The sequence below is a fragment of the Spermophilus citellus genome (genome assembly GCF_964194105.1).
Source record: "Spermophilus citellus genome assembly, chromosome: 1".
NCBI classification, from domain to species: domain Eukaryota; kingdom Metazoa; phylum Chordata; class Mammalia; order Rodentia; family Sciuridae; genus Spermophilus; species Spermophilus citellus.
In genome coordinates this window covers 180,796,991-180,922,698 of record NC_138182.1, presented here as the reverse complement: position 1 = coordinate 180,922,698, position 125,708 = coordinate 180,796,991, and the positions used below count along the sequence as shown (strand labels likewise).

General features: G+C 48.9%; 3 protein-coding genes across 8 annotated transcripts; 1 reads left to right on the top strand and 2 right to left on the bottom strand.

Annotated features, from left to right (window-relative positions):
- Nucleotides 1-642: 642 nt before the first annotated feature.
- CD74 (CD74 molecule) lies at nucleotides 643-10,396 on the bottom strand. Of its 2 annotated transcripts, XM_081292079.1 has the most exons (9): nucleotides 10,139-10,396; nucleotides 4,801-4,973; nucleotides 4,590-4,669; nucleotides 4,059-4,121; nucleotides 3,283-3,378; nucleotides 2,895-2,982; nucleotides 1,948-2,139; nucleotides 1,471-1,533; nucleotides 643-1,196 (listed from the first exon to the last, which is right to left on the bottom strand). In XM_081292079.1, the coding sequence occupies exons 1-9, from the start codon at nucleotides 10,213-10,215 to the stop codon at nucleotides 1,186-1,188; spliced, it is 843 nt and encodes a 280-aa protein (XP_081148205.1). In that variant the 5' UTR covers nucleotides 10,216-10,396; the 3' UTR covers nucleotides 643-1,185. The 2 variants fall into 2 exon arrangements, with proteins under 2 accessions (XP_081148205.1, XP_081148206.1); XM_081292080.1 differs by lacking the exon at nucleotides 1,948-2,139 and having other exon boundaries at nucleotides 645-1,196; nucleotides 10,139-10,390.
- A 22,194-nt stretch (nucleotides 10,397-32,590) lies between these two features.
- On the bottom strand, nucleotides 32,591-37,617 carry RPS14 (ribosomal protein S14). Of its 2 annotated transcripts, none has more exons than XM_081303615.1 (5): nucleotides 37,488-37,617; nucleotides 34,951-35,101; nucleotides 34,293-34,454; nucleotides 33,211-33,287; nucleotides 32,591-32,705 (listed from the first exon to the last, which is right to left on the bottom strand). In XM_081303615.1, exons 2-5 carry the CDS (start codon nucleotides 35,097-35,099, stop codon nucleotides 32,638-32,640), a joined length of 456 nt encoding a protein of 151 aa, XP_081159741.1. In that variant the 5' UTR covers nucleotides 35,100-35,101; nucleotides 37,488-37,617; the 3' UTR covers nucleotides 32,591-32,637. The 2 variants fall into 2 exon arrangements, with proteins under 2 accessions (XP_081159741.1, XP_081159742.1); XM_081303616.1 differs by lacking the exon at nucleotides 37,488-37,617 and adding an exon at nucleotides 37,306-37,456.
- A 1-nt stretch (nucleotide 37,618) lies between these two features.
- Nucleotides 37,619-115,883, top strand: NDST1 (N-deacetylase and N-sulfotransferase 1). 4 transcript variants are annotated; one of them, XM_081303574.1, is made up of 17 exons: nucleotides 37,629-37,756; nucleotides 59,707-60,052; nucleotides 85,477-85,679; nucleotides 89,690-90,586; nucleotides 95,437-95,931; nucleotides 99,276-99,363; nucleotides 100,610-100,764; nucleotides 101,391-101,576; nucleotides 103,142-103,270; nucleotides 104,055-104,237; nucleotides 105,463-105,559; nucleotides 106,644-106,767; nucleotides 108,666-108,840; nucleotides 110,553-110,723; nucleotides 111,609-111,718; nucleotides 113,724-113,826; nucleotides 114,689-115,883. In XM_081303574.1, exons 4-17 carry the CDS (start codon nucleotides 90,074-90,076, stop codon nucleotides 114,806-114,808), a joined length of 2,649 nt encoding a protein of 882 aa, XP_081159700.1. In that variant the 5' UTR covers nucleotides 37,629-37,756; nucleotides 59,707-60,052; nucleotides 85,477-85,679; nucleotides 89,690-90,073; the 3' UTR covers nucleotides 114,809-115,883. The 4 variants fall into 4 exon arrangements, with proteins under 4 accessions (XP_081159703.1, XP_081159700.1, XP_081159701.1 ...); XM_081303575.1 differs by having other exon boundaries at nucleotides 37,674-37,756; nucleotides 59,801-60,052; XM_081303577.1 differs by lacking the exon at nucleotides 59,707-60,052 and having other exon boundaries at nucleotides 37,619-37,756.
- Nucleotides 115,884-125,708: the final 9,825 nt, after the last annotated feature.

Here is a 125,708-nt window from a genome sequence, read left to right as displayed (position 1 = left end):
CCACAACTCCAGCCCTCCATGGAAATCTTTAAACTTAAGGGTATGGAGTGATTTTACTAATTTACTTGATGTCTGATTCTTCTTCAACTTAAATGTCAACAAACCTAGCCACAGGGGTCCTGGGCCTTCTCTTGGTAATAAGTAGCTGGAACTGAGTAGTGTTCGGCCCAGTTAGTTCAGCCTGGGCACCCCATTCTTCACAGCCCCCGCTTCCTGTCCATTCCTGACACTGAGGCCCTGTGTTGGTTGCCATCTGTCATCATACTTGTGCTGTTCTTAGTATAGAAATGAAATTGGGGACATGGGGAAATGGAAGCTGAACCAAGAGGAGTTTGTGCTTTAAAAACTGTATGCAAAAATCTATTTGGGCCGGGGATGTAGCTTAGCAGTAGAGCGCTCGCCTGGCATGCACAAAGTCCTGGGCTCAGTTTCCAGCACTGCACAAAAAGAATGAACTTGTTTTGGAAGTGAAGAGTCTTCACATGTCCATGTGTGTCTCTGTTCAAAGATGTAATCCCTAGATCACCAGCCTCAGTGCTTTGGTACCTTAGGCTGCGTTCTCACACCTAGATGACTGTATTTAGGTCTTCGCTGACCTCCTTATGGTAAATTAATTGGATTCCAACAAAAAAGCCGGGAGCCAGAATGTTCTACTTACTACCTTTTATTCTTACGTGAGCCATGGCCCTGAGGCTGATGACAAGCTTGGCTGAGCAGCAGAGTTGGGTTGGCATAAGTGAGGAGGGCTAATTGGTGGGTGATGCTGGGTTCTTTGGGGAGTGATTAAAAAAAAGGGGGCAGAAGGGGAGAGGACAACGAATATGTTCATCCTAGGGCTTGGGGGTGAGGTGTTCCATTCCCCGTCCATGGGCCTAGATCTCTGAGCCCCATGTTGATGACTACTATGATGTTGGAAATGGGGTTTCTCATAGTTGGGGTCCACCTCCCAGTTTTGCTTCCCTACTGATGGCTAGGAGTTGGGCAGCAGGGCCCTCTTGTGTCATCTGTGCTATTTTGATCTGTCATGCTCCAGGATGATGGAGAGCCAGTCGCCAGAATCTCATGGGACGAGGTGTAGGGTATGAGAGAATGGAGTCTGGGGGGACTGGAAAAGGCTAGAGGCAGGAGGAGCAGGAAAGCTGTGACCACACAGAGCTGGCTGGTGCTGGAGACGGCTTCTTGTTTTCACATGATGACTATGGAAAGGAGCATCAGAGTGAGGCTGGTCCCCTCTTTGTTGTCCCTGTCCTTCCCCTGCATCCTGAGGCTTCAGAGTAGTCAAGGACTCTCCACCCTCTGCTGCCCCCTGCTGAGCTACAAGTCCTGCCCAGCAGAGACTCCTGTCCCCTGCCCCCAGCAGCCCCCAGCCCTGTTCCTCAGTTAGGAAACGGTCATCCCAGGCTGTCAGAATAGCTCAGAATCCTCTGAGAATGAGCTATGGGACCAGGTCCCCTTGCACAGGGCTCTCACCTTGGCCCAGGTCCTGCTTGGTCACACCCAGTCCAGAAGACACATCCTCCAGTTCCAGTGGCTCTGTTGGGAGCATCAGATGGTTTGTTCTCTGTAATGCCAGCCACCCCACCTCTGGGCAAAGTGCCTGAAGACCTTCCCTGGAGGTGGAGCAGGCTCCACAATGGGGGGGGGGGGGATGCTGAGTGAAAGCCCAGGAAGGGGTGGCGCGACACAGTGGGAGTCCATAGGACTCCTGGATGCTGGAGGACAGCGCATGGTCAGATGTGTGGATGTCAGAGGAGACAAGTGACAAAGGGACAGACAGAAGAGGAGTGCCCAGATGGGTGGATGGATCAAGGGCTGGATGTGTGGCTGACAGTGGCTGTCCCCAAGAGCTGCCATCCCATGTCCTGGTCCCATGTGCCCTGACATGCCCCTCGGCTTTCCTAGTCCTTGCTAGTCCTTCACACTGCTGGCATGGTGGCCCCTGCTTACCACTGCAGTCATGGTGCCCGCGGCTCCTGGTGTGAGGGACCTCAGTGCCGTTGGGGAAGACACACCAGCAGTAGCCGATGCTCCCATGGCACTGGAGCGGCATATAGTTACCGTTCTCATCACACTTGGGACGGAATGCGCCCGGGTGGACAGCAGGGATGTGGCTGACCTCTTCCTGGCACTTGGTCAATACTGAAGCGACAGGTGTGATGAAGACAGTGAGTGAGCAGGCTCTGGGCGGGGGTCTCAGCAGAGCCGGACTTGCACACCCTGCCGTGGGCCTAATGCCTTGCACCCTCATGTCCCTGCCTCCTCCACTCACTGCATAGGAGCGAAAACTGAGGCCCGAGGAGGCCTAGACCAACAAGTCCAAGATCAAAGAGGAAGTGGGTGGCTGTGTGTCGTTCACCCCAGAACTGGATGACCCCTTCTGACAGCCAAAGCCTTAAAGTGTGGAATTGACCCATGATTGTGATTTCAAGAGGAAAGCAGAAATCAGCCTTCGGTTACTGGGAGTACCCAAATACAAGTGAGGTTACCCTTTGTTGGGGGGCTTAACGACATGGAAGCCCAGAAGGAAGAGACAGCACGACGATGAGATTGTAACACTCATAAAGGCTTCAGGCAAAAAAAAAAAAAAAACATGGTGTCATACTGGGGTTCCTGCCTGGTATGTTTGATGTTGGGTTTGCCCCAGGCCCTCTTGTGACGGAGGTGATGTCATGACAGGAGGCCTTCGGACCCCAAGAGCAGTTAACAGTGTGAAAGCACAGACCAGACGAGGGTCCAGGGCAGCCAAGCCCAGAGAGAAACAGGCAGGAGAGGTGGTGAGAGGCGGGAGAGTGACACATGATCATGGAATTGGCAAGTGCTACAGGCCCTCTCTTTCCAGAGAGCCCTGAGGGAGCCCCAGATCCCTGGCACCCCAAAGTTCCTACTCCCTGTACCTCTTGTTGGGGCCTCAGTGGGCTTCTCCTCCAGGGAGTTCTTGCTCATTTCAAACAGGAGCCACTGGTGCAGCCAGTTCTCGAAGACCTAATGTGGGTAGAGGTTAGAGGTCAGAGGTCACATTCAGTAGACATCACCAAGCTGCTACCCTGCCTGGGAACAGAAACATGGAGGATCATACAGGGCCCCGATACCAGGGTCCAGTTAAAGACCAGTGGATTCCTCAACTCTACGCATTCTCCAGTGTTCTGGGCTTTGTGAGTGCTGATGGACCCAGAGCAGCTTCCAGAGAATGGCTCCCCCAGCCCAGCCCTCCCCGTCCCACCTCTTTCCAGCTCTACCAGAGACACCAAAAAAAATGGGCTCCAGTGTAGGGAAACTACTGACCTTCCAGTCCAGGTTGTCCATGGTGCTCTTGAGGTGTTTCAGGTTCTCTGGGAAGCTCCCCTTCAGCTGCGGGTACACCTTCAGGGGATTGGATTTCTGCAGAGTGGCAAGGCAAGAAGGAAGGTTAAAAAGAGCTCCCTGTCAGGCAAGGTGAAAATATGCAGCCCATGTTCCCTTTGTCTTCCATTCTGAGATATGGACCTGAGCTGCACTAAGCCTGGACCCTGGACCCCAGCCGTATGGAAGGGGAGGAAGTAAGGGCTGTTCACCTTGTCACTACAAGGGCCCAGGGCTGGGAGTCAGGCTTCAGGTTCCAGACCAGCTCTACCAATACTCACCCCTAGTCTTGTCCCTATAGACACCTACTTGTGTTTGAGGTCTTACCTTCTCCAGGAAGACTGAAAATCCCCAGCTTAGTTGGGTCCTCTGCCTGTTACTTGAAAGCCACCTATACTTGCCTTGTAACCTGGTCACTTGCCTGGGATCACCCACTTGCCTATGATCCCTTTGGCCTTGGGAGCTTCGGAGCTCCTACTGTGGCCTCTGAGTCTTGCACAGAAGGTAGGAATTTAAAAAAAAAAAAATTGAAAGGAAAAAATAGCTGGAGCAAGTCACTTCAGAGCTTTTGGCCCTTTTCTGTATCTCACAGATGAGGGCAGGATGAACTACACGTCATTTAAGGGCCCACTTGGGTTCCTTCAGTGAGCATGGGAGTTTACAGTGAGGTGTGGGCGCGAGCTCCTTTGGGCATGGGCTGCCAGGCCCCTCGCACTCACCAGGAGCAGGTGCATCACGTGGTCCTGCGTCATGTTGCCGTACTTGGTGGCATTCTGCTTGGGCTGTGGAGGGAGGAAACAGAGGGTCACTCACCCGCTGTGGCCCTGAAAGTGGGGACCTGCAGCAGGAGCCAGCAGCCAGGGTCAGGGGAAGAGTCAAATTCCAGGCACTCAGCAGGCCTGTCCCTGCCACAGGAAAGCTGTTGTATCACTTGAGTCTCCAGCCTCAGGGTCTTCATTGGTCACAGCTGGCGTAAGCTTCCCTGCGCAAGGCCTTACCAAGAGCAGTTTTGTGAACAGAAACCTTCAATCCATACATAATATCAAGAGAAGGGGAGGGGCGGGTCTCCTCCCGGCATGGCCCCAAGACTCTTGCCCCACCTCCATGGGGAGCCCCTTCCTGAGGTGGCCTCCTGCTCTCACAGTCAGGACACTCCCCACTGGGCCTTTTCTGGTCCCTTCTCCCTGCCCCTCTCCTTGGCACCTGTCCCTAGATCACATTTCCCTCCCACCACCGTGGGCTGTCCTTACCCCCTGGCGCAGGCCTTCCATGGGCAGTGCCTGCATGAGCAGGGGGGTGGCCATCCGCAGCTGGCTCACAGGCTTGGGAGCTGTGGGGAAAGCAGGCAGCATGAGTGTGGGCCCAGTGCCCAGAGAGGACAGCACTCAGGGAAGGACAGTGGGTCCAGCGGGGTGCAGGAATGGGGGAGGTAGGAGGGCAGGGTGGAGGAGGGGCACGCACGCTTGGGAAGCTTCATGCGCAGGTTCTCCAGCTGTAGGTTCTGTGAGGTGACCGTCAGCTTGTCCAGCCGGCCCTGCTGCTGGTACAGGAAGTAGGCAGTAGTGGCCTGGCCGGCTAGGAGCAAAGCCACCAGGACGGAGAAGCCTGTGTACAGGGTTCCACGGCTGCATTTGCTGTGGGGAGGGACAAGGGGATGGGTTAGAGGAGACTCCAGAGAGCTGCCCCAGTGGCGGGGTGGGAGGGGACCGACAACACCCATCAGCCCCTAAGCCACCCACCCATCCACGTTATACACTGGCCACGGAGATGCAGCTTGGAGACATCCACAGCCTCCTTCCAACCATGGTTCCCCTAGGGGCCTCCCAAGCAGGAGCTGACCCCGGCCTTGGTCAAGTGGAAAAGAGCCAAGAGACAAGTTTCTTGTCCTTTCTGGGTCATGGTGTCCCACGTGTGCAATGACAGGTTGGAGCAGAGGGTCTCCTCATGTTCCCTCTGCCATGGGACAAACAAAACAGGGCTGCCCTCAAGAGGAAAGGGTTTTGTTTTATTATTTTGTAACTGACCAAAAACAAAAACAAACAAACAAAAAAAGATATGTGCATTTACCGTGTAAGGGGAAGAGGGTATGCTTCCCCAGTGAAGTCATATTTAAGGAGAAAATGGAAGGAAATGGGACTGGGACAGCAGAGAATGTGACCCACGTGGAAAGCAGAAGTGTGGCCTTGACATTTAGGGTACGGGGAGCACTGATCAGTGTCACACTAGAGCATGGCCAGGTATCACCCACTCCAGGGACACATCCTGTGCCCCCTTTGGCACATCCCCACCAGTCTCTGGGTCTCAAAGCCCTCATCTGTCACATGGGTACTCCTCACCTCAGCAACTCCAGGATTTGGTTTTCTTCTTTGAAACAAAATCTGTCTGTGACCACTAAGTATCTCATGGTAATACCCAGCTGGGGAGAGGGGTGACAGAGTGGGTGCCTGAGCCTGTGTGACCTGGGTGAATTTCTCACACTCTCTGGACTGGCCATTGCACAATGAGGTGTGGCCAGACCCTCATACCTCAGGGAGCCCTTGCAGTTGTGGGTCTTGGATGCAGTTTTGGGGTGTAAGTGCATGGGGGATATAAGGATCCTGTTTCTAAGACCCTGAGAGTTCCTGGCCTATTCTCAGAGCTGCACCCACCCCTGGGGTAGAGAGCGACTACCCGGACTCTGCTGTGGTTTGATGGGTGCCATCTGAATTCAGGTTTTCGAGTGTGCTGGTGTTGGCAGGTGAATGGGATTGGGACCCTTGTAAGAGGACTTTGACAGAGAGACTTGTGTTCTCTTGCCCTTCCGCCTACTGCTATGTGAAGATGCAACAAGGATGTCGTCACCAGATTGCAGCACCTTGATCTTGGACTTCCAGCCTCCAGAATTGTGGGAAATAAATCTGTTTTTTTTTTTAATGAATTATTCAATCCATGATATTCTGTTATAGCGGCAAAATAGACGAAGACAGCCCACTGGAAATGTCAGGATGAGTCTGCACCCAGCTCACTCCAACCCCTGGCAAGGATGGTTTAGGAAACGCCAGGAGACCCTTCTGCCTAGTAACTCATGACATCACAGGCATAGCTCATTCTCATTGGCTCTCTGTTTGCCAGCTCTCTGCTTTCTAAGCCAAGAGTCAGCCCAAGGGAAGAGTTATTCTAGAAGGAAAAAGCGAAAACTCTATGGCGGGAAAGGAAGAAACCAAATAGGAGGAGGAAACAAAATCCACTTAGTGACCTTCCCAAGGAAGGTCTGGACTGGGCTCCAAAGACAGTAAAAAGTTCCCCGTCCTCACTCTTGCCTGGGTCCAAGCTCCAGCTGCATTATTTATTCTTTTTTTTAACTTTATTTTTTATTTATTCATTTACTTATTTATTTAGCAGTACTTGGGATTGAATTCAGGGGCACTCTACCACTGAATCACTTCCCAAGCCCTTTTCATTTTTATTTTGGGATAGTGTTTCACTAAATTGCTGAGGCTGACCTTGAACTTGAAATCCTTCCGCCCATAGCTGTCCAAGCAGCTGGAAATACAGGCATGAGCCACCATGCCTGGCTCATTACCTTCTTCTTCTTCTTTTATTTTATTTTGTTTGTTTGTTTGTTTTTATTTTGTAGTTGTAGGTGGACAGCATGCTTTTATTTGCTTATTTTTATATACGGATCTATATATGCTAAGGATCAAACCCAGTGCCTCACCCATGCTAGACAAGAGCTCTGACACTCAGCCCCAGCCCCAGCCCCAGCCCCTCATTATCGTCTTATCATTACCCAGAGCACCCAAAACCCACCCCCCTTTTTTGTACTGGGGATTGAACCCAGGGGCACTTAACCACATCGCCACATCGCCACATCCCCAGCCCATTTTTTTTTTTTTTTTTGAGACAGGATCTCACTGAGTTGCTTAGGGCTTCGCTAATTTACTGAGGCTAGTTTTGAAATTGAGATCCTCCTGCCTCAGCCTCCTGAGCTGCTGGGAATTACAGGCATGTGCCACCTTGCCCAGCACCCCGAACCCCTTTTCAATCCCACACCCTATTCTAATCCCAACTCTACCTCCCACCATATGAGTTTGAGGAAGTCCTATCCCTCTCCTTTCTGGATCTCAGCTTCTCAGAAGACCTAAGAATTGAGATTCATATTGAATATAAGACCATGTAATTGAATTGGAATCCCAGCTCTGTCACTCACAGCTCTGGTCGTGGGCAGGTCACTTAACCCCTCTGCATGAGTAAAATTAAATAAGAGCATTGCCTCAAAGTGTTGTGTCAAGCCAGATGCATGTGTTAATCTCAGTGATTCAGTAGGCCGAAGCAGGGATCACAAGTTCAAAGCCAGCCTCAGCAACTTAGTGAGACCCTGTCTCAACATGAAAAAAAAAAAAAAAAAAGAAAGAAAGAAAGAAAAGGACTGAGGATGTAGCTCTGTGGTAAAGAGCCCTTGGGCTCAATCCCCAGTACCCCTGACAAAAATGTTATGTTAAATAAGGTGATGAGATTAGGGCTGGGGTGTGGCTCAGTGGTAGTGTTTGCCTGCCGTCTGTGAGACTCTGGGTTCAATTCCCAGCAACACACACATAATAGTGATGAGGGTAAAACTCTTGCTCTTTGCCTAGCACATTGTTAGCTCTCTATAAATAAATACACTAATCTCAAGGGAGTTAATAGTTAACTTTAGTATTTGACTTCCTTCCTCCTTATGCCTCTTGAAGGCCTGTCCCCTGGTTCTGGTATAGGGCCAACTCTTGTCACCCCCTCTTTTTACTTCCTCCTTTGCACTGCCTCCTTGAAGAATAAAAAAAAAAAAGTAATTAGCTGACATCAGGAGCCAACCAGAACTAGCAGGAATCGTGTTGTGGATGTTGCCAGGCAGAAGTGTTCACACAAGGGTAGGAATCAGGGTCCTGTCTGGAATAGCCAGCTTCAGAAGCAGTAACTAAACTAAAGTGAAAACCAGACAAGGATTCGATGAGCCTGAGTTCAGAGACCCACCTCTCTCTCCTCACAAATCCTGCTTGTAGAAGGGGCCAGAAAGAAGAATGGGCTCAAACTGAAATCAGGGGCTGGGGATGTAGCTCAGTGGGGTTGTAGCTTAGCCTAGCACATGTGAGGCACCGGATTCAATCCTCGGTCCAACACCAAAATAAATAAAACAAAGGCATTGTGTCCATCTACAACTAAAAAAATTTTTTAAAAAACTGAAATCAGACTAGTCCTAGTTTAAATTTTGTCTTTAACACTCAGCTGCTGTGAGAACTTGGCTACGTGACTTACCAATAAGAGACACAATTTTCTTTTGTGAAAATCAGGGGAAAGAAATATTCCAGAGGGCTAGGGATATAGCTCAGAGTGCTTGCCTCGCATGCACAAGGCCCTGGGTTCAATCCGCAGCACCACGAAAAGAAAAAAAAAAAGAAATATGCCCAACTCATAGGGAACTCCAACTGTGAGAAATAAGCCGTTAGTTTTGTATCTGGCAAACAGTCATAGTAACAAAGAACAGTGAGGAGGACCGGTGGAGGGGAACTGGTATCATGGCTATTGTATATTATTATTGAGACCCAGAGGGAAGCAGTGATTTACCTGAGGTCACACATAACAATAGCAGAACCCTGACCAAAATTCAGCCCTCAATGAAGGGGGGAACTCCTTGCCGTGGGATGCCCTGGGATTTTCACAGGCTGCTGCTCTAATGGTCTGTATCTGGTTGCCTTTTCCTCAGAACATAGTTCCTCATGACAACTCTAGTGTTTCTCCCAAGACCCTTTCTGCCAGCAACAGCTGACGTCAATGTAGCTGTAAGTAAGTCCCCATAGAGAGCAAATTACATTTTTGGTGATGGGAGAAGCAGGAGCATTAGGATGCTACATTCTAACCCCTTTTGTTTTTTGTGGGGAGAGGGTGAGGGAGGGTACATGGGGGAGGCCATTTCTGGTCCAGGAGAGGGACCTGGAATGGCTGTGCTGGCTCTTGCTATAAGGGAGAAGGCACAGACGGGGTATGACGCACATCAAACCTGGGGCCCCTCAGAAACCTATCTGGCACTCCTCCCTCCACTTGGAATCACTGCTGCAACAGCAGACATCTCTGGGTCCCCTACAAACACCTGCAAGTCTCATTCCCTTGATACAGACCCCTATGCTGTAACCAGGAAACTCCTCAAGCAGGAGCTGCTTCTACCATCCTCTTTTAGAAACTCTGTTTCTCTACTGGGATCCAGAACATTTTCAAAATCTGGTCCAAGTTTTCTAACCCAGGATTCATGGCCCAGCTTAAGGCAGGTCTGTGAAGCCCCCGATATGGAACTCTAGAGAAAGAACCTAGGTGGTCTTCTGATTTTGTGCATCACGCAAAGACAGTAACAAACCCTGCTCTAAAAGAACCCCTCAGCCAGGCATGATGACGCACACCTGTAATTCCAGTGGCTCAGGAGGCTGAGGCAGGAGGATCATGAGTTCAAAGCCAACCTCAGCAAAAGTGAGGCACTAAGCAACTCAGTGAGACCCTGTCTCTAAATAAAATACAAAATAGGGCTGGGGATGTGGCTCAGTGGTTGAGTGCTCTTGAGTTCAATCCCCAGTACCAAAAAAACTAACAAATAACAAACAAAACCCCTCACTTTACAGAAGGGGAAATCAAAGCCCAGAACTGGCCAAAGACTTGCTCAAAAGCACTCAGAAAGTGTTCAAGTCATTGCGTCCATGACGCCTCCCTGCAACTCTTGATGCGTGCTCCTTCTGGGTACCTGCACATATCTGTGTAGCCCAGGGTTTTCGTGGTCTCGTCTAATCTTCACACATACCTCTCCTGCTCTCTGGGACGCTGGCCCAGTATGGGCAGCTGCTCGTGGTTGGAGATGAGGTCGCGCTGGTCTTCCATGGCTCTGGCCTCTGGTCTTTTGCTCAGCTCTTGCTGCTGCTGCTGCTGCTGCTGCTGTCCGTGTATCTGGGACCCTGAGTCCCTGGCTCACCTCTTGAAGTTAGTGCTGGGAGGAATCTGATTCGTCCAGAGGAGTTCACTCCTCCCACCTGGTAGATGTGGAAGTGAAAGCCACCAAGCTGGAAATACCCCACTCAGGCCAAGCTGCCTTTTGAGGGCCAGGATGAGGAGGGGGAGTCCCCAGGCAGGTAGAAAGGCCAGCGCAATCCCATTGGCTGCCCAGGGCCCTCATCACTTGTTTCTGGGCAGACTTTTGGATTCATAAGGCTCTTAGGATGTTTCCAGAAACAGACAAATGTGTTCACTGCCTAGACAGGAAATCACTTTGAAACAGAAAATGGCTATATCTGACTCCCCTCTCCTTCATGCATAAGTGGGTGCAGGAAGGGGCTGTGTATCTTCAATGAGCTTAAACAAATTCTCTCTGGCCTCAGTTATGTCCTTTCAAAATGGGGAAGGAAGGTTGGACTTGGTGTCCCCTCTGCTCCATCTGAGAGTCGGTGTTGTTAAGGCCCTGGCAACAAATGCTTGCCACCACTTACGAAGCCTCTGTGTCAGGTGCTGTGCTAATCATTCCCCTGTTGGGACCCCGAGACTTTTCAGGTGAGGACCCCAAGACTTGCAGAGGCCAGGTGTTTGCCTGTGGTTTAAGTCTGGAAAGTGATGGAACCCACACTCTTGACCACTCTTCCCTTCTGCTTCCTGATGCTCAAATTGTGGGGTTCAAATGCAGGAGAATGGAGCCTCTGGAGGGAGAGGAAAAGGATGCGAGGGCTGGGAAGTGGCCTAGGGAGAGTCAACAGAGCCCGCAGGGCCTTACTGCCTCCTACCTGTGGCTTGTGCAGACTTGGTCTCTCTCCAGCTTCCTGACAGAAGAACACCTAAGAGCCTTGGACCCTCTAGAGTGGTAAGTCTTTTTGTTGGCCAATGAGATGTCTTGTGGCTAAAAGCTCCCATTCCCAGTAGTTCCAGGATGGGCAATGGCTGCCAGATGAACGAACCAGCGATGAGGGGGCTGGGGCTTCCAGATCTCCATGGAAAGGAGAGAGGCTAGAGATTGAGTCCAAACACCAATGACCAATGATTGAATCAATCATGTGTATCTCATGGAACTTCCATAAAAACTTTAACCAATAGGGCTTAGAAAGCTTCTTTGTCCGTGTACCAATAAGATGGTGTACCTCAACTCCACAGCAGAAGCTCCTGTGCCAGGGACGCTTTCATACCTGACCCCCATGTACCTCTTTGGCTGTTCCTTTTTAATAAATTGTGTATTTTTATAATAAACTGGTAAATAAAGTTTCCCTGAGTGTCCCTCCTCCCAGAGAACAGACTGGAAACTTACTCTCCAGACTCAGAAAGAGCATGACCCTGCACTGAAGCTGGCCAGTCTTCTCTCCTGGCCAGAATGCTAGAAGCCAGGCTTTCTCCCTCTGTGAAAAGAAGGAACCTTCTCTGGGGGGCCTGACCATGCCAGGAGGATGTACTTGAGATTCTGACATTGGGGATTCCCTGATGAAACAACGCAGCCAGGTAGCCCTATAGGAAGCCATTATCGAATAAGTCTGCTCATGGGCCACAGCTTCCACTTGATGTTTAGAAAATCATGGATTAAGGGCTGGGGTTGTGGCTCAGTGATAGAGAGCTTGCCTGGTGTGTGTGAGGCCCCGGGCTTGATCCCTAGTACTGGGGAAAAAAAAAAAAAAGCAAGGGCTGGGGATGTGGCTCAAGCGGTAGTGAGCTCGCCTGGCATGTGTGTGGCCTGGGTTCAATCCTCAGCACCACATACCAACAAAGATGTTGTGTCCACTGAAAACTAAAATAAATAAATAAATAAATAAATAAATAAATAAATATTTTAAAAAAATAAAAGCAAGAGGATCACTTAACCCTAGCATTTCAAGACCAGCTTGGGCAATATAGCGAGATCCATCTAAAACAAAGAACAGGATGTGATAAGGCGTAAGTACTACAGAAGAACAAGAAAAAGAGCTCTTCAAGACGAAAGATACAGGCTGGGGCTGGGGTTGTGGCTCAGTGGTAGAGTGCTCACCTAGCACAGGTAAAGCACTGGGTTCGATCCTCAGAACCACATGAAAATAAATAAATTAAAGGAAAGAAAGGAAAATACAGCTGGGTGTGGTGGCACACACCCGTAATCCCAGTAGTTCAAGAGGCTGAGATAGGATTGAAAGTTCAAAGTTAGCCTCAGCAAAAATGAGGTGTTAGGGCTGGGGTTGCAGCTCAATGGTAGAGCACTTGCCTAGCATGTGCAAGGTGCTGGGTTCGATCCTCAGCACCGCATAACATAAATAAATAAAACAAAAGTATTGTGTTCAACTACAACTAATATATATATATATATATATATTTTTTTTTTTTTAAAGCGAGGCGCTAAGCAACTCAGTGAGATCCTATCTCTCAATAAAATACAAAATAGGCCTGGGGATGTGGCTCAGTGTTCGAATTTCCCTGTGTTTAATTCCCAGTACCAAAAAAAAAAAAAAAAAAAGATTAAAAATACAGGTGGAGCACCATGGCTCAGGCACCTATAATCCCAGCTACTTGGGAGGCTGAGGCAAGAGCTTTGCAAGCTAAGGCCAGCCAGCTTTGGCAACTCAGTGAGAACCTGTCTCAAAAATTAAAAAAAAAAAAATTTTTAAAAAGAAGAAGAAGAAGAAAGAAAGAAAGTGACCAGAGGACCAGGGATGTAGCTCAGTAGTAAATCACTCCTGGTTTTGATACACAATACCACACCAAAAAAAGGCAGATACTAAACAGTTGAAAATGAAAGATATTTTTTAATATTTCAGAAAAGTAAACCACAAAGATGAGAGAGAGAGAGAGAGAGAGAGAGAGAGAGAGAGAGAGAGAGAGAGAAGAGGAGAGGAGAGGAGAGGAGAGGAGAGGAGAGGAGAGGAGAGGAGAGGAGAGGAGAGGAGAGGAGAGGAGAGGAGAGGGGAATTAAAGAACAATCTAGGAAGGTCAATTGCAGAGTTCCAGAAATAGAGAACAGAGAAAATTGAGTGAAACAATGATTCTATAAAATTTCCAGAACTCCAGGATATACATTTTTAAACTGAAAAGGCCCAATGAGTACCAAGGACAAGATATGAAAATAATTTCACAGCAGAAACACATTACTGTGAAGTTTAAGAAAAATAAATACTAAGAGAAGATTCTGTAAATTTCCAGACAGAAGTAAAAAAAACAAGATAGATACAAAGAGTACAGAAGGAAAGTGACTTTAGACTTCTCCTCCTGCTCTTCATCTTCTTCTCCTTGTCCTTCCCCTTCTTCTTTATACGGGGGCGAACTCAGAGGTGCTTCTATTTTGAGACTAGGTGTCCTCGTGAAGTTGCTTAGGGCCACACTAAGTTGCTGAGGCTGGCTTTGAACTTTTTAAAATTTTTTTATTTGTTCTTTTTAGTTACACATGACAGTAGAATGTGTTTTGACATATCATACATATGTGGAGTATGACTTTCCATTCTTATGGTTGTACATGGAGGAGTTACACTGGTCGTGTATTCATATATGAACATAGGAAAGTTAGGTCCAATTCATTCTACTGTCTTTCCCATTCCCATCACCCCTCCCTTCCCTTCATTCCCCCTGTACAATCTGGTGAACCTCCACTCCTCCCTCCCCCAGCCTATTGTGAGTCAGCATCTGCATATCAGAGAGAACATTCCCTCTTTGGTTTTGGGAATTGGCTTATTTCACTTAGCATGATAGCATCTAGTCCAGTTCCATCCATTTTCTGGCAAATGCCATAATTTCATTTTTCTTTATGGCTTAGTAATATTCCATTGTGTATATGTATTGCTTGGCTTTGAACTTTTGAACCTCTTGCCTCAGCCTCCTGACTTGCTAGGATTACAGGTGTGCACCACCACACCCAGCCTAGACTTTTTAATGGTAATGCTGGAAACCAGATAATGAAGCAATGCCTTCAAAATCCTTTGGGAGTTGGGTACAGTAGCGGCTCACACCTTATAATCAGGAGGATCTCAAGTTCAAAGCCAGCCTCAGCAACAGCAAGGTGTTAAGCAACTCAGTGAGATCCTGTCTCTAAATAAAAAAAAAAAAAAAAAAAAAAAAATGCTGGGGATGTGGCTCAGTGGTTGAGTTTCCCTGAGTTCAATCCCCAGTACCAAAAATCCCTGGACACACACACACACACACAAAAAAAAAAAAAAAAAAAAAAAAAAAAAAAAAAAAAAAAAATTCTATGGGAAAATGATTTCCACCATAGAATTTTAGAATTTTCACTGAACCAAATTATTGAATACCTAGTATCATATTTTCAGCCATCCACTATCTTAAAAAATTCCTTCCATAACACCCTTCTTCAGGAGGACTCCACGAAAATGAGGAGTTCATCAAGAAAAAAGAAAGAGGGCTGGGGATGTGGCTCAAGCGGTAGCGTGCTCGCCTGGCATGCCTGCGGCCCGGGTTCGATCCTCAGCACCACATACCAACAAAGATGTTGTGTCCGCCGAGAACTAAAAAAAAATAAATAAATATTAAAAATTCTCTCTCTCTCCTCTCTCACTCTCTCTTTAAAAAAAAAGAAAAGAAAAGAAAAAAGAAAGAGACAGGATAATGGGAAACTAAAACTCAGCTAAAGAGAGGAAATGGGGATCCCAAGGGTTACTAACAAGGGGAAATCCAAGGAGTAAAGCAATAGGTCTCAGTTGGAGTTCTGAGACACAATTCTTCAATGAGAAAAATTGACACCTATCTGGTTGTCTGAATGTATTGACAGGCCATTTAGGTTATTTTTTGGAAAATATGAGGTTGAATTATAATAATTTTGTAGAAAATGAAGCAAATGAAAAACCAAGACCACCATTAACTCCTAGGGAAACAGAAGTCATATAGGGAACGAGGAGTAGAAGCTAGTGTACTATGTAGCGGACTTAAGAATAGTATTCATGGGCTGGGGATGTGGCTCAAGCGGTAGCGCGCTCACCTAGCGTGCATGCGGCCCGGGTTCGATCCTCAGCACCACATACCAACAAAGATGTTGTGTCCGCCGAGAACTAAGAAAAAATAAATAAATGTTAAAATTCTCTCTCTCTCTCTCTCTCTCTCTCTCTCTCTCTCTCTCTCTCCTCTCTCACTCTCTCTTAAAAAAAAAAAAAAAAAAGAATAGCATAGCATTCATATTGTCATGATATGGTAAGTGTTGAATGTTGATTTAACCAAACACATATTAGGGGCATATGGGAAGATGAGAAGACAGGAACAGGGACTTTGTGGGGTGAGGGTGGCAAGGGAGAAGAGAAAGCTAAATCTTCATCTTCCACAGTGGAAAACCAAACAGATAATGTCAAAACTGGAAAAATCAGGAAGTAACAATACTGGAGTCATTCAGAGACTGAGAAATAAATATCTAAATCAGCTGAAATTTTTGAAAGTGATATAAAAAGGGGATTGAAGGTCCGCTATTTTTCACAGCAAGCCTTGGATAAGTATTTGATTCTTCAAACTATGTGAATTCATAACTTTGATACAAAGTAAAACTAAATTTAAAATGAAGAAAAAAATACATCAAAGCTAGTAGACTCTAAGCTGATTGTAATAAATGGGAGTCCAAAGCCTTTTTCCCTGTGAAGCAACTTTAGGAGAGGGCTGAGAGTGACCTCAAGGTCATCCTGTGCTCCTCCCAGGAGGCTATAGACTGATTCCAGCCGGAAAGGTAGGTCCCTACACTGAGTGCCCCAGGGTGAGCTGGACTAGTTCGCCCTCCGATACTGTAGGTTATTGGTGCCAAGTTCTGCTTCCCCTCATGTTGAAGTTTGAACATCAGAGAAGCACGCCAAGGCAAGCATATAAAGCAGGGTTAATTTAAAAAGGGGTAACATAGACTTCTTCCTGGAGGGAGAAGGGGGCCATAGCTGGTATCTTGGTATCCCCAGAAGTGAGGCCTTCTGCTTTTTTTGTCTTAGGCTTCCTTTGCTCTCCTCCTCTCCTCCCCTTCCTGTGTATGCGACTAGGCCCAGGAAGCTCGGTGGGCTGGCCAAAATATGGAAAACTGGTGGGCTGAAGGGGGAAGGGCAAGATGGTGCAGCCTGGGACACTTCAATTAATAACCTTATAGCTCCCTGTAGGGAGGAGCAATTCATCCTTCAACAGGCAGGCCTGCCAGGCAGGCAGTCTCCTGGGACCTCTCTCCACCTTTCTTATCCATGGTCCCTAAATTCCTGATGAGCAAGGAACAGAATGCCAAGCGGCAGGCAGGCAGTGCCTGCCCAGCCTGTCTACCATCCAACAAGGCAGTAACTTCAGGTGTTGACTTCTTTATGGGGCCTCCTTGGACAGTTACTTTAGCAACAGGTTGGAACAGGGGCAGGTTCTTGATAAGGGCAGAGGAAGGGCTCTGAAGGAATTAACATTTCAATCCCTCAGGGGACAGTCTCCAACTTCTCAGACTCACTCAAATTGGCCTTCTTGATCCGACCTGACTCGGTTTACCTATCTATACTGACTGCCTGTCCAATTTTGTCTTCACCTCCATCCCTCCTAACTGGGTAAGTTCCAGCTTCCTAGTTATTACACAGGCCCACTGCGTAGCCGAGAAGCCTTGTGTCAGCCACCTCTGCCTATATGGGGAGGGAGACAGAGTGACAGGAAGCAGAGGGACTTGGATGCCACACCTCATGGGGAGATGAGAAAGGTGGAATCCACCTCCCACATTGTTCATGGAAGAAAGTCTGACTCAGGGAGGGGAAGGGAACTGACCCACCGTCATACAGCAAGGTCACAGAGTCGAAAATGGCCCCTTGCAGTACAGTGTGAGTGTTGAAAATGAAAGAATTCCCAAACAGCTCCAAAACAGCCAATTCCAAGGCTGAAGAAGGTGAATCTGAGTCATCTCCCCCTTCCCCCCCAACCAAACTCAAAGACTGCTGGGGTTTGTCAGAATGGCTCAGGAGCCGACTTGAAGGGTCAATTGCCAGTCAAATAGAGGTCAATGCCAGACTTAAATAGAATCATTTATCTGCTCCTTTAGAGGAAACTGTAGTTCCAGTTGATGAGGAAACACTCTTTCCAGAACAATGGAAGCTTCTTGCATTGTTACAAAGGAAAAGGTAGAGTTTTAAAATTACCTTTTTTGTAACTCTTAGTGTAATAAGTGATCAGGAAAGGGTCATCAATGAAGGCCAAGGCCATGAAATGGAAACTTGGGGAGAACAGACTAGTCACTTACCAAAGTAGCAACCCAAAGCTCCTTGCTGCTTAAAAACAGGGAAAGGTGTTTTACAGTAGTATAAATAGTGCCGTTTTGCTATTGTCACTTTAAGCAGGTGGTCAAACAGCCACATCAATGGCAGGACAACCTGACATGTGCCTCCAGATAGAATATGCTAATACCATTTAGCATCAGCTGGGTAATATTTTTGCCAAAGATTTAACCTGAATCTACCTTTAGGTCTGAGTTCCAATTTACAGTCAATACAGAGAGTAGAAGAACTTAAAATTTAAAAAATTGAATCATTGTAACATCAACACTGGTGGGGGGTGGGTTTCCTTACAGTATAGGCACATCATATGTTTAAACCGCATTGAAATTTCTCAGCATCTATCAAAACTTGCCAGGGGTGGTGGTGCATACCTGTGATCCCAGCAACTTGGGAGACTGAGGCAGAAGGAGAGCTATTTTAAGGTCCATCTGTGTAACTTACTAAGATCCTGTCTCAAAATAAAATAAAAAGGGCTGGGGATGTAGCTCGGTGGTAGAGTACCCCTGGGTTCAATTCTTAAGCTGAAAAACAAAACAATAAAATTGCCAAAAGTTTTCTTTTCTTTTTAATGCTATTAGCAATGAAACCCAGCAACTTGCATATGCTAGACAAATCCTGTACCATTAACAGTTGTCTTTCTTTTTGTGTGTGGTGCTGGGGCCTTGTGCATGTGAGGCAAGCACTCTACCAATTGAGCTATATCCCCAGCCCAGTTTTCTCTTTTGATAGGGAAAAAAATTCCAGCTCCACCACTTACCATATATGTGATTGGCAAGTTATTTAATTTATCTGTATCTCAGTTTCGTTATCTATAAAATTGGTATGCTAGTAAAACCTATCTCAGCAGGTTATTCCAAAGATTAAATGAATACACACATGCCTGACACAGAAAAAGTGTGCAATAAATAAATACAAGTTCAGTGATACAACTTTTTCTGCAAATTGTTAAATCTGAATCTAGGATCCTGCATACATGCAGAGGTTTGGAGCTGCCCAACAGAAACCAAGGGGACCTCATCCTCTCTGGACCTTTCTGGGAGTCTGGTCCCATGGTGTCCTCCCTACACTAGTCTAGGTGACTGCCTGAGCTCTAGGTCCCAGAAATATGGATTTCTTCCAGTTCATCCTGGGTGGGCCAGGCAGGCAGTCTCCTGGGACCTCTCTCCCCAGTTCTTCTCCATGGTCCCTAAATTCCTGATGAGCAATGCCAAGCGGCAGGCAGGCAGTGCCTGCCAGCCTGTCTACCATCCAACAAGGCAGTAACTTCAGGTGTTGACTTCTTTATGGGGCCTTCTTGGACTCCAGTACACTTTGGTCATGAACAGGGACTGAAAAAGCGGCTCTTTGTGGGGGTGGGGGAACAGGCCTGAGTTCCAGTCCTTTATTTGCTATACTTGTTCCAGGAAAATACACATCATTTCTCTTGGTCACTCATTCATTCATCCTTCAACAACTATTCATTGAGCATTTACTTGGTGTCAGGCACTATTCTAGGTGCTTGGGATACATAGCAACACATGGACATCCCTATCTATACGGAGTTACATCCTAGTGGCAGGAGACAAGCAAGTAATTTATATTGTGTTGGAGAATGTCAAGTGCTGTGGCAAAAAGGAAAGACACTGGTGGAGAAGGGGGCAGGTTCCTGTATTTTATAGGGTGTTGGGGTGGACCTCACTGACAAGGTGAGATCTGAGTGCAGGCTTGACACGTCCATGTCCGCAGGAAGAGTCCCCGACAGAAGGCAGGCCAGAGCTGTTCCTACGTGGGAACCTGCCTAGTTGTCTGAGGAGCAGTAAGGAGGCTGGGTGGCCGCCAAGTGGTCTCTGATTTTACTCTGAGTGGAAGAGGGAGCCAGGGGAAGGTTTTGAGCAGAGGAGAGCTGTTATCTGACTTGTGTGTTTAAAGGATGGCTGGACTTGCTGCAATGAGAATCTGTTCAACTGGGGAAGATAATCCCCGGGGACTGCTGTGAAGGTCAGAGGGGAGACTGGCTGGGGAAACACTTTTAAAAATGTATTTATTAGAGCCTTAGAGTTATACATAGTAGTCGGGTTCATCCTGACAAACATGGAATTCCATTTTAGCTCACCATTTCCCCTTTTCTCTCCCCTTTCCCCTCCATTCTCCCTCTCCTCCCCCCTCATTCTCCCCACCCCCTCTCCTTCCTCTATTCTGCTGGACATCCTTTCCTTGTCTATTTATATTTGATTGGTTCTTTTTACTTATACATAGAGGTGTGAAATTCCCTGTGGTGTATTTATATATGCACAGAACATGGTTTTTAAGAATTCATTGTGCACTGCCTCCCCTTTCCCGACCCTCTACCTCTGCACTACTGATCTTCGTTGTCTCTCTTTTTGATATTCTAGCCTTCCCTCTTTTTTTTTTTTTTTTTTTTAGTACCAGGGGTTGAACCCAGGGGCACTTAACTACTGAGCCACATACATCCCCAGCACTTCTTATGTTTTCTTTAGAGACAGGGTCTCACTGAGTTACTTAGGGCCCTGCTAAGTTGCTGAGGCTGGATTTGGACTTGCTCCATCCTCCTGCCTCAGCCTGCTGAGACACTGGGATTATAGGAGTGCGCCACACGCCAGGCTCCTCCTTTTTTATTTTATGCTGTCTTCTATATATGGAAGAAAATATTCCACCTTTGAGTTTCTAAGTCTGGCTTTTTTCACTTAGCATCATGATGTTTTCCATTTCCATCCATTTACTAGCAAATGCCATAAATTCATTCTTCTTTATGGCTGAGTACAACTCCATTGTGTATATATACCACAATTTCTTAATCCATTCATCTACTGACAAGCATCTTAGTTGGTTCCATAATTTAGCTATTATAAATTGTGCTGCTGTAATACGTATTGAAGTGTATTGCTAAAGTATGCTAATTTTTGTTCTTTTGAGAAAATACCAAGGAGAGGGATAGCTGGGTCATATAGTGGTTCTACCCCTCTTTTTCTTTTTCTTTCTTTCTTTCTTTTTTTTTCTTTGTGGTGCTGGGTATTGAACCCAGGGTCTTGTGATGCTAGGCAAGCACTCGACCAATTGAACTATATCCCCAGCCCTACCCCCTTGTTTTCTGAGGGATCTTTATACTGCTTGCCATAGTGGTTGGATCTACTAGTCTGAGGTCCCACCAACAATATACAAGTGTACCTTTCCCCACTACCTTGCCAGTATTTTTTTTTGCCAGTATTTATTATTACTTGTATTAATTGCCATTCTGACTAAAGAAAGATGAAATTTCAGTATAGTTTTGATTTGCATTTCCCTGTTTACTAGAGATATTGAACATTTTTTTCATATATTTCTTGACCATTTGTGTTTTTTCATTTGAGAAGTTTCTGTTTAGTTCTTTTGCCTGTTTATTGATTGGGTTATTTGGTTTTTGGTGTTAAGTTTTTGTAGTTATTTATATATTTTGGATATTAATTCCCCATTGTTGGAGTAGGTGACAAAGATTGTCTTCCATTTTGTAGGCTCTCTCTTCACATTCTTAATTGGTTCCTTTGCTGTGCATAAGCTTTTTAATTTGATGGCAATCCATTTATTGACTCTTGGTTTTATTTTTTGAGCTTTAGGGGTCTTGTCAAGGAAGTCTGTGCCTACACCTATGTGATGGAGTGTTAACCCTGTTTTTTTTTCTAGCAGTTGTAAGGTTTCTGGGTCTAATTCCTAAGTCTTTGATCCATTTCATTTTGACTTCTGTGCAGGGTGAGAGATCTTTTGCTACCCAGTTTTGGGGGAAGCACTTTGTAATAAAAGGCCCTATATGTAGTTACAATGTTCTGGGAAAAGAGGGGCTCTGCTCTTTCCCATCCTACTTAAGAAGCAATTGAGCCCCCATTGAGGAGTACGGCTTGCCTGGGTTGTATGTTCCACAACCAATCACATCTGGGACTCCCCCACTCTTCCTAGGGCACCATCTGGCAGGTAGATAAAGGCATGGCTTTGGACAACTGCTGAGTGGGACTGAGTCCTGCCCCTGTGACTCATTCATTCAGCAATATTTATTAAGTACAACTTAATAAATAAGGTGGAGGTGTCAGATGTTAGCTGGAGTGCAAGCTATCGATGGCTGGGGGAGGGGGTCAAGAGTCAAGCCGTGGGCAGGACAGGTTGCAACCTGAGGTGGCAGGCAGGGGGAGCAGCCTCGTGGCTGCAAGCTGGAAGGCCAGGCCTGATGGGGCTGCAGCCTTGAGTGTGGGGAAGAGGGGAGGAAGAGTGAAAAGTCCAGAGGAAGAGTGGACACAGCTCAGCCCAACTGTACATGGAAAGAGGGCGGGACCAAGATGCCACTGAGACTACACGTGTGGGTGATGGAGAAGTGATGATGTTGTTCATAAAAACAGGAAGTTCTTGGCATATTTGAGGAACAGAAACAAGTACAGTGCGTTTGAGTGCAGCGAGCAAACAAGAGAGGGGAAGCCAGGAGAGGGGTTTCGAATGTCACTGACGACACAGGCCTGGGTCAGACCATGCAGGCCTGGGCTTCTTGGGAATTATTCTAGACATGGTGGCCAGCCAGGGGAGGGCAGAGGCCAGGCAGATGCTGGCTCTGGCTCATTGAGGATTGATGTGTGGAAGGGTAGAGAATTAAGGGGGTCAGAGTGGGACTCTGGAAGCTAGTTAGGAGTCGAGGAGTTAAAGAGTGGTGACTTCAGGTGGTGATGAGGATGTAGAGAAGGGGAAAGATTTGAAAGCTGTTTTGAAGGTGGAAATGTTAGGACTTGGAATGGGAGAGGGGAGAGAGAAGTAAAGATGGTACCCATGGTGGTGGCCACTGAGATGGGGAAGACTGTGAGAACACATCCTGAAATAGGTAGAACCCAGAGTTCTGTTCTGGCTGGGCTCTGCGGACGCCCACGTGCAGACATCAAGTAGACAGCTGAGGACACCACTCTGAAATTTAAAAAAAGCGAACATACATTTGCGAATGCTCAACAGGCAGACAGTATTTAAAGCCAGAGGATGAGGGCCCATGCTCTGAGGAGCCTCTGTGTTTACAGATTGGCTGGAAGAGCCCTGAGCAGGGAGGATTCCATCTTCTACCTCAGTAAAGGCTTGGAGGAGGAAATGATCACCTGGGTCAAATACTGCTCAGAGGACAAGCCAAACAGGGAAATGCCCACTGCGCTTGGCCACATGGAGGTGATTGGCAACCCTGACCAGAGTAGGTTTGCAAATTGATGTGGGGTGGGTGAGTGGAGCCGTACGTGAGGGGAAGCAGGGGCAGGGCAGCAGCTGGGAGGGGACATAGCACGGGCATGTGTGTGAGTGTGCTTGTCTGCCAGGGGAACAACACAGCAGAATGGAGAGGCCGATGAGGCTGCTGAGGGAAGGCACTAGGAGGGGTCCCTACACAGCCAGCCCTGTGAGCCCCACCGTAAACATGGGACAGAGGGAACAGGAATGGCTTCTGGCTAGGTCCTCTATTGCCTCTCTAAGAAGCAAAACCAACTGACACCCTCTATTTTTCCTGCTCCCGAGGACTCAGACCATCCTCCTCGGCTTATTTCTTTCACTCTGCTACCACTTCCTCTATCCAGTGAGCTGGAGGGAGAGTGGAACTCCTGAATCACAGGCCTAGCTCCTGACTCTTGTGGGTCCTGGCAGAGCTCTAGTTACCTCCTCATTTATTCATTTATGTTTTTATTTGTTTGTTTGGTAGCAGGATTGAATCCAGGAGTGCTTAACCACTAAGCCACACCCCCAGTGCTTTTCTATTTTTTATTTTGAGGCAGGGTCTAATTTGCCCAGCCTGACCTCAAACTTGAGATCCTCCTGCCTCAGCCTCCCAAGTAACTGAGATTAGAAGTGCTCATGGTTTTTTGATGGAGTGGAAATTATTCCCATGTGGTTTCTCACTTTTTTGTTGCGACAGCAGCTAAGTGCTAGTAAGTAGTAACACTGGGATTTGAACCCAGGTCTGAGTGGCTGCAGAGCCCATTCTCTTAACTAAAATGCAGGCCACTTCCCACAGGTCCCTTACTTTGACCAGACTTCATGAAGGTCATAGCTTTGGCAGCCTCTTCTGAAGGGCCTGGATCAGAAAGGCACTTGGGATTCCTTCCTAATCGTTTTTCATATGGATAACATTTTTTTTTTTTTTTTGGTACCAGGGATTGAACCCAGGAGTGATTAATCACTGAGCCACATCCCCAGCTTTATTTTTTAATGTTTCATTTTGAGATAGGGCCTCCCTAAATTACTGAGGCTGTCCTTGAACTTTTCATTCTCCTGCCTCAGCCTACTGAGCTGCTGAGATTACAACTCACATGGATAACTTTGACCTCCATTACTCTCCAGACAGGCTTAATACAAATCCTACCCAGGAATGAAGGCTTTCGAGCATTTTCTCACATCTCTGATATTCTGCTTTCATGCCTCTAGAGTCAGTATGCTTACTATTTCCATGAAGAAACCAATGGAGTCAGTAGAACAGCAGAGCAGTTCAGTGCATGAATCTGATCCAAGTTGCTTTGGTTAAATTTTAACTCTGCTACCTACTAGCATCTTGTACCTCAGTTTCTTCATCTGCAAAATGGTAATAACAGCAGTATCTCCTTTTTTTTTTTTGTGGTGCTGGGGATTGAACCCATGACCTATATCCCCAGCCCCAGCAATATCTTTTCCTAGTATGATTATGAGAATTAAATAAGACGCTACATTTTAGTTGTTTGGTGTTATGGTTTAAATCTGAAATGTCTCCAAAAGCCCATGCTCTGGGAGTATGGTCCCTAATGCAGCAAGGTTTAGAGGTGGGGTTTTTAGGCAATGATTGAATCATGAGGGCTCTGACCTCATCAGTGGACTAATCCAATTGATGGATTAATACATGCATAGCTGGACTGACTACTAGGAACCTGTTTGGAGGAAGTAGGCCACTGGGAGCATGCTCTGGAAGGGTTTATCTTCTCTCTAGCCCCCTCCTCTCATTCTTTGCTTCCTGGCTGCCATGAGCTGAGCAGTTTCCTCTGCAATGCCTCTCTGCCATGTTTCTGCCTTGGAGCCAGCTGATAATGGATTGAATCTTCTGAAACTATGAGGTATTTTGGTCACAGAGACAAAAGGCTAACACAGTAAAGGTTTGAAAAATTTACATCTACTAACATCATCAAAATCAATGTTATATTCCTGAGTAGAGCTATAACTTGCCTCCCATAACCATCACACTTTAAGTCTAGCCCACCCTCTCATTCACTTATTTGCAGGTTATTCTATTGTTCTGCATTTCTCAATTTTTGTTTTTTCCTGAAGCCAGGATTTTTTTTTTTAAATCTTAATATTTATTTTTTTTTTAGTATTTGGCAGACACAACATCTTCGTTTGTATGTGGTGCTGAGGATCGAACCCGGGCTGCACGCATGCCAGGCAAGCGCACTACCGCTTGAGCCACATCCCCAGCCCTGAAGCCAGGATTTTTAATCCAAGGTCAATTACTCATTGCACAAACATGATTTTCCTAAGACCGTTGTTTCCTCCCTTACAGAGTCACTGATTGTTTCCCAAGCAGGCTCAACTTTGTCAAAAGCACAACTAGGGGTGGGAGCATGGTAGCTTCAAGGCCTGTGCTCCTGCCCTCACAGGCCTGTATATTGTATCCCCTAGATTTGGAATCTCTGTCAGTGGGTCCCTTTGTTTATATACCCTAAGCATCTACTATTAGAGTAGGATTATATTATGATGAAGAGCCCAGCTTCTGGAGCCAAACAGCTAAGGTCAACTCCAGTGGTGTGATCTGGGCTGACAGTCTCCCAAAGCCTCAGTTTTCTCATCTGAAAAATGGGCCTAACGTTAATCTAGCCTATTTCATAGGGTACTGTGTGGAGTAAGAGAATGTGTGTAAAACACTCAGCATAGTACCTACCTCAATAAATATTTAGTATGAATATCTAGGGCTATGCTATTTAACATGGCAGCCATAGCCACATGTGGTAGTTGAGCTCTAATATATAGCTAGTCCCAACCAGACAATTTTTTTTTTTTCCAGTACTGGGGATTGACCCAGGGCCTTGCACATTCTGAGTAAGTACTCTACATTGAGCTACAACACCAGTCAGCTAGTCCAAATCAAGATACATTGAAAGTATAAAATACACAATGGATTTCAAATTTAGTACAAAAAAAGTAAAATATACTTATAATAGTTTCTTTATATTGATTACATGTCATAAAAATATTTTGGACATATTGGGTTAAATAAAATATTACTAAAATTAATGTTGTTTTTATGCTTTATTAATATGGCTACTACAAAATTTGAAATTACATATGTGGCTCATTTTGTGGCTTGCATTACATTTTTTTAGGTGCTAATTCTAATGGGTTCTGCTGTTTTTCAGTAGGAGAGAAGAGAGATTTAAATTTTACTGATTGCAATTATCTGAGCTGCAAGAGCTCTTTGAATAGCATAGAGTCCAACCTCCTCTCTATAAAGTTAAGAAAAGGCCTAGAAGAAATGTGATATGCAAGCTGGATTTGGTGATACATGTCTATAATCCCAGTGAAATCAGAAGGTTGAAGCAGGAGGATAGCAAGTTGAGACAAGTTTTAGCAATGCAGTGAAGTCCTCAGCAACTTAGCAAGACCCTGTCTCAAAAATGAAGCCATCCCTTCATTTTTGAAAAATGAAGAGGGCTGGGGACATGGTTCAGTGGTTAAGCACCCCTGGGTTCAATCTCCAGTCCCAAAACAACCACAACAACAACCACAATAACAACAAAAGAAATATGCAGGACTGGAGATATAGCTCAGTGGTAGAGCACTAGTCTAGCATGTGTGAGGGTTAGGATTCAATACCCAGCCCCAAAATTAAAAAAAAAAAAAAAAGGAAACAGAATTAGAACCAATGCACCCACATGGCAGACAGTTCCTGCCACAACGATGCTGCCACCTCGTGGTCATCCATATATAATAGATGCAAACTCCTATAGCAAATGGGCTCCCTTCAGATGCAGGACTCTGCTACCATTTACTTCTCAACCTCTGCAGACATGAGGACAGGAAAGGTCTGCCTCCTGTGACCCTTGGCAGCCTGACTGCTCTAGACAGTAGGGTGATTAAGAGCACAATTTGTGACTATAGGTGTGCACTGTTTCAGGTGCTGGGATACGTAGTGACCTCATTAGACAAGTCCAATCATTGCCCAGGCTAGGGCTCTAATGTGAGGTTTGTGGACCAATGTCAGCACTACTTGGGAACTTATTAGAAATGCAAATCTTCAAGCCTTCAGTAGAAACCATGGGATCTGAATCTGATGAATGCTCGTGTTGGAGAAGCATTGGACTTGGTGATAAAGACATGTATCAGGTGGCATTAAGGGCTATAAATACAGCAGAGTAAATGAATAACTGGAGAATGATGGCCAGAGGTGAGGGATGCTAATGATGGCCAGATCAGGGAAGATCTGGCTAATAAAATAACAAGTTCCAGCAAAGATCTGAAAGCGAATACCTGGAAGAAAGGGAAGAGGCAGGACATGATTCACTGCAAGATACATCCTGTAAATTACACACGCATACAACTCTGCCTACATCTCCTCACCTTACAGCCCACAACTTAATCACACGAACCACACCTAGCTGTCCAGGGAAGCTGAGAATTTGTAATTTTCTCTCTTTCTTTTTTTTTTTTTAATTTTTTTCAGTACCAGGGATTGCACCCAGGGGCTCTTAACTACTGAGCCACATTCCAACCCTTTCTATTTTATTTTTTATTTTGAGATACGGTCTCACTAAATTGCTGAGGCTGGCTTTGAATTTTTCAATCCTCTTGTCTCAGTCTCTTGGGCCACTGGGATTTCAGGAGTGAGCCACCATGCCTGACTGAGAATTATAGTCTTTATTCTGATCAGTCATACATCCAGCTAAAAATTAAGATTCCTAATTACAATAGAAAATGAAGAGATTGTTTCTGCCACAATGAGTCTGGTGTAATCAGCTTAGGGGGGGTGTGGGTCTTGTTTTTCATGTATATGCTTCCAATCATGGAGAGATTCCTACTCATGAAGTGGTTTTATTCTATTAGCAGCTGTTATAAAACTCTTCATTTGAGGCTCAATTCTATTTTCCACAACTCCTACCCAATGGCTGACTTCTATTCCTCCCTCCCTTTCCTTTCCTTTCCTTTCCTTCCTCCCTTTTCTTTCCTTCCTCCCTTTCAGTACTGGGGACTAAACCCAGGGGCATTCTACCATTATTATATCCTCCTTTTTGTTTTGTTTTGTTTTTTTAAAGATAGGGTTTCATTAAGTAGCTCAGGCTGGCATCAAAATTGTGATCCTCCACCTCCATCTCCAAGTCACTGGGAGTAGAGGTGCATGCCACTGCACCCAGCAACTTCTACTACTTTAGAGCTATATCAACAAGTCTGCTGCCTCTTTCCCCAAGACACAACTTTGAGTCCCTCATATATCTTCTTTTGGGCCACTTAAGGCCAACAATATTCCCCTGAATTTATATTTTGGAAAAGGTTTTACTGATCCTGCATCAAGAGTCTGAATTGCGTTGATAGTACCTTCTCTGGGCAACAGGAGGCTACCACCCCGTGTACCTGGGTGAACGAAGGTTGATTGGAAGACAGAAACATCTAGTGAGGCTAATGTTCTCAGGAAGAATTCAGAGGAGGTCTTCCAGAAGTATATTTTGTTTCAGTCCTCTTGCAGTTGTCTCTCTGTTCTGTAATTTCTTTAGATTTATTTTGGAGATCAGTAATTCTTCCTTCAGCTGCCATTTAACCTATCCACTGAGCATTTAATTTCAATAATTACATGTATTTTTCCAAGAATTTTCTTTGATCTTTTTCACATGTACTTAATTATTATTTATAGCTTTTGCCTGGTCTTTGTTATTCCACTGTGTATTTTCTTAAACATTTCATACACAGTTGTTTCATATATTAATACCTTAAGTCTTCGGGAATATCTAAGTGTTTGATATTTCTGCTCTCTTGTTCTGGTAGCTTGTTTTCGTGTGTACTGACTTCTTTGTAGTGGGAAACCGGAGGGCCTCTGTTGTGAATGGCTTTCAAAGATTGGCTTTTGTTTCTGCCAAGAGTTTAGGAACACTACTCCTTGGGCCTACATTAGCCTAGAGATTCAGATTATTTTTGGCATCATGTGAATGTTGAGCTCCCTCACCTTGGTTTGGGGGTGTAGGGACAGAGCCTCAGCTCAACCCCCCGGCTAAGAAGCCCAATTTGCTCTCAGGACTGACTCAGCCTTCTTTGACTGAATCCTTCTGTTCCCTAATCCATTTCCATCTTGACATCCTGTATCTTTCTCATTTCTTTAAAGCCCTTGGAGATCTCCTTTGGAGCCCTGGAATACACATTTTGTTTTAATTTATCCAGGATCCAGAAAAGTCCTTCAAAGTACCACTTGGCTGAACCACATAAGAGGGAAATCTATTCATCCATCTTCCTACAATTCATCAAACAATGTAACAATCTTTATTGAGCCCCTACTTTGTGCAAAATTGGCCAGGTGCTGGGTAGCAGACAATGAGCAAGGCATATTCCTTGCCCTCTCTGAGCCTATGTTAGTGGGAAAAAATAGGCTATTACACTAGAGGGTGGCCAATGGTGTCATGTGGGAATAGAGGCACTATGGGAATTCAGTGGAGGGGTATCCTGAGGGGCAGTGAGGAAGGAAACTCAGTGGGTGAGAAGAGCTGGTTCTCAGATGATCAGAAGACAATAAGGCTACATGAAAGTGAGTAAATGCCAAAGGAGCCAGACTGAGGGTGGAGAGGCCAGGGAAGGACTGGGGAATTAGAAAAGGGAAAGGAACTGTTTGGCTTGGACAGTGTGAGGGAAGAGTGAAGGGTGTGATCAGCCTGGGCAGACAAAACACTGAGATTCCCTGAGGAGTCTGGATTCTATTCTGAATAGATCAGGGTGGGGCAGTGACTTAACAGAAGGGAAGAGCAGTTAGCATTTACTTCCACAGTGCCCAGAAGGGAAGCAGGGATCTCAGCTTGGCTCTACTGCAGAGCTTAGCCTCCAGCCCTGCAGTATGGCCCAAGGATAGGATGGGGCCAGAGAGAAGACAGGAAGACTTGTAAGTGGTGGTGAAGTGGGGCCTGTTGGGGTTGTAGTCATAGCTGTCACCTTCAGGTTATGTACTCAGGCTGGGCTTTCAGGGTCTGCAGGTTCAGTAGGCAACAGCCCCCCCCCCCCCTCAAGTTCTTTCCCACCTCAGCAGCTCATAGGCTGCCAAGTTCCAAACTGAGCTGCAACCACAACTTACGAATTCTTGCAAACAAAACCCTGGCCCTGCTTCCAAAGACCTGGATGACTGCATTCCTGGTTACCAGGATACAGCAGAACGAGTTGCAATGTCCCATCACAGGAAATATGAAGAATGCTCCAGCAATTGCCAGCATTTTCCCACCAGGATTCCAGCCAGCTGTCCTTTATGCTGCTTGGCATAAGAACTGAAGAGGCATTAAGAATAGCAGCAGCTTCTTCAGTGCCAGGCACTGTGCTAAACACTTCCATCCTGTGATCCCCAGGCAGCCGTCATTGCAGGCGTTTTCACTAAATGGCTGACTCTGCTAAGGTTGTAGGCTGAATCTGCGTACTAGGATTTTAATCCTGGCATAGACACCTCTTGAGGGTCTCTGCCTGGGAAACAGACTGACAGGATGGAAGCACCCCATTGTTTCTCCTAACAATTTGATTTTGAAGAAATTTTTATATATCAAAAATTTACAAATGTTTCCATGTACCACTCACCCAATTTTCTTACTGATAGCATCTTATCTGTATTTGTCAGAAGAAATAAATGTTGGTACTTTCTAAATTCCTTTGGTCTTTGTCCTTGATTTTCATGACTTGTGACAATTTAAGGAGTATCTTGTAGAATGTCTTCTAATCAGTTATGGGTCTTTAGGAAAAAATATCAGAGGTGAAATGCTCTTCCTACCATGTCAACCCAGAGGGCAAATATTGACATGATTTTTCACAAGTGATGCCAACTTTACTTTGGTTAAGTTAGTGTCAGTTTGCTCCCACAGTGGTTACTATTTTCCCTTTTTTGGAAAGTGAGTCACCCAGTTAGGCCCACTCTAAGGTAGAGTATCTACTTGCATATAATCCCAGTAACTCAAAGCTGAAGCAGGAGGATCCCAAGTTTGAACCCTGGTAACCTGAAACCCTTTCTAAAACAAACAAAAAAAGAATGGGGATGTAGCTCAGTAGTATAGTACCCCTGGGTTTAATTCCCAATGAAACACAAGAACAGATCAACCTGGAGTCACTATTTTGTTTTACGCTTTGGGATTAACCACATGCTTCATTTAAAAATGAAAAAAAAAAAAAAAAAAACAGATTTTTAGAATGATTTATTAAAACATCATGCCAAAGTTAACAAATTTAGAAGAGACCACATAATGTAGATTTCATTTATAGTGAGATCCTGTCTCAAAATAATAAAAAGGGCTGGGGATGTTGCTCAGTGGCTGAGTATCCTTGGGTTTAATCCCTGGTACCAAAAACAAACAAAAAAACCCAAACCACTGAATTGCATAAAGAGGTGATCTGTATGACTATTTAATAAGTGCAGCTTAAATCATTTTGGTGGTTCATACCTGTAATCCCACCAGTTCAGGAGACTGAGACAAGATGATTTCAACAGGCCAGCCTCAGCAAATTTGTCTCAAAATAAAAATGGCTGGATGTGGCCAAGCATGGTGGTACACACCTGTAATCCCAAAGGCTCAAGAGGCTGAAGAAGGAGAATCTAAGTTCAAAGGCAGCTTCAGCAAGACTATTTCTAAACAGAAAATATATGGGCCAGGGTTGTGGCTCACTGGTTAAAAATGCCCCCAGGTTCAGTTCCTAGTTGAAAAAAAAAATTGGGTGTACTTCCTGTACTTATCTGGCATGCCTTAGGCCCTGGGTACAGTAAAAACAAAAACAAAAAAGTGCAGCTCAGGAGTTTGACTTTTGCCAGGTTACTTTCTACACTGGTTTTCTTAGCTATTATCATGGTTTTCTATCACTTTAAGATCCAATGCTAAATTAAAATAGGGTCTGGCATGTAACTAATGTCCTTCCTCACAGTAATCCACTTGTGCCTCAGGTTAATCTGCTTATTCCCTTTGCCTGAATGCATTGCTCAAAACATGCCATCCAAGGTTCACCCCAACAGCAGCATCTCATCAAGGTTTCCCTTCTTGCTGATCTCCTCCTCCAGAACCACTTTGTGTTTTGGTATGCCAACCTCTCCAGTCCTGGACACAACATCCTCTCCTCTCCACTGGCCTGGCTAATCTCATTGCTCCATCAGTGGGCCCTGCCTCCCCACCACAGGGTCCCGTGGCAATCCCTTGCAGAACACTCAGCACCATCTGGTGCCACTGTGTCCTTGGAGCTGGAATCAAGCTTCCAGAAAAGCAAGAACTTTTCTTTTTATTGCTGATGAGAAAATAGGACTTGGTGTGTATTTGTGGGGTGGTTGAATCTTTATGTACTTTATGTACCGATGTGGAACAATCTCTAAGATCTGCCAAGTAAAGAAAAGCAAGGCACAGCAGAGTGAGCTGCCCATTTTGCACAGAAGGTGTGGGGGGAGATACACGCCCACTTGTGTTTATATATGGCTCAGGCCTGGAAGGCTCCTCTTCTGCTCAGGCTACACTTGGATCAACAGTTCCCACTCTGCTCTGGCTCTTTAAGAATTGGTTCATTTTTAGAACCAACATCTTCATTTTCAAAACAAGGTCTCCAAGGCCTTGATTTGCTTTGCTTGACTGAGGAAGCTTAACACCACAACAAGCAAGTATGGAAAAGACCCAAGTAAGCCCTAGTACCTCACCTCTTCTAGGAAGCCAGTTTGCAGAACCAAGGTTCACCTGTTCTACACCAAGGGCCCAAAGAGTTCCACTTATGTTCCTGCGTGATGTCTTTTACATCTTCTGAAGCAATATAATATTTTGTCACTGCCCCAAGAACCTCATGTCAGCTCATGCCCTCATCACACCTAGATAAGTGGAGGGAAATAAATACCCCCTGGGTGGCTCCTACACAAGAAAAGACTAGTGTTGAAATAGCTTACAAGGCATTTATTAACAGAAAATAATCTGAGGAGTCCTGTTCACAGACGGCGACCACGGCGACCCCCCTTCCTGCGGGTGCTGTCGGAGGGGATGGGGGTGACATCCTCTGTGGGGAGAAGAGAAAACATCAGTGCCTGGAGCTGGATGGGAAGAACCCCAGGCCTCCCTAGGCCAATGGTCTAACCATTCAGCAGTAGATCCTATTGTTCCCAAAATGTGTTCCTATTATCAACAGATGAGTGGGGAATTATCCCACCTTCCACATCCTCAAAATTCCCTGTCAATGTCTCAACCTCAAAATCAGGAAGACAGATTTAGAAATGACACTAGGCCATCCAAACGCAGATGGGAAGAACACCATGCAGCTCCTTTCAGCAAATGTAACTGCCAAGAGACACCAAACCAGGCTCTGTACAAAATAGGAGCGGTACTTGATTTCTGGGATCAATAAATACCCCCTGGGTGGCTCCTACACAATAAGGTTTCATTACATTTCTTGGAATTCTAAGACTTATATCCCCTGGTCCCCATTTATTAAAAAAATTTAAGATCAGTAGGTGCCAGGTTAGTTTCAAAACTAACCTGTGTGTGTTCGTGAGGGAGAGACTTACCAATCCGCCCAATCTTCATTCCCGAACGAGCAAGAGCTCTGAGAGCTGACTGGGCCCCAGGTCCAGGGGTCTTGGTCCTAGGAAGTAGAAGTTCAAGTTAGACAAGTCAATGGTAATCTCCATAGGATCTCATAAATTCTCTAGTTCACAATTCTCTAATGACAAACCTCATGTAAAGGGCCAGACAATAAATATTTTAGGCTTAGTGGGGTTACTATCACTTCTGTTGTATAGCCAACAAACAAAAATTCCTTTAACTATTATTATTAGAGTAATTTGTACAGTCAGTACAAAAAAAAGAACAGCAGGTCAACCTAGTCACAGGTCAGTTTGCCCTGCTCTGCCTGCAGCCAGGTAAAGCCCCTTCCCTTCATGCCACATGCTGTGACTCTTAAGTCTTCTTTGCTGCTCTGTCCAAGACACTACCACCTCTGCATGGGACCACTTGAACAGCGTTCTATCTGGTCTACACCCTACCTGGCAATCATGTATTCTAGCTTTCATGCCCAACAAGGCCCAAATTGTTGTCCTGTTCTATAAGACCAGCAAGGCTCTACCCCTGCATCTCTCCAATCACACCTCATGCTACTTTCCTCCTCCTAGTTGCCCAAGCTCATCCTTACCCCAAGAACTTTTTCTTGTAACTGTCTCTAGCTGGAATATCCTCCTTCTGTCTTGCCCTCTCTGAAAGACTTCTGGATATCATTTAGGCCTTAGTTGAAAATATGTTATCACTAACTCCATACATTCTCTTCCTAGCGTTTGCCACAAATAGAGGTCACACACCCACTGCTGCTCTATTTGCTTAAAGTCTGACTCCCCCACAAGCCTAAGTTCCATACAAGGAGGTCAAAGTCATTATCTGCTTTCTTCCTTTAATCTTTTTTTTCTAGTATTGGAAACATAGTGATTGGTATACAGTGGGCACTTGATAAGGGTGGGGTACATCCAGGAGCCAATTATATGTATATGCCTAAAATATCTTGTTTCAGATTACAACAGAAAACCAAATCTCTCAAATCTAAGTGCTCTGGCACCTAAGCCCAGCTGTCTTACCACCACCCATCTCCAGCCTTATATACCTGTTTCCTCCTGTGGCCCGGAGTTTGATATGTAGGGCAGTGATGCCTAGCTCCTTGCACCTCTGGGCTACGTCCTGGGCAGCCAACATGGCAGCATATGGAGAAGATTCATCTCTGTCAGCCTTCACCTTCATCCCACCTGTCACACGACAGATGGTTTCCCTGGGGACAAAAGCAGAGTCATTCTTTTTCATCTCCCAACAATGGTTCACTAAGTGATTATCATGTCTAACAAATAAAGACTGCCACAACTCAGGTATGGCAGAGCTTGAGTCAACTTGAGTATATATCCTGATCCTGGACAAGAGAGTCATGAGCTCTGACTTCATGGTGTTCAGTTTAGTGGGCTGAAAGACACAATACAGCTAAACTTTATATTTTACTTTTGCATTCAATCTTTAAAGATTAGTCTATGAGGTGTGTATTAATATCTTCATTTTATGTAGGAGAAAAATCAAAGTCAGAATCTGAATGACTTCACAAAGAATGTCTCCTTTTAACTCCTAGAAAATTATGCATTTTTGGACAAAACGAGCAAACACATTTCCTTACCTGGAGACAAAGCATTAATTCTTTAGACAGAACTTCCTAAACTGGGACATTTCTTCCCTCAGCCTCTTGCCAGGTGGGTTTTGTGCCTCTCCACCCAGGTACTCACTTGCCAGAAAGATCAGTGACGTGCACAAAGGTGTCATTGAAGGATGCAAAGATGTGGCAGACACCAAATACATTCTCTCCTTCAGCCACCTGAGGTCCAAGGCTGATGACCTGTTCTTCCTTCTTTTCCTTTCCCTTGCGAGGTGCCATTTCTGAATAAAAAGAACCTTAGTGTTAATGACAAGATTTCCATAGCTAGGTGTGATGGTGCATGCCTGAAATCTGAGCACAGCTCAGGGGGCTGAGGAAGAAGGATTATAAATTCAGGGCCAGCCTCAGAAACTCAGTGAGGCCCTGTCTCAAGATAAAAAAATGAAAAGGATCAGGGATATGGCTCAGCGATTAAGTGCCCTTGGGTTTAATCCCTGGCATGCAAGCGTGCGCGCGCGCACACACACACAAACCAAACCACCCAGAATCTGCTGTTTGTAACTTTTAAAGAAATCCCAAAATTTGCTTCTTTTTGTCCCTGATTCCCTATACCTAGGACTATGGTGTACTTCCTCATCTGTGTCTCACTAAAACCCATTTTTCCCTGTACTTGGTTGATGTCAACTAGTGGCTAAAAAGCAATGTGCCATTAGGTAACCCTTCTCCAGAAACTACCAAAGCATAGCTACACAGAACCTTCAGGATAAGCCTAAATTCTAGCAGCTGACCAAAAGTACCCCTAATTTCTACCCCAAATAAGGACAACACATGCTTAGGTCTCTGCAGACCCGAGTTCAACTGGCAATTTTATCTAACTGGGCGAATCAATTATGTTTTCAGTGGTACGAGGGATGGAACCCAAGGTCTTACACATGCTAGGCAAGTGCTCTACCACTGAGCTACATCCTCAGCTGGCAAATCAATTCTTTCTGACCCTTCTTGTTTCAAATATATTAAGATTAAAAAAAACTTTTTGTTGATTTATCCAGGGTAGCACAGCAATTCAGTTGCAGAAATCAGAACCCGTTTAGATTAATTCTTGATCCACACACAGTAATGCTAGAAGTACTTCTAGGTTTCCTGGCCCTGGATACTATATACAGGCTAGACCCAAAGAAGCCTGAAATACTATATACCAAAAGGCAATGCCAAGGCTAATACCTATCTATGTATCAGCAATGGTGCTCCAAAGATCCTTTATTCAAGTGGGGAAAAAAACTGGCCACATAACCAATTCCTTGGCTTAGCATTCAGGGATCTTTTACCAATATGGCCCTCAACCCTCATTTCCTCATTCTATGCTCTACCTGTTCTCTCCTACAGCCAATCTAAACCATCTTCGCCTACCAACTTATCTCCTTCTACTACTGCTTAGAACCAAGTCCTTAAACTTTATACTAACACCAAATATTAAAGGCACTAAAACATGCCCTCCAGAAAAAGACCCACTCCAGAAATCCAATTGGTTCATGAAACCAAATAACTCTAACCTGACATGGTCTATAACATTAAGTGAAATCACAGGAACATAGGACTAGCAAAAAAGGCACACTGACAGGAAGGTGAGGAGAATGGGCAAGGCTAGAAGGACTGCTTCCTGCCTAAAGACCCAGGCCTTCTAACCCCTCTGAGGCTCAAGCATCAGAACAATTTCTTAACATTATCAGAAGACACCAAAACTATGAAGGGCTCAAATGAAATCAGGCTATAGCCTGCAGAAGGAGTTAAGACAAGAGGTGCCACCTAAGATCACACCATTTCAGCCCTGTACTCTGGCCAGATCCTTCTACTTCACAATTACCCTAGATTTTAAAAGTCTGATTCCAGTGCTCCTGGATCTCTCTGGTGCCTTTCTTGTGTGCAAAACCACCTATTCCCACCTTCAAATTAGATAAACGAAATTGGTACTCAGTGGGTAAGTACTGTTAAGGAAGGTGCCACAGGAAATCTTACCTAAGCGAGTATTATATCCAGTGTCTACCTGAATTTCCCGGATCCTAAGGCCCTCAAGTGTTGAGGAAATGGTCACTCAGGGGTATTAACATACCTCAAACACTGATGTGCAGTCCCTACCATCAGCTTCTGAGTCGGGCCCCGAGGGCCCAGAACTAGCATCAAGAATCACCCTGATTCAGAAGCACCCAACACAGTCTTTCCTGCATTCTCATTACAACCGCATAGGACAGACGCTATTAGTTCTATTTTCCAAATCCTAACTTGAGATTAGATACGGGTCTGCAATCGCCCAGGAAGAAGCTAGCGGGGTAGGGTGGGAGGAGCCCACAGACCACGGTCTCTGGGTCCCGTAAGTCACGCTGTGCAGTCGCTGAAACGTGACTTAGTTCAGGGCCAAGTTCTGGACTCAAGTTCGTGTCCACTTCACAGAAATAAGCCTCCCCCCTCCCCCCCTTTAAAACCAGGCGACCTCCTTCCGAGACAAGGCGCGAAGTTGATCCTAGACTGGCCGGGCTCGGAGTCTGCCGGTAGCGCGTCTCTTGCCCAGCACCTGACTTGGCTTCCGCGGAAAGACCCCACTACCACGTCCCGAGCCCCGCCGGGCCCTCTGGCCACAGGATGCCGCACGATTATGGTGCTTGGGCCTCGTACCTGCGCCTCGCCTCCAGACTCTGCCACCGGAAAGAGAGATTGGGAAGGGGCGGGGCGATGGGTCATTTCCGACTGCCGGAAGTATACCGCTGAGGTCACGGGGGCGAGGTCGGCTCCCGGAATTCGACGCTTTTATTGCTCACGAAAAGATTAAGACTCCGCCCTCGGGGAAGATAGTTTACTTAAGGGAGAGCGAAAAGAGGCACGGGGATGAGTGTTGCGCAAACGGGCTTGCCTACGGGACCGAACGAACCGGATACACCCAAGAGGTGAGGCGGGTTTATGTTCCAAGATGGCGGGGGGCTGCGACTAGATAGACTTCCGCCGTCCAAACCCCGAGCCTAGCATCCTGGGAGTGGCAGCGCACCTAGTGGCGCGGAGGGGCAGAACAACAAGAGACTTCTAATAATGTACCTTTGGCTTGTTTTGTGCAGCCCCGAGCAAAATAAGAATGTTTATATTCCAGCCTGTGCTAAGCAATTTATATGCTTCATTTAATTCTCATATTTTCAAGCAGCCTTTTGGTTTCCCTTGTACAGATGAGGGATGTTAATAGAGACCACATAATTGTAGTGGATATGAGATTCTGATTTAAAACTTGTATGCTCAATAGCTATTTCCATATATCCCTTTAATAATAATATAGAAGGACCTTGAAGGACTGGAAGAATGTGTAGATGGAGATGTGGAAAGGGCCAATAAGTGTATCTAGCAGAACTGGGTAAACATGCATGCATTGCATGCACAATATATATGAAATCTATATAATGAAATGTAGATATTGTGTATGTTGGAAAAAATGAGCTAGCATGAAGAATAGCATACGTCTGTATGAGCTGTTGACCACTTTGAAAGACTTCAGTTTATGTAGGCTTTTTTTTTTTTTTTTTTTTTTTTGTACTCGGGATTGAACTCAGGGGCCATTATACCTGGCCAAAATTTTTCAAAAAATTTTGTAGTATCCTCTTTCCACTTTTTAAAAACAAGTAATTGCTGGGCATGGTTGTGCATGCCTGTAATCTCAGCAGCTCCAGAGGCTGAGGCAGGAGGATCATGAGTTCAAAGCCAGCCTCAGCAATTTAGTGAGGCCCTGAGTAACTCAGTGAGACCCTGCTTCTAAATAATATACATTAAAAAAAAGGGATGGGGATGTGGCTCAGTGGTTTAGTGCCCCTGGGTTCAATCCCTGGTACCAAAACAACAATAACAAAAGAAACAATTAATTACAGAAACATGAAAAGAACAAGAAAGAAAAAAGAAGTAACAGTCTTAATCACTGCTGTTCATAACTAGGCACATGTCCTTCCCAGGAATCACTTATGCATGTACATACAGGAAAAGACTCTCTCCTTTTTAAATTTTTTTTTGTAATTAGTTATACATGTGGGTAGAATGCATTTTGACACATCATACATAAGTGGAATATAATTTCTCATTCTTCTGATTGTAAATGAGTGGAATCACACTGGTTGTGTAATCATATATGTACATAGGGTAATAATGTCATATCGTTTCACTGTCCTTCCTACCCCCACTACCTAATCCAAAGTACCTCTCTTCCTCCCTAGCCCTGCCCCTTATTGTGAGTTAGTGTTGGAATATCAGAGAAAACATTTGGACTTAGGCTTTTTGGGGATTGGCTTATTTCCCTAAGCATGATGTTCTCTAGCTCCATCTACTTACCAGCAAATGCCATAATTTCATTCTTCTTTAAGGCTGAAGGACTCTCTTTTTTAAGAAAAGAAAAGAGCTTTACAATAATTTGCCTTTTATGGTTTTTTAAAAAAAGCTATGCTCATTATAAATAGTCCACACAATACAGAGAAGTATGTAGTAAAAAAGTAAAAATTGCCCCCCAAGTTTTCCTTCTAGAAGTACACTATTACGAAGTTAAAGTACATCATTCCAGAAACATTTTATACCCACATGTATACCAATATCTTTAGTATATAATCTACAATTTTATGTAAAAGAAAATTACATTTTATTTGCTATTTTGCTTTTTTTCACCCAACATCATTGTAGATACCTTTCCATAACAACCAGTAGAAATCTGTGGCTTTTTATGTATTTATTTGTTTCCTTGCTTGTTTATTTATTTAATTTTGCAGTACTGGGTATTAATCCAGGACCTCACGTACACTAAGCAATCACCCTACCATTGAGCTACATCCTTAGCCCTTTTGTTTCTAAATTTTATTTGAAACAGGGTCTCACTGAGTTGCCTAGGCTGATCTCAAACTTGAGATCCTCCTGCCTCAGCCTCCAGGGTAACTGGGATTACAGTTGTGAGCCACTATTCCTGGCCCTATAGCATTAAAAAAAAAATATTTGTTTACTTTTTTTAGTTGTAGGTGGACACAACACCTTTATTTTATTTTTATTTTGTGCTGAGGATCGAACCCAGGGCCTCACGCATGCTAGATGAGCGCTCTACCTTTGAGCCATAACCCCAGCCCCTATAGCATTTTTTAAAAGAAATGTTTAATTTTATTATTTTGAATATAAAGTCATTCACAAACTTTTTAAAAAATATTTTTTAGTTGTAGTTGGACATAATAGCTTTATTCTATTTATTTATGTGGTGCTGAGGATCAAACCCAGGGCCTCGCACGTGCTAGGCAAGTGCTCTACTGCTGAGCCACAACCCCAGCCCCACACAAACATTTTTTTAAAGTTACCAAAAAGTATACCAAAGTCTCCCCCCAAAATTCATCTTTTCAACTGTGTCCCCAGAAATCCTCTTCCTTACTAGTTACCATGTTGTGTCTTTTTAACTACTATTGTATCACTTTGTATAGCTGTATAATTGCTTATTTAACCAGTTCTCTATTGATGGATGTTTAGATTAATCTCCAGAATTTTCAAATATAAAACTGTCAAGAACACACTTGTCCTGGATGTGGTGGCACAGCCTGTGGTGGTACCAGATGCTCAGGAGGCTGAGGCAGGAGGATCGCTTGAGCCTAGGAGTTTGGGGCCAGCCTGGGCAATGTAATGAGACCCCATTTCTTCAACCAAACAAAACAACAACAAAAATAACCCACTTCTGCTATCCCTTCCTCAAGGTAAATTGCTTGAAATCAAAGGGAACATGCATTTAAAAAAAATTTTTTTTTTTTTTTTTTTTTTGGTATCAGGGATTGAACCCAGGGGCATTTTATCAGAGAGCCATGACTCCAGCCCTTTTTATTTTTGAGAAAGGCCTTGCTATTCTTGCTTAGGGCCTCATGAAATTGCTGAGGCTGGCCTCAGACTTGTGATCCTCTTGCCTCAGCCTCCCGAGTCACTGGGATTACAAGCGTAATCCATTGTTCCTGGCATTAAACTTTGATATATGTTGTTAAATTTTTCTCCTGAAAGTTCGTATCACTTCACTTCTATAAGCTGAGAAGCTAAGTACATCCTTGTTGCATCCCTTCTCTTCATGATTAGTGAAGTCAGACATCTTTCTGAATGTTTTGACCATTTGCATCTCTTCTATTAATTGTCTCTCTGTGTTCTTTGAAGGCCAGGGCTTTTTGTTCTCAGGTAGTGTGTTCCCCAGCAGAGTCGGGATAGTGGTGGAGACTGGAGTATTGTGGGATGAGCTCCTGCTTTGAATCAGCATTGTACTAAACAGAGACCTCTCCACCTGGCAGAGGGAAGGCTTTGTGGAGGGAGCGTGGCCAAAAGCAGCCCACACAATTTCTTCAGGACAGATTTTTACACAGAGAAATAAGAGAAGTCTTATTTCAGAAACTATAGTAGTTACTACTTCAAAACTCCTCTTGGATTATTTAATCAACACGTTTGTGATTCTACAAATAGTTTTTAGCTGAATAAAAATTAGAGCCTATCTAGGGTTTAGTTTTCTCATATATAAAATCCTATAATAATAGTGCTTTTAAAAACATATTGATTCTGGGGCTGGGGATATAGCTCAGTTAGTAGAGTTCTTGCCTTGCATGCACAAGGCCCTGGGTTAGATCTCCAGCATCAAAAAACAAAACAAAACAAAAAAACATATTGATTCTGGCATGGTGGCACCTGCCTATAATTCCAGTGACTTGGGAGGCTGAGACAGGAGGATTGCAAGTTTGAGGCCAGTCTCAGCAACTAAATGAGGCCCTGAGTAACTTAGACCCTGACTCAAAAAATAAGAAGGGCTGGGGATGTGGCTTAGTGGTAAAGTGCCTCTGGGTTCAATCCCTGGTACCAAAAAAAAAAAAAAAAAAAAAATTGTTGAAAACATATATCTTTGTTGGACTCCTACTCTGTAGCCAAGCTCTAGGATACAATCATAATGGTATTTAAACTAAGACTTGAAAGTAGAGTAGGGAAGCTGAAGCATGGGGTGGCACGTACCTGTAACCTCAGCTACTCCAGAGGCTAAGGCAGGAGGATCACAAGTTTGAAGCCAGCCTTGGAAACTTAGTGGGATCCTGTCTCAAAATAAAAATTAACAAGGGCTGAGGTGGGCTGGGGTTGTGGCTCGGTGGTGAAGCGCTTGCCTTGCATGCATGAGGCTCTGGGTTTGAGCCTCAGCACCACATAAAAATAAATAAATAAAAATGAAAATATTGTGTCCATCTACAACTAAAAAATATATATATTAAAAAAAAAAGAAGGGCTGAGGATGTGGTTCACTGGTATAGTATCCCTGGGTTCAATACTCAGTAATGGAAAAATGAGTAAACATATGAAGTAGAAATTAGCTAAATTAAGACAGGAAGAATGGAAGAATAGTCTGAGTGTGGAGAATCGTACGTGCAAAGGTCCTGAGGTAAGAATGTGTTTGGAGAGTTCAAATAATTAAAACTTAGCTGGTATGACTAGTGTGCTGTGAGGAGAGGAATGAGCGATCAGATTGGAGGAGCGGCAGAGCACTCTGCAGTGTCTTGCCTCTTCTCTTTCTCACCCCACCCCACTCCATGTGCTGTCAGCATTATGAGTACAGGAGTGTGCTCACCATTCACAGCTTAGTCATTCCATCAGTGAAGGCTGTGAGCATTGTGTATGTGTCTAGGTTCTTGACACTTGGGATACATTGATGACCAAATCAGACAATAATTCCCATCCTCTTAAAGTTGACATTCTGGAAGAAAGAGCAGCTGCAGCATCTGGGTAACTTTCCCATTATGTTAGTAGGCGGTCAGTGCTAGGGAAGGAAGAAAAAGCCAGGCAGGTAAGGAATGGAAAGGGGTGGGGCAGGTGGCAGAATTCAATGCAAAAGGCGGGAGTCTGGAGGAGAGGTTTGAGCAGAGGCCCAAGGGAGATGCAGAAGGGAGTGTTGCCAGCATCTAGGGGAAGATCTTTATGGGGCTCCTGGGCACGTGGGCATGCCCAAAGGTGGAAGTGTGGGGGGCATATTCTGGGGGTGGTGGGAACTGGGGTGGTGGGAGCCAGTTTGGCTGGAATGGAGTGGCACTGGAGGGGGTGGTCAGAGAGGAAATGTCATGATCAGAGGTCATGTGGCCCCACAGGGCATTGTAGAGACTTTGGTTTTGCTCTGCGTGGAGCTGTTGAGGGTTTTGAGCAGAGGAGGGAGGTCTGACTTGTTTTAATAGGTTCACTGTGGATGCTCTGTGCGGAGCCCACTCAGCCTCGGGAGGGGTGAGGGGCAGAAATAGAAGCAGGATCAGGGTTAAGAGGCTTTTGCAGTAAACCAAGTGAAATGTATTGATAGCCGAGACCAGGGGGGCCTCAGTGGAGGCAGAGAGAAGTGGTTCAAATCTGGCTGTACTTTGAAAGTAGATCCAACAGGATTTCCTGCAGATGAGACGAGACGTGGGCTGGAGGAAGAGCGCCGAGAGCCAACTCCCGCAGTCAGGGCTGGGGTACCTGAAGGGTGAAGCTGCAGCTGCTAGGCTGGGAGGCCGAGGGGGGTGAGGGCTTGGAGGGGAGACCCGAGTTGGTCTTAGGCCTGAGTTTGGGGTGTTATTACACACCAACTGGACATGTCCAGGAGTTGTCAGGTTGGATGAACCTGGAATTGAGGAGTAGGCCTGGGCTGGTGTGTAAATCTGGGGTCTTGGGCATAGGGGTGATATTTCAAATTGGGGACTGTGACCACTGAGGGCCGTGGTGTAGGTGGAAAAGAGCTCTAAGGATGGAGTGTCAAGAGCATGCGGGGGTCGGTGGTGGAGTGCTTGCCTTGCGTGCACGGAGCCCTGGGGTCCTTGCACACGTGCGTGTGCACATGATGGAATAAGGAGGAGACAGCGAGTGAGAAGGAAGTAGTGAGGGTGAGATTGGGGACTCCACGAAGGTGTTCCAGGAATTCACATGAAGACACAGTCAGGAAGGGGAGTGGGCAGCTGTGTTGGGGCACTGAGAGGTCCCCCGTAGGATGGGCGCCGAGAGTGACCACCAGGGACCATGATACGAGCAGGTTTCATGGGGTGGGGCAGCTGGAGGAATGGTGAAAGCTTGAAGTGAGTATATTTAAGAGAGAAAGAAGGAGGTGTAGATAGCTTTTGAGTTTGTTGCAAAGGAGCAGATGGAGAATGGGGAAATTTCTTTCCTTTCCTTCCTTCCTTCTTTCCTTTCCTTCCCTTTCCCTCCCTCCCTCCCTCCCTCCCTCCCTCCCTCCCTCCCTCCCTTCCTTCCTTCCTTCCTTCCTTCCTTCCTTCCTTCCACCAGGGATTGGGTGCTAAACCTCTGAGCCACATCCCCAGCCCTTTTCATATTTTAGTTAGAGACAGGGTCTTGCTCAGTTGCTTAGGGCCTCACTAAGTTGCTGAGGCTGGCTTTGAACTTGCAATCCTCTTACCTCAGCCTCCCAAACCACTGGGACTATAGGCATGCGCCACTGTACCCAGCAGAAATTTCTTTTTTAAAGATTCTGTTCTTAGCGGATGTCTGTTTCGGGGTGGGATGGTCCAGTAGAGAGTAGAAAGCTGGAGTGGAGACATGACCTTGCTTAGGTGAGAAGTGAGGGGCTCTAGGGCTCAGGTGAGGGGGTAGGCTTTGGTAGGAGAGAGAATGTGTCCTCAGTGCCATCAGCAGGAAGGTGGGAGGGTGGGCATGTGGCAGGAGGGCTTTGGGTGACTCTCTACAGGGAAGTGGCAGCAGCCAGCTCTAAGTTGAACGTGCTGGGTGAGAGAAGGCTTGACACCAAGGCTGGAGAAATCGAATGGAGTTCCTGAGCATCCTAGGGTCAGTCCTCTCGAGGTTAGTGTGTGGTGCTTTCTCCAGCCGGCATGGCTTCCCAGATGCAGGCATGGAGTGGGATTTAACCAGGGTTGTGATTTTGCCAAGAGAGGACAGCTTAAGAGAGGGCCAGGGGAGCGGAGGGTGAAAGGAAGTATGATGTGTCCACATGTGGCGTTGAGGTGGATAGCTGGAGTAGTCAAGTGTCCACACTGGCAGGGACAGTGTGTACAGGGTGGAACGAGGGACTAGGGGTCCCAATGTAGTCAGGGATGACTGAAGTCAACATGCCAGCTGGTGTCTTCAAGCTGATGATCAAGGACTAGGGGGCATCATGGAGATGATGGTTTAGGGAGGAGTCCCAGGTATTGGTCACAACCATGGGGACAAGTGGCAGAGATGGTCAGGAAGTCAAGATGTTTAGATAAAAATATGTCGAGAGACTGGAGGCTGGAGTAGTAGAAGCATCATCCATGTGACCATTGAAATGCCAAGAATTGAGACACCGATTGACTGAGGGTGACCATGAGTCCAGGGCAGAGCATCCAAAGACGGCAGGGTGGACACAGGGGCTGGGAGACCCTGTGCGAAGGTGGGCTGATGTTGGGTGCCTCTTAGGATGTGATGTGGAATTAAAGCTGGGTCTTTTGGGGAGGAAGGCATGAGAATAGCCTGGATGTGGCAGTGAGAAGCAGGAGTGCTCCCTGTCTTCTGCCCCCTCCTTCTCTCACTCCATAGGTTGTTGAAGGACGAAGGAGAGCCCTCAGGAGGCCTGTGAGGGGCAGCAACCCCAGGGGAGAGCTGCATTTCCTAAGACAAAATGGGACTATGCAGAGAAAAAACTAGGGAACGAGGAGGTTCTACTGCAGACCTTCTAGAATTCCTGAGGGCAGCAGAAGGCCTTGAGGAGGCGTGTAAGGAAGGGACTGAGGACAGGGACTAGAGGACCGTGGACAAGGCATGCCTGTGTGTATGTGGGTAGATAAAATCAAAATATGACTAGGACACAAGTGACTGACACTCAATTGTTCAGTGGTGATAATGGTGATAATGGTGGAGAAGTCAGGGCGGGTCCCAGGCAGCTAACCTACAGACCGCGAATGCCTGCTCCTGCCGAAGGGCCCGCTAGATGGCGCCGGATCCTCGCTGCTCAGGGAAAGCCTTGGCTGTTGCCCACATTCTTGTAGTTTCTGAATCCAGAAGTTGGTGTGTGTGTGTGTGTGTGTGTGTGTGTGTGTGTGTGTGTGTTTATCTGCACTTCAGACAAGACATTCTCCCTAGGACAGGGCTGTGATGCGACCAGGTCTTGGTGTGCACACTTCCTTTGTGCCTCAGCACACTGCAGGGGCTTGGATGATTATCCTTGTTTTACAGAGCAGGAGAAGAGAAGGTGATGCCCAGTCATTCGGGGGTTCAGGGAAAGATTGTGTCCAGCTTCTGGAGTGCCCCAGGCTGACTTGCGAGGGCCTCCTCTGAGTTCCCTCATATGGAAAAACTGGACCCACTGGCTTGGCACCACAGGGATAGATCCTGGGTCAGCAGACTGATTGGTGCCTCATATGTGCAGGTACTGGTGAGTGATGAAGCCGTGAATGAAGGCCAGGCACAGGGCTTGTAACCCCAGCCACTTAGGAGGCTGAGGCAGGAGGATCACAATTTCAAATTGAGCCTGGGCAACTTAGCGAGACCCTGTTTCAAAATAAAAAGTAAAAAGGGCTAAGGATGTAGTTCAGTGGTAGAACACTCCTGGATTCAATCTTCAGCACCAAAGAAGGAAAAACAAAACAAGACCAAAAAACCAAAAAACCAAAAACAGCACTGGATAAGGTAAGACTTGGGTCCTCTAATGTGGAAACAGGTAGCCATTACACAAGTAGACCAGCAATAACTTCATCATTGTCAGTGTGTGAAGGGAAAGGACTGACCTGCGTGGATTACAGGACTGGGTTCACTCTTAGAGGGCAAAAGCTGCCAAGGCCAGGAAGCTCCAAGGAACTGCAAGGAGGCAGGGATGATAGGGGAGGGTAATGCTGCAAGGTCACCCAGGAGGGCAGAGGGCCAGTGGAGTATATTCTCCATGTCACGGAAAGCCAGTGAAAAGCTTTAAATGGGGAGCAGAATGTTCTAATTGGTGTCTTTTAAAGTCTACTCTGGCCAGGTGTGGTGGCACATGCCTGTAATCCCAGTGACCTGGGTGACTGAGGCAGGAGGGTAGCACATTAGAGGCCAGCCTAGGCAACTTAATAAGACCTTGTCTCAAAATAATATTGGCTGGGGCTGTAGCTCAGTGGTGGTGAAGTGCCTCTGGGTTCAGTCCTGGTACTGCAACAACAACAACAACAACAACAACAACAAAAAACGAAAAAGAAAAATCAACTCTGGTTTTGTTTGGAGGGTCAGTGGGAGGGGAACAGGAGTGGGGAAGATGGTTATGTAAGTGATGGACAAGGGGGAGGTAGACCACGGTGGCAGCTATGAAGATGAAGAAATGCAGATGATGGAGAGATTTTGGAAGCAGAATCTGTAGCATTTTCAGATGAATTGGAACAGGGGTGAGGATGATTCTGGGTTCAGGCTTGAGACCCCTACCAAGAAGGGGAAGCTGGGGGATGTTATGCTTTCGTGGAAGATGGCAGTTAACAGGTTAATCAGGCCCTGTTATATTTGGAATCACTTATGTGATGTCCTAGTAAAGGTGGCACAAGCAGTTGGAGCTCATTGGAAAGACCAGGCAGGGCTTCTGACGTGACTCCAGGAGCCAAGAGACTGGGTGAGGTCACTGCAAGCACCCGCCCCACAAGTCTGAGCAGCTTGGCAGGTGGAGGTGGTGAGGGCTCCATCTCTGAGGTGTGCAGGAGAGGCTGGTTGGTGTCAGCCATGGCTTTGAGAGGAGGCCTCTTTGAGGGAAGATAATATGATATAGAACCTGAGGATACCAGAGACCAAGGCCAGGGTGACCCTGGGGCAGTGAGGAGGAGCTGGCCTTGCTGACTCTGTCTCTTTGGTTAGATCCTCCTTTCCCAGGGGCTCCCTCCCCCTACTGCCATCTGGCAGGGCCCAGAGGCTCACGGTCCCTGGGGTAGAGTGGGGGTGGGGGGCAGCCTTGGGAATGGGGGTAGGGCTCCTGAGTTTCAACCACTTGGTGTAGGGTTCCTCTTTTTGTCACCTCCCTTATGACTTTCTGGGCTGCCAGCCCCACCTGCCAACTGCAGTTCCTTCTGAGGAGGGCCAGGCCCAGGGAGCAGTGGCCTGTTGGTCCCACCTGGAAAGGCATTGAATCAGGTGACACAGCATGCTTGGGGTGAGGGGTAATTGGAGGGGCTACCAAGCTTAATTGGTGGTTAGGAAGCCCTGGAACCTGTGTGAGAGGCCCCCGGCCTTTCATGTTTGCAGCCTCCTGCCAGCCTGGATGAAAGGGCCAGGTATTAATAGTAATTATTAGTTTCACTAGTAAAGTAAGGAAATGGGATCATCACCAAGCTCAGCTTGTTGTCCCGACTCTGTCTACTTCTCTCCTTCCAGTTGGCTCTTTTCTCTTTCCTTCTTTTGCCCTGGGCCTTGCCACTGTGGTCTGTCCTTCAGGGCCTTGGGATCTGCTTTCCTCTCTTGGTGCCGTCCCCCGGCTGTCTGTATTGGCATCCCCTGGGTGCCAGACTGTTTGGAGAATACCCTGTGCTAGTCTAGGGTGCAGGGTGAGAGAGGGGAGATGTAGTGGCAGGAGGGTGTGTGTTCTGGTGTGTGTCCACTCATTCATTCATTCACTTATTCAGTCTTTTACGAAGTTATTGAACTCATTCTGTGCACCAAGCCCTGGGTTGGGCACTAGGGACTCAGTGACATGGGTCCTGTCCCCATAAGTCGACATTCTAGCAGGGAAGATAGACAATACATAGTAACCTGACAGACATGAAAGGTCACAGGGTGTGGTCCATATTATGAAGGGTGTAAATACAGTTCTGATGAAAGCTATGTGGATGGCTACTTTTGACTGGGGGACCAGGCAGGTAATATTCAGGCAGATTCCTAAATGATGAGAAAAACCCAGTTTTGAGGGAGATTGGGAAAAGAGTTCTTGACAAGAAGAACAGCCCTTGCAAAAAAACCCCAGGTGGGAAAGAGCTTAGCATGTCTGTAAAAGAGGATGAAGTAGCAGGTGGGGGCACTGGAGGGAGGAGGAGGAGACAGGGTGGGGATGGAGCTGGTGGCATGGCTTGCAAGCTGTACAGTTGCACGGGTCCCCATGCTCTTTTGTCACTGTCCTGAAATTCTTAATTTTTGAACAAGGGCTTCTGCATTTTCATTTTGCACTGCACCTTGCAAATTATATAGCTGGCTGGTCCTGGTTGGGGAGGTTGGCAAAATAAGTGGGTTTCTGTGTGTAGAAATACGAGGGCTGTTTGGCTGGTGTCCGTGAGTAAATGAGTTAGTGGCGAGTGACTCTGCCCACGTTGGGAGCTCGTCTGTGAGGTCATCAGAGGGTTACATTTGCCTAGATCAGGGGCTACTGCTATGTGGAGAGTGTTCACTCACAGATGTGGCCCCACACCCTGCAGTGCCTGATACATTGTCCACAGCATGCTGCTTGCAAGCTTCCCAGGAACTTTGAGCTGTTGGGTGGGGCCACACTTGTCCTGAGTCCTGCTTTGGGAAACAGTGAAGACTCTGCGCCAGGTTGGGGGTTGCCCTGTCTTCCCTATGAGGCCTGAGACTTTGGAGCCAGACAGATGTGAGTTCATATTTGACTTTGACACTCTGACTAGTAGATGTGACTAAGTGGACTTTGTTCATGTGACTTGTTTCTTTGAGCCTCAGTTTGCTCATCTGTGAAATGAGACTCACAACTTAACAATTGTTGAGAGGATTAAATTAGGTAATGAAAGGAAAACTCTTGGCTGAGTTAGAGCTATTTGCAACAATAACTATTTGCAGCAGTAGTAATTATTATAATTATTCTATAGTCTCTGAAGCTTGGGGAGACATTGGCTTCTGCTCTTAAATGTCTGCATAGTCACGAGCATTATGATGCTTGTGGATCTTGGTTTTCACTTCTGTTAGATTCGAATTTTGGCAGTCTAACCCATCTCTAACCTGGATGGTCAGGAGGATCCAACATGGTCACTATGGAGAGTCTTTGTTAGTTGTGCACGTGTTAGTTGCTTGCACACTCCCAATCCCTATCTTTCCCATCTAGGGTAGGTTTCCTCCAAATCTGCTCACTCAGAAAGAAAAGCATCCTCCATTCCTTGGCTATATAGAGAACCCAGTCTCTGGATTCCCAGCCTTAACTTGTTGCTCTCATTTTGGAAAGTGTGTTTGGGAGTGAACCTCAAGTTCAAGGTCCATGGTCGGGTAAGAAAGAGGAAGATCCAGAAATCAGGGCAGGGAGTGGGAGGATGGGCTGAGGGAGGGCAAAGATGCTGGAGCCAAAATTCCTGGTGGCCTTGTTTCCTGCCTTACTTTGGAGCAGGAAGCAGCTGGAAAGCTGCAGAGAATTAGTCTCTGAAAAAGGGCCCACTTCATCTCCCACATGCGCTCTCCAGTGGCTGATTTGCAGGAGCCTCCAAAACTCTTGGAAACCCAAGGATCACCATCTCAAGGAGGGGAGCCTCATCCCCCACAGTAGTCCTTTCTTGAGAAACCTGAGAGAGGAGGCTAAAAGGACCCTCAGCGCCATTCAGAGTGGAGAACATGAGCTCTGGGGTCAGCCGTTTAGTTCCAAGTGTAGGCTCAGCTCTAATGAGACCCTGGGACTACTTAGCCTCTCTGCGTCTCAATTTCCTCACCTGGAATATGGGGATAATAATGATGCCTTGTCATAGCGCTGCTGGGAGAACTGAGTGCTCTCAAGTTATTAGCATGTCTGACAATGTAGTGGATGCTTTAAGAGGGTTCAATATTGTCATATTGTTTTCAAAACAAATCTGTCAGATCTCCTGATTGACTAGTTCCGTGCCTTCCCCTATATTTTATTGCATTTTTGGCTGGCAGCATTCATTCATTCATTCATTCATTCATTTTTTATTCAATAAATATTTATGGGGCATATAGTAGCAAAGAGTAGCAGATGAAACCAGACGGTTTCCCAGAGGCCATGTGAGTGAGAACTAGCACCTATGGGCTTGGCCACATGCACTCAGATCCTTACTTCCCTGGTTGTGAATGGGCATGTGCAGTTAACAGGAGGGAGCCCAGGTGGAGCCCAGACCCAAGATCACATGCCTCCCAAGGAGCATGTCTGGGTACTAGAATCCAGGCTCACTTCACTCCAGTGTTTGCACTTTTCCAAATATAGATTCCAGGTCCACATTCCTGCTGGACCCCCATCTTCCTCCCCCAACTCTGCTTTGGCAGAACCAGATCCCTAGAGGCTCAAGTTGCACTGTTTTCATTGCCTTCTGCAGCAGGATCTTTGTCATTTCCTCTTTGGTTCTGACCATGAGGAACAACCTTGCGGCTTTCCTCAGAGGGGAAACCCAGCCTGGAAGCAGCCCATGGAAAATGTGGCTGTGAATGACTCCTGATGTTTGTCTCAGCTACAGGGCACCTGGATGTCTCAGGGCAGAGAGTGGTGAAGGTTTCCTTGATGGGTGCTGAGCCAGTGACTCCCAGAAGCCTAACCTCCTGGCTCTATAGACTGAGTCAAGTCATAGCTCTGCCCTCAAAGCTCCAGTGCTGGCTCTTTGTGTGATATTAAGGCAGGGAGTTATGTGCTCAAGGGGAGCCTGGGGCAAGGCTCTGTAATCAGGACATTTCTGGGCCTGGCATGAGTATTCTGCTATGATCCGAATATTTGTGTGTCACCAGCCAAGGGAGCCTGGCACCATGGCACAGTCATGTAATCTCAGCAGTTCAGGAGGCCGAGGCAGGAAGATCACAAGTTCAAAACCAGCTTCGGCAACTTAGTGAGGTCCTGAGCAATTTAGTGAGACCCTGTCTCAAAATAAAAAATCAAAAGGTCTGGGGATATGGCTCAGTGGTTCAATCCCTGGTACCAAAAAAAAAAAAAAAAAAAGTAGGCCAAGGGAACTCATTTGCCCCTTCTACCAGGAGGACAGAGCAGTAAAGCACCTTCTAGGAAACAGTGGCCTTCATCAGATACAGAATCTGCTGGAGCCTTGATTGGACTTCTGTCCTCTAGAATTGTGAAAAATTTCTGTGCTTTAACCATCCATTCTATGATATTTTGTTATGGCAACCCGAATGCACTAAGATATATCCCAAAGTCAAGAAGGCAGCCACCTGGATGCAAACCCTTCCTGTGGCCTCCTTGACATTTTGCTCCTTGTTTTTTCCCACAGATGGAGATGGGAAAGAGAACTGGGAACCAGGAAAAGGAGACTTCTGGCTAACCCGAAGTTCCTTTTGGCAGAGTGTGACACTCACCTTGGTCCTAACTTGAGAAAGCCCTTCTGCTCTTGGCTCTCAGTTTCCCCCTCTGCACTATGAAGGCAGATGTGATACTCAGAGAGGCCTTTTGGCTCTCTAACCCCTGACTGAGGGCCTCTCACTTTTGCCCTCCTAGGCCTCTAGGCTCCAGCCTTGGGGGATTCTATCTGAGGTTTCAATTTCCCATGTCCATCTGTTGTAGCACCCCCACCCCATGTTGTCCAGAGTGGCTAGAAACTAGAGGGATGCAGGGCCACACCCCCTCCCCAGGAAGACTCAAAGGCCGGAGTCTCACTTCCAGGCTAGTGCACATGGATGGAGAGATGAGCTGGAGGGATGGTGGGGGAGGCAGCTCCACATGGAGAGTCATGCCTGCCCCCTCTCCCACAGGCTGGCCAGGTGGTGGGAGCAGCCAAGGGGAGGGCTTCCCCATGGGCTCTGCATGGATACAGATTTGTTTCCATACAAAAGACATGTGGGGAAAAGCCTTCTCCACAGCAGACTTAGGGCTCATAAGACATTTTAATCTGGTGGAATCCCAGTTGTAGCATTAAAAAAACCGTAGTATGCTGCAGAATTCTAGAATCCAGAGGCCTAACATCCTGGAATGTTAGAAAAGTGAGTCATAGGATTTTTGGTTGTTAAATCATGCTCTCCAACACTGTGGCCACTAGCCATGTGTGGTTTTGGAGTACTTAGAATGGGACTAGTTTGAATTGAGGTGTGCTAATGTACATTTTAAACACTTAGTAGATTTTTTTTAGTTTGTGGTGATTTAAATATTTCTTTCTTCTTTTTTTTTTTTTTACACAGTAGATTTTGAACACTTAGTATGGAAGAAAGAATATAAGACATCTTATTGATGATTTCTTCATATTGATGAAGGAACTGCCCTGGTGGCAGCTTTCCTGACCTTGAGTTCTGGAGGTCTGGACTCAGCCATCTGGCCCTGCTCTTGGGGACCTTGAAGCCTCTTGCTGAAAACAGTCACCTAGAAACCACCAGTGCATGGGAGTATTTTTCCCTTGTCTGCTAGTTGGTGCATCAGAATGAACTCAGAAATATGGGAAATTAACTGATTTCCATTAGTTTGCAATAACCATTATCTTCTCTGTGTGAGGAGTTTGAAGATCTTTCTCTCATTCTCTTTCCCATTTATCTTGGGCAAGTTAAACCCTCCAGGGACTTGTAAGAACTCTGAAGATCTGTGTTTAGCCCCAGGTTGGCTCTGTTGCATACTGAAGGGATCTCCTGCAGGTTAGCCAAACCTTCATTTTTTTAATTCTGAAAAATCTCCACCATGTCTACCTTTCAGGACTGCTGTGGGGTCCCCAGGAACTGGTGCACAGAATGGGAAAACGCTATGTAAAAACCAGAAAAAGTGCTATGTGTGAATCTGAGGACCATTTTTTCCCTGGTGGCAGCTCCTGGGAGTGAGAGTTGGTCTGGGGAAGACCTGACATGCATGCTTAGGCTCTGCCTGATACAGGGCACCTGGCCCCCAAGATGGGACTGCTTTGGGAACTAGCTGGCACACTCTTCAAATAGTAGCTTGTTGCTGAAAGTGGTGTATAACATTGAAGGGCTGAGGGGATGCCTCAGGAGTGAGGAAAGGAGACACGAAACCCAGTGGTCTTAGATGATTGAGGGGTTTATGAACTCTGGGCACTTCGGTATAAGTAGTGAAAAAGACTTAGTCTTTAGTTGAATGGCCCTAGACTTGAAGCCTTTTCTGCCATACCTGTCTGTGTGACCGTGGGGAAGTTACTTCATATCTCTGAGCTTCATGCTTTCTGGGTGGCCAGAAGTAGTAATAAAAGAGAAAGGGTGGCATGCATGAGTAATTAATTTGCTGTAAATTGCCCCCATCCCCTATCTCAGACACACTTTGCTTACCAGAAGGTTTTACATCTGTTGTCCATCTGAAGCACGGATAACTTGCCCATTTTACAGATTGCCTCCCTTTATTGTTTAATGGAGGCTGGTAGATATAACTCAGTTGGTAGAGTACTTGCCTTGCATGTACAAAGCTCTGGATTTGATCCCCAGCACCAAAAAAAAAAAAAAAAAAAAAATGTTTAATGTATATCAAGCTGTATCTGTAAGCAAAAAGTCCTTGTCCCTAAAGAGCTCACTGTGTGTGTGTGAGAGAGAGAGAGAGAGAGAGAGAGAGAAAGAGAGGAAACTGTTACACCATGTGGTCAATGCTGTAATTATGGTGACCATGTTCTCCAAACCACAAATCAGGTCACATGGTATGATAGAGTCTATTTTCTGCCTCCACTGAAGTCCAAACATGAAATCACATGTAGTTATATATTCATTGAGAACCACTTTTTTTTTTTCCCCCAAAGAAGCAAATGACATGAAACCTGGATTATCCTTAACAAGTTCCACTGTATTCCCAGAAAATCACCAGAGTTGTGACTACCCATACAGACCTCTGCAAGCAAGGTCTCCTGGGCAGGTACTGCTTAAGTGAGGCTTTGAAGACTGAATAGGAGGTCTGCAAACAAGAGAAGGAAGGGATGGTCTGAATGAACTTGGGATAGGATCTATTCTCCCTGCTTTAAAGACAGCCCTGCTGGGCTGGGCACAGTGGTGCATGCCTATAATTCCAGCAACTTTGGGGACTGAGGCAGGAGGATAGTAAGTTAGAGGCCAGCCTCAGGATTTAGCAAGACCCTCAGTGAGACCCTATTCTTTAAAAAAAGGATCAGGAATGTAGCTCAGTGATAAAGTGTCCCTGCTTCAATCCTCAGTACTAAAAAAGAAAAAGAAGAGACAGACTTGCTGGTAACTGGTGATGCTGGCAAAGAAGATAATAATGTTTTGGTTTTTCTTTTCCACTTTATTTTTATTGTTCCAAAGACTACCCTAGCCTCTCAGGCAGGGAAATGTTATAAACCATTAAAATAATATTGTTATATTGTATTGTATCTTCCTATGTATCCACATGTCTGTCTCTGCAGTACATTCCCCACAGGACCACAGCTGTCTTGTTCAACCCTGTGTCCCCCCCTCCCCCATCTCCAGAATGGTGTGAAGACTCTAGAAGTACTAATGTCAATGAGTGAATGAAGTACCATTGATGAGCATTTTTTTTTTTTTTAACCATGCTGGGAATAGAACCCAGGTCCTTACACGTGCTAGGCAAGTGCTCTGCCACTGAGCCACATCCCAGCCCATACATACATACACACACACACACACACACATATATACACACACACAATACATATATATAAAATTTATTTATTTATTTGGTACCAGGGATTGAACTCAGGGGCACTTGGCCACTGAGCCACATCCCCAGCCCTATTTTTGTATTTTATTTAGAGACGGGGGTCTCACTGTGTTGCTTACCACCTCGTCATTGCTGAGGCTGGTTTTGAACTCGAGTTCCTTCTATCTCAGTCTCCCAAGCCGCTGCGATTACAGGCATGCGCCACTGCGCCCGGCTGATGGGCATTTTGTAGGTAGGTAGTGTCCTCTATTTTGTGATGAACCTACTCACTTTCATATTGTTTATACCACAAATGTTTTCTGGTTGCCTGCCTGCCATGTGCTCAGTGGTGTCTGTGACAAACTCAGTCCTTCCACATAGAGTTTGCACTCTGGAAGAAGAGATGGGCAGCTGACAAGGAAGTACAAAGGCAGAGCTGAGGGAGAGGTGAAGTGTATTCCAGTAGGCTTTGTCTGTGCTAGGGGCTTAGGGAGAGCCTGGGAGGAAGTCAAGGTTGACCTGAGACCTACAGGATCACACTGTCTCACTTAACTAACTTTTACATAGTGCTTATATTGTGACAGATACTACACTAAGGGCTTTACTTATTTAACCTGTTTAATTTTCACAACAGCCCAGGGAAGTACAAACTATAATTACCACACTGGAGAGATGAGGAAACAGCACAGAAAGGCTGAGGAACTGAACAAGGTCACAGTTTATATGTGGCAGAGCCAGGATTCAAACCCAGGAAGTCTGGCTCAAGTCCACATCCTTGAAGAGGATAGTTCAGATAATGGGGAAGGTGGGGATTTATAAATGTTCACTTAGGACAAAGAATTGATGAAACTGGACACCAAGCAGAGCACTTATCTTGGGTGCAATGAGAAGCCATTGGTGATTTTCAGTAAAAAATGGGCATGTTGAGGTTGCAATAAATGCCGAGAGAGAGAGAGAGAGAGAGAGAGAGAGAGAGAGAGAGAGAGAGAGAGAGAAAGAAGAGAAGAGAAGAGAAGAGAAGAGAAGAGAAGAGAAGAGAAGGAGGAGGGAGGGAGGGGGAGGGAGGGGCGGGCGCGGGGGTGTAGGGAGAGGGTAGCAGTGAAGAGGCTGCAGAGCTGATGGGGGCTTAGTCCTGGAGGGTGGTGGTGAAGGAGAAATGGGATTGGGTGAGAGAAAAAAACAAACACACTGGAGTTAGAACCAATAGAATGGGCTCTTAGGTGGGGTATGGGGGCAAAGGAGGGTGTCAGGTCTCTTACTTAACATGGGGATTGGGTACACAGGTGGGGAGAAACAGAAATGGGCAGAAGACAGTAAGTTCAGCCTTTGTTTTTTTGTGTGGTTTTTTTTTTTTTTTTTTTTTTTTTTTGGTACTGGGGATTGAATTTAGGGACACTTGACCACTGAACCACATCCCCAGCCCTATTTTCTATTTTATTTACAGACAAGGTCTCACTGAGTTGCTTAGGGCCTCACTTTTTGGTGAGGATGTTTTTGTTTGTTTGTTTGTTTGTTTGTTTTTGTTTTTAGTTATAGGTGGGCACAATATCTTTATTTTATTTTTATGTGGTGCTGAGGATGGAACCAAGTGCCTCACGCATGGTAGGTGAGCGCTCTACTTCCGAGCCACAACCCCAGCCCCCCGCCCATCCCCAGGCTGGTTTTGAACTTGCAATCCTCCTGTCTTAGCCCCCAAGCCTATGGGATTACAGGAGTGTGCCACTGTACCTGATTGAGTTCAGCCTTTGACTTGTTGGGTTGGGGCTGACTTTGAGGCAGTCAAGTGAGCAGTGGGGTTATATGGGTGTGAGGAGGGGACCTTATAGGGGTCCCCTAGGCATGAAGAAGGTCCCAAAGGAAGGAAGGAGCTGGGAAGCTCAAGGGCAGTGTTCCTCAAGACTTGGAGTGAGGTTAGAAGTGCAGGTCCTTCGTTTCATCTATATTTATGTGGCCCATTCCCTGGTTGGGGCCTGGGGCCTCGTTGTCAGACTCTTCAGGTGATAGCAAGCTGAAGGCTTCTGGTACTGCTCATTGAACAATAAGTGCATTTGAAGATTCCAGAAGAACAAGAGTACTCTAGAAGACTAGACCCCAACTCACAGGCTGCTCCCACATGCTGAGGACGAGCTCCTTCAGAGGTGCTGGTCAAAGACTGGCTCTTGTTCAGTGTGCCTGGAGCATGGCTCCTTGACCTAACTGACTGCTTCACCTCTGACCCTTCCTCCCCTTCCATGCCTCTGCAGGTGACTCTGGTCACCGGCTCTGCTTGCTTGTAGCCCTCTCACTCTGCCAGGCCTCAGGATAAGTTTCAGTCCATGGAGTCACATAAGGTCACTCATCATCTGCTCCTGACCCCTGTTCAGTTTTCTTGCTCATTCTTTCCTTCCTGCTTCCTCCATTCCCTTCCTAAGCAACACTCAGCTTTTCCTGAGCCCTTCCACATGGCCTTTGGACCGGTTGTTCTCTTTACTAGGACTGTCCATCTCCCCACCCCAATCCTACTCATTCTTCCTGGTCCTGTTCAGATACTGCCTCCCCTTAAAACTTCTCATTTTCTCCCCTCTTCCTGTGAATCATAGCACTTGTCCTGTACCTCCCCATCAGGCTCAATTTGGCCAGATTCTGGACACAAAGGACGGACATGCAGGTCATCTCCAAACAAGCTTGGATATCTCTCCCACCCCCCAACCCCGGCCTGGCGCTTTTTTGGCACAGAGAATTTAACCCAGGGTTCTTTACCACTGAGCTATATCCCAAGCCCTCTTTAATTTATTTTTTGAGATAGAGGCTTGCTAAGTTGTTAAGGTTGGCCTCAAACTTGAAATCCTCCATTTTAGGTGTGTGTCACTGTACCCGGAAAGCCTGGACACTTTTTTTTTAAATATATATATTTTTTTAGTTGTAGGTGGACACAACTATTATTTTTATTTACTTATTTTTATGTGGTGCTGAGGATCGAATCCAGTGACTCACCTGCACTAGGCGAGTACTCTACCACTGAGCCATAACCCCATCCTAAGCCTGGACACTTCTTGAGAGTGTAGACTCTTGGCTCTTTCAAATTTCTGCATTTCCTTGCCAGAAATTCCTAGAACAGAGGAGATGCTCACACGGCCACATGCAGATAGAAAGGTTAACGTGAATAAGGTTCTAGGAACTTGTTCAACCTGTCCAAGACTCAGGCCATCTTTTAAGTATTCCAGGTTGCCTGCCTCAGGAACCCAGATCACCAAGAATTTGCTGGTCTATGCTGTTTCCCCTGGCTAATCTGGTGGTGCCTGGAGAGGTACATTTTGGATTGTAGCCATCATCCTTAGGCCAAGGCCTATGTGAGAATATCCCACCCAGAGGTATTACATAGGTACCTGTGAGAATCAGAAGCCTGGTCTCATTCATTCCCCTGCATCTCTCAGCGTTCAGGCCTCAACACTTTTCCCCATGGGAGATATGAATAGGCTGACAGAAAGCCCCCTCCTCCCAGAACAAGGAGGCTACACTTAAGGGAAAACAGGACGGGTCTATCTGATCTTCACATGGCTAGCTTGCCTTCTCTATGCTTATCTGTTTTGCTCTGATTGTGCTTATATTTTTTGAGCTTTGTTCCCACAGTTGATAATCTTGAGCCTCAGAAGGACCTTATAATCCTCCAATCCATTGTTTTCCAAATTTGCCCCAGGCTTACCCAAGACCCACAGAATCAGAATCTCCAGGGGAGGAAAGTCTGGCAAAGGGCATTTTTAGCAAGGTCCTTAAGGGATTCACAGTCAACATTCCTGTCCCCATCCACCCCTCAGTTTACAAAATGGCATATTAATGGCTGAAAGCTCCGGGCTGGGGAGCAGTTAGATGTCATTACCAGCTTGGATTCTCAGCTACATAGACTCCTCCAAAATCTTATCTCTGGGCCTCAGTGTTTTCATATATTTAATGGGGACAACCATTGTCATCTTGCCTTACTTGCAGGGTCCTTGGGATGATGGAATAGCACTGGGGGTGGGAAACAGACTCATTGAGGAGAAATTTGTTCAAGGTCATCAAGTTCTTCATCTGCCAGTTATATGCCAGATGAGATTCAGCTGAGAACAACTTGTTGAGGGAGATGACAGTCTAGTAAACAATGAAACCAGTAAGTGAAGCCAGTAATCATGGTAAAGGAAATAAAAGGGGTTTGCCAGTCAGGGCCAGAGTGTGAGTGTGCAGGGAGGGAAGGTCCTGCCCAGGAGGGGTCACTCCAGAGAGACCTGGTTGTCGGGAGCTGTTGGAGGAGGCCCTAGAGGGCTGTCACAAGCCCTGCAGTGGCAGAGCTAGGAGGACCCCATGGGCCAGCCCGGGCGTTCCTAAGGCCCTCCAAGGCGCGGCGGGCGTGGGTCTTTGTCTCCCTAGTTCTCTCTGCCGCCTTTCCCGACCCCCAGAGCTGTTCCCTCTCTGACCCCAAATAACTTGTTGGTTTCCCTTGGGCTTTGTTTCTCCGAGGTCATCGCCTCCGGGACCTTCGGCAGCCGCCCGGCTCTCGTGGGTCCCGCGTCTGACACCCCTCCTCTGGCCCCCGCCCCCTACCCGTTCCAAGACAGGGGTCAAAGGCAGCTCGCGTCACGTGGTCGCCGAGCAGCACCGAATCGGCCGGGAGAGCCGAGGGAGAATCCGGGTGGAAGCCGAGAAATCCAGCCCCGATAGCAGTGCCCGGTCCCGCCCCGGCCCCCGCCCCGGGGCGCTCGCCGCACGCCCGCCGGCTGCCCTGGCCTCCGCAGCGGATCTCCGACCCACACCCACGCGCCACCGCCGGATCGAACCCCGCTCGCAGCGGCAGCGATTCGGGAAGGTAGGCGCGGGGCTGGAGCGCTTTAACGGGAGACGGGCCGGGGAGCCCCCTTATGCTTCTCGGGCCTGAGCGGGCGAGACAGCGCGCCCCAACTTCCAGGCTTCAGAGAGAGTCCCCTCCCCGCCGCGGGATCCGAGGCGGCTGCGAGCTGCCCCAGCGCAGTGCCCGGCCGGGACTGGGGGGCTGGGCACCGGGAGGGAGGGGTGGGGAGGAGGGCAAGCGGGAGGCGGGGCGGGCGGCGGCGGCGGCGGCTGCTGCGGCGTGGAGCGGGGGTGGGAGCGGCGAGAGGCGGCCGCGAAGGGGTTAACCCGGCCCGGGCCGGAGCCCAGCGGCTCACGCACTGCCCGGGGGACCCGGCGCCTAGCCAGGAGCGTCCCTTTCCCCGGCGGCGCCCCAGCCGTGGCAGGTAAGAGGCCGGGAGGGCCGGGTCCGGCCAGTCCCCTGTCGCCGAGCCGGCGGGGCCCGAACCGGGTTTGCAGGCCGCGCGGGGCCCAAGCTGCAGCCGGCGCAAGTTTGGTACGCGCGGGCGCCGGGAGGGCGGGTGGAGCCTGCCGGGCCCCGCGCGCGGGGGTGGGAGGACAAAGGGGTGGGGGGCCGCTCGGGGGCCGGGGGCAGGCCGGGGTGCGGGCGAGGGCAGCGCGGCAGCTGTAGGTCACGGATAATGTCACTCACGAGGAATGCCCCCTCCCCCTCCCCTGCTTCCAAACAGGGGAAACTTTTGTCTAGCAAGGGAGGGGGTTAGAGGCCGGGTCCCGGCTTCAGGGAAGGGTTAGGCGGCCAGACCGGTTTTCTCTGGGCTCTGAGCGGCCTGGTCTTTAACTTCCCTCCTCCCTCAGGTTTTGGGAGCGGGGAGTCCCCCGCCTTTGAACGCTGCCTTTAATGCCTTGGACAGAAGCGAGGAAGGGACGTCCGTAGGACGCTTGGGCTCTGGGACCTGCCAGGAATCAGAGGAATCGCCACCTGGCTCTTTAGTGCCAGAAACCGTGCCAGGATACATAGCACCACCCCGTCATGCCCCATTGTCTGTCCTCCCCATGCCTCCAGGAGAGCTTTCGGAACGTCCTGGGGCAGTTTTGCCCCTTGGTCTGTGGGTCTGACAGACCTGGGCGTTTGTGCCTTCAGCTGTGTGGCCTGTGCAGATTCCTTACTTTGGCCTACCCGCAGTTTCCTCTCCTATAAAATGGGAAAAATAAAGTATCTTTGAAAGTGAGGATGTGAAATGAGTCTGGTCCCTCAGTAAATGTTGGCATGCTTATATTCAACAAGTATTTACTGCATGTTTACTCTGTGCCAGGCTCTGGGCTGATTAATTGTTTTACATACATCACCCAACTTATTTCTCCCACGTTACTATTAGCTACATTTTACCAAATGGTAAAGGTCACACAGGTAGGAAGTGCAGCTGGGGATTTGACCCCTTCTCCCAGCCCTATGTTTCACTATAGGTCTCTACAAGGTCTTGCTGTGACTGTCAGTTTCATTTTCAGTTTAAATTATATGAATTCCTGCCCCCTCCTCCCCCATCACCCTTACCCCCTGAGTGATGCTCCCTTCTGTCTGACACTTGCTGGGGTGAGATCTTGTGCCCTGGCTCATGTTAGTGTGGCCAGCTGGAACAGGAGGGAGGTCAGTTGGAGTCTTGGCCTGGAGCTCCCTAATGGTCCAAGTTCTGTTGCTGGCTGGGTTGGTAGCAGGAGTGATCTACCCATGTGGGTGGTGCAGGGAGGAGCTGGTCTCCTTGGCTCTGACTGGGGACAGCTGGGGCTTTGTCAACAGACCTTTCCTCAGCACCCAGGGGGCGGCAAAGTCTTTCATCTTGGTTCAGACCCTGTCACTTTCAGATCAGCAGGGGACAGAGATAGAGCCCAGAAATGGAGCCCTTAAGGCAGATGAGAGACCTGAGGCCAAGGGATTTATATCCCAAGTGTATTCTTGGGTGACATGGCCCTTGTGATAGTAGGGTCTTCATTGCTAAGGAACAAGTCTCTGTGCTCCAGCCCTGAAGGTCCTTGAGGCTAGTAATGGGGGGTGGGGGGACCATGAGCTAGTGTCAGGATTGCAGAATCTTAGTGGAAAATATATGTATTTACAGGTTCCTCTCCTAGCCAGCATAGTGTTGGGCCCCCTGTATATCCTCAGGAAATCTTCCATAGAGTGAATGTGTGGGGTGACTCAGACTCCACTGGCTTTCCTACTCAGGACTGGCTCTATCTTTTGGTAGGGTGACATCTCATGACTACCAATCAGTCTTTGATAGGGGACTTTAATTATTTTAAAAATGGTGAGCAAATTGCCATTAGAACCTGGGACTGAGGGAGAGGATAGGGTAGATGATGAAAGAAATTCTTGGAGGAGGAAAGTTTGTGCATTATACTCTAACAGCTCCAAGGGCTTCTGCAGAAGAGAGAGTGAAATTTGAACATTTTGTAGGCTTTTTCTTGGGCCCTGGGAATAGGGAGCCCTCCTGGATTGACAGTTCACTTCCTGCTTGTAGGAATAGAAGTGGAAATTCCACTACTTAGCTGGATATTGAGAGGGCTCAGGCAACAAATTGAGTGATAGAGTGAAAGGAGTCCTGAGTGCTAGGGCTGTCCCTTGTCATGTGTCAGACTCTTCTTGTTAATGTGGGCAGAGCAGGAGGAGAGGCCTCTGGGAAAGTCAACAGAAGGGAGGGAGTCAGCAAGCAAGAAAAGATGGGTAGTAAACCTCTTGACACAAGGGCAAGGGTTTTGCAATCATAGATTGAAGATGTGGTCAGGAATGAGAAATCATAGGCAGGGTTGGCTTAGGAGCCAACTGAGAAACTGCATCCGAGAAACTTAGAAATGGGCCGTGGTCTTAGCAGCCCAAAGCTCTCTCTGTCTGGGCTTGGGACCTGCTAGCCCATGCATTGGACCACGTGTCCATGCTTTGGGACCAAAGCCAGGCCTCCTAGTCTCTGGAGACTGGGCAGACTTCTACTGGATTGGAATTTGGTTTTGAGTATAGCTTGAAATATCTGGACTGTTTGGAGGACTTGGACATTCTTGACTTGAAATGGAACGTTAAGATAGTTTGTTAAATATGTATGGAAAATGTCTGTGACCAGGGTGACAGGGGACATGGAATGGGGTGAGGTGCTGCTAGATTTTGACTGGCGAGGCTCCTGATCTGATGGGGGAAGCTGGAGGATCCAAATGATGGCTTTCAGGCAGGAGGTGATTGTGATCAGTGATAGACAGGCTCTGTAATACCGGTGGTAGGGAAAGTTCTCTGGTTGTTAATGTCAGTGAGGCTTCCTGAAAGAGGACATGTTTGTGAGGCTGCAGACTGTGGGAAGGGGCAATGGGGACAAGATTGGATTGTGGGGAGCCTGCAGCGTCCTGCTCCGGAGTTTTATTTTGTAACTGACAGAGAGGACAGAGGGTTGTAAGCAGCTCGTTGAGTCGCTGCCTGTTACTGTGCCTTGTGTCAGGCACTATGCCAGGCTCTTTACAGACACCCCATTGAAGTCTCACAATACCCTGCAAAGTAGCTGCTGCTGCTGCTGGTAACCCCACCCCCACCCTAATTTCAGATGGGGAAATGGAGGCTCGGAGGGGTAGAGTCACTTATAGAGCTGGAATTTGAACCCATGCCTGGTCTGTTTCCATCCTTTGTGTTGTTTTTCTCAGGGGTCATTTGGCCAAAGTTGGTGGCTGGGTTGATACCAGCCCAGAGATGCTCATCATGGACTAGCAGAGAGCTGACCAAAGTCTGACTCAGGCAGTGGGACTAAGAGGGAGGAAGGGGGACCACAGGACTTTGTAGCTGCTTTTGGGAATTGGAGTCATCATATATGGCCTAAGGTTGGGGAAGGACCCTTAAGAAGCAGCATCACTGCTTTCAAATCTCTGACAGGCTCACTGTGAGCAAAGGGCATAGTCTTGTACTGTGGGGCTTTTAAGGACAGAGGCAGTACCAAAGTGACAGGCCCAGGGAATATCACTCAGGAACAAGCTGCTTGGGGTGGAGGTGTGGGCCCCATTGCTAAAGGAGTGTGGAGAGACTGGAGAGAGAGTAAGGGTGTGGGAGTGGGTATGGGAGGGTCGGGCCTGGGTGACTTCTCTCAGTTCCCTTTTCACCCAAGAATCTAGCATCTGGGTGGTGCTTGGCCCACTTCCAGCCCTTGCTTTTCTCATGGTTTTTGGAGCTGCCCTTCCTGTGTGACTTGGGAAGTTCCATACCCACCGGCCTGCAGAGCTCCGCCTGGGAAGAGTCCTGTGTCTTGGAATGCTCTTAGCCCCTGGAGGATGTCTGGAGCAGCGTCCAGGGCCTGGGCTGCGGAAGTCTGTGGTTTCACAGAGGACTTGAACCTCTGCTTTTGTGTCCCTGTGAAATGGGGTCTTTTTCTCTGTCTTCAACTATGAGTAGATAAGGCTGAATCATGAATTAGGCTGAAAGGTCAGTACAGGTTGGGGAAAACAGCTGGTGCCGTTCATGGGTGTGAAAATGAGAAGTTGGGGGTGGGATGACGGGGCTGCTCCCCTCCTTTCCTGTAGTAGAGGTGAAAGGAGGGTCTCTTGGTCTCCAGAGTTCACCAGCAAAGGTGTTTTTTCCTGCCTATGGGGCCATTAACAAAGCTCAGCTCATCATTTTGAGTCTTGGAGGTCAGTGGAAGGGTGGACAGATCTTGGAATGCATGTGCTGGGGCATAGAGGCAGGCTATCGGCGAAGCTCTTTTCCAGGTGGAGGAGGCTTTGTGCTAAGTTGCCTCCTGGGTTTTTTTTGTTGTTGTTTTTTTTGGTAACTGCCCTTTTTTTTGGATATAGGTTGGATGAATTTAAACTTAAGTTGTGCTTGACAAATGAATGGTTGTTTATTTGAGGGCCAGGTTGTAGAATTGGTCCGATATGTGATGGTGGCACCTAATGTCCTATCCCCTCAACCCTTAAGCAGAGCCAGCTTCTTCCCCTCCCTGGCTGTGCCCTGTCTCCTCCTGCCTTTACATCTCTGCTCACGATGAGGAGGCCGTACCCCCTCACTTCCCCTCACCCACCCCAAATCCTCCTAGCTTTGCACAGCTCTGGTGTCACTTCTTCCATGCAGTCACTCATAATTTTCCAGTGCTGGCATTGCCTGTGCTTTTCTTTACATGTGTAGTACCTGTTATGCAGAAGGGACCTCTCATGTGCTCTTCCACTCCTGGCTTTGAACTCGGAATCCTGCAAGTGCTATCGCTCATCTCTTCTAGGCTCTGTGCTCCATAGGCAGGAGTTGCATGTGACTTATTTCTAGAGGAGGTTGGCAGCATTGCAGTGTGGAGTACAGAGTCCTGAGTTCAAGTCCCAGATCTGTCATTGTTAGCTGTGTGGTGTAGGGCAAAATACCTAAATCTTGGGCATTGGTTTTCTCAGCTGTAAAATGGGGATAGTAATAGTCCTGTTTTGGCAGGGAGGTTGAACAGCTGGTGCCTGAGACATGGTTAGAGTCTAGTATGTAGGAACTGTTTCCAGATACCAGTGGTTTCTGTTGTTTATAGCTAGGAAGTGATCTGTCCTTTTACGGAGAGAGGAAAGAATCTCTAGAATCTGAGGAAAATCTAGAGGCAGGGACAGAATCCAGGAATTCATTTATGATTAAGATGTGATAGGCCTGGGCATGGTGGCACATGCCTGTAATCTCAGCAACTCAGGAGGCTGAGGAAGGAGGATCACAGGTTTGAGGCCAGTCTCAGCAACTTAGTGGGACTCTGTCTCAGAATAAATAATAAAAAGAACAAGGGATGTAGCTCAGTGGTGGAGTGCCCCTGGTTCAAGACCTAGTACCAAAAAAAAAAAAAAAAAAAAAATTGGTAGGGACTTGACAAATTATGAGTTTTCTGCCCAATGGCCAGAGAAGTCTTGTGCTGATGAGGAAACTGAGGCCTGGAGAGAGAGGGGGCAGTTACATGGCATGCAGTAGCTACTGGTCACATCCAGGCAGCCTGGCTAGAATTTCTCCCTTGTTATGCCTCTGTTAAGATGGTCCAGTTCTAAAGGTTCAGTCTCCTTCCTGGTGGCCAGCGTGAGTGGTATCTAAGCTTTCACCAGATGAGTTGGGCTGGTAGCCTTGTGGCTACCCTCATCATCAGGGACCCATCCTCATATTGCATAGACTATGGGCTGGAGCTTTGTGAGTCCTTCTGCCCAGCCTCCTGTGCCTGGGAGGGACGAGTAGATGGTGTCAGGGAAAGGTGACCTGGAATTGATCTTGGGATAGTGAGTAGGAGATCTAGACAGAGCCAAGGATGGAAACGAGATTCAGAGCCAGACAGGCTGGGGTCATATCCCTCCTCGGACACTTTCTGCTTATAGGACTTTGGGCAAACAGTTTAGTTCTTCATCTTCACAAAAGGATAATGATTGTCCCATTTTGCAGCATTTAGAAAGATAAGGCAGGGCAGAGCTTAGCTACAACCTCAGTTCAGGTTAGTTATTATTGTTGTGGCTGGCATTTGTTGCTGTAGTTATTTTGTTTTTATTTTTGTGGTGCTAGGGATAAACCCAGGGCCTCATACATTCTAAGCAAGCTCTCTACCACTGAGCTATTTCCCCAGCCTGGTATTGTTAGTCATTGTCGTTGTTGTCCTCTTCCCCCCCCCCCCCACCGTATGATCTTTTATTGCAATTTTAACATACTTCTGAATACATTTCCAACTGTCTTATCAGAATTATAATCAAGGCTGCATATAGAGAGTTATAGGTCTACGTGTTTCCTTCCAATGCTGTTAGTGTTGATTAAGGAGCTCGTGTAACCCTCACAGCAGCAGTAGGAGATATGTACTGCTACTACTCCCTTTTAACAGATGGGGCAGCTAAGGCTTAGTGAAGTGGGTGGATCAACCTGGGGAAGTTTAGACCTAGGGGATTAAATCCAGGGTTCCTGATTTATGAGGGGCTGCTATGGCCTGTCCCTGGTTCTAGGAGGCACTGGGAGGCAGATTCAATGGGTGGATGTGTCAGGGCAGACTGACTTCAACTCAGTCGAATAAAGAAACAACAAAAATATCTGAGTGGGCCAAAATGGTGGGGCTGTGTCTGGAGGGATTGAGCTCCCTGTTTCTGGAGGTGGGAACAGAATCCTGGAGCTCATGTGATTCAGATATGGTGGGGATTTTGGTCTCGTTCAGACCTGTGGTCTGGTTCCCTGAGGGAGGGCTTGAATTCTCAGCATCCCAGGCTGGCCAAGGATTGGCTTGTCTGGGCAGGTCCCAGGTGGTGGTGGGTGGAGATTTGCTGTAGTCATTGCTGATCGGCATCCACCTATGATTTGCACCCCCAGCCTTGCACATAGAGCTACCTGCCCAGGCAGAGGCCAGGTGAGGAGAAGCGAATGTTGTCATAGCAGGGCCTTTCTCCATGCCTGCATACCCTTCCTCCTTACACCTGCTTGTATAGGAGTGGAAGTGTTGTCTACTCACCTTGCTTCACCTGTAGGTTAAGTCAGCAGTTCTCAAAGTTGGACTGTGGATCAGCAGCATCAGCATCATCTGGAAACTAATTAAAAGTGCAAATAAATTATCTGGCCCTACCCCAGACCTACCAAGTCAGATACTGTGGCAGGTAGGGCCCAACAATCTTCAAGTGATTCTGATTCATGCTAAAGTTTGAGAACCACTGGGTTGTCATAAAATAAAAATTAAGAAAATCAATGCCCTTTTTCTGAGGCTTTTCAGCTTCTAGCATATTCAGATACCTAGCAAATGTGAGCAATGAACTGGGAGTGGTGGTGCACGCCTGTAATCCTAGGGGCTCAGAAGGCTGAGGCAGGAGGATCTCAAGTTCAAAGCCAGCCTCAGAAACTTAGCAAGGCCCTAAGCAACTTGGTGAGAACCTTTATCTAAGTAAAATATGTTTTTAAAAAGCTTAACCACTGAGCCATATCCCCAGCCACGTCTCTGGCTTTTTAAACCCCTTGATATCCTGGGGTTCAATCCCTGATTACCCTCTCCCCTCAAAAAAGTAGGGGATGCAGAGTAAAGCCCAGTTTCTCTCTATCTTCTTCAAGGAGCCACCATCTTAGAATATCTCCCTATTCCCCAGGAGACAATCTTGTGACATAGAAGTGAGGTACAGCTCTACCTCAACATGATTACAGGATACAGTGCTGGGGCAACTTGAGGAAGACAGGATTGGGGATGGAAGAGTAGCGAGTTCTGTGGGTGACATGGGTGGGTGCCAGGAACAAGCTGTCTGGCTATGTTCCAGGGCTGGGGCCAGGCAGAGAGTGTGGGTCCTGCCTTAGAGGACGGTGTGTGCTTAGGTGTGTGCACATGTGGACATGCACATGAATGGGTTGCAGTGGCCATATGTAGGCTGCGAGGGCTAAGGGACCTGAACCATCACCAGGCCAGTGCTTTTTTTTTTTTTTAATTTTAATATTTATTTTTGGGGCTGGGGATGTGGCTTAAGCGGTAGCGCGCTCGCCTGGTGTGCGTACGGCCCGGGTTCCATCCTCAGCACCACATACAAACAAAAGATGTTGTGTCCGCCGAGAATTAAGAAAAAATAAATAAATATTAAAAATTCTCTCTCTCTCTCTCTCTGTCCCCCCTCTCACTCTCTCTTAAAAAAAAAAAATTATTTTTTAGTATTTGGCGGACACAACATCTTTGTTTGTATGTGATGCTGAGGATCGAACCCGGGCCGCACGCATGCCAGGCGAGCGTGCTACCGCTTGAGCCACATCCCCAGCCCCAAGGCCAGTGCTTTTAAGCATCTCAGTAACTGAAACAATGATCATAATTGTTGCTCACATTTTTGACAGCTTATCAATGTTTGCTAAGCACCTCCATGTTACCTACTCTGGAGTAATTCCCAGAATAATACTATAAGTTAGGTAGGAACTGTTATCGTCTCCATTTTATAGATGAAAATACCAAGGCCATTTAGCTCTAAGGGGCTAGATATAGGAATTCTATAGTTCTATAGAGGCGCTTAGAAGCACGATCTCATTGGAAGAAGGACAGTGGGGAATTGTCCTAGAGTATTTGTGTTGCATAATTTAGATTTATTTTCTGAAGATGTCTCCAAGTATGTATTCTAGCAAAAGAGTGAGTGAGGCATGGGGAAGGGCTGGTGGGACTTGTTTGGGGTAGCTGCAGCCTTTCCTATAGACATTGTTACCCTCCCTGTTTTGTAGATGGGCCACAAAACTCAGAGGATCTGAGGCTCAGAGACTCAGTAGTGAGTTCAAGGTCTGTAGTTAGGATGAGATGAAATCAGAGAGATTAAAGTGGGTCTCCTTTGGTTCTAGCAGAAGGGTGTGGGAGGGTTAGAATCTGTCTATTATTCCTTCTGCTGTTCTTTCCTCCTTAGTGTCCCCAAGGTACTTCCCAGGAGTCTAAGGGCTTCCCTCACAGTTATAGGGTTCCTTCCATCTTGTTTAGGGGAGTAAAGCCCAGAGAGGAGCATGGACTTGCCCACACTGGGCAGAGTCACTGTTGGGGTCAGATCACAGAATTATCTTTGTCCCAAGCAGGGAAGGGTTTTCTTCCCACAACTCTCCATACCCCACTCTGTATTTGGCTGACTGGGTAGCTGTAGCCCTCAGGGTGGCTCAGGATGCTGCTGGGGTGTCCTGTGAGAAGGCTGCCAGCGAGGGGTAGGGCGGCTTCCAAGAGGAAGAACACCAAGCCCAAACCCTAGTCGGAAATCAAATGTATTTTCTAGGTCCTTAGAGGATATTTGGAACAATGGAGGTGGTATGGGGGAAGCTGGACTATAAAAAGGACTTCTTGATATCCTTAAAAAAAAGTAGTCTTTAGGTTTAACTTTTGTTTCTCTGAAGGATGTTTATGGAACTTGCTGAAAGCAGGATCTCAGCGCTTTGTGAAGTTGTCAGGTGCTACTGTTGATAGCCTCGGGCTGTGGACTCCGGGCAGGACCATTGGGAAGTCTTCCCATTTTTTAGTTGGTGAAACAAGGCTGAGGTGGGAGGGGCCTGCACCATGGCGTAGAGAGGCGGCAGAGGACTTGGGCTAGAACTGGGTCTTCCTGCACCTTACAAGGGTTTTTTGTTTTGCCTTACCACCCTGGGGCTCCAGCTGGCATGGGGACTGGGCAGGGGTTGAAATGTGCCTTACTGCTGGGGAGCTGCCAGTCTACAGCAAGGTGGCCCAGGGGTGGAGAAAAGGCTGGACGGTGTGCCTGGTGATACCACCCCCATCCAGATGCCAGGCCCAGCTGTGCTCCGTCTGCCCAGCAGCTGGGAGCTGTGAGTCACACGCAGTGGGTGCAGAGGAGCAGGCCATTGTGTGTTGTGATTCATTCTGTCCTCCCAGCCTGAAGGGATGAGTAGGCCCTGAACCCTGATTCCTGCCCACGCCTGTGGATGAAGGGCTCTGAGTTTGGAGGTAGGAGAGGCTGGCAGGGCCTGGGTGCCTCCTTTCCCTCTGCTACTTCCTGTCTCAAGTACTGCATGATCTTGACTCGCCTTCCCTGAGCCCCTGAAATCAGGTACATTTTATCAGTTGTGATGTGATCCTGTACATTCTTAAGAAAAAAGTCTTATCAGTTTCATCAGGTTTGCAGAAGGCTGGGTGTCTCTGTGAAGTGCCAACAGAAGGGCAGGGGCCACATGCATTGCAGACTTGAGAGACTTGCGGCCTTGGTGGGGTACAGGCAGAAAACAGCCCAGGGGCAGTGTAATGCTGGGAGTCAGTGTGGCCTTAGAGGCAGCTGTCAGGTTCTGAGACAGCTCCTCCACTTACAGCTAGCTGTGTGACCTTGGGTAAGTTATCTAGTCTGTTTCAGTTTTCTTATGTGGAAAATGGCAGTAGTTAAGGATATTTATCTCATGATGTTATCATTGGACTTAAGATAGTGCAGTAAAGGACTTACTTCAGTGCCTGGTACAAAGTAATCACTTGGTGAAAGGGTAAGAGTTTGCTCTTGGTGTTGGTCTCGCTGCTAAGTTGTGATGTGATGCTGTATATTTCTTATCTTGGAGTCTTGGTCTCCTCTCCCAGCTCTGCACTCCCTGTTGGGCTTTCTGGGAGCAGCAGGACAAGGTTGGAGCGCAGTGGTGGACTGGGAGGGAGGCATCTCTCTCCACATTCTGGGAGGACCTGGGCAGGGTGTCCTGAGTCCTGGCTTTGTCCTAAGGCAGGGTTATGTAACAGCGGGGGGCCTGGCCAGGCAGGACACATTCTCAGCTTCGTTTTTTCCCTCCATTGTCTCTTTCTCTCCCTTCCCCCACAGAGCTGTTGTTTGCTGGCCTTCCTCAGGCTTCAGGTTTGAAATCGGACCCCTGCTAGTCTGCCACTGATAGATTGAGTCCTGAAGGTTTGCTGGGCCCAAGGCCCCTCCTCCTACCACCTGGGGACAGAACAGAGCTCTAGTCTCTGTGCCTGCTTTGGGGGCAGCGACAGGCATTCTTCTTTTGGGAGGGTGGGGAGACAGGCTGCCTGAGTGGCTTAGGTCCCTGCTTTGGCCTGCCAGGTGGCTTCTGCTTGAGGCCTGGTGGTTCCAGTGGCAATGTAAGCCCTTCTCCTTCAGTAAGATTACCCCCCCCCCCCCCCCCCCCCCCCCCCGAGAGCCTCCCCATTCCTGCAGCCCAGCACTGATCTCCTCCCCCAGGAAGCCTTCCCAGCTACCTCAGCCACAGGACAGGGGCCTCTGTTAAGCTCCACAGTGTGTTCTCTGTCCCTTTTAAGAAAACAGAGGTCACAAACTGGCAGGCCACATCTGCCCCATGGGCAGGTTTTGTTTGGTTCATGCCAAATATCGAGCAAATTGCTGACAAAGAGATTTTACATAAAAATCCAGACTTCTGGCTTTACTTCAAAATTTGGAAGATTGAAAAACCTTGAGCCTACATTCTCCAGTGGCAGGCGCCCCATTCCTGGCTGGCTGCTTCATGTACTTCCATGATCTTTGTGATCCCTGCAGGCATGAGTTGCTTGGCCTGTCCTTAAGGCATGAGGATGAGGACTTTCCCCGTGTATTGTAGTGAGCGGCCTTATCTGTCTTCCTGGTAACTATTGGGGGTGAGGGCTGCCTGATCTGTGTGTCCCTCAAAGCATTGTGCTTAGAGGCTTAGGACTTTGTATGCAGCAGGAGCATAACAAGTGCTTCTTATGGGAAGAAAGGCACGGCCCTGGAATCCTCCCCCCAGATAAGCTCTGGCTGCGTAGCCACTGAGTAGCCACTGACCCGGGCAGCATCTTAAGCTGCAGATGACAGCCCCGGAGCACAACAGGAGAGGAGCCCTCTGCCTGCTGTCCTTCCCCTTACTCACACCCCCACAGGAACTTGGGGAATTTGGAGAAGGAATGGCCCAGCAGTCCTGGGGGCTTCCTGGGTGGAGGGTTCAGGTGTTTGCTGGGCTTCCCCTTTATCTGCTTCATGCATTGTTTATTGCTTCCTTGTCCCTCTGTCTTTCCATTCAAGAAATTCTCAAGGCCAGCTAAGATGTCTTCTCCTGGAAGACGTCTTAGCTGAGAGGTTGCAGTGGTTTGGGTATAAGAAAAACCTGGGAAGTTTGCTAAAAAGGCATGCAGATCTCTGCCCTCCCCTCACTGCAGTCCTCTGCTCGGATTCATTCTGCCTGGGATACAGTCTCCCCGCCTCAGAAGATCTAGGCTTGGGGGTTTTTAGAGCACACCTTGGGGACAGTGTCTTAGTGCATGGAGCCCAGGGCTGCTAGGGAGGACTGTGGGTGACAGTTGGGTCTTGTGACTTCCATATGCCTCTTTTTCTCTCTGGCTGCACATTCATCCTCTGCACGAACATGCTGGGCTCCTCCCAGTCTTTGTGCCTTGTGAACTACCCTAGAGAGGGTAACACAGAGATCATCAGGCAGGTGTGTGGCGAGTAGGATAAAAAGGCTTGGCCTCACCCTGGCCAGGCCCACAGGGTTTCATTCACATCAGGCAACAGTTCAGGAGAGTGCTGTGATCACAGGTGGAAGCAGGCTGGAGGACTGGGTTGGAGCAGGCAGGTGCTGTGCCTCTGGTGTAGGCCCTTGCATGGAGGGCAGAGCCTAGATGGCCTAGTGACCTGGCCACAGGTTGAGGGTCCCTCACTGTGTGGTTTTGTGACATACAGGTTGAAACATCAAATGAACAGGCCATTTATAGCTGGGTAAGCTGAGGCACATAGAGGTAGGAGGCTCTCCTAATGTCACACACGAGTGGACAGCTGGACTGGAGCCCCAGATCTCCTGATTCTATTCCCTCTGCTTCTGCAGATTAGTGCAGATCACCCAGCTAGGACAATCATCTGATTATCTATGAGGACCTAGAAGTGAGGTTCTGGAAAATGACCATGGTCACTACACCCTGGAGGCATGAAACCGGTTGGGTGTGCGAGTGACCCCTCACACATCCTCCATCCCACTTCTTTGTTTTTCCCTGAACTCTCTGATGGGCCAGCTGTCTCTGCCTACTTCCGCCTGGCACTGGCTTCTTGCTCTTTCTTCTGAGAACAAAGTTTCCTTCTGACAGTCTTCCTGCTGACAAGAGGAACAGGGCAGGCGTGGTGCTGGGCCTCCTTCCTCCGCCTCATTTGCTGGGAGCATGGGGCAGCACTGATGGGCTGAGGAGGCCAACAGCAGCCCCAGCCTGCCCATGTCAGGACCCAGAAGTTCTTTCTCAGTGGCTGAAAAGATGTTTAGAGGCACCAGTCAGGGACAGATGTAAAGGCCTGTCCATTGATTCATGTGATCAGTTGTCCCAACCCTGTACTGGGGATTTGTCCAGGATCTGGTTGTGTGAAACCTCTTCCTCAGGGTTTTACCTGGCACAGGTGTGGTATTAGCCTCCTGGCCTCCTGGGGGCTGCCAAGAATAAAAGGTGTGTCCAAGTGAGGGAGGTAATAGCTCCTCATTGGACACATTTTTATTACACATCTACTTTGTTTCAGGCCCTTTTCTAGGAACTGTGATGCCGTGATGAACAAAACAGACCAAGTCCCTGTTTTGGAGGTGGAGTTGCTGGTGGGATAGAGTGAGCAAGCCACCAAATACCCACAATGTCCAGGCAGCAAGAAATGTCTGAAAGAAAAATTAAGCTGACTTGGGGGTAGAAAGTATGACTTTGGGACACATCTCTACCTTGTCGGTCAGTGTCTCCAGCAAGGGGGGCTGCAGACTCCCAGAGCGAAGTAGGGAGCCACAGGAAATCTGGGGAGAATCATTTTGGGAGGGGAGCAGTCATCTAGGCTGTGTGGCAGGGGTGCAGAGCATGGGTAAAGAACAGGCAGGAGGCCTGCTGAGCAGAGAATGAGTGGCCTGGGGCAGGCAGATAGGGTTCTGCTTGGCCCACAGGAGGACTTTGCTCTTTTAAAATTGAGGAAGGGGAACATGCTGGAGGGCTCCAGCATGGGGTAGGACTGATTGCTTTGCCCTATTCTTATTTATTTATTGTGATATTGGGGATTGAACCCAGGGATGCTTTACCACTGAGCTATATCCCCAGCCTATTTCATTTTTTAATTTTGAGACAGGGTCTCACTAAATTGCCAAGATTGGCCTCAAGTTTGGGACCTTCCTACCTCAGCCTCCCTAGTCACTGGGATTACAGGTGTGCACCACTGAGCCTGGCTTTGCCCTATATTTAGAGGGATCATGTGGACTGTTGTGTGGAGAAGACACTGAAGGGTGGGGAGAGATTGGTGGGGGATGAAGGACACCTGGTCAGGAGGTGGCTGTGATCATGCAGATGAAAGAGGAAGGTGGCTGGGCTATGGTGGGGGAGTGGAGGGGTGGGTGTCAGGGGTTTCTGGATTCATTTTACAGGATGAGCTGACAGGATTTGCTGAGGGATTAGCTGTGGGGTATGAAAGGAGAGAGTGTTGACTACCAGGATTCTGGGTGGAGGAACTAAAAAGATGGTGTTGTCATTTACTGAGAAGGGAAAGGTTGCAGGACAAGCAGGTTTTGGGAGAGAGGTAGCAGTCAGCTGTGCTAAATATGGGCACATGCTGTTGGGGGTCCTGTGGGTGTAAATAAATGCATGCTCCTGTTTCTGTCGGGGTGAGGGATGCCCCAGCTTTGAGACTCTTCTATGAGAATGTTCCTGGCTCCTTCACGTTCTTCTCCCTCTCTGCAAACTTTCTCCTACTTTTCCCATCCTTCTGGACAGAAGGGACTTGTTGTCATGGTGGAGGTCCCAGCCTTCCCACTGGGCATACCTGCTGAGTGGGAGTTCTTCTGGGGTGGGACGGCCGGAGGTAGAAGAAGGCTGGAGAGAGCTCTGTTGGTTGGCCCTTGGTTTACTGTCTTGTGCATAGCGGTGTTAAGCTGGCCCCAGAATTCTAAGGGTGGCAGGGAACGTTTGAAGAGATGATATAATACAGTTGTTAGGAATCTGGACTTGGAATCAGTCAGGCATGAGTGCCATGTGGCTGTGACTCTGGGCAAGTAACATAACCTTTCTGATCCTCAGTTTGTCATCTACAAAAATGGGCTAATCATAGCACCTGTTTCACAGAGTACTGCAATGGTTAAGTGAGAAATGAACAGAAAACACCAAGCAGAGGCCCAGGCACACACTACACCCAGTTAATAGAGGCTGTTAGCAATGACTTGTGTGGTTCATCTGCTTAAGGGGCTTTGCCCAGTTGGTGGTGGGACTCATGGGAGGTTATTGAGCAGAAACATTTTATGCATATGATTTGACAGGGCAGCTATGAGAGCTGCGAGTACAGAGTACTTGAGTCCTTTTAGCAAGTCCCTGCCCCTTCCACCTTCCAGAGTAAGAATTGAGGCTGGCCCTGTTGGACTCTCTGCCCATTCCTTAGCTAAAGGTCTACATTGACTTGACATGACAGCCTCTGATTTGCACAGTCCTTTGGGGAGGAGGGTAGCCATTTTCTCTGTGGTTTCTAATAGGACTTCTTGTCTCTCTATTCCAGTGGTGAGCCTTAGGGAAATGTTAGGGTCTTTGAAGGGTGGGTGATATTGAGTGGACTTAGTGGCATATAAGATTCTGGAGTGAGGCATGGTGGCCATAGTCATAGCTATTCTAGAGGTTGGGGTAGGAGGATTGCTTAAGCCCCAAAGCTCAAGGCCAGTCTTTACAATACAAGCGACACCCCCTACACACACACCACACACACACACAAAAAAAAAAAAAAAAAGTATCATATGGGTCTGAACAGGGCTGACAGGGCAGGGCAGGGCCTGGAGAGGCATTCCACTGGGCACTTGGATGTGACCTCGGCTCCTGGGCTGAGTCCAGGCTGGGTGGTACCTCTTCCAGTGGAGCCACGGAGAAGTTGACAATGGGTGGAATGTGCCCCCTAAGGACCCACACTTCACTGGTGCCCAGGCATGCCAGCCAAGCCCTTTGCTTCTGCAAGCCTGTTTTCCAGCAGCTGAGCTGGCCAGGACAGCCAAGGACATTTCAGAGTCCCTGAGTCTCGTAGCCAGGGTGTCACTGGGACTTGCTTGTTTTCCCAAGGTCCAAGGGTCTTTGGATAGCAGGGCCTCTGGAGATATTCCAAGGACTTTCCTTAACATCTGGGTAAATCAAGGTTCAGAGAGAGCAAGGCACTAGAGCAAGGTCTCCCCCTCATATCTTACCTCCTTCTGTTCCCATGTCCCTTACACAGATTCCTGGCCTGCTGCCCAGGCAGATGTTTATACCAGCCTCCCTCTTGCGGATTCCCCAAGAGCTTTGTTTGTCCTCCTGTTATCATAATCTTGCCATACCCTACCAGGCACTCAAGTGTTTGATGTGTCTGGCCTCCATTCCCTTCAAGGGACTGCTTGGGATGGAGCCTTCCAGGCAGAGCCATGCAGCATAGAGGTTTAGGCCTCAGGCTTTGGAATCAGACGACTTATGTTTGAATGCCAGCTCTCCCCTTCATAGCTTGGCCCACCTAGGCTTGATGGCCTACCATTCTGAGCCTCAGCGCTTCCCATCTGCTCAATGAAAGCAGAGCAACACTAATTTACAGGATGTCAGGATAGGTAGCTGAGGTAACATGTGATGTGCTGGCATGGAGTAAGCTCTCCGAAGTAGTCACTGTTGTTACAAAGGCCCATCGAGGCTGTTGGGCTGGTTGGAGTAGGCCCAGCCCTGCACAGGGAGGCAAAGGAGGTGGGCTCCAAGTTTACTTTCAGAAACTGCCTTCTTGTATTTCTTTTGAGAAGTCACTCATCCTCTGGGAGCACCACTTTCCTCTCCTGAGAAAGTGGTAAGAAATTCCCGCTCTGCTTGTATAAAGCTGTCACTGGATGCCAGAGCAATGCTTATTATGAAAGAGCTTTGCAAGTGTGTAATGACTTAAACATGGCAGATGGTAGCTGTGGTGTGCTGATGATGGTGATGAGAACATGATAACCACAGTGTTGGACAACTGGTCAATCTGCAGAATGTCCAGCACCCACATGGACTTCCCCATCCCGCCTCCCTGCTCCTCGTTGCCTGGCACATTAGCCCCAGCATTATATTCTTGAAAATGTGGGCAGTGCAAAGACCTGATGGCACTTTCCAGGCCCTGGTGGGTTTGGGGTTCTCTGTGGCTGATGCCTGGGAATGTGGGGTTAAGAACCAGACAGATGCTACTTCGGATCTCAGGTGAGCATTTCCCATTGGGGAGCTTTTGAGCAAGTTGCTCCACCTCCACAAACCATCGTTTTCATATTTGTAAAATGAGGCTCTGGTGGGGAAGGCCAAACAATCAGCAAAGAACCCAGCACCTTGTGGTATAGGGCACTTGTACAATGTGACTGTGGCATGGTGAGCTGTGGGGTTATGGATGGTGGGGAGCTGTGGCCCTTGCATCTATTTCTGAGGACTTCCTGTGGAGGTCACTTATGCTTCCTACAGAATTTCCCAGCTTAGTGTTAGGAGGATCTGTGTGGTCATCTGGTGCTATTCCATTTTACAGGTAAACAAAGCAAGGCCCAGAAAGGAGCCAGTGCCAGACTGGGACCAGGGTAAGGCAGGAGGTGCACCCAGGTGCAGTCTCAGGAGGGACTCCTCTGGCAGGCTATGGGGAGTAGGGGCCCTCGCTAGCATTACTTGAGCTCTTCCCTGGTTAGTGCTTAATTTAGGACTCATTCTTAGGGACATCTAGAGGTACCTTCTAGAAGCACCTCACAGAAGCCCCTGATCACTTTTTTAAAGGGGACCTGTGTGAAGTAGGTCACCTGGCGCTTTGTTTTTTGCGCTGTTGTTTCCCCGCCTCTGGCTGGCTGAGTTCTAGCGGCAGCCAGGACCTCCCGCCCACCAGTTCCACCCCCTGCCCCTCCCCCCTGCCAGTTGTGCCTTCTGTGAGTGTGCTGAGCCCCCTCCCACCCAGGAGTGTTGTCAGCAGGCGCTTGTTGTGGCGACAAGCCCCAGCAAGTCTGTAGGGACAGGCTGCTTTCATGTGTGCCCTCGGTGAAGCCTCCCTGGACTCAGCAGGCCCTGTGTTGGACCCACCAGGCCTCTAGGAGATTAGGGGGCTTCTGTGGCTCCAGGCATCTCAGAGCTTTTCCCTTCCTCTGTCGTTCAGCCCACCTGGCTTACCTCTGATCTGGGCACCCGCCTGGAGGCTTTTCAGTTTTCCCAAGGCTTTGGCATCTTGCAGAGCCAGCTGGTCTTGGGGTGCCCTTCTGGGTCAGGCTCCCTGTCTCCACTGCTGCGACTGCCTGCCGGGCCTCAGGTGACTTCTTAAGATGTGGCCTTGACTGTCAATCCCTGCAAGGGGTTCCTAGGATTTACCTGTGGCTGGTAGGACCTCAGCCACCTTCATGGTGTGACATGAGAGGCTGGAAGGTTGGCCTATACATGTATGGACACACCGTCTTTTTTGTTCTACTGCTGCTCTTGGGGCCTGAGATTCCGCCATCAGCAAAGTGCCTTGTGCTGTCCTTTGGTGTCCTCTGAGAAGTTAAACACCTTTTCAAGTGGACACTTAGAAGTGCTTGCTGCCAAGAATTGAACCCAGGCTGCCCTGACTTTTTCTAGCTCATTGTGTGACCACAGCTGAGTTGCTTCTCCTTTCTGGACCTTGGCTTCAAAAGTCCCTTTTCAGAGGCAGGGAGGGAGAGAGAGGGAGTGCTGGGGAGTGATATTGGCCAAATTATAGTTACATTGTGTGCATGTATGAATATGTAACAACAAATCCCATTATCACTAACCACTATAATGTACCAATAAAAAATGTGGAAGAAAAAAATATATAGGAAAAGAAAAAAAGAAAAATCCTTTTTTTTCTTTTTCTTTTTTTAAAATATATATTTATTTATTTTTATGTGGTGCTGAGGATTGAACCCAATGCCTCAGATGTGTGAGGCAGGTGCTCTGCCACTGAGCTACAGCCCCAGCCCCCAAAAGTCCTTTTTTCAATTCTAACATTTTGACTGTGGCAAAGACTAGCACTGTCCACACCTCTGCCAGTTGTCCTTCTTGCTCCTCTGCAGGGCAGGGCAACAGGAAGGGCCTGACAATCGAGCCGAGAGGAGGCAGGATCCCAAAACCAATGTCATAGACACTTTAACCATCAGCTGGTTCCAAGAGGAGATACCAGTCTTTTTCTTCTTGTCAGGACTGGTGGGAAAACAGGAGTGGAGGTGAAGGGGCTTGTCTGAGGTCACGTGGGAAGTCAGGCAGAGCTGAAACCCAGTTATTCTCATTGCCAAAGAGGGCTTCTTCTACTCTTCACTGCCTCTTCTTTAGAGAGACCAGAGGGTTCACTGGTATGAGGGTTGGTGACATGAGGGTTGGAGGGCATCTCTAGACGGGCCCTTTGCCTGCTTTGGGGATCTCTGATGCTGGGGCAGACTGGGAGAGGGCAGGAGGTCTGGCAGGGCTGGCAGCCCTGGCAAGGGAGGTGACATTGGGGGGGAGGGTTTCCAGGAATGTGGTTGGTGGCTCAGGTGCCCTAGGGACACCTCCTTCCCTCCCTCCTGGGGAGGGGACTGGACTGACAGTAATGCCATTTGTCCTGCCCTGGGATTAGGTGCAGCCGTGTTAGTGAGGAGTGTGGACCCATGGAGAGGACATAGCCAAGAGCAGAGGGGCCTGGTCTGGAACTCTGGAGCTCTGGTGGGTCTTGTCCTTCTCTCTGGCTCCCCTTGTCTATGCTGGTCTCCCTGGACTCTCCAACCACTGTTCCTAGTCCCCCGCCCTGTCTAGTTCTTCTCGTCTGTCTGAACATGTGTGTGCATGTGCCGAGTGTGTGTACCTATGCAGAAGGGCTGGTGCCTGAGCCTGGAGCACAGCTCTGTCTACAGTCAGAATCAGAAGCAGGTTCCTCAAGTGTGTCAGCTCCCAGGGCTGTCCCAAGAGCAGATTACACAAGTGTAATGATTAAAAAATGGCAGGTGGTGGCTGCGGTGTGCTGATGGCGACGAGGACTTGGTATCTACAGTGGTGGACAGGTGGCTGAGGGAAGAAGAGGAGAAGGCTGGGGATGAGAAAACAGGGCTCAGTTTCTCTTACAGCTTTTCAGGACAGCTAGGCAAGTCCACAGTTCCATCTGAGGACAACAGGTTCGAGAGTTAAAGATTTATTTCAGGGTCCTAGGGAAGCTGGAAAGGTTAGCCCCAAGGTGCTAGGATGTGATATTTGTGACTTCAGTCTTTTTTAGATCATGAGAGCTGGGACTTGTCAAAGACAAGGCACCCCTGCAGAAATTCTTGGTTCTCTTGGACTAGACAGGACAAGGTACCCCTGCAGAGTTTCCGTGTTCATAAATTGGCTATTGCCATCTGAATATGTGTGTCTGAGGAGAGAATCTGCTAGCAGCCGTCATTAGCTTCTCAAAAGGTTCTGTAATCCCCTAAAGGTGAAAACTTCTGATCTGATCCACACATCTCTTTGTGTAGTTGAGGAAGCAAAGGCTCAGAGAAGGGAAGGGACTTCCCAGGGACTCACAGAGAGTGTTGGAGGTGCTGAGTTGTCTCCTCTTCTCTGCCAGCACTCTGTCCTTAGCTCCCAGCCTCCAGGGCTGGGGGAGCCTGACTCACTGTGGGTGGGGGGCACTAGCATCTCCAGCTCTTGAATATTTAGAGCCCGGGAGAAGTGGGGACTTTGATGTGAATTGTACACAGAGTGTGGCTCCCACATCCATGAACTGGCCCCTTAGTAAATCTGCTGCTCAGACTCTGGATGCCTGGCAGCCTGGAGCTGGGCATGTGGGAGGGTAGGGGGATAACAGTTCCCAGCTCCTCTGCCAGGGAGGTGGACAGGGGAGAAGCCCAAGGTCCAAAGTTATTTTTACTTCATTGGGAATAAATGACAAATAACTGAGGCAATGATTGGAAGTGCTTGGTATGAGTCCTGACTTGTACAAAGTCTGGGAGATGTGATGGTCATTATTGTCCCTCGTGTTGTCCTGTAGCTGGGATTGCCTGCTATGACCCTCACTCCTTCTTTTCTCCTCTTGAGGGAGGAGGCTGCTGACTGGGGCATGCAGGCAGCTCCCTTTTCTCATGTGGGGCCCTGAGCAGGAGAAGGTACGAACCTTTCTGGAGACCATGGCCCCCCACTACCTGTGCAACTTTCCCCAGGGTTGAAGCTCACTATTACTAGAGAAGCTGGCTCAGCAGCCCTTGGACTGGCCCCCTGCAGGAGGCTGTGGAGTGTGGGCAGCAGGATCCTGTAGGGGCTCCAAGGTGGGCTGGGAGGGCCACTCTAGCTCCATCTCTGCCTAGCCTGTTTTGAGTCAGTAGCTTCCCCTCTCCAGCCTCTGTTTCCTTGTTGGTGGAGTGATGCCCAGGGCACCCTCTCAGGGTGTGAGGTTTAGGGTGGGGAAGTGAGCCCAGCCCTAGGGAGTGAGCAGGAGCTCAGTCCACTTTGGCTGCTGTCAAAGAGGGAGGTTGTGACATTGATAAGGAAGTGCTCTTTTTCTTTTGAGTGTCTCTGATCAGAACCTAAGACAAAAAAATCTGGGGATGGATCAGACTGTCCTAGACAGACTTGAGGGGTGGGCAGAGCCCTTTTTAGAGAAGCTTTGTGGGCAATCACTATCCTTTTATGTTGGCCTTAGTCTGCAGAGAGCTTCGGTGGGACTGGAGGGAGCTGGTCCTGGGCAGTGGCCCGGGCTGCCTTGTCCCTCACACCCTCCCCCAGGCCATCTGGTTTGTTTGCCTGGTAAACCTTTTCTTCATAGTAGGTACAAAGGTAAGCTCTCAACTCAGATCCTGTGGGAGGAAAGACAGATTCCCAACAAGTGGGGTCTAAGTTCCTGAGGTTTTTCTCTGGGGCCTTCCCTGCCTGCCAGGGAACCCAGAGTCCCAAGCTGAGAACCAGGGAGTGAACCTGCGCCTTGTGCTGTGTGTGCTCACTGATTGATGCAGGTTGGTCGGGTTGTTTCCAGGAGGGATCATTAGCTACTGCTTGTGAAGTTGAAACAGACAGAATGGACGGAAACAAAACCATGCAGGGAACTAGTCAAAGGAAGCAGAGAATGGGATATGCAGGGCACCTGGCAAGCGCTTGCTGTGCCAGGTGAACAGAGGGGCCAAGAGCTGAGAGAGCCCAGGCTTCTAGCTGAATTTCCTAGTGACCCACTACTCATCAGTGCTCTGGACCTCTGTGGCCTCAGTTTATCATCTGTGAAATAAGGGGGATCTAGGTCAGGGTGCTGCTGTAGGGAAGAAATAATCATAATCGCATGTGTTATGGACACAAAAGGTCTGAAATGCTCATTACTATTAGTAATGCATTTAGCTTAGAGATTCTCTGTAGCAGATTCATTTATTTTATTTTTAAATTATTTTTAGATATACTTGACAGGAGAGTATATTTTGACATATACATATGTGGACTATAACTTATTCTAAATAGGATTTCATTCTTCTTGTAGTAGATTCATAAAGGGGAAGGTGATTGTCAAGAGCACACGGGTCTAGCACCTACTATGGTAGGAGGCTTGTCTGCCTTGGGAGGAAGCTCTTCTGGAGTTGGGAGGTGGTGTTCTAGTTGGGAAGCAGCTGAGCTGGGCATAGCATGGGGGAGCGGGGAGGCAGAAGGAGCTCAACAGGACTTTTGAAATCCACAATGAGCAAAATCTGATTCTCAGCTGAAACTGGCCTTGGAGGAGGATGGACAGGGTTTTAATGGACAAGAAAAGGGGCCAGGGTAGGTGGGAGTGAGGCAGTGCTGGCTGGTGCAACACCAGGGTCCTTTCCCTTTCCTCTGGCCTTAGTGTCCCTGAGTACCCACTGCAGGGTGGACTTTGCTTTCTGTGGCCCTGTGATTCTGAGCCAGATCACTGACATCCCCTGCTGGTGGCAGCCCTGGTAGTGGTGGGGTGACTGACAGGCAGCAGCTTGGCCCCTGGCCAGGCAGCGCTGCAGGGGTGGTGGGGGATGGGGCACGCAGCAGGCGGCAGGTTCCAGCATAGGAAGGGATTTGCTTCTGGTTTCTGCCTCCCAGGGGTGTAATTGCCCCAAGAAACTCCTGCACAGCTGGGAAGCAAATGTGAAGGATTTTCTTCTCTGCACTGGATGTGATGGGTGGGGCCGTCTTGTCAGGGTGGTTGGTGGAACTGGGTGGCTTGGGGTGGGGCTGGGCAGTGGGTGGTGGTATGACTGTGCTGGGGGTGTGACAGGCTGGGAGGGGCTGGGGCAGTTGTGGGAAGTGGCTCTGGGTAAGTGTAGGGTGTGGAGCTATCAGTGCCTGGCCTGCAGCCACACTACCTTCCCCTGCCCCAGTCCTGCCCCAGCCCTGGTACCCATTCACGTATGTGTGTTTCCAGAGAGGGTCTGGCTAAGTTGCCCAGTCTGCCAGCTTGCCACCCCCAGCTTCTCCCATTCACTCACTTTTGAGCCTGCCTGCAGTTTCTTCCCACACTGACCTCTTCTCAGCTTCCCCTCCCTCCTCCCAGTGTCCACGTGGCTGGGATGCCCATGATGGCACCTTTCGGGCACGTCAGTACTGTGTGCATTTGCTCGTGCATTCATGTGCACGTGAGTTAGGAGGGTGTGTGGGAAGGGGCCAGGCTGCAAATACACTGTGTGGTGGGTGAGCCCTGGGGGCTGCAGGGACCTGTCCCCATTTGGCCGGCAGCAACATCACACAAGATGCCCAAGGGGCCTTTAGAAATCCTAGTTTGAGGGTCTGAGTCACCACTTCCTTTTCAGTGCCTGAGACTGTGCTCGGCACCTTATATACAGACCCAGGGAGCAGGGAACCATCATCATTCCTAGCTCCCAGGGTGATATCCCATCTGATGCTTCTTCCTGGAGCCTATTCTCTTTCTCCTTTCTTCTGGCCTGACTTGCTATCTTCTCTTTTTGGGTCCACTCTAATTTTGATATGTGGCCTTGGGCCAGTGCCTTCCTGAGCCTCAGTTTTCAAATCTGTTGAATGGACAGTCAGTTTATTAGCCTGTATTATCATGTGCCAGGCACCCAACTGAGCATTATACAGTTGTGGCAACTGCCCCTCAAGATAGATAATAGTACAAACTCTATTTTGTAGTCTCAGAGATGATGAAAGAATTGTGCCAAAGTCACAGACTGATGGAAAATGGAGCTGAGATTCCACTTCCGGCAGCTGGCTCTGGACTAAGCCTTACTGAATTGCTAGAGGCCACGCACTCCATTTTTCAGGCTGTTAGGGTGAAATGGGATGAGCACACAGCTTTTCCCTAGGGACTGGTGGCATGCAGTAGGCGCCAAACACACGTGAGTTGAGCTATTGGACACACCTCACCATCAGAGGCTAAGCTAGCTCAGTGTCTGTGCCTGCTCTCAGGGAGCTCTTGTCTCCCCACTGGAGCCCACCCGATCATCCAGGGCCCGAGCCAGGACCCCTTCCCTGCTTGATCTGTAAAAAGGCTCTCTTCCGGGCTGGGGCTGGGGCTCAGTGGTAGGGCACTTGCCTGGCATGAGCAAGGCATTGGGTTCAATCCTCAGCACCACATAAAAATGAGATAAAAGTATTATCCACCTTCAACTAAAAAAATTCACATAAAAAAAAAGAGGCTCTCTTCCCTTAGGGATCCTGAGGAGGACTGTGAGGACCAAAGCACTTTTGGGTAGGGAGGTGGGGTAAGGAATGACTTTCAACTCTTAGAGCAGTGGCCACAGTTACTGTGGTATTTCCCGAAAGTGCAGCGTTGCCATGGCGTCTCCATGACAACCAGAGCATCTCATTCATTATCCCCAGCACCTTGGCAGGGAAAGCTGGGGCTAGGGCTGGGAGAGCACAGTGGGAGCCTGACCAAGGCCTGGAGGCCTTGATGGCTAAGGTCTCATACTCCCCAGCTAAGGTCTCTCATAGTCTCTGGAGTGCTCCCTTTCATGGGGTCTGGGCTTAAATTTAAGCTCTGTGTGATCTTGGACAAATGACTTAACCTCTCTGGGTCTCATTTTCCTTAGCTGTAGATGTAGATAATGACAATATAAGTTGTAAGGAAAGAGATAAGGTGTGAAAAATACATAGCATAGTGCCAGGCTCATAGTTAATGATCAGGTATGATGTCAGTATTAATAATGATGATAATTATAATGGCACTGTTGTTATTTTATTATAGAAACTCCTGAGTGTCATGGAGGAATAAAAGACCAAACTCAAAATCAGAAAGGAAACCTGTTTGAATCAAGATTTAGCTGATTCCATGTGATCCTGGCAAGTCACTTTACCTTGGAGCTTTCTTCTCTTTATCTGGAAATTGGGAATAACAATAGCTACTACTTCATTCACATCCCGAGTCCTCAATAAGGACCTGGTTCTAGGGTAAGTGGAAGCTTCCATGATGAACCAGATTTGGTTCCTGTCCTTGAGTGGCACCCAAGGCTTGGGGGAGAGGGAAGAAAGCAAAAGTTGTTTGCCCAGGGCCTCTGTATACCAGGCGCTGGGCAGGGCCCATCTGTGCAGGGATCAGTAGGTGCTGGGCCTGCCCTGTGGGTGTGCAAGTACAGGGACAGGGTGCTGTAAAATGGCCCCCCCTGCTCTGCACAGATCACAGGCTCTGGTGCCCCAGACACTGGCAGGAGGCAGTGAGAGCAGGAGGTTGGCTGGTGACTGTGCTGACCGCAGGGCGCATGGCCCTTGAGGAGGGCACCGCATGTGCCTCGGCAGATGTGGCGATGTGTGCTCAGTGTCACTAGAACATGATGTTTTAAAAGAGAAGTTCTGTGAAATCTCCTGATTTTAAAATGTTGATAACTAGGGCTGGGGCTGTAGCTCAGTAGCAGAGCGCTTGCCTAGCATGCATGAGGCACTGGGTTCGATTCTCAGCACCACATAAAAAACAAAAAAAAAAGGCATTCTGTTCATCTATAACTACAAAAAAATTTGTTTTAAAATGTCGATAACTAATCCCAAATTAAAGAAAAACACTGTGCAAGCCAAAGACCACACATCTGCATTCTGTTTAGGCCCAAGGGTCCTGGTTCCCAGCCTCTCATGGTAAGTGGGGTAGGTGGGGGCTGGACATGACTTCAGAGAGGTGGTGACATTGGAACTGGGTGGTGAAGGGTGAGTAAGTGTCCCATGCGGCTGGACGAGGCATTCCTGGCCATGGGAACTTCACCAGCAAAGGCCTGGATGCTGACTAAGCTGGGTGGTGGGCTGGGCCCAGCTGTGGTTAGGGGAAGGGTGGTAAGGGTGTGTGGCCTGTATGGTAGGCGGGCGTTGAGGTCCCAGCCCCAGCTCTCCTTGAGGCCTTGGCGGCCAGGGGGATGAGAAGCCCCTCGGACTTTACCTCAGAGTCACGGGACTCCATAACTCCGGGTGGACTGGGAGGAGAGCTTTCTGGCTGGCTGTGGGCCTCTGAGTGGATGGTGAGGCCATGCGAGGCCCCTGCCAGCACGCTGGGTGGTCGACACTTTGTTTACAAGGCAGCTGGCTCGCGTCAGGCCCAGGGCACTTGGCTTTCTCCAGAGGCAGGGCTTCTTTTGCCCTCTCTGGCCTGGGTTTTGCAATGGCCTTATCCCAGCCTCCCTGGAAAGGCCAAGGCCTTCAAGGGCAGGCATTCTTCTCAGGTGTGCAGTGAGAGGAGGAAGCAGGGGCCACTTGGGGGCTGCAAGGAAGACCTTTCCAGGTGCAGGGCAGGCAGCATCAGCATCCGCTACAGAGTGGCCCCCTTGCTACATTTGATGAACCACATGGACATGTCACTGTCATCCAGCTCTCTTAGGTAGACAGTAGGGTTTGCTCTTGATGTTGTGCATTCCATGGGCTTAGACAAGTGTATGATGACACGTACCCACCACCCAGCATCCTCCAGAGTGGCTTAACAGCCCTCTGCGCTCCCCACTCATCTCTCCACCCCTAACCCCTGGCAGCCACGTTCATTTTTAAAATGTGCATATTTTTTAATATCTGAGAAATGTTGCCAGATTCCCACAAGGGTCCATGACCCCCAGATGCCTGAGATTCTGTGAACTGCATCATTAACTTGCTGAGAGGCTGTTAATGTGCTGGAGGGTCAGTGGCCATGGCTCAGCCTCTCCTCCTCTATCATGGGTTGGACTTCTGCATGGGCAGGGCACCATCAGGGCATCCTGCCTTCCAACCCCACTCTGCCTCTGCCCTGGCCATAGGCCAAAGGTGGGGGGCTTGGTTGCGACTGCAGGTGGCCCTCATCAGTGGTAAATGGAACACTAGTGCACTCTGGGCATGAACAGGACTAGCCACTGCAGCCTTCTTGGCTCTGCCCAGAATACCTGCCCTTTCTTGCCTTGCTCTCACCGAGAATTACACGGAGTCCCCTAGAAAGTGCACACAATCCCTTATCTTCTGGTTGCAGTAGAGGCCATTCATTCTCCATGTCCCTGGCCAGCCTGCCCTTGTTCTGGCCAGTTCTGATGCCTCCAGAAATTTTTCCCTGGTCCTGCTCTCCCTTTCTGGAGAGGTTAAGTACCCCTCTGGTCTCCCAAATGCCTTTCCTCGTCCCTGCTACCACACCCGTCCCACCGCATCATGGATACCTGCTTTCCTGGTACCTCAGGTTCCCCACGGTGCTGACACATAGTGAGGACTACAGTGTAGAGCAGCAGAGGTGTGAGAACCCCAGAAACCATCTGACCCGAGCTCCCTGTAAGAGGCAGGAAGCCCAGAGAGGGATAGAGTGTGCTGGGCATCTTACAGTGTGTCCTGGCACAGCTGGGGCCAAACCTGCTGCCCCCTCTTCTCTCCATTTCACAGACAAAAATACAGAAATGACTCTTACCTAGAGGTAATTACTGTTAAGGTTTTTTTTTTTTTTCTTTTGCACTTAGTACCAGTTTCTAGCCTAAGCATAAAAATATTTAACAAATATGACCACACATACAAACTGTTTTATAAATGTTTCCCACTTCAACAATATATATGGTAAATGTCAGTAAATGTCTTTCTTGGAGATACTATAAATGGCTGCCTAGGATTCTGTCACATGCTTGCATTATAGTTTCTATAATGACAGTCCCCCATTATTGAGCAATTGCCATTATAAACAGCACTGGGATTTGTATTCTTGTGGAGAAATCTTCACACGCTCCTGCAGTTACTACTTCTAGGAATTTATCCTAGAAGTGCAACTGTTGGGTCTCTTATAGGCAGGATCCCTGCAAGCACAGCATATACTCTGGGGCTGGGAGGGACTTCAAAGGCCTTCACCCTCAAGGCCACGCCTGGGACTCCAGTTCCCTCACTGACTGCCTCAGCCCAGGCTCTCACACTTGCTTTCTGGCTTGGCATCATCTCCTGCCGCCTCTTAGTAAGTGTGGCTGATAGAAAGTAGCTCCTTGAATCACTAGGAAATCTCACTCTTCTTGGAGGCTTCCACTCGTGTTCAGGGGACACTGGAGGGTTGTGTTGGGATTGCTGTTGGGGCAAGGGAATTGTCGCCTTTGCACAATGTGTGTGGGTCTTTGTGTACTCTTTCCAGTGAAATGGGGCAGTGAGGTGGCTGGGGTGAGCATTTCAGGCTGGAGGAGGAGGAAGAGGCTGGAACCTCAGGTTCTGGCTGTCTGGGTAGACAGACCCAGTGTGGGGGAAGCCTCCTGTCTCCTGGCAACCCGGGATCCCCAGGCAGGGGATGTGGTCATCTGGTGTCCAGAGTCATGGTGAGCACTGTTAGCCTGTATCCCTAGGGCGAGAGACGCGTGGCTGCATTAGGAGCACGTGGTGACAGCTGCCCTTTCTGAGTGTGTCCTGTGTCAAGTCCCATGGACACGTTTACTCAGATGAGCTAGCTGGTGCTTGAGAGGTGCAGCGATTCACCTGGGCCTTCTGGCACCACCAAGGCATGGGACCCCCACATCCCTGCCTGAATCCTTCTGTGGCTGCTTCTGCTGGAAACAGTCTTGTCATCTGCTGCATGGGCTGCTGTGGTCACTCGGAGAAATGGGTGGGGAAGGGAGGGGAAGAGAAGGGAAGGTTCTGGTTAGAGTCCTACCACTTGCTCTTACACTTTGCAACTGTTCAGTGATTCACTTTGTTCTTTCTGCTTCTGAATTTTTCTTGGCCCGGTCTTAGACTCTGATAATGATGAAAAAGAACAGTTACTATTTATAGACACCGTGCATTAAGTACTGCTTTATGTGATTTATATATATCATTGGACTTCATATCCGCAACCCCTTGTGAGATGGGCACTCCTTACTGTCTGCCCATTTCACACACGGGGAAACGGAGGCCCAGAGAAGCTAAACAGCTCCGTTGTCTCATTCTTTCCACCAGGTTTGGCAGCAAAACTCAAACTCTGATGACCTTGTCAGGACCTGTGTGTCTGATGGAATTTCCTCTTCTCTCCACAGCCTCAGCCCCGTGGGCCCTACCAAGGGAGCAGCATGCAACACCCCTGGGCCAGCCTAGTGTCCTCTGGCCTGCTGCCCAGTCCCCAAAGGAGGCCCTGACGCCCTGGGGCACTTCTGCTCTGTGCAGGACCAAGTGGGGGTTTGCCATGGTGACATAAAGGGGCGCAGAGGAAGGAAGGAGCGAGACCAGCCTCTAGACTGCGCCCCTGGCTGGGAGGAAGGGCTGGGGACCCGGATCCTCCACTCCTGCTGCCCACTGAGGGCCTCGCCTCCTAAGTCTGTGTGAATTTCTTGGTCGGTCGACAACTCTCGTGTCTCCTGCGTGGGGCCTTGGGGTGGCCAGGGCAGGGCAGGCCTCCGGTGGCCAAGGTCTTGGGGGCCAGGATGCCTGCCCTGGCATGCCTCCGGAGATTGTGTCGGCATGTGTCCCCCCAAGCTGTCCTTTTCCTGCTGTTCATCTTCTGCCTGTTCAGCGTTTTTGTCTCGGCCTACTACCTATATGGCTGGAAGCGGGGTCTGGAGCCCTCTGCAGATGCCCCTGAGTCTGACTGTGGGGACCCGCCACCTGTGGCCCCCAGCCGCCTGCTGCCCCTCAAGCCTGTACAGGTGGTCACCCCTTCCCGCACCGACCCGCTGGTGCTGGTGTTCGTGGAGAGTCTCTACTCACAGCTGGGTCAGGAGGTCGTGGCCATCCTGGAGTCTAGCCGCTTCAAGTATCGCACCGAGATTGCACCAGGCAAGGGGGACATGCCCACACTCACTGACAAGGGCCGTGGCCGCTTCGCCCTCATCATCTATGAGAACATCCTCAAGTACGTCAATTTGGACGCCTGGAACCGCGAGCTGCTGGACAAGTACTGTGTGGCTTACGGCGTGGGCATCATTGGCTTCTTCAAGGTAGGCAGGGAGCAGGGCCCTGAGCCCTTCCCGCCCTGATCTCTGTGCTAACCAGCAGAGCACTGGACTTTTCTCATTTGTAAAATGCGTTTAGTGGTCATATCTACTCCCAGGCTTGTCATGAAGCTTAGGTGGGAGCAGGCCTTGTGCCCAGTGAGTACTTTATGCGTTTTAGGGGTGCTTGGCAGGGGGACTTCCTGACACACAGTGGATTCAGTACATAGAAGGCATTTGCCCTGGAAAATCCCTGGGAGCGGGTGCAGGGTTGGAGAGAACATTTTCTGCTCGGGACTCTGAAACCTGTCATGGCAATCCTCCCAATGGAGGCGACTTGTTCCCATTTTGCAGATGAGAAAATCGAGGCTTGAGGAGTTGGGTTACCTATTTGAGGCTCTCAGTCTAAGTGAGGAGCTGAGATTGGAACCCATACTTGGGCAACTTGGGCTCTATCCCTTGCTCTTTACTCCTGGCTGCAGTGGGGTGTGGAATTTATGCACCTGCCAGACCAGAGCTGTTTTGCATTGAGAGATTGGAAAAAGAAATCCCAGTGGATGGGTGGGTGGGTGGGGAGCTATTCTGGTTTTGATGGAGCTCTCAAAATGACTACTAAGATTGGGATCCTTGCTGAGAAGGAGAGTCTACCCTGGGAAGGGGAGGTTGGGAGCAGTGGATGCAGGTTCCAAGAGTGTGGTAAGGCAAGATGAAGAGAGACGCTGACAGGACTCTGGTTGGGTGCTTTGGGGGACATTTGCTTCTTCATTGAGCAAATAGATACCAGTCACTTCAGCGTTTTGAGTCCTGTGCTAGGCACTGGACAGAGTGGTCATGGGAATGGAGCCCCTGCTCCAGGGAGCTGACGTGCTAGTGCAGTAGGAATGAGTGGGGGGCTGGTACTGGGCAAACATACTTAGCATGTGGCAGTGAGAAGTGCACCAGGAGCAGAGCAGGGAGCAGCCCAGAGGGTCCTGGTGTGGGCTGTTGGCAGCATTCTCACAGTAGGCCAGAGAGGTCATCTTTGGTAAAACCAACTGTGGGAAGTGAGGGAAGGCTCTGGGTGGCTTTCAGTGTGAAGAGCCCTTCTGAAGGAAGGGACGGTAAGTGCACGGTCCTATGCAGGCTCTTGGTTGGCGTGAGTCAGGAGGGGAGGCGTAGGAGATGATCAGAGGTGGCTGTGTCCCAGACCTCCCTGGCGCATTGTGTTCTGGGCCTACCTTCAGTGCAGGAGGACTGGTCTGAGCGTTTCCCATGGCATGTTCTTTCAAGCACTAATACAGCAGGAGGCTCTGCCACTGAAAAGATATTGTGAGCCCCGAAATGCAAGGCCCTTAGAAGTCCTGCCGCAGAGTGAGACAGTGAGATTCGTCCCCCGCTGGCTTGAGCTCGTTCACAGAGCACCCTCTGGGGAGCACTGGCCTGGTTTATGGCTTTACAGAAGCACAAAGTCAGACTGTCTCCATTTTTTGCCTTTTCTCCTGGACTCTGTACCCTTTCCTGCCATGAACTTCATTAAGTTTGATTCAGAGCCCCAGGCCTGAAAATCATCAGAATGGCTGATGTTTATCGAGAGCCTGCTTGGAGCAGTGCATTGCCCACATGCTCCTCGTAAATGAACTCGCTACACTCTGATAAGCCGTCTACCCAGGCAGGCAGATAGTGTCCTTATTTAAGAGAGAAGGAAACTGAGGCAAAGAGATTAAGAAAAGTGCCCAAGCTCACACCTCCAGTAAGTATTCTCTAGGATTTGAAGCCCAGCAGTCCAGCTCCAGAGGCCTTGGTCTTAACGACGTTGTGGCAAGTCCAGGAGTCCTGCTACCGTTTATTTAATAGAAGTCTGCATCAGAGACCACGTGCAGTGCACAGAGCTCTCAGTCTCACTACCAGGCAGTGGGCACAGGACATTGGGTGCAGCTGGTGCAGCAGAGTTTGTACCCTGTCTACCTGCGGTTCCTTGCTTTACAGAAGGGGAACGTGAGGCCCAGGAAGGAGTTTGTGCAGCGTCCCACTGCGGAGTCAGTGGCAGTTCTAAATTTTCCTACTCTTCTTACATTATTGCACATGACAAGTGCATATGATAGGCTTGTGATTTTTCAGCTCAAACTCGTGCCTCCTGGTAGTCGAGGCACATCTCTTGGCCCTTTCTGCAAGGGGGGCTTCAGCGCTGTGCCTTGGACTTGTCAAGCCCTGAGCAGCCTGTGGACTGTGGGGCTCTGGAGATGCTTGTGCTTCTGTTCCCACCAAGGCTGGACTCCTAGGGCAGTGTGAGAGCAGGGACTTAAAGTTCCATGTCCTGGGTTAAATCTTTCTGGCACTTAAAAGCAGAGTGACCTTGGGCAGGATGCTCAATCCATTTGTAAAGTGGGACTAATTATAGCTCCTGCCTTGCTGGTCTGTGTTGGAGATAAAACAAGACAATGGGCGGGAAGCAAGGAGCACTCTGCCTGGGACCCAGAGCCACAAAATAAATGGTGGCTCTCTTGTTTTGTCATTCTAAGTTCAGCCAACGTAGTAGTGGTGGCATTGTCTTGTGGCTTTGGCCAGTGTGCTCCTGTGAGGTCCTGGAGGGTGGAGTCCAGTTTCCTCCTCTGTAGCCCTAGTTCCTGGCACTGTCTTGCCCCATCTTTGTGACTCCAGATGCTCTGGCCCTGAACACACCTGGCATAGGCCTGGTAGGGGCTACCTGGCCTCTTGGATTAAGCACTTACATGTTCCAGACACTGAGCTCATTGCTTCTCAGGCATTATCATGTTTAATTTTCACAGCTGCCTTGTGAAGTGGGCACTTTATTTTCAGATAAGAACCTGAGGCTGAAAAAGTTAAATAGCTTTACCAGAGCAACATAGCTAGTAAGTCGTAGAGCCAGGATTTGACAACTAAGCTTGTTGCTTCTAATCTGACCACGGGATACCATGTAAGAAGAAACTGGCTAATGGGGGATCTGAGCCCAGAGAGGGGACTTGGGGTCCCCAGGGCACCAACCTGTTAATGCTTAAGTCTGTGAGGCCTCTGCCTTCCCATCCCTGGCTCAGGGCTCTTCCTTCCTGTGCCTGGGTGACCCCATTGGAAGAGCTAGTGTCTCCTGAGAGGGTCCTCAGAGCTGAGGAACAGAAGCTTTTACTCCTGGGGGTGCAGCCTGAAGTGGGGCCAGGCGGCAATGCCAGGCCAGCCACTTTGTTCCCTTCTCTGGCAGGTTCCTGTCATTGCCGACCAGGGTCAGCTATCAGCAACTTGGCTTTCTCTCTCTCTGTCTGGGCAGTGGGCTGAGCTGCCAGCACCTGGCAGTCAGCTCAGGGTTGGGACTTTGAAATGGGATCCTCAGCCCTCGTGCCCTGTGTGGCTTCCCAGGCCTTGGCACATATGAACAGGGTCTCTGGCCCCCACATAGCTGAAGCAGTTACATCCTTGGCCAGTGCTGACTTGGGCTGTGGGGAGCCTGGAGCTGGGGAAGGTAGCTTCTGAGGACGGGGCTTGATGGGACTTAGCATGGGGCTACCTCTGCGGCTGGCTCAGGGTGCTGCAGGGTGGAGTTGGCAGCTATCCCTGTGTGTGGAGCAACCAGTGTAGGCTCTTTATTGCAGTTTACAAGGCCAGGGTCCCAAAGAACTGTTGTAGAAATGGGAAAAAAGCATTGTCTATGGAGGAGACCAGTGCAGGGGACCCTTCTGGGTAGGCACGGTTTCACACTGGGGCACAGGGCTCGCCTGGGACTCACTCTTGGCTGTGTGCCCAGATTGGTGCCCACCCGTGCAGCCCTGATGGCACCTGCACATGAGTCTGTCTCCCTCCCCAAATTCTCCATATACTTTTTGTTCACTCATGGCTTGCCCGACCCACTCTTTCTCCACACTCATTCTCCACAAGACAGTCACATAGACCTTTTCAAGATAGATTGGAACCTGTCATCCCTGTGGATACTGTTTGATGTGGTCTTTGTTGGCTTCCTGCTGCTCTTTGTAGCCTCCAGGGTCCTTCAGGTCTGGCCTCAGCAGAACATTCGGCCTCATCTCCTCCTCTCCCTCTTGATTGAACCTCTACTACCTCAGGGCTTTTGCACTTTGCACTTTCCTGGGAGGTGGCTCCCGCCTTTCCCCTAGTTGATAACTCTTTCTTTAAATATTACCTCAGAAATCCCTTTCTCCGGAAGGCTCTCTGAGCCAGCTGACTGTGCCGCTTATCTATAACTGTGAATCTCCTCTCTGTAGCATGTGCCATGATGAAGCAGGAGCCATGGGCCTAGGGAGGAGGTGATGGAGTGATGTGGCTGTCTGTAGACCCCCAGGGAGCTGGGTAGCCCCAGAGACCTCACCACGCTGGCAGAGATTGGTGGGCATGGGAGCTATAAGAGGGTGGCCTCAGGGGTGCTGCCGGTGTAAGGGAGGTTGGGAGTGCTGTGTAGCAGAGTGTCTTTGCTTCCCCCCGCAGACAGTTCCTTTTCTCTGGCCTGGAGAAGAGTCATAACTGGCCAAGGCCAGGCAGTTTGGTAGCAGAGTCCATGCTGTCAACTGCTGGACTTTCCCCTGGTGATTTGGCTTTTCTGGGCCTCCGTCTCTTTATGTGTGAAATGGTCTGGTCTGACAGCGCCTCCACTGTGGGGTCACTGGGAGGATTAGCGGCATTCCAGCGTGCACAGTTCACGGACCCCCTGCCTAGTTTTGGTAAGCGAATCAGATGTGTTCACTAGTGTTCTATTGTAGGCAGAGGAGAGGGTAGACGGTTGAGCTGGGGCATGGCGAGCCTGCCCGTGAATGTTATGAATATTGTTGATGTTACAGTTTGGGGTGCATATCTGAGTTCCACGTTCCTTGGAGTTCCAGATCTGACAGCTGTTCCCCTTCCCCCCTGCACGGTTGTAGGCCAATGAGAACAGCCTGCTGAGCGCACAGCTCAAGGGCTTCCCCCTGTTCCTGCACTCTAACCTGGGCCTGAAGGACTGCAGCATCAATCCCAAATCCCCACTGCTCTACGTGACACGGCCCAGCGAGGTGGAGAAGGGCGTGCTGCCTGGTGAGGACTGGACCGTGTTCCAGTCCAACCACTCCACCTATGAACCTGTGCTTCTGGCCAAGACGCGCTCGTCCGAGTCCATCCCGCACCTGGGAGCTGATGCGGGCCTGCATGCTGCACTGCACGCCACCGTGGTCCAGGACCTGGGCCTCCACGACGGCATCCAGCGTGTGCTGTTTGGCAACAACCTCAACTTCTGGCTGCACAAGCTGGTCTTCGTTGATGCTGTGGCCTTCCTCACGGGTAAGCGCCTCTCGCTGCCTCTGGACCGCTACATCCTGGTGGACATCGACGATATCTTTGTGGGCAAGGAGGGCACACGCATGAAGGTGGAGGACGTGAAGGTAAGGCGGGCCTCGCGGATTCCAATCCTTGTGGCCCCCATGTGACTCCCTACCTGCACTTCCCCTGTGCTGTTATTCAAAATAAAGTCCCCCAACCCCACCACTAAGTTTATATTAATTCTTATGTTCAAAGCAAGTGCCATTTAAAATTTTGTTGAAGTATTTAAACATAGGACTTTTTCTTTTTTTGTGGGGGGATGGTGTACCAGGGATTGAACCCAGGGGCACTCAGCCACTGAGCCACATCTCCAGCTCTTTTTAAATATTTTGTCTAGAGACAAGATCTCACTGAATTGCTTAGGGCCTTGCTAAGTTGCTGAGGCTGGCTTTGAACTCGAAATCTTCCTGCCTCAGCCTCCTGAGCTGCTGGGATTACAGGCTGTGCCACTGCACCTGGCAGACACAGAAGACCTTTGCATCTTAGTGTAGAGTTGTGTGTGGAGGAAGAGATCCAGTCATCAGAACATGAAAGTGGGAACCGCAGTGTCAGCCATCTGCCTTTTCATCTAGATATGATTTTAAACTCTTAAAAATGTTTGTGTCAATATCAGAGTGCCCATAAAATTCTTAAAACAAAAATGGAGAGCTCAGATTACCATATGGCATATTTTAACTTAGGTCTATGGAGAGAGTGAATGCATGCATTGAATTCCAAAAGTGTTTACCCAACAGAGCTGTGTGTAAAGACACTTTTGCAAACCACAAGATTTTACACACGTGAGCTTTCACCGTGAAGGAGAAGCCTACGAATTAAGACCACTAAACAGTCTTAAAATGCAGTTTTCAGGTTACTTGCAAAGGAGATGACATCCGACATCCTAGTGTGAACGGGAATCAGAGTCGGTTGCTGGGAGTGGAGAGCACCATAACAATAAATCCAATGAAAACAAAACAGGGGATTAAATTCTGAGAGATGCGGCTGCCTGCTGACCGGTGTCCTCTCTCACAGGAGATTAGCGAGTGTTAGAAACATATTAGCACCAAACCAGGGCTCTCTTTGATGCTCCCAGGAGGCTTTAAAGAGACCTATGAGAGGCTCACAACTCTCCCTGAACAGATCTGCCTGGTGAGCTGTGTTCTCTGTCCACCTGAAATCTCTGCTACGGTGGCCCGGGGTCTGCAAGGACAGACCCTAGTAGAGTCTGTGTCCTTTTCTTGGTCAGGAGTACACTTTGTGCTTTTCTGTATAACCCCAAAGGAGAAGAATAGAGTGGATTGTGTTGAGGAGTGGTTATCCTGTAGGGATTTGAGATCAATTTGAGTCCCAGTGTGACCCTGGTTGACCAGGTGACACATATCACTCCCATCCCACCGCTGAGTGAAATGAAGAGATGGAATGATAGGGGATTTTAGGCTATTTCACAGCACTCCCAGAGGCTTCACAGGGGTGCCCCATGAGCTGGGTGGAGTGAGGGTCATGTTCTGATGGCCAGACACCATCCTCCATGCCTCCTGAGGAGCTGGACAGGGCAGCATGGCTTTGATTGTGTTTCTCCCTGGAATTTCATTTCTTGGAGGGCTGTCCTGTTGAAGAAAAATTGAAGATGACCTCTGCAGAGTCTTTGCTCTAAACATCTTCATATGCAGCCACAGTGGACCAACCTCTAGCAGAGTAGATTGCTCTGTTCCCTACTTGGGATGCCCTTTCCATGGCCCAGCCCTGCTGTCTCCTGCTTGGACCAGGCCCTTGCTACTGTGCAGGGGAGCCCTATGAAACTGTGGGCCAGGACTGGGCTCCAGGGTCGAGCCCACAGGGAAGTCAGTGTGTCTTCCAGTGAGCTCTGGATTGTGTAGTTAGGTTTCTTATTCTCCCCATTTCTAAAGTGAAAAGCATGATAACAGATTGGAGCAATTTCTGTGGAAGAATATAAATCGAGGTGCCCTCTCCTATGCTCTCAGCTCAGAGCAACCTGCAGAGTGCTTCTCCAGTGCGGGTCTCCTTACCCTTAAACATCCCTGTTAGTAGGAAAGGGCAGAGTAGTTTCTTCTTTAATCTGAACACAGGTGACCACTGTGGCCTTCTTTCATAGATGTACATGTCACCTTGTTAACTCCGCAGCACAGTTGACAAAATACCAACAGAAGCTGTTTATGTGGGTGCTGCACTGTGCCCAGCCCCTTCTGTGCACTACCTCATTTGGTCCTCCCGGTGGCCTATTTTTCAGAGAAGGGCACCGAGACTCAAAGAAGTGAAGAAGCCACACGACTGGAATATGCATGTCTAGCAGGCAGTGCTCAGCCTTGGTCAAGTGGTGACAATACTGTCCTAAGAGAGCCAGGATTTTATTTTGCAGCATGTCCTGAAAGCAGGGTTTGAGAGGTTTCCTGGCAGCCTGTGAACCCTGCAGTCCTGGCCCTAGAGTGTGACAGCACATCTGTTTCCCAAGGGCCAGCAGCCCTTACTGACCTGCAGAGACTGCGCGTGCCAGGCATGGGAACGTCATGGTGTTGGGCACACAGCACATCCCTGGACAGGTCATGATCCTTTGACATCAGCCTGGCAATCCACCAAAGGGGAGAAAGCCTTCCCATGTAGATACTGAGGCTTTCAGAGACAGTGACCACAGATGTTGTGATGGCCCCCATTTTTCATCACTTAACCAAACATCAGGTAGTTCGTTTTTCTTTCTTTTTTTTTAGTACTGGGATTGAACTCTGGGCACTTGACCACTGAGCCACATCCCCAGCCCTATTTTATATTTTATTAGAGACGGGGTCTCACTGAGTTGCTTAGCACTTTCCTAAGTTGCTGAGGCTGGCTTTGAACTCACGATCCTTCTGCCTGAGCCTCCTGAGCCATTGGGATTACAAGTGTACGCCACCTCACCCAGCAGGCAGTTTTATATACAGCATTTCACTTAATTCTCCCATGAGCGAGAAAGAGACCATCTTCATTGTGCAGTTGAAGAAACAGACCTAGAGGCGTCACAAAGCTTTTTGAGGACACATGACAGAGTCTGACTAGAGTCCAGGTCTTTTCGTGCTGGAGGCCTGGTGAAGGCAGTGCAGGCCAGTCTCCCCGCGTGCAGCCCATGTTGTCCTGCAGAGCCCTGTGCTAAAAGGGGCTCAAACATAGTGCAGTGCTCTGCTGTTAGCCCCTCGTTCTTAGTTACTTTTGCATAAAGGTCCCAGGTTTTCACACAATGCTAGGGATCAAACCCAGGGCCTTGTGTGGCAGTGGGAGCCCTACCACAGAGCCACACCTGCAGCCTTGCATTTGCATTTTTACTGGGCCCTGTCAGTTTTGCAGCTGGTCTTGCTGGAATGGGACACTTCTCAGGTCTCTGGAAGGAAGGGAGCTTCTGACTTCCTCTCTTGCCTTCCTTTCTCCTCTGCTGTCCCAGGCCCTGTTTGATACACAGAATGAACTACGCACACACATCCCAAACTTCACCTTCAACCTGGGATACTCAGGGAAATTCTTCCACACAGGTACGTAAGCCTGCCCTGCCCCCTCTTGGACAGACTTCCAGGGCTGTCCACACCCACAACCTTGGAGTCCTCTGCCATGATGCAGCAGCCGGGCTTGCCCATACTAAGGGCAAGTCTGCTAGGACCAGTAGGCCACAAGAGTAGTGAGAGTCCCAGGCAGGGGTCATTTGGGGACAAAATTGACAACAGTTTCCATGCCTCACTCCCTGACCTTCGGCTGTGCTGTCCTAGGTGGGGCATCTTCCCTTCCACTCCCCCTGCCTCATCCTTTTAAAATTATTTGTATTATTTCTGCTTATAAGAATAACTGGTTGAATTTTAAGAGCATTAAAATGTAGCATCGAAAATGAAGGTACCCTGTACTTGTACCTCCCCAGCATGACCAAGTTCTAAGTTCAGTTTGGAGTCAAAAGGATTGAATTTGAGGGCAGTAGGCCGCTTGGTTCATGCCTGCCTGCCTTCCTCTTCTGAGCCTTTCAAGTTCCTCCCATACTGCTTTTCTGGGACTAGGCAAGAGGGAACAGCCCTGTAGTAGCCTTGCCCTCTGTCTTCTGCTCAGGTCACAGCAAGGGCAGCTTCTCCTGCATTCTAGGAGAACATGTAGGTCAACAACGCAGGGTGGGGTGGGTAGAGGGGCAGGATGTGCAACACAGCCCCCAAGACAAACATGAGTGATGCTGCTGGGCCCCTGCATTTTGGGGTGTTGCTGGAGAACCCTCTATCCCTGAGGTGTGTCTCCAGCCCTTTCTTTGCAAATTTTGTTCCGAGGCAGGCTCTTACTGAGTTGTCCAGGTGGCCTTGAGTGTGTGATCCTCCTGCCTCAGCTCCTGGTTGCTGGCTTCAGAGCCACGCACTACCACACTCAGCTCTGCATTTTTCTTTTCTTAACCTTCAGCCTACTGTGGTGGTTGTGGTAATACATACAAGACAGGGGTTAACCATCCTGTGTATACACAGAGCCCTTCTACAATCCAGTAGAAGACAAATGACCTGTGTTCCCTATTGGAACAAAGTCAGGGCAGACATGTCAGAGGTGGAGGAAACCCTTGAGGCAGCTTGGCCAAAGTCACTCCTGAGTTAAGGACACACTCTAGATCAGAAGCCAGGGCTCTGGGACTCCATCTACTCCTGCACTGTTGCTCATGGCAGCCTCTGGATGGGCTATGCCTGCCCATCCCAGGCCTGGGCCAGCTTGGAGGGCCTCATGGCTCTGTGGGCCAGGCTGAGCTGTGTGCTGGGACTGCAGGTACTGATGCTGAGGATGCTGGGGATGACCTGCTGCTGTCGTATGTGAAGGAGTTCTGGTGGTTCCCCCACATGTGGAGCCACATGCAGCCTCACCTTTTCCACAATCAGTCGGTGCTGGCGGAGCAGATGGCCCTGAACAAGAAGTTCGCTGTCGTGAGTAAGATTCCCTAAAGGGCAGAGCTGGGTGGGCTCGGGGCTGGGCCTGGGGTCCTGGCTGCTGGTGTCATATTGCTTTTGCAATTTAGTGGATGGACTCCCACCAACATCTGTGTGCCCACACTGGGGCATGGGGGCAGGGCAGGGGAGCTGGTTCTATAGAGAAGAGCCCCACTTTGTAGACAGGAACAGAGGCTCAGGGAGGTCATCCCAGGACTTAAACCCAGAGCTGTGTGTGCCCTAGGCCCAAGCTACTACCCCCCGGCTAGGGTGGGAGGTACCAGCCTGGGTTCACTGGCCAACCAGAGGCAAGAGAAGGCAGGAAAGATCTCCACCTTATCCCTCGCTGTGGGGTACATGAGGCCTCTGAACTCGACCAAGAGTTGGGAGACCTGGGCTGTAGTCCCAGCTCTGCCTGCAACTCTGACTCAGAGATTCTGAGCCCCCCCCCCCCCCCCCCCCCGCCTCCCAGGCCTCAGCTTCTCCATCTGCGCCAGGAGGGCTTGGACCAACGGCCCTGCCGTCTTGGCCTCTGATTTTTCTCTTATGTTCTACCAAGGGGGAATAAGACCCAAAGGGGAAAGACCCCCGTGCTCATCCTGCCCTGGTCATCCCCTTCCCAGGAGCATGGCATTCCCACAGACATGGGGTACGCGGTGGCCCCCCACCACTCGGGCGTGTATCCTGTGCATGTGCAGCTGTACGAGGCCTGGAAGCAGGTGTGGAACATCCGAGTGACCAGCACTGAGGAGTACCCCCATCTGAAGCCAGCCCGCTACCGCCGCGGCTTCATCCACAACGGCATCATGGCAAGTGTAGCAAGTGGGCCACGGCAGTGCAGGGGTGGGGCGGGCGTGTGCTGTCCTAGGAGGCATGGCTGTGGCTGGCCGGCTTCGGGCTCCAGACCAACCCTTGCTGCTACTGTGGCTGGAGGCTCCGTCCCTGGGAAGGTAGGCTGCCAGTCTGGCTTGTCTCATGAGGAACTTCAGAGGGGTTCCTGATGAGGATGTAGGAAAGTCTTCTGATCCATTCATTTGCTCATTAAGAACTTCTCTTGAGCTTCTACTTGGGTCTTTCCTTTTTTCAGGCATTAGGGACACAGGCTCAAAACCCAGAAAGGTTCCTGTTCTTATAGACTTGATGTCCTAGTGGCAGAAAAAAAAATGTGTAAAGTATATAACAATCAGTCGGTGATAAGTGCCCCTCAGAGAATCAATGAGGAAGGGAGATGAGGGGGGCAATTTTCAATAAATGTTAGGAAGGACCTTCCTGGGATGAGCCATGCTACTATATGTGGAAGAGTGTTCAAGGCAGCGAAAACAGCAAGTGCAAAGGCCCTGAGGCTTTGTGCTGGGTGTGTTTGAGGACCAAGTAGGAGGCCAGCATGGCTAGAGGGGAGCAAGTTAGAGGCTGATGGTAGAGGATATCAGAGGTTGGGGGCAGGATGCTATGGGGTCATGTAAGGCTTATCATCAAGGCACTTCAGCTTTTAGTTAGAGATGGGGAGATTTTGAAGAAGCATGACATCATTCATACTTGCAAAGGTTTTTATCATTTCTTGTTGTGTGAAATGGAGAATATAGGGTACCAAAGAGCAGACAGACCAATTAGGGGCCACTGCCATCTTCTAGCCAAAGATGGTGGTTGCTTGGAGCGGGGTCAAGAAAGTGATCATCTATTGGACATGTTAGAAGTTCCTTCCATTGAGATCTGCTGATCAGTTGGCTATAGGATGTAGGAGAAAGAAGAGTCCAGGCTGATCTCAGGGCTTCCAGCCTGAGACACTGGAAGAACGAGCTATCATCAGTTGAAATGGGGCAGCTGTGTGAAGACAAGGTTTGTGCATTTGTCTATGAATCTCCCTGACCATCTGTCCATCCCTCCATACATCTTCTCAGTACCAGGGACTCATATTAACTCTGGGATGAGGTGGTGACAGGCTAGACCCATTCCCTGTTCCCTCAGAGCCTGTTTCCTTAGGGGAGATCACATTGAACTGTTAAGCCAGTGCATGACTATGAGTGTGACCAGATCAGGCTCTGGTGTTGTGAGAGGGCTTGCCAAGTGCCACTGGAAGAGTTGCTTTGGAGGGTCAAGGATCCTTACTGCAAATGGCCCAAGTTTCCAGAAATGTTCTTACTTTGTTATTTTGGGTCCTACTTATTATTTTGTGCAGAAAATAGTAATGGAGTCTAAAATGTCAAGGGCCTGTGGTTCACCTAGGGGAATGTCACAGGCTACTGGGTCTTTGGGACCAAGTACCTGCCAGGAGGTGGCCACACAGGAGGCTGCCTTTCTGTGGAGATACCCCACCCCATCTCCCACTGCCATCCATGCCAGAGGTACCATAGCTCCTTTCCTCATCCCCTCCCAGGTCCTCCCACGGCAGACCTGTGGCCTCTTCACCCACACCATCTTCTACAACGAGTACCCTGGGGGCTCCAGTGAACTGGACAAGATCATCAATGGGGGCGAGCTCTTCCTCACCGTGCTCCTCAATCCTGTGAGTGCTCCATGGTCTGCAGCTGATGGGAAGCGAGGCTGCAGGGCGGCCTGTCCTTGGCTGCAGGGACCTCCCTGGCTGGGAAAGACCGGAGAGGCTGCCTTGAGAACCTGGAGGTTGGGACACCTGCTCCCCAGCCCTGGCACTGTCAGGGTCACTGTGTGACCTTGACTAATGGATTGGAGCTTTCTTTTTCTTTCTTTCGTTTTGCTCTTTTGTTGTTGTTGTTCTTTTTAGATATACATGCTTTTTCTTTCTTTCCTAATCCTGTACTTTAATACAGGCGTATTTGCATTTTTGTGTTTGTTCTCTTTCCAGTCTTTGTCCCTGTGTGTATATGTGCATGTGTGCTCGCACACGCGCACACACCCCCCCCCCCAAAACCTTTTTGCTCGAGCTTTCAGGGCATTTCTTTCCTTATCTTCAAAATGGAAATAATCACCTGTACTTTAATACTATTAAATAAATGTCAAGTGGTTGTTTTGTTCAGTTCTCTGGGCTTAGTACCTTTTTTCCACACCTCTCCTCGTGATTACCAAGACAAAACACAGAGCTCCCGCCTCAGGTCAGCCTCCCACCTTAGGGTTGAAATGCCTGGGGGTCAGTCAGACCTGGATTCATCCCTGTCTGTACTCAGCCCATACATTGAGTTGGTGGCCTTGGGGTATCTTGCCCTGGTCATCAGGTGGCCCTGCAAAGTGAGGCAGAGGTGAGGTCGGAGGTGGGGGTAAGGTGGCTCAGATGCTAACCGGCTGCTCCCTCCCTCTCCCCCTCCCTGGAGCAGATCAGCATCTTCATGACGCACTTGTCCAACTACGGGAACGACCGGCTGGGCCTGTACACCTTCAAGCACCTGGTGCGCTTCCTGCACTCCTGGACCAACCTGCGACTGCAGACGCTGCCGCCTGTGCAGCTGGCCCAGAAGTACTTCCAGATATTCTCTGAGGAGAAGGACCCACTGTGGCAGGTGGGGACAGGGAGGCCTCATGCCTCGTTGCAGGGGTGGAAAGTCTTCTGCTCATAGGCTCATGCTCCAGGGCTGTGAGGGCTCAGCCTTCATATCTTCACACTCTCTCCCCAAGGGAACCCCAGGGGTCTGTTTGCTTGTCAGTGTGGGCACGCTCCCTCTCGGGAACATGTATGTGCACACATATGTACATGTGCACCTCCCCACAGACCTGTACATATCCATACTCATACACAGCCCTGGAAAGAACAACTTTAAAAAAACCTGTGGAGCTGGGTGTGGTGGCACACACCTGTAATCACAACCCCTTGAGAGGCGGAGACAGGAGGATCACAAGTTCGAGGGCCTTAACAAGGTCCTAAGCAACTTACCGAGACCTGCCTCAAAATAAAAAGGGCTGGGGATGTGGCTCAGTGATCAAGCTCCCCTGAGCTAAATTCGCAATACACATACACACGCACACACAAAGCCCTCAGTGAAAAGCCCACAAGCCCCGTGGTTGAACATAGAGCAGGGAGTGTGGGCAGCACCTGCCCTGCCTTGGTCAGACTCAGGTCATCTCCCAGCCTCTATAACTACAGCAGGCTCTGAGCCACCTGGGAGGGAACTCACGGGGAGGGTTTGGGGGAAACCAGTTCTTGGGAAAGTCTGCACCTGGGGGTTGTTAAAAATAGGAAACAAGACCTGAGAATGGTGGCAGTTTCAACAGTTCAGACCCGAGGTCCCCTTGATTTGTGGGCCAATTCCAGCCTGTGGTCTGCTTTTGTAAAGACAGTTTTCCTGGCACACAGCCATACTCGTTCTTGTGAGCATTCTCTGTGGCTGCTTTCATGCCCTCGCAGCCGAGTTGAGAAGTTGCAGCAGAAGCTGGACAGTACCCAAAGCCCACGATATTTACCAAACACTAACCAAGAGATTTACCAACTTCGCGGGGAGAGTTTGCAGACCCCTGGTCCAGACACTGCTTGCCCAGTTCAATTCAAGTGCTTGTGAGTTCCCATTATGTGTCCAGCATACAGCTGGGCATTTCGCCAGACTCTGTGGGACACGTGAGACTAACCAGAAATGGTCCCTGCCTGTTGCAGCCCAAGTGTCTGGGGGTGAGAGGTGGCAAGGCCACATGCAGACACTGTGCCTGTCGTTCAGCACTGGAAGGGCCACATGGTCCTGGGAGCCTCTTCACTGGGTTTTGGGCTTCCCTCACATCCTCCCAATGTTGTTTTAGGACCCCTGTGAAGACAAACGTCACAAGGACATCTGGTCCAAGGAGAAGACATGTGACCGCTTCCCAAAGCTCCTCATCATTGGTCCCCAGAAAACAGGTAGGTCTCCCCACCCTTCACCCATCCTCTCCCAACACCTGCCATCTCAGCCACAGAATTCTAGGGACCACGTTCCCTTGGTCCCACTCCCCAGGAGTCTACCCACTCCTTCCCCAGAAGCGAGAGTAAAATTTGGGGGAATGTGAATCTCCCATCAGTGTGGACATGGGACGGGGATGGATGGGATGCGCATGGCATTCTCCTGGTTGTCCTGAACTGCAGCCTCAGGGACCTCTCTCTGTGTCCTGGCAGCTTATTGCAAGTTTAAGCAGTGCTGGTAAAACTGGCCCAGTGCAGGGTGGGCTGTGACCAGTCAGCCGTGTCTAGCAGAGGTGCAGGTAGGGAGCAGTGACATGATCGCCGGGCATTTGCCACCCACGTGAGTCTGTAAGACTACTCCCAGTTTACAGCTCAGAGAGGTTGAGTTTTCTCTAACACAGCAGGTTAGGAAATGACAGTGCCACACCCTGATCTCTGTGACCCCAAAGCTCATATTCTCAATCACCAGACTCTATGGCCTCCTCTTCTGGGTGCTTCTGTAGATATGAACCATGGAAACATGCCATAGGGAATGAATGAGGAGTCTTTCTAGGGAGGAGGGAGGAGCGGAGCTGGAACAGGAGGCATCAGAGCCAGAACTTGTGGGTCTTCAGAGTTCCACGTTAACACAGGGAGGGCCTGGGCGGGGGCTTTTCCCAAGTGCCAGGGGACAGAGGTCTCGAGCAGAAAAGGCCAGCAGAAAGCATCTAGTTCTAATTCTAAGGAGACAGCAGTCAGTGGGACATGGCTGTCGGAGTGCTGTGAGGAGGAGTCAGAGGACAAGCCCTTGTTTAGGAATGAAGAAGGCTGTAATAGATGAGTGCTGTCTGCAGGGTACAGGTGTTGGGGTGTCCACATGCAGGCCCTGTATTTGCCATCCTGGATGTAGTGCAGTTCCTTGGACAGACAAGAAGACCAAGACCCAGAGAAAGGCAGGAATTTTCCCAGGTCCTTGTAGAGAAAAGGGGGAGTGAGGCCCAGAACCCAGGCTCCATCCTTGAGTTGGGGGTTCGGCTGTGGGCTCAGCTGCCTCCCATCCCTACAGGCACCACAGCCCTCTACTTGTTCCTGGGCATGCACCCGGACCTAAGCAGCAACTACCCCAGCTCAGAGACCTTCGAGGAGATCCAGTTTTTTAATGGCCACAACTATCACAGAGGCATTGACTGGTGAGTGAGCCTCTCGATCTATAGCAGGACAGGAAGGCCATTCCAGAGGTGGTGGGGAGGTCACTGTGGCCACAGCAGGAAGCAGCTGCTGCTTGTTCACACACAGCTACAGTTCCTATAAACAGGGACAAGGCACAGTGACCCTTGAGTCATGGTGGGAGTGTTGTCACAGGCAGGGTGCTCCATGAGGAAGCCCTTTGCCCCTTTGCATTATCGCCTGGGACAGAGACTGCTGAAGGCAGGGTCGAGTCCCTCCCTGGCTTGTACAAAACATCCTGAGTCCCAGAGGAGGGGAGGAACTCACACAAGGTCCCAAGGTCTGCTGGTGACAGAGCAGGGACTAAAATCCAAGTGCTCTGGCTGACAACTGGCCCTTCCCACCCTGTGTGGCCAACTGTGGAGAGAAGATGTTCCTGTGGGCCTTTGGAAGCACTGGCTGAGTTCTAGGGGGCACCGGGGGAGGTAGTTAAAGTGGAGGCTGCCCACCAGAACCTTCTACAGAGGTGACCGTCAGTGTGCACTGGGGGATAGCTTGGGCTGGTTTTACTCTCCAGTTTCTCAGTTTGCATCTTTCCCTGCTATTGCCTTTTTAAACCTTGTATGTACAGGTGTGACCATGATGTAGTGTTGTTATAATGACAGATTGCCTGGAGGGAGAGATTGTGTGCCTTCCCTTTGCTCTTTGGTGTTTTTCTCTCTTTTATCTACCTATCTTCTCACTGTCCATCTGTCTGTCTACCTGTGTGTCCATTCAGCCATCCATCCATCTTTCTACATCTCTCAACATGTCTAGTCTCTTACCTAAAACCCCATGTGACCAGATATATTATTGGAAGTTACTGTTGTGTTTTGTTTTAATAAAGGTAATATGGTGCAAGCCATGTAGGTAGCAGTCTTCAGTAGGGCTGGGGGCAGCACCCGCAGCAGTACATTAGCATGTCTGTAGTAAGTGTGGCTGTTTATTACCAGGTAAAGTAGAAAAGCCAAGTTGGCTGCCAAATGTCTTTGCTGTAGCTTAGGAAGCAAAAACTTCTGTTTTCTGAGCCTTCTCAAAGTAGGTATCACAATCAAGATATAGAAAAGTGAGAGAGGGAGATTCTATGACCCCATTCCCAAGATTTTGATTCTGTAGGTAGGTCTTAGTTGGGGCACAGGAATCTAAAAAGCTCTAGGCAATCTGTAAAGGGGTCCTTGGGCCCCCTCGAGAAACCCCATTTTATGGGATGGAAAACCTATACCCTTAATTAGGGAATATTTGGCTTCCTGTGAATCCCCAATTGCACCTGATTCTACGTGAGTAGGTGCTCTTGGGGGAGTCTGGGCAGTTTGTTTAGTCATCACTGTGGCCAGGATATGGGACAATATTCTCAAAAATTGTGCTTAGCAGACTGGGGAGGGTGGCAGGTGACCCTCCCCTTTGTCTCCAGGTCCATAGAGACAGACTGGACATCATCCCAGGTCAGGAAAAAAGCTCCAGAGGGCAACCATCCTCTCCGGGCTGGTCCAGTGTGGGCTAAGAGGGGAACCACTCTGAGCCCCATCCTGCCCCCTAGAGGCAGAGTTAGGGCCTGCCAGTTGTGCTGTGGGAGCCTCCACTGGAGATGAGTTTAGGATAAAGGACAGAACCACCACCCCATGCCTGCAACCCCATCACACCCACAAATCCTTAGATCCTCCTGATCCCACAGCCTCCACTGAAAAGGCACGAATTTGACTAGGGAGACTGCCAGGTGACCATTCTCTCTAGAATCAGCAAGTCCTGGTTTGGCTGGAGCAGTGTGCCCTGCTTGCTTTCTGAGGATGCTCTACCCGCTGGGACACTCGCTCTCACACTGCTCTCCTGGGGCCCCTTCCTCATGAGTCTTGCCTGTGAACACCCCTCTCTGGGCTTCCTGCAGGTACATGGAGTTCTTCCCTATCCCTTCCAATACCACCTCCGACTTCTACTTTGAGAAAAGCGCCAATTACTTTGATTCGGAAGTGGCGCCCCGGCGTGCAGCTGCCCTGTTGCCCAAGGCCAAGATCCTCACCATCCTCATCAACCCAGCTGACCGGGCCTATTCCTGGTACCAGGTGAGAGCATGGTAGAGTTCCTGGGGGCTGGGATCTGTCTGATGCTCATTTGCTGAGCGAGTGCTGATCAGATGCTGCTGTGTGCCAGCCCTGAGCAGTGTGGATGTGGCGATGGGTAAGAATAGAGCCTGTCTTCATGATGCCTCTAGCCTGGTGCAGGTGACTGGCAGAAGTTGATGCTGAAGGGCAGCACCAGTTACTGGTCCACCCCTGAGCTTCAGAGGGTCCTGCTTGTGACTCTGGCATGGACATGACTTGGAGGCTGATTAGACCTTGATGCAGCCTAGATTTGCAAACAGTGGTCGGCCACGCTGACTGCGTCTTCTCTGCTGGACACTAGTGGGGCGGGAGTGGGAACTCAGAGGACAAGACACAGGACCTGCCTTTTTCAGAGGGAGAGTCCTGAGGATTGAACCCAGGGCTTCTTGCGTGCCCAGCAAGTGCTCTGCCACTGAGCCACAAGCCCAGCCTTTAAAAATTTTTATTTTGAGACAGGGTCTGGCTCAATTTATGTTGCTAAGGCTGGCCTTGAACTTGTGATCCTCCTGCTTTAGCCTCCCAAGTAGCTGGAATTGCAGGTGTGTGCCAGTGTGCCTAGCTCAGGACCTGCCATTCCTAGTGGATGTCTGATCAGGGACAGCAGTTACCTGGACTGCAGGACATCTCCAGAGGGATGAGTCCTAGTCTCTACTGGAGACATGTTAAATGGCAGAGCTTTCTTTAATTTCTATGACCTGATTGACTTCCTTAAGTGCAGTCTTCTGGGCTTATAGAAATGCTTATAGACCTGTCCCCTGGGCTCTGGGGACAGGCCCGTCCCTCCTCTGCTTGCCAGTCTTCCTGGGATTATGCCATGCTGCCAAGTGCTTTGATTCAGAAGTACCTTTGGTGACCAAGGCCAGGATCCTGATCACCCTCATCAGGCCAGCAGACCAGATCTATTTGTGGTGTCAGGGGACCCCTGGGCCTTAGCGTGTGGTTATGGGGGAGGTGTCCATTATTCCAGCCAGGAAGCTGTCTTTCCAGTCTGGCCACTTTGGGTGGCTCTCTGCCACCCTTTGGTCCTCTTCCCTTGGTTGCTTCTGTACTGCTTCATTGGGCCGTGCTGTGTCCTTTGCAGTGCTCTGGCGCCATGTCCTCCCTGTTCCAAGTCCCTCAGACCTCTTGCCTCTCTTCCCCTTCCTGAGCCCTCTCTGCTTCTTGTCCCCAGATTCGTGCCCTGATTCTGCCTTTCCTGTGCTCTGACTCTTCAGGGGAAAGTCCCACCAATACAGTTGGCCACATCCCCATCCTGCTGCGCTTGTGCTCCCACCTCCTGGCAAGGAGCAGGGCGCTGGCTGGCCACTTTTATGGGGGACATTAGGGTGTCAGAGGTGAAGCAAGTCCCATGCTAGTGACAATGCTTGACTTCTGCCACCTCACTGGAGCTTTACAGGAGTTTCTAGAAAGCAGAGGAAGGCTTCGTGTGTGTGTGTGTGTGTGTGTGTGTGTGTGTGTGTGTGTGTGTTCCCTTCACACAGAAGAGTAAACTAACACTCAGCAAGGTACTTCCCAGGGGCCAGCCAATGAGGAGAGGCAGACTCAGGACTTGGGCTCAGGCCTCTTGCTTCCAGCTAGAATCTTCCAGTACCATGTCCCATCTGCTGTCCCACAAAGGCCTCCTCCTTGGTTCTCCCTGTGACATGCTCACCTCCCCCCTTTGCTTTGCTCAGCACCAGCGAGCCCATGACGACCCAGTGGCCCTGAAGTACACCTTCCACGAGGTGATCACAGCTGGCCCTGCTGCGTCCGCAAAGCTGCGTGCCCTCCAGAGCCGCTGCCTGGTCCCTGGCTGGTATGCCACCCACATTGAGCGCTGGCTTAGTGCCTTTCACGCCAACCAGGTAATTCCCTGCCCCTGCCCTTTGGGAGGGTGAGTTCTGCCACGGTGGCAGCTGGGATGAGGAGGCTAGGGTGTGCTGGAGGAAGTGAGAGCCTAGCTGGAGAGCGGCACAGGTCAGATTCCATGAGGCCTTTCAGAGAACCCCCCTGAAGTCTGGAGCTTGAGATTGGGGTGTGGGCTGGAAGCTTGTTGAGAGGTGGAAGAAGGAGGTTACAGGGATACAAAGAGTAGGCCAGGTTGTTCTGTGTGGCACTGGGGATTGAATCCAGGGGTGCTTTACCTCTGAACTACATCCCCAACCACCCCTCCCCTGCCTTTTTTTCTTGGTACTGGGGATTGAACCCAGAGGCACTTAACCACTGAGCCACATCCTCAACCCTTTTTATGTTTTGAGACAGGGTCTCTCTAAGCTGCTTGGGGCCTTGCTAATTGCTGAGGCTGACTTTGAACTCACGATCCTCCTGCCTCAGCCTCCCAAGTCTGAAATCACAGGCATGTGCCACCATGCCTGGCATCTCCAATCCTTTTTATTTTTCATTTTGAGACAGGGACTTACTAAGTTGTCAAGAATGGACTTGAACTTGCCTTGGCCTCCCTAGTAGCAGGCGTGCACCACTGCATCTGGAGTAAGCAAGGTTTTTTTGATCATTTAAGTTCTGGGAGAGATTGATATGGGCCAAGGGGAATTGGCAGAGAGCAAGTAGTTAGACCACAAAGGACTGAGTCTTGGGAACACCTGCCATTCAGAGCTGGAGGCAGAGGCAGATTAGAAAGCACAGACCCCAACCCACAGCCAGGCCACTCCTGCTGCCGAGGCCTCTGATCCTGTTTTGCCCTTTAGGTGAAAGCAAGTCCAGATTACTTTTCTTCCTTTCGTTCTTTCTAGATTCTGGTCTTGGATGGCAAACTGCTGAGAACAGAACCTGCCAAAGTGATGGACACAGTGCAGAAATTCCTTGGAGTGACCAATACCATTGACTACCACAAAACCTTGGCGTGAGTACTGTATTGACCATACAACAGGGTGATTTCTCTGTTTTTTGGCACCTGGGCCAAAAAAGACAAAGGCTTGAATAATAATGGGGGGACACAACTTAATTAGAGTTGGCAAGTTTGAGAAAGTATGCAGCACTGCCCTGATGGCCATTCAGCAAGAAAGCTAATATCAATATGTTATTTTAATAAAAAATCATATTAATAAAAGTACTAACTTAAGGAAAAGGGAGGTGATGAATCTGTTCTGCTCCAGTCAGCCCACCCTGGAGTATCCTCTTCAGTTCAGTTCTGTCTGGGCTGAACATTTTCAGAGTGTTAAACCCTATTTCCACAAGAGTTTCCTAACATTAGACTTTGACTTATAATATGATTTCAGGAAAAGGAAGCTAGAACTATTGTTGTCGGTGGCCAGTAACCCCACTCACCCAGAACCTGGTGCAAGTGCACCAGGAATGCCTTCTCACGGTGAGGAAGGCCACCCTGTGCCACCAGGTGGGGGGTTGGGGGAGAGGCTGCCTCCAGAGCTGTGTCATAGAGAAAGGACACACTTGGCTGGAGGAGGGGCCCCAAGAGAAGGTGGAATAAAGCCCCCTGCCTGGCGCTTTCTTGGGAAATCTTACAGCAAGAATATTTCCTGCTAGCCAGGCTGGGTGGAGCACACCTGTAATCCCAGCGGCTTGAGAGGCTGAGAGTGGAGGATCGCGAGTTCAAAGCCAGCCTCATCAACAGCCAGGTGCTAAACAGCTCAGTGTCTCTAAATAAAATACAAAATAGGGTTGCGGATGCGGCTCAGTGGTCGAGTGCCCCTGAGTTCAATCCCCAGTACAAAAAAAAAAAAGGAATATTCCCTCCCTTTCTCACTGGGCTGGAGGTTGAAAGTGGAGAAGGGTAGGGAAGTCAGATCTTCATGTCAGAACAGAAAGCAGCGGCAGCCCCGGGCGGGCCCTGGTGTCAAAGAGGCCTGCTCAGGACCGCAGACCCACCCTTAGCTCTGACCCTGGGTGAGTCCCTTAGCCTGGGGCTTGGCTTCCCTCACCTGTAAGATGGGGTTAAGGAGTATGACTCCTCCCGAGAGCATGAGTGTGGCGCTCTTGGCTTAGAGCTAGATGGTGCTGACTGCTAGTGTTATTGTCATCGTCATCGTCATCTTATGCCTACCCCATCACCGTGTGGAATTCTTTACCTCTCTTCCCTGCCACATGTGTGTTCTGCTTGCCCGATGCCCTCGGGCTCAAGACCCTCTGGTGGCTCCTGAGCTTCAGTGCCCATTGGGTCCCCGAAGGCAACATGATGTCACACACGGGAGTTAGTCCTGTACTGTCATTTCTGAAAGTTACTCCAAAATTTGAAACTCTCCAGTGCCAATGCCTTAGCATTTCTTAATTAAGATGCAAGTTATTTAAAAGCAAAAATCTTAGACTAAACCTTTTCCCTATACTTGAAGTTGGGACAGGTAAGAAGACTTCTTTTTTTTTTTTTTTAAGAGAGAGAGAGGGGATCTTTTTTGTAGATGGACACTACACAATGCCTTTATTTATTTATTTTTTTATGTGGTGCTGAGTATCGAACCCGAGTCCCGCCGGTGCTAGGCGAGTGTTCTACCACTGAGCCACAATCCCAGCCCCAAAGAAGACTTCTTGACTTAAAAAAATAATAATAATAATGCTCAGAAAACTCTTCCCTGATCATGCAGGATGGGAATGGGTCCACGTTATGGATTGCTGGAGGAACTGGGGCTGCTCAGCCCCAACAAAAGAAGACTCAGAACACGGGACCTCCCTCTGATGGGGAGAAGTGAGGGTGTGTTTAGTGTAGCGCAAGGGCAAAACTTGAGCCAAGTGATGGCATATATCAGCTCCACAGTGGGTTTGGGTGCAAGCATGTGTACAGGGGGGTGGACTTCCTTAGCTCCTGGGTGCTGCTCTTCCTAGATCTGTGCACAAAGCCCTGGAGTGGGGAAGGGATAGCGGGGCCAACTCCATCCAATCTTTCCTCACCTCTACAGGTTTGATCCAAAGAAAGGATTTTGGTGCCAGCTGCTTGAAGGAGGAAAAACCAAGTGTCTGGGCAAAAGCAAAGGCCGGAAGTATCCAGAGATGGATTTGGACGTAAGTGGCAGAAACCCCACCTGTGGCAGCTGGACAGGTGGGGAGCTGTCCCCATAATGGACAGAGCCTCTATCTCCTTTGTTTTCCTCTGACACATCGCCAGTTCATTTTATTTTTTATTTTGAGATAGGGTTTTTCTAAGTTGCTGGGTGTCTATCTAAGTTGCTGAGGCTGGCCTTTAACTTGTGATCCTCCTGCTGGTATTATAGGCATGCACGACCGTGCCTAGCCCTTGGGCAGTATTCTTAAGAGGGAAGAAGACAGTCTTGGCCATGGTGGATCAGAACTGATCTATTAAAACAAGTTTTCAGTACCTACCCTTCTGCTAAGGGCTGTGCTGTGAGGTTTTAAGGATAACAGACAGGTCCTCACCTTCAAGGACGCCTAGTCCAGGGGGAGATGAGTCACATATAGGGCTAGAATAACGGCAGGGAGAGCTTCCTGCAGGAAGAGGTGCATCCTGTGCTATGGGCATTCAGGATGGGGTGCGCTAGAAGCTGGGGTTGGGAGGGGAAGAAGGCTTCCAGAGGATGGGCAAGGGTCTCTGGAGTTGGAGTCCATGCCACAAGATTTGGAGCCATGGAATGGAAGGATAGGCCATTATCATAGGAGAGGACTGCATAAGATGAGGGTGCAGACTGCATCTCATGATATCTCCTTAACCTCTGGCTTGAAGAGTTCTCTCTCCTCCCTATCATGAGAATTCTGACCTTGTGGGCGAGAGTTTGCTGCTCCTGTGCCAGGGCTTTCTGGGGAGCCTGCTATCTGTAAGAGGATGATATGGGCCAGTAGGACAGCAAGGCGGGGCCCACGCCCACCACCTCAGCTCATTGCCCCATCCGAGCTTTCCTTCCTGTTGCAGTCCCGAGCCTTCCTGAAGGACTACTACCGGGACCACAATGTCGAGCTTTCCAAGCTGCTGTACAAGATGGGCCAGACACTGCCCACCTGGCTGCGGGAGGACCTCCAGAACACCAGGTAGCTGCAGCCACCACAGCCAGACTGAACGTTGGCGGGATGTCCCGCCGTGCGCTGAGCCAGACTGACCTGCAGAGAGGGGAGCGGGCCAGGCAGCGTTCTATGAGCAATACTCTGCTGAGGCCCACGTGGGGCCAGGAGAAGCCAGGCGGGCCCACAAGCACCTCCAAGCATCCACTGCTGGGTCTGTGACCTACAGGACCACCCTCCACCAGAGGTCCATTCTGTGCACAGCCTGTGCTGGGAGGCTGCTTCCTGTTGGTGGAAGGCCACTTCCTGGTAGAGGGAGTCTGTGAGACTCTTTTCTGGCCCTCACTGTGCTCTACTGACCACCCCCTCTTCCTGCCTCCACCACCCCTGCTGCAGCAGGGCGTCTCCTCAGTATTAGCTGCCATATCTTCCCTGTTCTCCAGACAGGAAGGGAGAAGAGCCCAGCTGGGCCTTTCGCCAACCCAGGGGGAGAGACTGAACATGGCTCTGAGTGTTTTGAGGCAGGCCTTTCACAGGGGTCAGCTGGGTACCCAGAGGCCGTCTCTAGGCTGCATGTAAGGGCAGCCACCTTGGAAGAATGCTGATCCGCCACATTCGGGTCAGTACCTTCACATCTCACCTTCCCTTTTTGGGGAATGAATCTGGTTCCTCCAGTATCCACCCAGACCTCAAGGCCTCCTGCAGGGCCTGGGGCACTGCCATGCCATGTGGGCCCAGAGACTCCGGCCTCGACCCCACCCCCTGGCTGCACCCTGGGTAATGACAAGCGTGGTTTCCTGTGGTAAAAGGAGGCTGTTGAGGAGTCTGCAGTATACACGTTCCCCTGTACATACCTTGTCCCCACACCACCACCTCGGCCCCGGCAGACATGGCAGAGAGCTCACAAGACTGCCGCCCGCTGCTTTGCCCCAGACACCTGTGGCCGAGGGTTCTCAGAGACCCCTTAACCTCTCAAATACTAAGAAGCTAAAGTATTTTAATATTTGGGTTTTGTTTTCTTGGTGCCAGAGTTTATACCCTGGGTGCTGGGGTCGCACTGTGTTTTATATATATATATATATAATGTGTATATATATATATTATATTTTTTTTGGTTGGGTTTGTTTTTAATTCAGTCGTACACAATGGTGGTAAGCCCCAGCCTCAAAGGATGTCATATCTTAGTGCTAGAGAATAAGATGGAAGGAGGGAGGGTGTGTCTTCACGTGTCTGGGGACTCAAGGAGACCGTATGGAGGTGCCCTTGGAGAGGTCTCTGTTCCCTCTCTCAAGTGCCACAGCTGTCCTAGGCCTGCCCTAGGGGGACAGTGGTGGTGACATGGACAGGGAAGACTAACTCTAGGATATCTGGCTTCATGAAGCCCAGGAGTCTGGGGGTGGGGTTGTGGCCAAAGGAAACAGCCGGGGCTAGGGTGGTAGAGCTGGGGCCCCAAACTGGCCTGTCCCTCTCCCCTCACATGGTGCTAGGTTGGGAGCTGCCCTGGGAGCAGGGGTGCCCACTGGGACTCACAGAGTGTCTCCAGGCCCCCTGCAGACCTGGGATTTCTGGGCTGCTTTCTGCTTGGGTTCTGCTCCTGCCCCCCTTCTTTTAACAATGTGAAGTGACTGAGGCACCCAGGGAGGTGCCTCTCCCTGGCCCCTCAACTGCCAATTCAGCTTCCACCTGACACCCGGGAAGTTCTTTCTGGAGAGCCTGGTCTTATTCAGAAGATTCTGGCATCTTGAGGTTGGAAGGGTCCTTCAGCAGGTATAAAGTGGGTCCAGGAAGCAGATGGCCTGCTTGGCTGATGTCACAGGGCTAGTTGGAAGCAGGGCCAAGAATTGAACTCAGGGACCCAAATCTGAGTCCAGTGCTCTTCTTCCAGTGCCACACTGCCTCTGAGCCCACCCTTGGGACGCTACTCTGTGCCAGGTTCCTTTCCCTCCCTCAGTCACAACCGTGGTCATTCCAGGATATGGGGACAAACCACTCCTTCCCAGCCAGGTGCCTTTGAGCCATCTCATCCCCAGATCTGCATTCACTTCCCTGCCTTGTTCTCTGTATCTCGGGAGGTCTCTCCCCATCCTGTGGCCCCATCAATCTTTGTTCTGAGTTGATTCCCTCTTCTCGAATTTTCCACAGGGTAGAGAAGGAAGTGGGACACTGGGCAGACCCGCTATATGGTGGTTTTAGTGTGGACAGAACAGAGTTTCCACCATGTTTCTCATTGGGGCCCATGAGCTGGAGAATCCTGGCCCCTGTCGGCCCCGCAGGGCTGAGAAGCACAGTGCCTGGGGACAGGGTGGCTTGTCTACTCCTGTACTCCTGTGTTCCCAGGGACAAGCTGGAACTGGACCCTCAGTGGGGCAGTGGTTTCCACCAATGCCAGCCTTGATCCTCACTCCCCAACTGTCCATGGGTAATTTGGCCCGTGATCTGGGAGGCTCCCACACCCTTTGGGCTGGAGGTCTGCTCTCAGCTGAAGCTCAGCAAGCTGAGCTGGGCTGGCCTGGCCTGGAGTGGCCCTGGTCAGGTGGGAGGCTCTACTTCTCTCTGCTTCTGGCCTCAGGTAGGAGCAGGCAGATTGAAACCCGTGAGAGCAGAGAAGATATTCTGGAGTTTGGCTTAGGTCTTTCTGGAAGCCTGGAACTGGACCTGCCCCTGTTCTAAATTTCTGTGTTAGTGACTGCCACGTCCCTTCCCACTAACAAGCCTTTCTCAAGGACCTGCCAGGCCAGACACAGCCGGGACTTGTAGCTATTGGGTAAGGACAGGGAAATGAGTTGTCCTAGGGGCTCTCAGCTAATAGACGTTGATCCCCCTTATGAGAAGACAGAACCAGGGTGAGCAAATGCAGCATCACCAGTCTTCATTGTCCACTGTAAGCATTTGGCAAAACATAAAAATAAAGAGAGAGAAAAATAGCTTAAATTATGCTGGTAACTCTGTCATCCAGTTTGCAGTCCCTCTGCCAGCCTTTGCCCTAGGGTGGGTGCAGGTGGAGTGTCGTTCAGAGTTCGAGAGAATTTTCTGTTTGGAGCATCTTACTGCATTTAAAGTTCAGAGGAGTCCGACCTTTAAAGATGGACCTTTTCTGAGCCCCTGTCTACAAGCAGCCAGTGCTCTGGGTCATGCTTACGAGGTGGCCATCAGCTCCCAGCAAAGGAAAACTATTGGCCTGACCCACTGAGGTTGAGGTCCCAACATGGAGCCATCCCACAGGGGTTAGTGGGAAGAGCAAGGACAAAAATATTTTACCAGACATTGGTCATGAATGCCCACTGCCGAGCATTGAGAGCTGAAATGATTAACATTTTGCACATTGGCTTTTTTTCTCTCTCTCTACATATGTGTGTTTTTCTGACCTAGTTTGAAAGTAAGTTGCAAGCATCGTGAGTCTTTGCCCCCAGATGCTTCTGCCCGCATCACCCAAGTCAGAGCCTTCTCCTACACACTGGCCAGTACCACAGCCAAGAAATGGACATTTCCTGACAGTCTGCTGTCCCCAGTTGTCCCCCAGATAACGGACCTGGTTTTGCACTTGCATCCAATCAAGGTGCACATGATGCATTTTGTCACTGTGTTTTTCAAATCTCTCGGAATGCTGAAAAGTCTTCCTTCTGCCCATCTGGTTTTTTAAATGACATCCTTTTGGGGGCCAGCAGGCCTGCTGTCAGGTCACACTGTCACACTGTCCGGATCCGTCTGATGTTTCCCCATCTCCTGTACTCTCAAGGGTGGTTTTGCTTTCTTTTGTGCTGACTTGGCAGTTGCCCTCCTGCCTAAGACGCACCTCCACCATCACCTGTAGCAAGTGCCAAACCAGCAGAGGGGCCATGGGAGCCAGGGAGGGGTGCCCCATGGACACAGCAGCACATGCTGGCCTGGGAGGAGAGAACGGAGGGCATGCAGAAGTGACTGCACCATGGATGCCAGCCAGGTATGTGGCCTATTGGGATGAGACGTCTCTGGCTTGGAAGAGCCTGGCTGCTCCTTTGACTCTGGGATGCACCTCAGGGTCCCAGACATAGCATCCATCTCTCTGTTCTGTGGTCCCAGGGTTTTCACTTCTTGGAGGCCCATGGTCTTAGGCACTGAAGCAATGCTAGGCCTCTGGCCCGTACCAGGAATGTCCTTGGGGGAAATTCCTCCTTAAGTTGTGGTATGAGGACTGAGCACTGGGCTGGAGCAGAGCTGTGAGATATTATCCTAACTGCATCCATTGGATACCTGCATGACAGTCTTGCTCCCAGGGTCTCAGTTTCCCCACCTCTAGAATGAGCCCATAGGGGCTATAGCAGGGGTTTTGAAACACGTGCAGGAAACAGCTCTGCTTGAGTTGAAGTGTGGATGGGGGTCTAGGCCCACCCCCAGGCCCTCTGGGCAATGTGGGGTTTGCCCTCCTGGTCTGGAGGCTCTCCTGCTTAGAGGACCGGTGAGTTTCCAGCTCCCCTAAGGGACGGGTGTGGGCTTGGTGTATAGTCAGTGCCAGGGACCTGGGGAAGACCTCAGCTGTGTTCTCTCCTAAGACACTCATCTTCCTGCACTTAACTTCTCTCTCTACCCTGGAGGAGGGTGAGGGCTGGGGCATCTTGGGCTGGCCTGGCTTCTCTCATCCACAAGAGGGCTCCTTTTGTAATGTGTGCATGAAATTCATGTTGTTCCCTGGGGACAGGAGAGGGCTGACTGGAGTGGGTGGGGGGCACAATAGGGAGCAGGCAGAGGTTTTCTTCCCTTGTGGGGGTGGGGAGAGGGTAGGCCGGGGAATGCTACCTGGCTCACCTGACGAGGGCTCTCGAACCAGCCGTTTTGGGTTGTGTTAAAAGTGGGAACCTTCCTCCATTAATGTACAATCTCGAACTAACTGCTAATAAAGTGGGGTTCTGTTTGTACACATTGTTCCTGTCTGTCTTTCTGAAATCTTTGTAAGACCCGAAGGGAGGGTAGAGTTAGGGATGTTTGCATGGATAGCCCAAATATTTGCCCAACATACACACAGACACAGAGGGGCCTGGCCAAAGCAGATAGTTTCCACTGGATTAGAAATTGAAGTCTTTTCAAATATAGCAGAGGCCTATCCCAGGGCAGCCACGTGGGGCATCTCAGATGACCAAGAGCCGGCAGACACCTTGGATTGTCAACGAGTTCTGAGGAGTTGACAGTCAGCTAAGAGGAGACTCAGAGGCTACACCATTTCTAATACTAATGTGTATCATGACTGGGGACAATTCACTTTTACTTTTTTTTTTTTTTTTTTTTTGGTACCAGGGATTGAACTCGGGGGGCACTCAACCACTGAGCCACCTCCCCAGCCCTATTTTTTATTTTACTTAGAGACAGGGTCTCACTGAGCTGCTAAGCACCTCACCATTGCTGAGGCTGGCTTTGAACTCGCGATCCTCCTGCCTCAGCCTCCTGAGTCGCTGGGATTACAGGTGTGCACCACAGCACTCGGCCTCACTTTTACTTTTGATCCTCAGTTTCTCTTGTCTGTTGGGGATGTGGAGGGAGTTGTTTACCCAGAGAATGTGCCTGAGCTGCAGATTCCCAGACCTCACTTGCAGTGATTCAGCTCCTGCAGATGTGGGGTGAGCCTTTTGAACAAGCTCTCTAGCACAGAGAAGGCTCCACTTTGGGAAATCCTGGCTGGCTGAAAGTTCCTCCAGGTTTTAGTTAATGCAGAGAGCACCACTGACCAGGAAAACTTTAGGTAGAGTAAGTGACTTTCTAGACTTCCTCACCTCATAAAGGGCCAGATTTGAGACTTGCTAGGGAAGGGACAGAGCCCAGCCAAGCCGGCTGTGTCTTCAGGGCAGAAATCTGAACCTCCTCCTAGAATCCCCTTGGGAAGCTTTAAAAATGCATATTCCTGGGCTGCCCCCAAATCTGCTCATTCAGAACCTATTTGAGTGGGACCCAGCAATGTGTATTTAACGATCTCTCTGATACCAAGTGTGAGTCCATGCACAACTCTGCAGGGGTAGAGGAGGGGTGTGCTAGGGATGTAGCTGCAGTCCTGGATCCTAGGACCCAAGAGAGAAGACTAAAAACACACGAAGATGCCAATCCTGATGGCACAGGGCGGCACCTGCAGACGCCTCTCTTGAGTTTGCCAGTGGGAGTCTAGTACGGGTCATATGGTGTCACCAACACCATTGGAACTAGAGGCTGCACTGCCAGAAGCAGATCCAGATGACATGGTGCAGAAGGGACACCCGAGCCAGCTATGGGTCAGACCCAATCAGAGGTTTCTGGATTTGAAAACAGCTGAAAAAAATTGTTCAAAGACTGAATAGAAAACCAGATAAAGACCAGGGTACTCTTGCTGGGGTAGGGGTGAGGGTCTCACTAGCTCAGCTCCTTCTCTTCTTCCCTGCTATCTTGGAACCCTAAGATTCCTTGAAACACATGATGGGAATCTAGCCCAGGTGCTCACAGAAGTCCTGCTCACAGGAATCTTAAAATTCTAATAGGTTCCAGGAATAAAAGTCCATCGGGCCCTCCTCATCCCCTTGGGTGAGGAGTTGATGGAGGGACTCTGCTACCTCAAAAGTGGTCCAGGCTTCTAGAGGCAGGAAATTCCCTCAGAGAAGCCCACGATCATGTGTATTTGCTGAAAGGTGTCATAACAGCAAAATGATGACAACAACCTAAATGTCCATCAATAGGGGATCAGCTAAATGACCTCGTGTATATCTACATGTTGGAAAATAATGATGCAATAAAAAATAATTAATTTCTAAATCCTGCCAAAGAAATTGCTATAATATGGAATTATACAGTGTTACCGTTTGTGGGGTATAAATATAAATATCCTACATTGTTATGGTTTGAATGTGAGGTGTCCCCCAAAATCTTCTGTGTGAGAAAATGCAAGGAGATTCAGAGGTGAAATTATTGGGTTATGAGAGTCTTAACCCAATCAGTGAACTAATCGCCTGATGGGATTAACTGAGTGGTAATTGAGAGCAGGTAGGGTGTGGCTGAAAGAAGTAGGCATTAGGGGTGTGCCTTTGGGATATATGTTTTAATCTGGCAAGTGGAGTAACTTTCTGCTTCCTTGGCATGTCCTGAGCCTCTTCCCTTCACACACTTTTCCGCCATGATGTTCTGCCTCACCTTGAGTCCCAAGGAATGGAGCCGGTTGTCTGTGGACTCAGACCTCTGAAACCGTGAGCCCCCAAATAAACTTTTCCCCTTTTAATTGTTCTTGTCAGGTCTTTTTAGTGACACAGTGAAAAAGCTGGCTAAAACACATAGCAAACTAAAAAATATGGTTACTTCTGGAGAATCTGGAGACCTGGAAGATGGAATTTTCAAAGAAGATATTAGTCTTGGTGAACACTTTTTAAAAAAAAAACAAGGGTAATGTAATCACATACCATTTATGGAATAAAAAGTATTAATAGGGGCCTGGGGTTGTAGCTCAGTGGCAGAACACTTGCCTAGCAGGTGTAAGGCACTGGGTTTGATTCTTAGCATCACATATAAATAAATAAAGATCCATTGACAACTAAAAACTGTTTTTCTTAAAAAAAAAAAAAAAAAGGAATGGATGAAGTAGAAAGGGACACTCCAGATAACCAGACTGGTCAGGATGGCGTCATCAAGGCCAGTGCTTTGTCCTGAGCAGGCCCAGGTGGTGGTGAATTTGTCACCCGGCAATATTTATTCTGAGCTGGGGAGCCTGGCCTTTGAGGCAAGTCTCAGCTCCTCTTTAGTTTCTCCAATCTCACCGACAGGGTGGTGAGATTTATACCAGTACTGGGACAAACTGACATCATGTGCCCCGTGCTGTGACCCTGAGGACCCAGAAAAACAGGGATCCTGAATGGAGCTGAGAGGAAATGGCATTATAAAGGGACATTTTGCCAAATAACTGACCAGGATGTTAACAAGGTCAAGGTCATGAAAGATACAGAAAGATTGAGAAATGGCTTGGCATTAAAGGATAGCAGAGATAGCTGGTAATCAAAGGCCACAGAGACCCTGGTGGGGTCTTGGACCAGGAAGCAATGAGCTATGAAAGACACCGGAGGGATGTCCGGCAATGTGAATATGGACTGTGGGGACTAGAGAACCGTATTCTCTAGATGTTGAAATTTCTCTTTTTGATTATCATGCTGTTCTGTAGGGGTATATCATTGTTTTTAAGAAGTAAACATTGAAATATCGAGGGGTAACAGAAGAAATGGAACTAAATTTTGCTTTTCCATGGAAGGTTAGATTGGCACTTACCCAGTGCAGTCTAGAATGTGTCCACCAGGGGACACTCTCACCCAGTCTCTCTCTGACTTGCTGGCCCATGGAGACTGGGCTTGTAGTTGATGGGGAGGTAAAGCTATTCTAATAATAACATCAATACATTAAGTAAACAGGAATAAATAAAAAGTATTTCTCAGTGTGCATCATTCAGGCACTCTGCTGGCCTAGTCTGGGGGAGGCATTTCTACCTCGGTACTGTGCGGAAGTCTGAGATGCAGAGAGGCCAAGGAGCTGCTAGGATCACATAGCCCAGAGTCCCTGGTCCTTCAGACTCCACAGCCTGATGTCCTCTTGAGTCTGAGGCTGGGTGTGAGCCCTGGCATTTTGAGCTGAGACTCCATGCCCCGAGGTAGAGTGGGCCAATACCCTGAGCCCCACCCTGCCCCTCTCAGGGATGTCAGGCACTTAAAAGTATATGTATCCACCAATCTAAAGCCCCCCTCCCGCAATTAAAAAAAAAAAGTTTTGCAGAACATAAGTCTCCTTCCAGCCCCTGACCTTTGTCCCCAGTTCACCTCTTCAGAGGACACTACCACTACCAAGTTTTGTGGACCCTTCCAGAAATTATTTTACACATATGAGCAGCTATGTATACATTCCCTGCTGGTTTGTAACCTTCATGCCCTGGGCAAAGGTGGAGGGTTACTTGCTGCTTTGTGAGACAACAAATGGAAGCTGTCTTCTGCCTTAAGTATTTGGAGTGTGTGTGGGGGGGCGTGGCTTAGCTCTATTTTGTCTTTCAGGGACAGAGGGAGAAGTTGGAGCTTGAAATACTCAGCCTTTGTCCCTTTCTGAGGTACTTACCCTTGGAAAGGATGAGGCTGTATATGGCATAGTTGTCAAAGTACCCACAGATGGGCCAATCTGGTCTCAAATATAGGCTCAGATTTGCTGTGTGACCTTGGATAAGTTCCTTGGGTCTCTGATCCTTAGTCTCTCCATTTGTGAAATGGGGATGGTAGTAGCACCCAGGAGACAGGGCTGTTGTGAGGAGTCAGGAGTCAGTGCCTGGAAAGCCCACGGCAGGAGCCTGCTGCACAGTTAGTAACCTGCAAAGTCTTCTCTGGTTCTTGGTGTCACACTCAAGTAACCCCCATGACAGAGCCCAAACCTGGAACACCACTACCACCTTGTCCTGAGAGTGATGAGGATGAGGATGAGAGGCTGAGAGGCCCACCAGTTATAGACATTCATCACATCTGATGGCTCCTCCTGAGACCCTTGGGTTGGAAGTTGTTGGGTGATCTGGGACACTGAGAACCACCCTTCAGTATCCACATACAATCACCCACTTCACAGAAATGATCATGCATTTAAGATGCTACCGTGGAGGACTGCACACACAAGCAGGATGACCTAGATGAAATGGATGGGTTCCTAGAGGTACAAAAGCTATCAAAACTGACTCAAAAAGAAATAGAAAATCTGAATAGACCTATAACAAGTCAGGAGATTGAATCAGTCAGTAATCAAATAACTTCCAGCAAAGAATAATCTAGCACCAGATGGCTTCACTGGTGAATTCTACCAAACATCTAGGGAGAATTACACGAGAATTAATTCTGAAGGGGAGGGACACTTCCTAACTCATTCTACAAGGCTACTGTTACCCGGATCTTAAAGCTAGAGAACACTGATTATAAGCAGTACCCCTTATGATTATAAATGCAAAAATCTGTTAAGAAAATACTAGAAAACCAAATTCTAAACAATCATACTAAACAATCATATGTCATGATCAAGTAGATTTCATCCTAAGAATGGGTGGTTCAGCATATGATAATCAATCAAGATGATAAGTGAAGTTAGCCAATCCCAGAAAACCAAATGTCAAATGTTTTCTTTGATACAAGGAGGCTGATTCATAGTGGGATAGGGAGCGGGAGATGGGAGGAATAGACGAACTCTAGATAGGACAGAGGGGTTGGAGGGGAAGGGAGGGGGCAGGGGGTAATTAATGATGGTGGAATGCGATGATCATTACTATCCAAAGTACATGTATGAAGACACGAATTGGTGTGAATATACTAGGTATACAACCAGAGATATGAAAAATTGTGCTGTATATATTTAATAAGAATTGTAATGCATTCCGCTGTCACATATAAATAAAAAAATTACATACAAAATATGCCACATTAATGTCAGGGGAAAATGATCATCTCAATTGAAGCAGAAAAAGCTCTTGCCCAAATCCAACATTGTTTTGTGATTAAAAAAATATTATATATACTTAATATCCTGCAGTGGAAGGAAAGTTGCTCAAATGACAAAAGCCGTATATGAAAAGCCCACGGCTGACACCATTCTCGATGGTAAAATATGGAAAGCTTTCCCCTGGGGTTCAGGAACAACACAAGGATGACTGCTTTCATCATTTCTGTGTGGGAACTTCTATCTAACATGACACGGGAAGTTCTAGCCAGAGCAATTAGCACAAAAGTGAAGTCAAAGGCATCCAATATGGAAAAGAAAAAGTGAAACTCTCTAGTCACACACCACATGATCTCACGTCTAGGAAAAAACCCTAAAGAATCTGTACACACACAGAAAAATATTAGAGCTGATGAATTTAGCCAAGTTGTAGGATACAAAATCAACATACAAAAAATCAGTTGTATTTCTATACACTGCTAATGAACAACCCCAAAAGGAAATTAAGAAAAGAA

Coding starts and splice junctions, on each gene's coding strand:
- CD74 (XM_081292079.1), bottom strand. CDS start 10,215: ATGGAAGACCAGCGCGACCTCATCTCCAACCACGAGCAGCTGCCCATA. Junction 3,379..4,058: donor ACGTGATGCACCTGCTCCTG/GTGAGTGCGAGG, acceptor GCCACTCTGCAG/AAATCCAATCCCCTGAAGGT. Junction 2,140..2,894: donor CACTGAGGCCCCAACAAGAG/GTACAGGGAGTA, acceptor CTGTCGCTTCAG/TATTGACCAAGTGCCAGGAA.
- RPS14 (XM_081303615.1), bottom strand. CDS start 35,099: ATGGCACCTCGCAAGGGAAAGGAAAAGAAGGAAGAACAGGTCATCAGC. Junction 34,455..34,950: donor GTCACTGATCTTTCTGGCAA/GTGAGTACCTGG, acceptor TTTTGTCCCCAG/GGAAACCATCTGTCGTGTGA. Junction 33,288..34,292: donor CGGGCCACAGGAGGAAACAG/GTATATAAGGCT, acceptor TCTACTTCCTAG/GACCAAGACCCCTGGACCTG.
- NDST1 (XM_081303577.1), top strand. CDS start 90,074: ATGCCTGCCCTGGCATGCCTCCGGAGATTGTGTCGGCATGTGTCCCCC. Junction 101,577..103,141: donor TCATCCACAACGGCATCATG/GCAAGTGTAGCA, acceptor ATCCCCTCCCAG/GTCCTCCCACGGCAGACCTG. Junction 105,560..106,643: donor CATTGGTCCCCAGAAAACAG/GTAGGTCTCCCC, acceptor CCATCCCTACAG/GCACCACAGCCCTCTACTTG.